This window comes from Trifolium pratense, linkage group LG3 (genome assembly GCF_020283565.1).
Source record: "Trifolium pratense cultivar HEN17-A07 linkage group LG3, ARS_RC_1.1, whole genome shotgun sequence".
Classification (NCBI taxonomy): Eukaryota; Viridiplantae; Streptophyta; class Magnoliopsida; order Fabales; family Fabaceae; genus Trifolium; species Trifolium pratense.
In genome coordinates, this window is record NC_060061.1 from 17,422,522 (window position 1) to 17,540,076 (window position 117,555).

The window sequence follows — 117,555 nt, forward strand, 5'->3', positions numbered from 1 at the left end:
ATTGTAAAAAAAAAAAAGGATATAAAAGGAATCAGTGTCACACTGAGACCTTCTGTTGATTGATTTGGTCTTAAAACAATAAAACCCTCATTGGAATAAAGTTGCGGTAAAACGTGTTTTGTGGCTACATATAGCAATGTCCAAACATAAAAAAGAAAGTGTTTTTTTTTCTATGATTAGAGCCAATGTGTTCAACTTTTAAGCACCTCATATGACTTCTTTTCCTGCCTTACATACTTCTCGCACACCTTATAAAGACGTTATAAAAATGAGAAATTTTTAAAAATGTCATCTGCTACTTAAGTAGCAGACATTATAAAGGTAGAGTATTTTTGGGGTATCTGCTACTAAGTAGCGGACGATGAATATTTTGATAAATTCGTAGGGTGCGTGAGAAAATGAATAAGATGCGAAAAGAAATTTTTCCTCAATGTGCTAAGTGTTGCACTTTGGACTGTGTGGTCCCTTTCTTTCCTTCCACCGTTTTACAACATTTTGAGTTTTATAATTTTTGGTTTAAATTGGATTCACCACTCACTTTCACTTTCTTGTTCTTCTTTGTAGCTTAGGATTCGGGAATTGATTATTAACTATCAACTTCAATGTGGGAGTAAAATATGTCTGACTTATGTAACAAAAAAAAAATGTCGGACTTGTTGAAAAGCCAAGGTATTAGTAGAAAAAAGGGTGTCATCTATACCTATCAATTCTCAACCCCCTACCCTTGATGCCATTAATAACTATCCGAGTTCAATTCCTGGGTGGAACAATTTCTTGGTCTTGCTTTACTTATCTCGCGGCCGAACTCTGGACTATTAGGACCCCTTTCTCCTAGGAACCAGAGAGTTATAAACAAAAAAAAAACTTTCCCTAACATTAAAAAAATATCAATACTATTTAATTTTGGTTTGGTTTAAATATGATTTTAGATTTTTTAAAGAAATCAAATAATGGTTTTAGTCTCTATAATTTTATTTTATTTTTTATAATTTTTAATGTTTAATTCTCACAAATACATCACTTTTTACTTTTGATCTTTGTTGTGTTTGTTTTAATCCTTACAAAATTTGTTCTTTTCAAAATTGTTTCCTCTTGAATGTAGAATATTTAATTTTAATATCAACATATTTTGCATGGAGCACGTCTTAAATAAATACCAAAAACAAAATGTGGTATATTTTTAAGGATTAACTAAAAAAATAAAAAAATACTTGGTATATTTTTTTAGGTGAATTAAGAGCGTAGTAAGTATTAAAAAGAGACTTAGATATTTCGGCACCGTTTGGTAAGCTCAATAAGTTAGTTTATAGTTTATTGGACTAGCTTTTCAGCTATAAGCTATCACCCATCAGCTATCAGCTATAAAGTAATTTTTCAGCTATAAGCTAACTTTTCAGCTATCAACTATAACTTATAGTTTATTTTTACCAAACAGAGTCTTCGTCTAAGTTGATATTCATAATAAACTCCCATTCTACGTCCTCCACTCAATATATATAAAATATATATATATATATATATATATATATATATATATATATATATATATATATATATATATATATATATATATATATATAGGGGCTGCTAATTTACACCCAGTTGGGTCTAAATTAGCAAGGTGCACCTTTTGAGTTGGACAAAAATACCCTTTCTTTTTTAAAAAAAAAAAAAAAAAACATATTGGCGCTGATCCAGTGTCGCGCGCCTACCGCAGGACCACCGTTACAGACCGTTGATTTCCATCAGACGGCCAAGAGATGATCTCATCATGGCTGTCGGATCAATCAGACAGCCCAGATCATCCATCTCCATGATAAGCCAGCGCGTGCACTACACTAGATCTGCGCCTGGAGAGAGAAAATTTCATTTTAAAAAAGCAGGACACGTGTCAACTGCTGGGTGGTTGGCGTGTTTTTTTTTTTCATTTAATACTTTAAACTCAATTATTTCGTTGTAAATTAATTTTTTATTTTTTTATTTTTATACCAAAATTCATAATTTTTTTTTGTCTACAAATAGAGACTTGGTTCGTTTGATTTGGACACAAAAAAAAAACTCAATTTTTCACTACCTTTAATTATCTTTATATAATACTGTGAAACCATTTAGCTGGTAGAATGATTTCACAGTATAACTCTCTGAAACCATTTTACTGGTAGAATGGTTTCAGTGAGTAATTTCTTAATTGTTTGCTTCTGAAACCATTCTGAAACCATTTAGCTGGTACAATGGTTTCAGAGCGTTGTACTTTGAAACCATTTCACTGATAGAATGGTTTCAGGGGAGTTGATTTTTAATTGTTTGCTTCTGAAACCATTTTACTGCTAGAATGGTTTCACAGTATAACTCTCTGAAACCATTCTTCCAGCTAAATGGTTTCAGAAGCAAACAATAGTTTTTAATTACCGTTTTATCTCATTTAATTAACGAAAAATAGTTTCAGGTCTCAAAAAATTTCATAAAATATACCAAAAGTTCCAGAATATTATCTAATATTTTATTAGAAACAAATAAAAAAACAATTGGTTTCAGAGTACAAATCTATGAAATTATTATTATTATTTGTTAAATGGTTTTAAATAATCAGCGGAATTTGTGAAAATAATTTCATGACTTGAACTAGGGAGAGTGAGGTACACAAGAGGGTTCTAAATAATTCATAGTACTTTACATAAAATTTTGGAAATTTTTTATGGAATTATAATATTTTTAATTACCTTTTTACTCATTTAATTAACTAAAAATAGTTTCGGGTCTCCAAAAATTTCATACAATATACCAAAATTTCCAGAATATTATCTACTATTTTATTATGAAAAAATAAAAAAAAAATAGAGCCTCCCTGAGGCCGCACGCGCCCCCACGCGCCGCCGGTGAGAGTGGGCGTGGGCGACGCGCACTGTTCATCGTCCCTCCCACCCGTTTTATGCAGAAACGGGTCGTGCGACCCGGTTTTTGACCCGGTTCGATCTCCCTCAATACTCAACGAAACTCGACGTTCCTTATATGGATTTTGATCGTTTTTCAATTTTACAAAGGTTTCCGGTATTAGTTTTTGAAATCGGCGTTCGATTCGCACGTAAAATGAGGTCGAAATTTGGAAGAAATTTAAAAAATGTAATAGTTGTTCTATTGTTTCAAAAAAAAAAAAAAAGGTATTTTTATGATGCAAATTACATATATGCCCCAGTTGCTCTATTGTTTCAAAAAAAAAAAAAATGGGTATTTTTGTCCAACTCAAAATGTGCACCTTGCTAACTTAGACCTAACTAGGGTCTAAGTTAGAAAACCCATATGGGGTTTTCTAACTTAGACCCTAGTTAGGTCTAAGTTAGCAAGGTGCACCTTTTGAGTTGGACAAAAATACCCTTTTTTTTTTTTTTGAAACAATAGAGCAACTGGGGCATGTATGTAATTTGCATCATCAGAACGCGCGCCCCCATGACTTCTCGCGCCTCCCATGCAACAACAACAACCATAACATTTTTTAAATTTCTTCCAAATTTCGACCTCATTTTACGTGCGAATCGAACGCCGATTTCAAAAAATAATACCGGAAACCTTTGTAAAATTGAAAAACGATCAAAATCCATATAAGGAACGTCGAGTTTCGTTGAGTATTGAGGGAGATCGAACCGGGTCAAAATACCGGGTCGCACGACCCGTTTCTGCATAAAACGGGTGGGAGGGACGATGAACAGTGCGCGTCGCCCACGCCCACTCTCACCGGAGGCGCGTGGGGGCGCCTGCGGCCTCAGGGAGGCTCTATTTTTTTTTATTTTTTCATAATAAAATAGTAGATAATATTCTGGAAATTTTGGTATATTGTATAAAATTTTTGGAGATCCGAAACTATTTTTAGTTAATTAAATGAGTAAAAAGGTAATTAAAAATATTATAATTCCATAAAAAATTTCCAAAATTTTATGTAAAGTACTATGAATTATTTAGAACCCTCTTGTGTACCTCACTCTCCCTAGTTCAAGTCATGAAATTATTTTCACAAATTCCGTTGATTATTTAAAACCATTTAACAAATAATAATAATAATTTCATAGATTTGTACTCTGAAACCAATTGTTTTTTTATTTGTTTCTAATAAAATATTAGATAATATTCTGGAACTTTTGGTATATTTTATGAAATTTTTTGAGACATGAAACTATTTTTCGTTAATTAAATGAGATAAAACGGTAATTAAAAACTATTGTTTGCTTCTGAAACCATTTAGCTGGAAGAATGGTTTCAGAGAGTTATACTGTGAAACCATTCTAGCAGTAAAATGGTTTCAGAAGCAAACAATTAAATATCAACTCCCCTGAAACCATTCTATCAGTGAAATGGTTTCAAAGTACAACGCTCTGAAACCATTGTACCAGCTAAATGGTTTCAGAATGGTTTCAGAAGCAAACAATTAAGAAATTACTCACTGAAATCATTCTACCAGTAAAATGGTTTCAGAGAGTTATACTGTGAAACCATTCTACCAGCTAAATGGTTTCACAGTATTATATAAAGATAATTAAAGGTAGTGAAAAATTGAGTTTTTTTTTTTGTGTCCAAATCAAACGAACCAAGTCTCTATTTGTAGACAAAAAAAAATTATGAATTTTGGTATAAAAATAAAAAAATAAAAAATTAATTTACAACGAAATAATTGAGTTTAAAGTATTAAATGAAAAAAAAAACACGCCAACCACCCAGCAGTTGACACGTGTCCTGCTTTTTTAAAATGAAAATTTCTCTCTCCAGGCGCAGATCTAGTGTGGTGCACGTGCTGGCTTATCATGGAGATGGATGATCTGGACTGTCTGATTGATCCGACAGCCATGATGAGATCATCTCTTGGCCGTCTGATGGAAATCAACGGTCTGTAACGGTGGTCCTGCGGTAGGCGCGCGACACTGGATCAGCGCCAATATGTTTTTTTTTTTTTTTTTTTTTAAAAAAGAAAGGGTATTTTTGTCCAACTCAAAAGGTGCACCTTGCTAATTTAGACCCAACTGGGTCTAAATTAGCAGCCCCCTATATATATATATATGTATAAGAGAGATATGCCTTTAATATGTAGAAATTATTTATGAGAAATTGCCTGAAATTTGATCTATATGCAACTACCAAGAAAAGTATTTTGTTTCGGTTCAACTTGTAATTTTATATAAAAATACCGGACAATATATACTTGTAAACCTATTTAAACCTGTAATTTTTATGGGTTAAAATTATATTTAAACTTATAATTTTTTTTTGACACAATATTTAAACTTATAATTTTCATCAATATTATAATCTTTTATTTTATAAAATTATAAAATAAATATTATAAAGTTAATATGTATAGTGTGATAAGTAATACGGAGTATTTGGTCCAATAAATATTATAATGTTTTTGCTGGTCAACTAGAACCAAAGAATAAAATTAGACAGAGGCCATTCTCTACATTGACTTTGACACCCTAACTAAAATCTTGAACATATATATTTTTAATGGAATTTGACCCTTATGAATTTACTCAAGGCAAGAAATAGTCAATTGTTTCATTAAATAAATAAAATAAAAAAGTGGAATGAATAACTCAATTGATTTGAGATAAATGTTAAAATGTAAAAAGATCTGATTTCAAGTTTCTCCGGAGAATAATATTACACATTAATAACTAGTTTATTGATTTTATCAGTTTAAAAAAAATGGATCACTAATTAATTTTATTAAAAGGAAAGTATTAATTAATAATATACTTGTAGTTGTATTTCTAGGATAGTGAATGCTACTACTAGGATTGATATATGGACGTATAAAAACAAATTCAGAACTCCTCCTCTGTAAGACCTTAACATAGAAGGATCAATCAATTCATTTGTCTAATATGTTCTTTATGAATCTTAATTTAGGAAAGTTTTAAATTTATATCCCGATTCACAACTTTTTTTCTTCTTGATTATCAAAAAAAAAAAAAAACTTTTTTCTTCTCTACCAAAAAAAACGAAATATATAGTTTTGTTTACAAACTTTAGCAACTAGATTATGCTCTAGATATCATATGAGAAGGTGGGGACATTAAATTAAATAAACTTCAACCGATGTACCAAATAAATTTATACATGGCAGGACAGTGTAAGAGTGGGACATATATTATGAGTATTGAAGAATTTGAATTGCATGCACTCGCATAAATTTAACGGTTCGATTATGATTTAATGTTTCAATTGGATTGTCTGATCTTAGTTTAACGGTAAGATCTGTTCCGATTGCAATTCAAATTAGAGTATTGTTGAATACTACTTTTTGTCGGCCAATGCTAGGGTGGGAGACCATGATAGGTCTCTCACCGGTGCACCGTATGACATGTGGTTAGGATTGAATGTGTACATGATATTATGGTGTACTGTCAGTATTATATTATTTATATTTTTTTGAAATTTTTTTTCAATTTTTCCGGAAAAATGTTTTCTAACTTTTTTCGGGCACAAAATTTTTCGATTTTTTCTTTTGGAAAAAATTTCCCGATTTTTGGGGGAAAAAGTTTCGATTTCACATAAAAGCAATTCCAGAGTTTTTCTGGGAAAAAAATTTTCCGTTCTTTTTTCGGAAAAAAAATGTTTTTGCTTATTTTTTTTTTTATGGAAAAAGTTCAGATTTTTTCCGGAAAAAAGTTTCCGATTTTTTGGGGAAAATAGTTTCGAAATGTTCACCTAAAAATTATTGTCGATACAAAAAAAGTAAAAAAATAGAAAATATTTGAAACTTTTTTTCCCGAATAAAATATTGGAACTTTTTCAGAAAAAAAATCGAAAACTTTATTTTCGGAAAATATCCGAAACTTTTTTCCCGAAAAAAGAACGGAAACTTTTTTGTTCAGCAAAGACTCCGAAATTTTTTTTTTTCTAAAATCGAAACTTTTTTCCTCAAAAATCTGGAACTTTTTTTCCAAAAAAAAAATCAAAAATTTTTTTCAAAAAAAAAAATTGAAAACTTGTTTTTTTCAAAAAAATTTAATAAATAATATAATACTGACAGTACACCATAATATCATGTACACATTCAATCATGACCACATATCATATGGTGCACCGGTGAGAGACCTGTCATGGTCTCCCACCCTAGAATTGGCCCTTTTTGTCGGGGTAAACGTGGAAACATAATGGTTGATTTAACAAATGATATTTTTATTATTATATTATAAATATGAATTTTCTATCATCGTTTATTAAGGATTAATCCTCGAAAAATCTATGAGACACACAACGTAGGTTCCTCTTTTCTAACCTAAATTTTTTCCATAGTGTTTGAAATTTGAATCACTAACCAGGGACGGATCCAGAAACTTATGTAACGAGGGGCTGCAAATTAAAATAATAAATAAATTATTTATTTTTTGGTCAAATAGTTTAGTGATTAGATTCATACACCTTAAGTGCTTAAGTAAGAATGAAAAAGTGGAGAACCTAAAATTTAAATCCCGATCCCTGCATAAGTTAATGCCTACAGCTACCAATTGAGTTGTATTAACACGACAATAAATAAATATATAATAGTTAAATATATTCAATAAAAAATAATTAAATACAATATTACATTGTTTATCTTAATAGTAAACGTCTAACTTCATCTCATAAAATTCATCTTAAATTTGGACTTTAGCAAACTAGTATAATAACTATATATATATATATATATATATTCAAAATATTAATTAAATCTGGTAGTCCTTTGAAAGTGATGGTGGCTATTAGGCCTTTACTAATCCAACAATATATGAATATGATAAGTTCATAACTATACTAATTTATCAATATATTAATATATTAATATACTAATCCTTTGAACTAATATTTTATTAATTTTTTTTCTTCTAGTCAAATAATATCTACTATCTAGTTGCCAAAATTTTAATGAATAAGTGAAAATTACAAACACAAACCTCTACTTAATACTTATGCATATGATAATGTTGTTACCAACTAAATTGTCCTATGAAATTTATGAAATTTCTTTATTGGTATTTAATAATTCGATTTTCATTTGACATAGGAAAGAATAGGATGCAGTATAAATCAAATTCAAAATATAATAATACGGTTAGTCAATTTTCCTGAATTGTATAATAATGAGAGTTGTTACTTGTTACCATATTAATTAATGAGAAGTATAAGATGATAAAATAAGAGTCGTCCCAAACAAGGCACAAGGATGAATTTGGCGTAGTCAAGATTGATGATCATGTTTGTTATGGGCACACTCAGTCTGAGAGTCAATGCCAAATATTAAACTCTTTTTTGACACTTTCTGTCCTAACATAAACAACAGCCCCACTTATTCATGTTTATCTAAATTCTTAATATCACCAATCTAACCTTACCATATGGATGGAACTCTTTCAATTCAAACCCACCCTCTTTCTTGGCGCGTGTTTAACTTGATAAGGTTTCTCTTCTTATATTACTACTAGTAGTAGTCTACTACTAATAAAGTTTTCATTTTGCCAATTTTGATATTCAAATGTTAATATATTATTCTAACTTGGTGTAACTAAGAAGATGTTTGACTTGTGTCTCTCCAGGATTTGGGTAGCATGCATGGGGTCTTAGGTTTGATCTCATTAGGTAATTCAATACTAGGATTCACTTTCGCATCAAGCCGAATCACGACTCTGTTACCATTTGTTGGAGAGTCCGAGCAGTGTCAGAGAAATAATTCGTCAATACTCTAGAACTACAAAAGAGGAGACGCCGCATCTCCACCCAAAACATTAAGGCGTTAAGTACTATGTATGATTAATTTGTTGATTGTAGGGATGACAACGGGCGCCCATGGGTGCGGGTTTGACACATACCAAACCCACACCCGAAATCATCACCCAAACCCAAACCCAAAGACTGTTCGGGTGGCAAAACAACACCCACGCCCACACCCATTGGGTTCGGGTTTTTTCCACCCAAACTCAAACCCACAACACATTTAAAAATAATTTGCAAATTTAAGAAATTAAATTCCAACATAGACTTTGAATTAAATTACAACTAAAATTAAGGTCTTCCAAAGAAATTCAAACATAGACTTTCAAGAAATTACAACATATACTTTCAAGAAATTAAATTACAACTAAAATTTAAGGTCTTCCAAGAAAATTGAGGGAGATTATGGGGGTAATTAGGTAATTATAAAATATTTCGGGTGGGTGTATGGGTTTCGGGTGTGAGTTTGACTGATACCAAACCCACACCCATATTATCGGGTGTCACCCGAACCCAAACACAAACCCAGTCAAATCGGGTTTCGCCCGTTGACTTGGGTTTGGGTTCGGGTGGGTCTCTCGGTGATCAGTGCATTTTAATGCACATTCTTCTACTATTGTACTAGTGTATTCCTATGGTTTAATTTACTATTTTCACTATTTTAATGTGTTTTTATGTTTAAGTTTATTTCTAACTTTATTTTATTTTCGCACTTAATTTATGAATAAATAGCACTTTGATACCCTTCCAGTCCGCAGGTCATAACTGGAGTTACAAATATCGGATTGAGGCGCGGGAAGATGCGTTGGAAAGCTGAGATCAAGAGCTACATCTTTCATGTTGAGGCCAAAACCCAGTTCGGAGCGCAAGTGTGTCAAATAATTGCATCTATGTTCCAGACGAATTTAATTTCAGCACAACTTTATGTTTTTCGGCCCAATTGTTTTATGGCCCATTTTGCTTGCTGTATTAAAACGAAAACCTGACCTAGGTCAGAGATGAATCCATCATTCACGAAGTCAGAACCTAAGCCGTCATCTTCCATGGAGAACTAAACTTCTATTGATCCATTGGTGTAAGGAACTTTGTTCTCGAATCTTGAGGTTCGGTTTTAATAGCAAATCGTTATGTTTATGCTTATCATATATCAATTTTCGTGTCTCTCTTTTGTGTATGAGTTGATGCAATTGATGCTTAATTATTTTGTTTCATGTTCATACCATTGAGACTATTCAAATTAATTCACGCTTGTTCAAATTAATCTGAATAGAAAATCGTTATACTATTTTCGCTTGCAAAATAGGGCTGCCGAATTATTGTTATGATTTTAACTGTGTTATTGGTGACGCTTGATCATCGCCATAGTTAATCGAACACGCTGGTGCTTAATCAACGAATTCGTTATAAAACTGATTTTCGCTTGTTAAATTAGTTCTATAATCAGCCGAAGCATAAACTGTATGAATATTCATATAAGAACCTGTGATAGATGATAAACAAAGTTGCCTAAAACCAATGGATTGATTGCTTTTATATTAATTAAATTCGTAATCTCTGTTATTGCTTCCGCAAACAAAAAACCCCAGATTTTATAGCTTTTGAATTGTGTCTAATATTGTTAAACTGATTGTGAGTCTTTGGGAAACGACCAAGGTTAACTACCTTGTACTACTTTTTATTTTAAAATTATTTTGATCACGAAACGACGGTGATCACTCGGGTTTGGGTTTTTTTGCCATCCCTAGTTGATTGGTTGTGTACCAACATAAAGGCACAAGGATTTACACCTACATGTTGCTTCTTACTTGTAGTAATTTTGAGCTCATTCTAACCAAAGCTTTTAATCTGCATTCAGTTATTCAACACAATTGTTATCCTGACTTGAAGGTATATTACCTGGTCTTAATTATAGCATGATTTCACAATTGCTTGCATTTGAAGTTTTTAATGAATTATTAATTGACAGGTTCAGCAATAACTAAGAAGAGGAACTAGTTCATATAGCACCAGAGTTGATGACTCTAACAGAGGATCAGACAAACAAGGGCCTCCAAAACATACTCTTAAGTATCAAAACATTGCGGAAACTGAAGAAAACATACTCTGTTTAAAATTAGATATAAAAGAGTAATGCTAATAAGTGTTTTAAAAACACTTAACAATAACCAAAAACAGAAATTTTTGTGTTGAGAAAAACACACATTTAAGACTTAAACCATGGGTACACAACTCTCAATATTGTTTTTCTTTAAATTCTATATTCGGTCCAAAAATCGACTAATTTAAATGAACCAATGTCACCATCCACTACGGGATCCCATTTTTAAAAGCAACATTTAGGTGTAGGTCCATGTGCCTTTATGTTGGTTCACAACCAATCAACAAATTAATCATATGAAGTACCTAATGCCTTAATATTTTGGATGGAGGTGTGACATCTCTCTTGTAGTCGTAAAGTATTGACCAATTGTTTCTCTTACACTGCTCAGACTTCCCAACAAGTGGTATCAGAGCCATGATTTGACTTGGTGTGCGAGCGGGAATGGATCTTGGTATTGGATTAACTATAAGATGTTGGGTTTCAAGTTTTATTGATCGAAGATGTGACGTTTTCATCTCTTGCAGTCCTGAAGCATTGACTCATTCTTCCTCCGTCGCTGCCCCAAACTCTACAACATGGCGATCGCATAATGTTAGTGCTAATTAGTGTATATGTTGCCCTAGCTAGTTACGATAGAATATAATAGAATAGAATAGATTCAACTCATTCTTGTAGTTAGGCTTAGAAAAACTTAATGGACTAAAATCATGAATATTTTTTTATAAGCAAAGAAATTTTATTAAGAGAGCACTAGAGATACTCAAACCCTTATTAGAGAGAGAGCCCAATATATATCAGAGCGGCAATAACTACCCACCTCCTATGAATGGTTGTAGAAGAACCACAACATAATATACTCGCAAATCAGACATACGAGACGGAAATTAAGGTACAACAATAGACCCACCACAAAGCTAGAGAGACAACAAGAGAGAGAGAATTGAGTAGATGCGAGAGTTTAGTTTGAAGAATGTTATTTTCAAGATGGATGTTGTTATGGACTGGCCTAAAAGCCCAAATACTCAGGAATTGCGAGTAGAAGTTGTCGAGCAAGGCCCAATAAGAGGTTGCTCGCAAGCTGTGTTCGACGAGCCAACTATCAAGATACCAACGCGTATTGTAACGACCGTTCACCGGAATGATGAGCATTAACTGCTCATCATGGCTTTTCTAGCCGTTTTCCGGCAGCCACTTGATGACCATAAATGCCATCAAGGGTCTTGGCCCAGCGTTGGGGGCTATATATACGTAACCTATTGTCATTCACAAGGTACGTATCATTTTAGCACAGAAAACCTTCACTCCACACTTAACTGACTTGAGCATCGGAGTGCCTGCAGGTACACAACCCCCCTCCGCTTCAACAGGGGCTTACACGAGCAAACGCCGGCGCGGTCGTCCTCTTTGATTAGGTAAGATCAGATGTCATGTTGGTGGTGGATGGCTTTAAGCAATCTTAAGGTTTTAAGAGGACATCACCAAATTTGATTCATTGATTGTCTAACGTAAGAGACTCCTTTCAAATCACTAACTTTATGGACCTTTTTCCTTTTGTTGTTCAAAAAAAAAAAAACTTCTTCCTTTTTAATGAGAAAAGCTTTATATAATTAGATAATAAGATGAATAGTTGTAAAGCGTAATAAAAAAGTAGATAAAGAAATAAATCACAATTATTTTCATACTGATTTACAATCCAACCAATTGCTACATTGAGTCCCCTCCCACAAGTTTATGTGAGATTGGATCCTCTCATTCATTATCTTCTTCATCTCTTTCATTCCTCTCTATCTCTCTCTTAATCTCACTCTCTCTCTCATTATTATTTTAAAACTTTTATTGAAGAGATAGATTGAAAAAAGAGAGAGATTGAGAGAAAAGTGAATGAGAAGATCCAAATCCAGTTTATATTGCATTTTGTCACTTAACCTCACCAAGTTGTAATCACTTGAAACACATTTTAGTCTTATCAACTCTGAGACATGAACCATATCCAAGAAATGAGTATTTTCTACTGTCTCTTTAGAAAAATTAGTACTAATGGTTTAATTACAATGTGAGTTTGTGTTTGACATAATCTAGAGTTTTTACGGGATTTTAACTCTTAATTAAAGAGAATTTACATGAAAATCCTATATCAATCCAAGTTATAACTTCATGAAGAGAATTTACATGAAAATCCTACATCCATACGACTTAGGCCCTTCGTGCTCGCTATGAGACTAACCCTCGAGGCAGTATTGAAAAATCTAAGATGTATAGGTATCTAATTCTAATATTTAATTTAATATTGAGTTGAAATGAAACACAAAGTTTCATAAGAATTTTTTGCCATTTATCCTGGTCGGTCGTTCTCTTGCCTGACCGCTAATTAGTACTATATTATTTTTTTCTGCATAGATGACCTTTATATTTAAGATGGAACTTTTTTTTCAAAGAAAATGAGAGAAATGACTTTTTTTTTTATTTTTTTTTATTTTATAGAATAACAAATGACTTTGATAATAAGAAATTGTGTTCAATGTTCATTGTATTCAAAGTTGATTAATTCCTTATATTTTGAATGTTATATTCTTTAAAACATTTTATTAAATATTTAAAGGGAAGGTCAAGTGTTGAATATTATTATTTTAAATTAGTAATCGTATGAATATGGGCAGATATTATATTCTGTCAACATTTTACACATGATAAAGATACATTATATGCATATTGCCAGCTTTCATTCATATTTACTCTACATACATAAATTAGCCATTCACCAATAATATTTTCATTTTAACAACTATAAATCCAAGTCCAACAATAATTTTTAAATAAATATATACAACTGTAAAATAATAAAAATATAAATTAAATATAGAAGAATATTTTTTTATAGAATAAAATATTCTAAAATTTTCATGTATTTAATTGGAATGAAACAAATAGGACTAAATTTATTAAAACAAAAATAAAAAATTACATTTAGTCATCAGAAAAATGTATTTTTATAAGAAAATCATTCAATACTATAAGAAATTTGAAATTATGTTATTTTAAATTTAAAAATAGACCGAATAAGTATATTAAAATATAGTATGTTTTAAAAAGAATATAATTCTTTCTAGATGTTCTTAATTTATCAACAAAAAAATATAATCTTTTTAAAAAGTAAATAAAAGTTTATGTCAAAAAAAAAAGTAAAAACAAATGTTTGACCCAAGTGAAAAAGAGATTTAAATTTTTAAGTAAGCGGTAAAAGTTTAATTTTAAGTTTTTACGTATAAAAAAAAATTTGTTTGAAATAATAAAACTCATTTGTATACTGGAGATTAATTATCGCTAAACAACAGTAAAAAGTCATATCTAAAATATGATTAAAAAAAATTATATTAACCATCTTGTGATACTTTTTGGTTGAAATCTACCATGTAATGTTGTATATGGGACTAAAATATAATATTACAAATACGTTAATTGTTAAATGAATCCAAAAAATAAATATTTATTTATATAAAAAATTGGAAATAATATTTTTCACTTTGACCATTAATTTAAAATTGAATAGTTTAAATTAAAATTTGTGCCTTTTTAATTAAAGAATCTCAATTACTCCCTTTATTTGTAACTATAAACAAAATGTTACTTTTCAAATTCATGGAATAAATCGATATATCTAAAACACATCAAATATTCAATAAATTTAAAAAATTAATTTTTACTTATAATTAAAAATAAAACGGATATTAATTTAAAATCCGACAACTAAAACTATTACAGCGTCATGCTATAACACAGACCAGAAAATCAATTTCCCAAATGTGGTTCCTTCCTTCCCCTGGCCTTAAAAACAGAGTACTCTGTCTCTCTTGTCTGCATAATAAACTCACTGCTATGATAAAGCGCGTAGATAGAGATTAGAGAGAGTACACTATGACTATGTTTCATGACTGAGAAAATAGGGCCCTACAAATACATTTCTTACCAAACCAAAACAAAACTTACAAAGGGTACCCTTTTATTCTAGTTCTACTACTACCCTCTCTCTCTCTCTCTCTCATGGATTCCAGCAGTAGCAGTAGCAACAGTAACAACAATGGAACAACAACAACAGCAACAACACTTCTCAACCCACCTTCACCATATCCACCAAAACCCATAACCAGATCCGAACCCGGTAACCCATACCCAACAACATTTGTTCAAGCTGATCCATCTTCATTCAAACAAGTTGTTCAATTGTTAACTGGATCCACTGAAACAACATCATCATCAAAACATGTTTCCTCAAATTCCAATTCCAACAACAATCTAAGAAACCATATTCCACCGATCAAAACCATACCCAAAAAACAACAACAATCTGGTTTCAAACTCTACGAACGAAGAAACTCTCTTAAGAATCTTCATCTAAACCCTCTCCTCCCAATTTTCTCCTCAAATTCAACAAACCCTTCTGGGTTTTCACCAAGAAACACTGAAATTTTGTCACCAAGCATCCTTGATTTTCCAGCACTTGCTCTTAGTCCTGTTACTCCTCTTATACCCGACCCGTTTAACAGAACCACCACCATCTCCGGTACTGGAAGCAATCATCGATGTGGGAATGAGAGTCCTAAACCAGTTTTGAACACTGAAGCTGAAGAAAAAGCTATAAGAGAAAAAGGGTTTTTCTTGCATCCTTCACCTTCAACTACTCCAAGAGAAACTGAACCACCTCGTTTGCTTCCTCTGTTTCCAACTACTTCACCAAAAGCTTCTTCTTCTTCGAGCACTTAATTTTTTAATTGAGTTGAAATTTTCCTTTTTTTTTTACTATCTTCTTGGTCTTTTAGATTTTGTTTTAGATTTTTATTTATATTATTAATGGCATTGATGAGTTTTAGAGAGATGATAAATCTGTAATGGGTTATGCACAGAATCAAAGAATCTTGCTTCAATTGTATGTAGAATTATGCATTTGTTTTTCTTCTTCATCTTTCCCCTTTTAATTTTTAATTTTTGTTTTCTATTCAACTCTGGTTTTTTTTTCTCTGTTAGTTCACTCTGAAATGTTAATTAAGAGAGATAAAAAGAGAAAATTTTACTCTTTTTTTTTTTTTTTTTTTTGTTTTTGACTAAAAAATTTGACTCTTTAACCTTTCTCTTAATAGCCTAGTATTAATTATTTAATAATTTGACACTTTTTAATCTCAAAAAAATAAAATAACTGCCCGTTAATTAAATTAAATTCATCAATTATTAGGAGCTTACTGTAGTTGATTGAGGTAATTGGAGCTATGAGAATTTTGAAGAAAATGTTTATAGCCAAATTAATCATAAACTTTTCGGTTACCACTCAACTATTTACTGTATTTTTTAATAAAAGCAAGCTAATTTATTTATTTTACTGCAATAATGAGTAAATATGGAGGTTATATTGCGCCATTATATGTTGAATGTGACCATTTTTTCTTAACTTGGTTTTTAGAAGAATGAGTTCCTGTAATTCAGTTCAGCCACGAGATAAATAAAATTTAACAAAAAATTATTTTCATAAAAAAATAAATTTGAATTTTTTTGAATGATTCATCTATACTCTATGGACAAGTCATTAAAAATGTGCCCACCTTTGTTAGACCATGAAGAACTACTACATTAATAAAGCCAAATATGTTTGAATTTTGTGATTGAATTCAATTGAGTTGTTTGAACTAGAAAGCATAAATAATGTTTTCTCTATTGTAACCAAAAAAAAAAGAAAGCATAAATAATGTGAGAGAGAAAGAAAAAAGTGGATTAGTTGAGTAAACTTGAGAATGGCAAAAGAAAATGAACATTGGATTAGCTAGCTGTCAAAGAGTAGAAGAATGGGCAAGGAATCTTGACTCTTTTTGTTGTCTTTCCAGATGAGGGGGAAGGTGCCAACATGAGTTGCAGTGAATACAGGCATTCTATGTCATGATTGATTGCGTACAAAACATCCACTACTTCATGCCTCTCTTCCCAAAGCACATCAACATAACATGAGATAGATATGCAGTTAGTACAGGCATTGGATTTGGAATATGGGAAGTTGACTGCATGCAGTTAGTAGATTTGGACTGTCTGATCAAGATCAGATGGTTCGAATTTTAAGGTCAGATTTTAATCATTAAATCTGATTTTAAAATCTGAACCGTCCGATCTTAATCAGACGATTTAGATGTGATCGACTATACTGCGGTCAGTATATTTGTGAATTCACTCAACCCTATCCACCCCATTGTTTAATGGTACTAGTATTACTAACAAAATGTGTGAAACATTTGACAAATGTGAGCAATATGATTTTAGGTTTGGTCTCTTATCGATGCGAAGAAAATAATCTCGTCTATAGATTTAGATCGGATGGTCTATAACTATAACTTGTAACACAATTAAAGCGGAAAATCCATTTCCTCGAAGGATTAGTAGCTTCTAGTTAGGAAGGAATACATTAGGTGACCAAAAATTATAGGAGAAGAAGTATTAATTAAGATTGCCTCTTAATTACGAGTTGTGTTGTTTGAATAATAAAATACAAACACTCCATGTGATATCTTCATTTCTCTTATGTTTTATCTTCTACAACTTGCGCGTATTTAAAAAATACCCTGAAAAATTACTAGTAAATTAAACAACGTTTTTTATATCAAAATATTGTTGTTTTTTTTTGGATTAAGTAGTATAATGGCTAAAAATTTCAACTTAAAATGAATAAATGAAGTGTTCGGAGTTCGAACTCCGACTCTTACACGTATAGTGTGATGTTTCTAAACTTAGTTAGCTCACGGGGACAAATATTGTTTTTTCTTAATTAGCTAGTATACTGTTATTTTTCCTTTGAATTCCAAAAAAAAATAATAATGTTATTTTATTTGAAATTATAGCATTATGAGGCATAATAGTGACTAGTAGACATCAGAGAATAAGACTAATCCTATTTTATTTGGAATTACATTATCATTTCCCTTGAAGGATTAGTAGCTTCTGGTTAGGAAGGAATTCATAATTCATTAATTTTCAATAAACCTTAAAATTGTTATACTGGAATGAGTCAAAGTGCTACTCTCTCTAGCTTGTTAATGTGTTAGGTTAGAGCAATAAATTCCATTCCATTCGTTCTTGGAGGGAACTAATAACAGAAAATAAGTACGATATGTGTGTGTGAGCCGTTGTAGTTTTCTTTTCTCGTTTATTTTGTGTAGGGACCTCAATTTTAATTTTATTTTTATTTTGAAAGGAAAAAAAACACAATGATGCAAAGATAGTTCATCTTTCTCCGATTCAATATTTTAGTTATCCTTTTTGACTAGAAGGAGACCACAACTGTCGTGAAAGGGAAGTGGGACTTGTGATGATGAAAGGAAAGAAAAGTATGGGGAGGTCTAGTGATCAAAATGGAGATATAGCCCGAAAATATAGTCTTGTGTTTTTTTTTATCAGATAGTTTAGTAGCTAAAAATCGCATCCTTAAAATTATAAGTGGGATGTTTGGATCGAACCCTAACTTTTGCATATAAAATGTGACGTCAGAGTGGTTTAATATCATCTTTGAAGAATATTTTTGATATAGTACTCCCTCCGTCCCAAAAAGAATGACCCAGTTGACCGAAACACGCATGCCAATGCATAACTTTGGCGACTAATATCTTTAATTGTATAATAGTAAAAATTATAAAAAATTGATATTTTGAAAATACTCATCGAGACGAATCTAACAACATCTTATATGTTAATATTTATTTTTATTTATTAGTAGAAAAATATGGTCAAAACAATATATATGAATAGTGCATATATTCAAAATGGGTCATTCTTTTTGGGACGGAGGGAGTATCATCTTTAAGGACTTTGTAACGTTTGGTTGGTGGTGCATTTATTGAGAATTTGAATTTAACACCTATGTGGTCTTTTATATGGTTCTATTTTGTTTTTTTATAGTCTATGTGACTCTTTTAAACTTAAGATAAATATAATAAGTGAGATTAGAAGAGATTTCAATAACATTTTAAAAAATGATTAAGATAGAATATAGTCTTTGTCATAGAATTTGCCTCTTTTGTTTTCTAAATGTCTTCCTCTCTTAATTTAATGGTCTTTCTTTGTCGGATGTTCAGACTCAATAAAATAGATTTATGAAGATCCACGTACAGCTTATTCTCGTACAAGACACATAAAGTCGAAGCACACACAACTCGTAAGTATAGGTGACCATGCCACCATCGCCCACTGTTGTTACCACCACCGTCATCGCCCCTTTTACTACCATCACATCCATTGAATCTATATGAATTATTAATAAATATCATTTAAATAAATTTTGTTTTTAAAATAATAAACAAAAGTGCTTTTTAAGATAGTAACAATATTTTTAATATGATTTTATAGATTTGATTGATGTTCATCAATTGAATAATGGATAAATTGACCATGTATTTTTTTTATCGATCTATTAGAACCTAATTTGACTCTCCATCAAATTTGTTCATCCAACTACTATTAGTAAGGTGAAAGAATGCACCAAATGACAAGGCCATTGTAGAAAATTGTTGTGGAAATTGAATGATATATGCATCCTAATTGATTGTTTACCGAATGAACAAATGGATAAGAACAAATTGTGTCATACAAGGATAGGACAACCGGCTTCTCCCATGCTACAATTGTACTATCCTTGTACTAAATTAAATTAATAGGATGAACACACACTTCTTACTTAAGACTTAAACATAAGCATTAAAATCATAGTGATATACAAAACAAAGTTTTAACTTAAGTGAAAAACAAATTAAACTAACTCATATATGAACATAACATATCCACCATTTCATATTCTTACATGTTGACAAACACCCGATATTTAGTTTTGCTCACAAATGAAATAATACCACACAATGTAAGATTTTAGTTGAATGAATCATTATTAATATTCTAACACCATTTCCAACTCTCATTAAAAACCATTTTCACTTATTTTATTTTAACTTTTGAAATCGTAAATATTGTGTTATTATCTTTTTTCTCATGGATTAAAAGTTATTTTGTGTGTTTAATGAAAAAGTTCCCTTAAACAATCTTTATAGATAAGATATATTTTTTTACCGATTGCTATAAGTTTAGACTGTGCATCCTTATGCATTGTTTTGTTAGATGATAATGAGAGGTGAGTCGGGGGATCATTCACATTGGGTTTAAAAACAACTCTACATGTGAGTTGAAACCTTAAGGCGTTAGGTTTATGGGTCCTCTCATTTATAAAGTGTTCAACCTTCACTTTTCTAAACAATGTGGGACTTAACTCACACTTGCCACAACACTTTTTAGGTAACTCCTACCCATCAATGTGGAGTTTATTTTGAATAAGTTAAGTTCAAAAGTTGTGCTTTCCATTGGAGAAGATAATGTGGATGTTCAAAAGTTGTGCTTTGTATCGGAGAAGATAATGTCCATATTAAGAACATCCACATTATCTTCTTAAACTTAATATTATACATATGAAATATATTAAAAAATTTACAAGAGTCAGACTTATTTTAAAAAAGTAAAGGGTAAAACTCATTTTTTTTTAAAAAAAACTCACAGTAAACAGTCAAATATATATAAACTGTTGTTTTGTAATTGTTCAAACCTAGTTTAGAAGTTAGTTTCATTTCAAGTTAGTTGGTTGTAACTAACTTGTTAGTTAGTAGTTGGTTAGTTGGTTACTTGTCTATCAAGTTAACCACCTATCTTTGTTTTCTATAAGTAGGAGTTAGAATAAAGTGTAGAATCACTTCTTGTAAACAATTCCACAATATTCACTAATCAATAAGAATCTCTTTTCTTTCTCCTAAATCTCCTTCCTCTTCTTCAATAACACAAAGTGTGTGCTTGTTCTCCAACAAATTGGTATCTAGAGCCTTTTGGTTCATTGTGTAGCATCACAAGATTTAGGTTCTTGGGTAAGATTGTCAACATTCAGAGGCAATGACAAGTGGCAATGGTGGTTTACCCAATAATCTTCCAATTCTTGATGGAAAGAATTGGGAACGATGGAACAAGCAAATGAAATCTTTGTTTGGATTTCAAGATACACTAGATGTGGTGATTAATGGTGTTGCAGCATTACCTGCAAATGCAAATGCAGAGGCAAGAAACAATCACAAAGATTTGAAGAAGAAAGATTGCAAGGCAATGTATGCAATTCAGGCTGCACTGAATTCAACAAATTTTGATAAGATCTCTCATGCTGAAACATCCAAAGAAGCATGGGATATCTTGGTGAAGTATTATGATGGTGGAGAAAAGGTGAAAGCTGTGAAACTACAATCACTAAGGAGGCAGTATGAATTACTGCAAATGGACAACAATGAATCGATTGGATCTTATGCATCAAAGGTTCAAGCACTGATTCACACCATGAAGAGTTGTGGTGAAGAAATCTCTGAGAAGATGATTGTTGAAAAGGTACACTACTAGAAAAAGTTTAAATACCGACGGAATTTAGAGACAGAATTTGTTTCTTCTCTATTAGAGACGAAATTAGAGACAGAAAAAAATAATCAGAGACGAAAATTAAAATATGTGTATTAGTGACGGATGTTAGAGACCGAATATCCCGTCTCTAAATCACTCTGTCTCTAAATCTGTCTCTAGTTGATTATTTTTATAATTATAAATAGAAAATAATAGTTTGAGACAGATTTTAGAGACGGACTTTAACCGTGTCTAATTTTTTTTTCTCTATATCCGTCTCTAACAAGTCAAATTGTTATTAAAATAGTCAAACTTTTATTAGAGACGAAAAATATCTGTCTCTGAGTATTTCCGTCTCTATTGTTTGTCTCTAAATTTGAGGGCCTCAATATTTGTTTTCAAGCCCAACATACAAAGCATTGCTCATGTATTATTGCGGAGATATAGTTATAAAAGAAGTCAAATGGCGTAGTGGTTTGTGTTAAGTTCCTACTGTCTTGGGTGCGATAGTTCTACTCTCACCTATGGTTGTTTTTTTTTATCTTATATTCTTTCTATATATATATATATATATTATTTTTATATATATTTTCAATATTTTTTATGTGAAATTATAATAAAAGATTCTTGAAATTAATAATATAATTTAGGTTGGTTAGTTGCTTTTTTGGTAATATAGAAGTTAGTCTTTAGTTGTCGTTCTTGTTATAATTCATTTAATTGGTATGATGTATGTATTATTAATAGGTGCATTGTACAATTGATTCTCATCCTTTTCTTGTGAGATTGCAACATTCATAATTCAATTAATTTCATTGTAGTTGTTTTTGATCAAAAAGAGGGTTGATGATGCAGTGCCAATTTCTACTAGTCATGGGTGTGAAGAGATTCAGTGTAGGCATTTCCTTTTTGGTTTTTTATTATTTTTTTATTTTTTAATATTTGATAACTATTTGAGTGGTTTTTTTTTTTTTGAAGGAACTATTTGAGTGGTTTTTTTTTCACCTAACACATTCAATGTATTGATGATGTCTTGGCATGGAATTCTTGTATTTTGGCTTTAGGGTGGAGAGATTCATGGTCATACTCCAGGATTACATTAAGGTTTGAATTGACTTCGTTGGCATGCTTGTTAGCTGCAAGCCTATTAGTGCGAGGTAAAAAGAATTTGAAAAATACACATTGAGGTACTAATAATATTTTTATAAGAGATGATAATTACCAACACCATTCCCGTTGCAGAGAACAACTATTTCCCTCGGGTAACTATTCTTACCGTAATGAATCTGCTGGGCAAAACTATTTGGCGTATTCATGAAGATAGTTTTGTAAGTAGTTTTTTTCAGTGAACAATTTAAATTACCTTTTGTAGTTAATTTCAATGAATAAATGTAGTTTATTATAGGTCTATATCCATTTTTCATATATATCATTTTGGTTTCAATTTAAATGTCATGTAGTAGACCTTTATCTTTATGTACATCATTTTGGGTTATTGAAGTTTGTGTTGATTATTGCAGGAACCAATTGTAAAAGCAATTGAAGAAAATATAATTGGCCGAGCGATGTCACAATTGTTTATTCAATGAGCAGCTTAAGTCATAATTCTACGTTTGCGGCATTTACGGTGTTGTTGCGTTTGTAGAACTTGGCATTTTTGGTATTGTTTTTTACAACCCTCTTTCTGTTTCGTACAACCTTTCATACACGCGTTGAGATACATAAACTGTATTATATTTCATGGATTTTGTACTGTTGTGTCTTTTGAATATGTTAGGAAATATTTAATCAATTCTCTCTTTTCATTGCAGCTTTTTTTGTTTCTTCTAATTTTATACTTTCATATCTTGCCTTGGTTATGTCTAATAGTTATGCGGTGTAAGCTTATATTGAAAATGTTGATACAAGCCAAATTAGGTTACACACTATTCTCTCTCTGACTTTATGATAATTCTTGATATGGATTAATTGGTTTTACTTTTCAGGACAAATCATTTATAAAAATTGAAAAAGGTCAAAAAATATGTGGCTAAAGTGCTTATTAGGGAAAGAAAGAAAAAAAAAACAGGAAATTGGTGATTTAGAGGATGTCTTTGTTGGTGATATAAGACATATTGAAAGTCTTGTTCCTGCAATTCTCACAATTGCAGTACCACTGATGTAACATGGATATGATCTAAACCAAGAAATAATAGCTATGAGGTATGTACTTAATCTATGATCTAAACCAAGGAATGTTATGTGTGATCTATTTTGGTGTTGGCCCCCTCAAATTTTTTGGTTGTGCTGCTGTTGTGATTGGCGTGTGCGTGTTGCCTGAGATCTTTTTTGCCGTTGTTTTAACTTTTAGTTTTGTTGTATTTGGGGCAGTTCTGTTTTCTTTCTCCCTGTTAGTGGTTTATTATTGGGTTTTGGTTTATGTTGTGGTAGTAGTTTCATGTGTTTGGTAAGGTTTGGCTAAGTCCATGTTTGTGTTTAGTTTGCTACTGAAACCTCTGTTATGATGTTTAAACTTAATTAATGGTCTATTCTTTTAAATTTACTTCAGGTTCTATGATGTCAATGCTAGTTGTAAATTTTTTCTTCAAGTTTACTTAAATCAATGGTCTATTCCTTTAAATTTACTTCAGGTTCTTGAAATGGTAGAGCTAAGCATGTGATGTAGCTTGATCCTTGAGGTTTTGTTTCTATTTTATTGTCATGTTAATAGCGGTAGTGGTATACTCTTCTTTTTAGGGTTTCCCTCAATTATTTTGTTTTTCCTTTTCTATTGATTGAGGTCTCACTTTTAATTCTATCAATTGTAACAACACATTCCAATTTCATCACTTGTGATCAGTATTGTACTTGTTTTATTTTGAATTCCCCAATTTAGAATTCGCATTAAGAATGTTTTTGTGATTTTTGTCCAGGTTTAGGCAGTTGAAATAGGATTAGCTTTTCAAATGGAGGACAATGAACTTGATTTCTCGCCTCTGGTCTGTGTTCATCTTCTAGCTGCTAAGTTTGCGTTCATCTTCCTCCATGTTGGGTTTGCGTTCATAGCTGTCCTCGATGGGTGTATCTCCTTGTCGAGATGGATACTAAGGAAAATGATGTGATGAAGTTTAACTTTAGTTACTTTTTGTTATATATTTTTGTTAAATTAATCATATGTATTTTTGTGTTTGACAACTTTAAGTTTGATATTATTATATAGTGTCGTAGTGGCATACTTGATACTTTGTAAGAATGACATACATTTTTATGTTAATGTTTCAAATTTGGTGTCAATCGAAATTTAATTTTCTTACATTCTAGAATTATATGAATTACATAAAAATTAATATTTGAAAAATTGTATAAGCATTTAATTGCTAAAATTAACTTATTAGAGACGGAAAATGTGTTGTCTCTATTGAGACGGAATTCTATGCTTAGAGACAGAATTTTGGAGACCGAATTATTTAAATTTAGAGACGGATGATTTTGTCTCCAATAGAGACGGATTTATTATGTTATGAATTCAATGTTTAGAGACAGATTTTTATTTGTTAGTGACGGATAAATTCTGTCTCCAATCAGAGACGGAATGTAAAATCCGTCTCTGGTAGTTTAGAGACGAGGAAATTAACGACAGAATCAAATCTGTCTCTAATTCTGTCTCTAACATGCTTAGTGACAGAATATTTGCATTTTAGAGACAGATTTTGCCCGTCGGTATTTGAGATTTTTCTAGTAGTGGTAATGAGAACCTTAACCTCTAATTTTGATCATGTTATTGTTGCTATCCAAGAAGCTGGTAAAGTAGCAGACATGAAATTGGAAGATTTGGTTGGTTCTTTAGAAGCATATGAATTGATGATTAATGAGAGAAAGGGTGTACAAGAATCTGTGGAAGCGTTGAAAGCTCAAACATTCAAGGAGAATGATGGCTACAAAGGAAAGAATAAGTCCAAGAATGCTTCACAAAACCAGCAGAAGTTTGATGAAAAATCTGAATCCTTTAAGAAAGGAGGAGGAACATCAAATTCAAATCCAAAGAAAAAGGATAAAAGTCACATTCAATGTTACAATTGCCAGAAGTGGGGTCATTATGCATCTGAATGTAGATCAAAAAAGGCAAAAGACAGTGATGATGAAGGAAACTTGGTGGAAGAAAACTCAGTTGAAGGTAAAGGTGCTGTAACCTTCATGGCTGCTATGTCTGAAGATAAAATTGCTAGTGGAGCATGGTACTTGGACACAGGGTGTTCCAATCATATGACTGGTCATAAAAACTGGCTGATCAAATTTGATGACACAAAGAAAAGCAAAGTGAAACTAGCAGATGGTAGGTCCATACAAGCAGAAGGCACTGGGAACATGGTAATCAAAAGAAAGAATGGTAGTTCTGCCATAGTTGAAAATATCTTGTTTGTACCAGGTATGGATTGTAACTTGCTTAGTGTTGGTCAATTAATAGAGAAAGGCTTCTCAGTTAGTATAAAGAATGAATACTTTGAACTCTATGATCCTGCAAACATGTTAGTATTGAGGTCACCTTTGGCTAAGAATAGAACTTTCAAAACTGTGATCAACAATGCTACAGTAGAATGCATGAAAGCTGTGTTAGAAGATAAACAAAATTGGCTGTGGCACTTGAGATTTGGCCATTTGAATTTTAAATATCTGAACCAGTTAGCAAGCAAGGAAATGGTAGCAGGACTACCCAAAATTCAAATGCAAGATAAGATATGTGAGGGTTGCTTAGCAGGCAAGCAAACCAGGAACATTTTCAAAAAATCTTTACCATTAAGATCTGCAAATGTTTTGGAAGTTGTACACTCAGATGTGTGTGGACCATTTGATGTGAAATCACTTGGTGGAAACAGGTACTTCATAACATTTGTGGATGAATTTAGCAGAAAATTGTGGGTTTACTTGATACAGTCAAAAGATGAAGCATTTGATGTGTTCAAAAGATTCAAGACGTTGACAGAGAATCAATGCAGCAAGAGAATTAAAATTCTCAGAACTGATGGAGGAGGTGAGTATACTTCAAGGAGGTTTGAGTCATTTTGTGAAGAAAATGGCATTGAACATGAAGTCACAGCTCCATACACACCTCAACACAATGGTTTGGCTGAGAGAAGGAACAAAACAATACTTGACATGGCTAGATGCATGGTGAAGCATAGAAATCTGCCTAAGTCATTCTGGGGTGAAGCTGTAAGTACTGCAGTGTATGTGTTAAACAGATGCCCTACAAAGAAACTCAAAGACAAAGTACCAGAAGAAGTATGGAGTGGCAAGAAGCCAAGTGTAAGTCACTTTAGATTTTTTGGTGCATTGTGCTACAAGCATGTACCAGAAGCCAAGAGAAAGAAGCTGGATGATAGAAGTTGTAATTCCTGGCACACAGTGGACAGGTGTTACTCAAGGTGTAGCAACACTTGTCTGTTGTAGACAGATGTTGTTACTGGTGCGCCAACACTTGTCTATAAACAGAGTAAATAACATAAAACAATACAAACAGTATAGTAAATAACACACGAGAGTTGTTAACCCAGTTCAGCCTAAAGCCTACTCTGGGGGATACCAATCCAGGAATGAAGTCCACTATCAGCAGTATTACTTCGAAGCTAAACTCACCCGTTTACAACTTCTCACTTAATCACTACCCAATGACCCTTCTACCTAGGAACTCCTAGATATGAGACCCCGTCCCAATTCCCACCTTAGCAACACAGACAGCGCTGCTATTCAATTCCACGATCACAACAGGTGGAGACACACTCCTAAGAAACTAGGATTCACTCTTGCTTAAAAGCTTGCGAGTAAACCACACAACACAATAGAACAATCTCCGTACTTCAAAGCTTAGGAGAAGTTCACACTTACAACTCAATAACACTCAGGTCCTAAGCTTGCATCAATGAGACACAAGATAGGCTCACAATTAACACTCTAAAATCCCTAAAACACACACTTTGTAAGAACACGATTTTAGATGCTTGAAACCATATGCTTGCCTTCGTATTTATAGTAGTAGAATGACTTGGGCTTCAAGACAAAATTAGGACTTCTAGAATTGCGGCAGCTGTGATATATTTTTGAAAACAATAGTTATATTTTTGAACCGCAAAAATATATTTTCCAAAAATATAATTCCTTTGGAAAATAAAGCTAGGGTTTGGCTGCCTCATGAAACACATTAAACACGTGCGCCTTCCTCTGTAAGAAACCTTGAAACAATTCTTCAAACAGATCTTCAAAAGATTGAGTAGAAAATAATAACATCTAGCTGGCGCGCGCAGAACAGAGTCAGGTGTTGTTCCAAAGTGTCCCAACATTTGTCACAACACTTGGGGTCAGCACATTTGTCTCAACACTTGGCTAAAATATGTTTTTGCAAAAATGTAGCCAATATACAAAAACCCAACAGAAGTGAATCAATGATTCTAGTAGGCTATCATGTAACTGGAGCTTATAAACTGTACAATCCAACAACAAAGAAAATGATATACAGTAGAGATGTCATTGTTGATGAAGCAAAGAGTTGGGATTGGATATCTAGCAGCAGCACAAGCAAGCCATTGATGAGTTTAACTGAAGACAGTGATAGTGATCAGAATGCTGAGACAGATGCTGAAGCATCAGAAGCAGCAGATGCTGAAGCATCAGAAGCAGCAGATGCTGAAGCTTCAGAAGCAGCAGATGCTGAAGCATCAGAAGTTGGAACCAGAGCTAGATCATCAAGGGCAAGAAAAACTCCAGCCAGATTACAAGATTGTGATGTAGTAAATGATAATGAGGTAAATGAAGATGGTGATCTAGTACACTTTGCACTGCTAGCAGGAGCAGAACCTGTCAATCATATTGAAGCTCTGAATAACATGAAATGGAAGCAAGCTATGGAGGAAGAACTGTGTGCCATTGAGAAGAACCATACATGGGAGATAGTCAAGTTACCATCAGACAAGAAAGCAATAGCAGTAAAATGGGTGTTCAAATTGAAGCTCAACCCAGATGGTTCCATAGCAAAGCACAAAGCAAGATTGGTTGCAAGAGGTTTTCTGCAAAGAGAAGGGCTGGATTACTCAGAGGTTTACTCACCTGTTGCTAGAATTGAGACTGTAAGGCTGGTAGTAGCTATAGCAAATGCAAGAGATTGGCCTATGTACCATCTAGATGCCAAATCTGCTTTTCTAAATGGACCATTAGAAGAAGTAGTTTTTGTAACTCAACCTCCTGGTTTTGTGATAAAAGGTAAAGAAAACATGGTATATAGGTTGAAGAAAGCCCTATATGGTTTGAAGCAAGCTCCAAGAGCCTGGAACAAAAGAATTGATGGATTCCTTGTGAAACAAGGTTTCAGCAAATGCAAGTCAGAATATGGAGTTTATGTACAAAAGTCAACTTCAAGCATCATTCTTATATGTTTGTATGTTGATGATCTATTGGTAACTGGGAGTGACTGATCACGGTCGTTTCGTGGTCAAAATAATTTTTAAAATAAGTAGTACAAGGCAGTAACCTTGGTCGTTTCACAAGGACTCACGATCGGTTTAACAATATTAGAATAAATTTTAAAGGTTGCAAATTGGGGGTGTTTGATTTTGATAGCAGTAACAACAATAACAAGGATTTATGTTTCGGTTTCGAAATTTAAAATTGAAATAAGTGATTAATTAAGCTAAAACGACTAATCTACTGTTTCGGTTCCAAACTTATCATCGATTCATACAATTTCCAATTCCTAAGCGGATTCTAATCCCTCTTCGAAAATAGTACCAATTAAACAAGCGAAATCGATACTAAAAGATATATGTTCCTGATTTCCGAATTAAGCAAACGGATTAAAACTATCATGAATTAAGCAAACATGATCAAACATACGCGAATTAAGCAAACGCGATCAAGGTACAAGAACATATAATCGAAATTAATAAACACCTATTCTATAGAACTTGAATTAAGCAGACAAGATATATATCATAGATATTGAAAGGGAAAAGCAATTTGATTAAAAATTATAGAACCTCAAAGTCTCGGCGGAAACCGATTACAGCAGATTAATCTTTGGTGATTAGTTCTCCATGAAGATGTGACGGCTAGGGTTTTCTGATTTTCGTGAACAGTGAATGAATCCTAGCTGCCTATTTTTTTCGGTTTAAATAATACATGGAACGGGCCTTAAAACAATTGGGCCGAAAAATATAAAGTTGTGCTGAATTAAATTCGTCTGGAACATAAACGCAATTATTTGACACATTTGCACTCCGAACTGGGTTTTGGTCTCAACATGAAGGTCGTAGCTCTTGATCTCAGCTTTCCAACGCATCTTCCCGCGCCTCAATCCGATATTTGTAACTCCAGTTATGACCTGCGGACCGGAAGGGTGTCAAAGTGCTATTTATTCATAAATTAAGTGCGAAAATAAAATAGAGTTAGAAATAAACTTAAATATAAAAACACCTTAAAATAGTGAAAATAGTAAATTAAACCATAGGAATACACTAGTACAATAGTAGAAGAATGTGCATTAAAATGCACTGATCAAATTCCCCCACACTTGAACTTTTGCACTCCGAGCAAAACTCAAATGAAAAATTTAAAAACAAATCACAAGCAGTCAACATATTCCAGGTTTCAAGCTTCAAACCTTGGGTCAAAATTCAAAAATTGGCACAATTCTTATCTATCAACTTTCAATAATAATCTTGCGTGTGTGTGTGTACTGTCTCCCACTGTCAACCAAAGTAATGTCAAGATCCCTCTCTGAAACTACCATTCTAGATGCTAAGCTGTCATTTTTTCCCTATAATTTTGGATTTAACCAGAATTTCAGACTAGGGGGGGCTATTTCTTTTCAAGAGATCCAAAGCTTTTCAACAACAACTCAAGGGGAACTACCTTCAAGCATTATTATAGTTTATTATTATTTATTGTTTTTAAGCTTTAGGTACTACTCCACCTTTTCACCTGACGGGATCTTACTTGTAATAAGTCCAACCTGTTACTCAGAGTAGAGCATCCTACACAGCACTTGTTCCTCCAGTTTCGGGCACAGGAACTTGTTCCTCCAGTTTCGGGCACAGGAACTTATTATATTATATTCATTATTTTTAGCTCTTAAGCAGTTTCCCTTTTTCTCAATTAATAGCAATGATCGGTCTATCTGTTACTCTAGCCTTTCCCCCACACTTAGTTCTAGTCATGCCCTCCATTATATTCAAATTAGAGAACTTAGTCTAAAGAATAAATATTTCAGAGATTTATCTAGACATTACTAAGTTTGACAGTGTTCAAGCAGTTGTGCATTAAGTTGCAAGGACTATCATGTCAAGTATCAAAACAAAAAAACTCCAAAAATTTCACTGACCCTATAGCTATCTGCCCTAGCCTTAGAACATGTGACTACTCATGACAATTTATTTTATTTAAAAAAAAAAAAAAAAAAAAATGTAAATGTAAAATGTCCCTCCCCCACACTTAAAACAGACAGTGTCCGCAATGTAATAATAAACACAAAGTGAGAGTAAAGGAAGGAACACACCCGAGGGACTAAGGTGTAGCGGCTGGGGTGTAGGACGGCTCGTCCAAGGAGAGCTCTTCAACAGGTGCTATATTAGGCATCGAACTGTCATGGAACAGCTTTAGCCGCTGTCCATTTACTTTGAAGACTTTGCCGGTACCTGTACTTTTTATTTCTATAGCACCAGAAGGAAAAACATTAGTAACAACAAAGGGGCCAATCCATTTGGATCGAAGTTTCCCAGCCATAAGCTTAAGGCGGGAGTTAAACAATAAAACCTGTTGGCCCACAGAAAATTCCTTCCTAGAAATCATTTTATCATGGAAGTGCTTAGTTTTCTCTTTATAAATCCTAGAGCTTTCATAAGCCTCTAATCTAAGCTCTTCCAGCTGTTGTAATTGGAGTTTTCTTTCAATACCTGCTTGTTGCAACTCAAAATTACAACTTTTCACCGCCCAATAAGCACGGTGTTCTACCTCAACAGGAAGATGGCATGCCTTACCAAAAACAAGTCGATAAGGAGACATCCCAATGGGTGTCTTGAAAGCTGTTCTTTGAGCCCAAAGTGCGTCTTCTAGACGACGACTCCAGTCCTTCCTGTTTGGCTGCACCATTTTCTCTAAAACCTGTTTGATCTCCCTGTTTGAGATCTCAGCTTGCCCATTCGTCTGTGGGTGATATGCAGTAGAGACTCTGTGCACAACTCCATACTTTCGGAGCAAAGCTTCCATGGTGCGGTTGCAGAAATGAGTGCCTTGGTCACTGATGATAGCTCGCGGTATTCCAAACCTACAAAAGATATTAGACCTGACAAAATCTGCAACAACTCTAGAATCATTAGTCCTAGTGGGGATAGCTTCCACCCACTTTGAAACATAATCAACAGCAAGCAAAATATAAAGAAAACCAAATGATACGGGAAAGGGACCCATGAAGTCAATTCCCCATACATCAAAAACCTCACAGAAAAGCATAGGCTGCTGAGGCATTTCACTCTTGCGAGTGATGTTTGTACCTGCTATTTGGCACTCTTTACAAGTGCGGTAAGTCTCATAAGCATCCTTAAAAATAGTTGGCCAATAGAAACCTGAATCGAGTACTTTTCTCGCAGTTCTTTGCGGACCAAAGTGTCCACCGACTTGAGATGCATGAGAAAATTTCAAAATAGATTCAATCTCATTGTCGGGGACACATCTTCTGATTACCTGATCACTACCAAACTTCCATAGATATGGATCATCCCAAACATAATATTTGGCATCACTCTTGAGTTTAAGAACCTGTGATCTCGATGCACCTGTAGGAAAAACACCAGCAACAAGAAAATTAACAATGTCAGCAAACCAAGGTGTAATACCATGTAAAAGAAACAACTGCTCATCAGGAAAGTCATCCTGAACAGGAAAAGGATCTTCATCTCTCTCTATCCTGCTCAAGTGGTCAGCCACTAAGTTCTCAGCTCCACTTTTGTCTTTAATCTCTACATTAAACTCTTGGAGCAACAACATCCATCGGATCAATCTCGGTTTTGCATCCGGCTTCTTCAGCAAGTACTTCAAAGCTGCATGGTCAGTAAAAACAACAACCTTGGAACCTAGCAAATAAGATCTGAATTTATCAAGAGCAAAAACAATAGCTAGCAGTTCTTTTTCAGTGGTAGTGTAATTTGACTGTGCAGAATCTAAAGTCCTAGAAGCATAGTAAATAACATGGGAAGCCTTGTCAATTCTTTGTGCAAGAACAGCTCCAACAGCATAATTAGAAGCATCACACATAAGCTCAAAAGGGAGGGTCCAGTCAGGGGGCTGGATTATGGGAGCGGAGGTCAATGCTTTCTTCAAGAAGTCAAACGCTTGTTTGCACTTGTCATCGAAGCTGAAAGTAACGTCATTCTTCAACAAGTTTGACAGCGGAAGAGCTATCTTGCTGAAATCCTTGATGAAACGCCTGTAAAAACCTGCATGACCAAGAAAAGAACGAATCTCGCGAACGCAAGAAGGGTAAGGCAGTGTAGAAATCACATCAATCTTAGCAGGGTCAACAGAAATTCCTTTTTCAGAAATAATGTGACCAAGAACAATTCCCTGCCCAACCATAAAATGACATTTTTCATAATTTAAAACAAGGTTAGTCTCGATGCATCTTTCTAATATCAAGTTTAAACTGTTCAAGCATGCATCAAAAGAAGAACCATAGACAGTGAAATCGTCCATAAAGACTTCCATGCAGTTTTCAATAAAATCAGAAAAAATGCTAATCATGCATCGCTGGAAAGTGCCAGGAGCATTGCAAAGACCAAAGGGCATCCTCCTGTAAGCAAAAGTACCGAAGGGACAAGTAAAAGTGGTCTTCTCTTGATCTTCCGGTGCAATATGAATCTGAAAATAACCTGAAAAACCATCAAGAAAACAATAATGTGATTTACCAGCTAGCCGTTCAAGCATTTGGTCAATGAACGGTAAAGGGAAGTGATCCTTTCTCGTAGCCTGGTTCAATCTCCTGTAATCAATACAAACCCGCCAGCTGTTCTGAACTCTAGTGGGAACAAGTTCATTTTTTTCATTTTTCACCACTGTAAGTCCAGATTTCTTAGGTACAACCTGCACTGGGCTTACCCACTTACTGTCAGAAATAGGATAAATTATACCTGCTTGCAAGAGTTTGGTTACCTCCTTCTTCACAACATCAAGAATCAAAGGATTAAGCCTCCTTTGGGGCTGCCTTACTGTTTTGGATCCATCCTCAAGTAGAATCCTGTGCATGCACATCGATGGACTAATACCTGGAAGGTCGGCTAATGTCCACCCGATTGCTTTCTTGTGCTTCTTCAGAACCTGCAAAAGTTTGTGTTCTTGATCGAAATCAAGGTTAGAAGAGATAATAACAGGTAGTTTTTCATTACTCTCCAAGTAAGCATATTTCAGGTTCTCGGGGAGCACTTTTAGCTCTAAGGACGGGGGCTGCTCGATGGATGGAATGCTTGGGGCAGCCGGGATATCAAGAGCATCAACTGCAAAAACAGCTTCATCGGTAACAATTTCACTTGTAGGAAATGTATCAGCCTGCAGGGCAACATCAATCTCAGCACATACAACACAAAGGTTAGTGTCAGTACAATCAGAACATAAATAAATATCATCAAAACCAGCGAGAGAAGGAAAATCAATGGAAAATAATTCAGAACAAGTGTCATCAACTAATCCAGAGATTAACTCAATGTGAAAAACGGAATGCTCCTCCAAGGGATGTTTCATGGCATCAAAAATGTTGAATTTTGCGACAATGTCACCAAATTCCATGGACATGGTTCCATCGTCAACATCAATTTTCGTTTTCGCCGTTTTCATGAACGGTCTGCCTAAAATAATGGGAGCTCTGCTTGTCCTGGTTTCTCCTTCCATGTCTAAAATATAAAAATCTGCAGGAAAGATCAAATCGTTAACTTGAACAAGAACATCTTCGACAACCCCGGCGGGTCGAGCGTTGCTCCTGTTCGCCAATTGAATGATTAAACCTGTATGCTGCAAAGGGCCAAGACAAAGGTTATTATAAACAGAAGTAGGCATAACATTAATGCCCGCTCCCAAATCAAGCATGCAGTTCTCAAATTTACTATCCCCGATGGTACAAGGAATAGCAAATGTTCCCGGATCCTTCTGCTTTTGTGGCAGAACCTGAGTAGTGAGGGCTGAAACATTTTGCTCGCCTACAACCCCTTCAGATGATTGTTTGGGCTGTTTGGGCTGAATAAAGGAAGAAATATTTCGTCCTAGGTTCACTCTTTCACTTCCCTTAATCCTCCTCTTGTTGGTGCACAAATCCTTCAGAAACTTAGCATACTTGGGAACCTGCTTTATAACATCAAGTAGCGGAATGTTTACCGCAACTTTTCGGAAAACATCCAATATCTCTCTTTCTTTATCTTCCTCCTCAATTCTTTTGTTTTTCAGAACTCTATGTGGGAAGGGGACTGGTGGCACATACTCTTTTTCTTTATTTTTTTCAGTTTCGGCCACAGCAGGAGAAAGTTCAGAAGGAGAAGGTTCAGAAGTTACCTCAATGATTTTTTTACCTTTTTCAGGGGCAGGTTCTATAATCTTTCCGGACCTCAAAGAAATAGTGCTCACATTGGCATTTGGAACATTCGGATTGACGACTGTCTGGGCTGGAAGTTGATTTGAACCTTGAGCTTGCATGTTATTTAATTGAGTAGCAAGCTGTCCCATCTGTGTGTTCAAGGTCTGAATGCTAGCATCGGTCCTTTGTTGGAACTGGAGGTTGTTCACGGACATTTGTTTAACAAGATCCTCCAAGGATGGTCCGGAAGGTGCAGAGGCAATAGCTTGAGGTGGATTCTGTTGTTGGCTTGTTTGTGGGTTTCCATATCGAAGGTTGGGATGGTTCCTCCAACTGGGGTGATATTTGTTGGTGGACAGGTCAGGAGTGTTGTTGTATCTGTTTTGGTTGTACAGGTTGGCTGCATAAGCTTGTGGCAGATCAGTAATGGACTCGTCTTTCAGAATGGGACAGGTGTCGGTTGGGTGCTCAGGAGAGGTACAAATACCGCACAAAGTTGTTGTTTGAGGTTTCACTAATGCCAACTGTTTGACTAAGGTGGTGAGGTCGTCAAGCCTAGTCTCTAGAGCTTTGTTGGAAGAAACCTGAATTTGATTCACGCTTTTAACAGAATTGTCTCTAGTGGTAAACTGTTGAGAATTAAGAGACATGTTTTCAATGAGGGCTTTGGCAGCGGCTGGAGTTTTATCGACTAGTGCTCCACCACTAGCCGCATCAAGAATGTTCCTGTCCATCGGTAACAACCCCTCATAAAAGTATTGGATGAGGAGTTGCTCGGTAATCTGGTGTTGAGGGCAGCTAGATACCAAGTGTTTGAACCTCTCCCAATACTCGGTCAGCGACTCATTACCTTGTCTAACGCCACAAATCTCCTTTCTTATTGAGGCAGCTCTGGAAGCAGGAAAATATCTTTCTAAGAACACTTTTTTCAGGGCAGTCCAGCTTGCAATTGAGTTTGGCTCGAGATAATATATCCAATCCTTCGCTGCACCCTGCAATGAAAAAGGAAAAGCTCGAAGTTTGATGTGATCTTCAGTGATCCCTTCAGGCTTAAGTGGTGTAGAACACACTACTTGGAATTCTTTCAGATGTTTGTGCGGATCCTCACCTGCAAGACCACTAAACTTGGGCAACAAGTGTATTAAACCTGATTTTAATTCAAAAGGAACAGCAGCAGCATCATATTCAATACACAAGCCATTATAATTCACATCAGGAGCAGCTAATTGCCTTAATGTTCTATTATCAGCCATTTCAAAATCAAGTTCAGAATCCGAAGCAAACAAGTTATGCAAGTAGTCAGGCTCAGAATCAGATATAGGGTTAGAATCAATGTTACCGGAATGCACGCTGTTAGCTCGGTTGAGCCTTTTGCGTGCGTGGAGTGTTCTTTCTATCTCAGGGTCAGGAAGCACTAATTGGAACTGTCCAGCAGACCTGGTCATGCAAGAAGTGATAAACAACAATTACGGTAATTCCAACTATGTCCCTACAACGAAAATAGGTGAGTAAAATAGAAAACAGGTCAAACTGAATGAGAAAAAATCTAAAAATACCACGAAAATTCTAATTAACTAAAATAAAGATGACACAAATTTTTTTGGAATTTTTTGAAAATACAAAATCAGTAAAAAATTAAAATAAAATAGAAAAACAAGGAATTTGGGGCTGAGAGGGTGGTGTCCCATATTTTGTCCCAAAATATGGGATTTTGAACCCTGATTTTTTCTGAGGGAATGGGATGGTCGAAAAGCAGAACAGACGCAAAATCAGCCCTAATTCGTCTCTTAATTTTTCGTACGGCAAACACGCAATAGCAAAAGAAACAAGCAATTCTAATACTGATTAACACAATTATGAGTCCCCGGCAGCGGCGCCAATTTGATCACGGTCGTTTCGTGGTCAAAATAATTTTTAAAATAAGTAGTACAAGGCAGTAACCTTGGTCGTTTCACAAGGACTCACGATCGGTTTAACAATATTAGAATAAATTTTAAAGGTTGCAAATTGGGGGTGTTTGATTTTGATAGCAGTAACAACAATAACAAGGATTTATGTTTCGGTTTCGAAATTTAAAATTGAAATAAGTGATTAATTAAGCTAAAACGACTAATCTACTGTTTCGGTTCCAAACTTATCATCGATTCATACAATTTCCAATTCCTAAGCGGATTCTAATCCTTCTTCGAAAATAGTACCAATTAAACAAGCGAAATCGATACTAAAAGATATATGTTCCTGATTTCCGAATTAAGCAAACGGATTAAAACTATCATGAATTAAGCAAACATGATCAAACATACGCGAATTAAGCAAACGCGATCAAGGTACAAGAACATATAATCGAAATTAATAAACACCTATTCTATAGAACTTGAATTAAGCAGACAAGATATATATCATAGATATTGAAAGGGAAAAGCAATTTGATTAAAAATTATAGAACCTCAAAGTCTCGGCGGAAACCGATTACAGCAGATTAATCTTTGGTGATTAGTTCTCCATGAAGATGTGACGGCTAGGGTTTTCTGATTTTCGTGAACAGTGAATGAATCCTAGCTGCCTATTTTTTTCGGTTTAAATAATACATGGAACGGGCCTTAAAACAATTGGGCCGAAAAATATAAAGTTGTGCTGAATTAAATTCGTCTGGAACATAAACGCAATTATTTGACACACTTGCACTCCGAACTGGGTTTTGGTCTCAACATGAAGGTCGTAGCTCTTGATCTCAGCTTTCCAACGCATCTTCCCGCGCCTCAATCCGATATTTGTAACTCCAGTTATGACCTGCGGACCGGAAGGGTGTCAAAGTGCTATTTATTCATAAATTAAGTGCGAAAATAAAATAGAGTTAGAAATAAACTTAAATATAAAAACACCTTAAAATAGTGAAAATAGTAAATTAAACCATAGGAATACACTAGTACAATAGTAGAAGAATGTGCATTAAAATGCACTGATCAGTGACATAGCTAAGATTGAGAAGTTCAAAACTGTCATGATGACTGAATTTGAAATGACAGATTTGGGAGAAATTTCTTACTTCTTAGGTATTGAATTTTTGAAAACTTCAAAAGGATTAATGCTACATCAAAGAAAGTATGTTGGTGAGATTTTGAAGAGATTCAATATGTCTGATTGTACCTATGCTATAACTCCAATGGAGACAAATCTTAAACTGGAAAAGAATGAAAGTGAAGATGCAGTGGATCCTACAATGTTCAAACAGATTGTTGGTTCATTGAGATATCTGTGCAATAGCAGGCCAGACATATGCTTTGCAGTTGGTTTGATTAGCAGATTTATGGAGGATCCTAGACAATCTCATATGAAAGCTACTATGAGAATATTGAGGTACATAGCTGGCACACTAGATTTTGGAATTCTCTTTCCAAAGTCAGCAGTGAACGCAAAATCAGAAATAATTTGCTATTCAGATGCTGATTGGTGTGGTGATAAAGTGGATAGAAGGAGTACCACTGGCTACTTCTTCAAGTATTTGAATGCTTCAGTTGCTTGGTGTTCAAGGAAGCAACCAGTAGTTGCACTTTCCTCGTGTGAAGCAGAATATATTGCTGGTTCTTATGCAGCATGTCAAGCACTATGGATTAACTCAGTGCTTAAGGAATTGAAGATCGATGTGAAGAAGCCAATTACACTGCAAATTGACAATCAATCTGCAATAAACTTAGCTAAAAATCCAGTGCTGCATGGAAGAAGCAAACATATAGAAGCCAGATTTCATTTCTTGAGGGAGCAGGTGAATCAAGGTAGCTTAGAAGTAATTCATTGTGCTACTTGTTCACATGTTGCAGACATTATGACTAAGAGTTTGAAGGTTGACAGATTTTTGAACTTAAGGAATTCACTTGGTGTGTTCCAACTTAGATCATGAGGTTGAACTTGTTGTATAGGTTTGAAAATTAAGGGAGCATGTTGTTTTGTAATTGTTCAAACCTAGTTTAGAAGTTAGTTTCATTTCAAGTTAGTTGGTTGTAACTAACTTGTTAGTTAGTAGTTGGTTAGTTGGTTACTTGTCTATCAAGTTAACCACCTATCTTTGTTTTCTATAAGTAGGAGTTAGAATAAAGTGTAGAATCACTTCTTGTAAACCATTTCACAATATTCACTAATCAATAAGAATCTCTTTTCTTTCTCCTAAATCTCCTTCCTCTTCTTCAATAACACAAAGTGTGTGCTTGTTCTCCGACATAAACAACATCTGAATTTCATTAAAAAAATTCAATGGCATAGAATTTTAATGAAAGAAAAAGGAATATTGAACCTTACTGAAAAAAAAAGATTTGAACCATTAAAATACTATTCCACTAAATAAAACTGTTACTCCAAAGATCAACCAGAAGAATGTTATCATTTATTTAAATGACAATTTTTTTTTGTCACTTCTACCAACTCATGCTTAATGGTCAAATATATATTATTTAAAGGTATATAAGTATATTATCCTTGTTGACCAAAATATAATTAATAATAGTAGGAGTACTTTGAAACCGCATGAGGACAAGAACATATGGATTCAAGTTGCCATTGCCACCATAGTTTGGAAGGTACCACCCATCCCAAATGTAATTTTTAGATTGGATAATTTATGCTGCTGAATGCTGATGATGACTATCACTTTGAAAATTAAACTAGCTAGTAGCCCACTTGGGTTAGTCTTTATCTGCCGCCAAACCAGAAATTTTTCCACTTTTCAGATTCACATGGCATAGACCAACAATAAGGAAAGGGACAAAACAAATTAATCTTAGGAAAATGTCATGTAAATACATTTATTTGACAAAAATACAATAAATATATATTTTTTATTTTTTTAATATTTTTGTATATCTCGTTTTACGTATTTGTAAGTGGAAAAAGAGTTGTGTTAATTTTGTGTCTCAAAATTTGTGTTTGAATAACACACCTCTTAAACTTATGTGCGATTCATAAATGAAAAGACTTAACTCATCTGACGTGGATGAATGTTGACTACCTTACCCCTTCTTGCATATTTTATGTTAGAATTTCATTTCTCATGTTAAATCAATTTAAACAGCTAAATTTTTATTAATAACACAATTGAGTAAGACGAGTGCGTAAAACAAATATATTACGATCACATCGCAAGGCAGAAAATAAATTAAAACAACACCTAAATCCACCAACACCCGTAACGGGCGTTATACCAAAAACCATCAACCACACTCATCCAACTCAAGTTCCATCACCACAATAAGAGTCAATCTTGCTCCGATACTAAACCACGTCGCATCAGCCATCTACAACCAAAACGGCATCCCTTAAGCCAAACAAAAATCACTGCACCACAATCAAATTTGGCATTTTGGGCGATAGAAGATGGCTTTTCATCCCTCGAGCTCGAGTTGTTGCAACTTGGGTTACCAAAGAACAATGAGTAGTACGTGTGTTTTAAGCAAGTAGAGTTACTAGAGTACATGATGGAATCTTGAAACTTGCAACTGATATGATGCTAGTATAATAATATGTTCCCCACTTTCAAACACAAATTTACTAGTATATACTGTAGTACTTAATTTAAGTTGGACAAACAGCAAGAATAAAAGGATTTTTTTTAATAATTTGAAAAGCGAAAAGTAAAAGATGAAAATGAATAAAAATTTCTTGTTGGGTGAATATAAAGTAAAAACCAAGAGCCATGAACTAATCTCTTGAGATACTAGGATTTATTTAAATTAGATTAGAATATTGACTACTAAAAAAATCATCATATGAGATTCATTACCAAATGCCAATTTTTTTTAATAATTACATGAACGAAACATTATGATGTATAATATATGTGAGTCACAAGTGACTGTTCACATATGCATTGACTTGATTAAAATTAACATTTTGCATATTGAGCTAGAGTTAAAAGTTTAAAGTGTTATTATAAAAATTAGAGAGTCAAAATTGCATGTTTGTGAAAGTTATGAGACAAAAAGTATAATTTAACTTTTAAATTTCTATTAAATTTCAAATTTTCGGTTTTACTCTTCATTTTACACCAATTAAAAAAATAGTTATTATTCGTTTAATGTTCTAAAAAATAAAAATATAATTGCATTTTTTAAAATTGTCTTTCAGAGAAACTTGTTACTTAAAAATAAGAGTTTGTTAAAAAAAATGTCACATTAATTTAAGGTTTTTTCTTGGCAAGTAATGATATTTATTAGAACGATTACAAGGGCTATTCGATCCCAAGTACAACAACGATTACAATCTTGGAAAACAAGCGTGCGGACAATTTAATTATCAATCATTAGTAAGAATACATATGAGCCAACCCTCCAAAATTATATATCCACACCTAAGTAATGCGTTTGATGTTGTCTATTATTTCGGAGGGATTAACTATCTTCTCATTGAAAATAATATTGTTCCTTTCCGACCATAAGCTCTAGCACGTGGCCAGCCATATTATATTTTTTTTCTCTTATTAGTTCGAGGATTTTGTTTGGTAGGTGGTTGCATCGCTAGTGTGGTTTTCTTCCGGTTATTCTTCGATTCCTTGTTTTTTTTTTTCTTTCCTTTTATGTGTTGTATTGTGTGTGAATTTTTGTATATATAACATAATTTGCTATTAAACAATTTGGAGAGCGTACAACTACAACATGGAACAAATAAACAGAAAAAGAATAGAGGAATCGAAAAATAAAATTTGGTATATTTTCTATCCTTCTTCTTCAATGTATATATAACAAAAAGAAATGAAATAATTATATACCGAGAATTACATTGCATCACATAAACAAGAGCAAACCCATTTTGTTCTCTCAATACATTAAAATCTCACATTAGCACAAGTTATTATGCAACACCTCAGCAAATAGTGAATAAAAGAAAATTACAATGAAAATGAAAATTGTAAGTTGTTCAACGTATACCTAAGAAAGTGTGGCAAAAAATATGTCATTCTTCAAGAATCAACTCATCCTTGAAGGACAAAAAAGTATCCACAATATTATTATATACTTTATTATTATATTATAATAAATATGTTCCTCAAGATTACTTCTGTTTGGAAGAAATCAATGAAAAACAAAAACAAAACAGAAAAAGAAAAAGTTTCTTAAATTGTTTATGTCATTTAACTAGTATCTCTAGCACAATGTGTGACTTTAGTGCAACCACGACGATAAGGATTTGCCTGACTTCTTTTCTGACAATCATAGTAAGATTGTCCACGACGACCACAAGGGGCTTGATCAGCTTTAAGAGCACCATAGCTAATGTATCTTTGTCGCCCGGCTAAAGTTCGACGACTAATGTCAGAATCCATCAACATCTCATTGTCATCTCCGATTAAATCACCCACGGTAGTTGGAATGGTATTAATGTCTTGAATTTTAGAAGATTGGGCAGCCACCATGGCGATGGCGATGGTAACTAAGAAGAAAATAAGCCATGACTTGAAGTTTATCATTTTAGATGTAACTTTTTTTTTTTGTTTGTTTGAGAGAAGGGGAAAAGAAAAATTCTTTTTATGTTAATTGTCTTTGTCCCAACCCTTTTTGATAGAGGTAGGAAATAGGAAGATAAAATAGTATAGAAGTAAGAAATTGAGTTTTTTTTGTTGTTGTGTTATATGTGATTTAACGTGATTTTGGGCATTTCCCCATTTAATGCTCCTAAGTTTTCTCTTCTAGTTTGGTGAATGTTGTTAATCCATTGTTGTTGCTAAATAGAGATAGGTTACGGTTCTTTTCTATGTAAAGGTCATGAAGTCAAAATTTATCTATAAATTGAAATCCATTTGTTTCTCTAACCGATGGTAATGGTAATGCCAGTAATACATAACTAAATTTGCAATGTATATACATATATACAATGTATAACTAAATTTGCTCTTGGAATCCTAAAGTCTCATGCTCCTCCAATAATCAATGTAGTCTCAAAAAAGACCTTCAAATCCGTACATATACAATTCAATCAAAGGAAGTTTATTCGATTTAGTAAACTGAAATTTCAAATGGATAATTAACTAATTTTCCATATCATATATCATTAAATAAAACGTAGTGAGGTGATATGACGAAATATACGGTTGTTATTAAATGATAATGTAAAATTGTTTTTTTTTCCTTGTAAATTTAAGTGAGATTAAAAATTTCAAAGCAAAATCATTGGTGATTACATCGTCAATCATCACTTGCTTATTTATTCTTTTGACGGTCAAAATTAACTCAATTCAATATAAGATTGGTATTTGGTAATACATGGTGGTAGAATAAAAAACATAGGGACTAGCATAAAATTGTGACACCCTTGCATTGCAAGGTTATGACTGACATAGTTAACTTGCCTTTGAATAAAATTTACACCAAAGTTTGGATATTAACTGAGAAAGGCTCAACATCAAGGGAGTGGATTGTCTCTCGTGAGTGTCTCTCCAGTAAGATCCTGACCCTTCAATAAAATAATTAAAAAATATAAAAAGAAGAGAGAGGAAAATTGAATGGCCTTAATTGAAACTGGAGAAAATCCAGTAAATAATACACTGGAGACAATCCACTCCCCAACATCAACAATGATTTAAAATAAGATCAAATTCAATTTGGTAATTTTTCTCTCAACTAAGGTTATGCGTGACCTAGTTAATTTTTGACCAGTTTTTATTTGTCTCTCAACTAAACTTTGAATTATAAAAAATCCAACACTATCTCCCTATGTGAACTAACTAAGACCAAAATTAAGATATCTATATTCCTTATATATGGAACCTCTTGTCCTTTGATTCAAGTCTCCCAAAGTCTAGTCCAATTTGTGCAATAGTAGTATGGTGATTGATCTTCTCTCCCTGCAATGCAATCTGCATTGTTTACGCGTGAAAAATATTTCACCGGAAGATATACTCTGGTAAAATTTTACACTACTATAGAAGATATATTGTTCGGTAGAAATTACACTACTAAATGATATATTTTGGTGAGAATGGAGGTATTTAGAGCAATACAGGGGAGAAAAAGGAGCAATTATCCAATACTTGTTATAATTTTAGACAAACAAATATGGCATGGAAAAGAGGGGTGCTAAAACTAGTAGACCGTGATGGGCGTTTTCTCTTCTTAGACCATGTAAATTTGATATGTAAATGGGAATTTCCTTGAAGAATGTATTATAATAGAGAGTTGAGTTTAACCAAACCTTACAAAACAGTCTTGTAAAGTGAGAATTGCATCTTATGTATAAACTCATATTCATGCTAACTTACATCTAATGTGAGATTTCTTAGCATACCCCCTCATGTCCAATACTATTAGGCTTGATGCGTTGATATAAATGGCGGGTGACACAATAGCGGATGACCTAACGGATCTTGGAGAGACTTTGATACTATATTAGAATTGAGAGTTGGGTCTAACTCAACCTTACAAAATCGGCTTGTAAAGTAAGGATTACCCTGACTATAAACACATTCGAGCCATCTCGCAACTAATGTGAGACTTCTTAACGCACACCCTCGCACTCAACATTGTTGGGCTTGTTACACAAATATAAATGGTGGATGACCCGTTCAGAAACCTAATAGCAGAATGCCTAAAGGATCGTGAATGAGGCTTTGATACTATCTTAAAATTGAGAGTTAGACCTAACTTAACCCTACAAAATCGGCTTGTAAACCAACTTGTAAGGTGGAGATTGCCTCTTACTTATAAACTCATGTTCAGGTCAACTCACATATGATGAGAAACTTCTTAACATATTGTCTTGTTGGGGACTCGAAGACGAAATTTTTTTTTCAGCGGGGATGAGGATGGAGGAAAAAGTCCTCCCAAAGGAGGTTTGTGGACGATGATGAGATTTTGTCCCCGTCCCGTGGAGACTACTTCCCCAAATAGTTTACCAAAATAACTTTTGTATGCGTATAACTAAGTACTTTTTATGTTATATTTATTTATATTTTCTCAGTGTCTATCTTAATTTTTTATTTGTTTTATGATTAAACTTTTATTTATGACTAGTTTGATTGAAAATAATATAAATTTGATACTTGTTTTTAAATGTTGATGGATTCCCGTGGGAACAACAAAGATCCGCAAGGATTGAGATGAAAGAAGAATACCCTCCAAAGTGGGGAATGAGTACGGTGGTGGAGATCATTTTAAATGATGAAAAATTGTATGGTAAAATAGGCTCCGCTCAATTTTTGTCTCGTTGACATCCCTACACGATGTAGATGGTTGGTCTTCACTCTCTTAAATTGATCAGAATCCTTCCTATATCTCCTATCCATCGGAAGATATCTTTCGATTTAATTTTTACTAAGAAAGGTATTCTAATAGTGTAAATTTTACATGAAGATCTTTGTAATTTTTTTTCTCTATTATGAGCAAATGGACCAAGAGCAATCATCCATGATGTAATAATAATGTCAAATTGAATTTTATTATTTTTTTTAAAGTAGTTTAGTGGTTAAATTTTACTTTTTTAAAAGTAAATAAATGAAATATTGGGATTTTTTTTGAAGGATAAATATCGGGGTTTGAATCATATAAAATGTTGGCATAAAATGTTATTTTAAATATGGGTCTTGTTAACATGTGCCCTAAGGGCACATGTTAAGATATACCAAAATAGAAATTCAACATTTAATGATACAAGAAATTTAATGCTTCAAAAGTTAAAATGCACAAATTAGCATTTAATAATTTCTATTTTTGCTTCCTTAACATGTGCCTTAAGGGCACAAGTTAACATTCTCCTTTAAATATTAGTGTTGTCAAAAAAAATATTAGTTTTGACTAAAAATTAGATTTTAAATATGGGTCTTGTTAACATGTGTATATAGGGCACATGATAACATATCTTAATATAGAAATTTAACATTTAATGATACAAGACATTTAATGCTTGAAAAGTTAAAATGCACAAATTCTAAGGCATAATTTCTATTTTTACTACCTTAACATGTGCCATATATGCACATGTTAACATTCTCCTTTAAATATTAAATTCAAATATTTGTTTATTACTCTATGAGCTTCATGATCCACTGATCCAGATGTTTATGCGCTTAATCACTTCCATCCCAATCTCTCTGCTTTTGAAGTCCAAAATAAAACCCTAACTAACTGCAATTTGCACGATGAACAATGATCACCATTCAGAATCATCAAAATCAAGTACTGGTGATGTATCTTCAGCAACAGCAGTTCTCCTAGGAGCTCTAGCTCCCGGTGTTAATGTCTCTATTCTCACTTACCCTTTTCTCAATTTCACTTTTTTTGTTCCCAATTTCATAAAATTTCATTTTTTTACTTTTCTTGTTTCAGGGAGCTACATGGAATACATTAAAGTCTGCGTTTTTAATGTTGGGTCTATGTCTTGCTGTTATGTTGGGTTTAGCATTTTCTTCTAGTGATTCATGGTTGGTGTTTCACGTTGTGTTCCTTGTTCTAATTTGTGTTACCCTCTTCTTGCTTCTCAGCTGGTAATTTCATTCTTACCCTTTCACAAATTTATCCCTCCTGTAATTGTAATTGCTTTGATTATCATTCATGTTTCGTATGCAATGTGTGTTCCTGTGAAGTCTAAATTGAACATGTACCAATTAGTCACTTTTGTTTTTATTTGGTTAAATTGCATGTTTGGTCCCTTACGTTTATTTTAGGTTTCAATTTGGTCTTCAAGCTTAAAAAGTTTCAGTTGATCCCTTATGTTATAAGGTTACAATAAGTTAGTCGTTTTAGTAAAAATTCCGTTTAAATTGTCCATGTGGCTAACAGAATCACATTCGTGGATAACTTAGGGGTCCTTGTGAAGACTAAATTGATCATGTACCAATTAGTCACTTTTGTTTTTATTTTTGTATGCTACTTTTTTTTTTCTTTCTTTTTCTTCTGGATATGCTGCTGATTAATTGATGATCAGCTCTCTCTTTAAATAGCCAAAATGTAAGGAATTCGATTGGATTATATGTTGTCACTCACTTGCGAATCTCGGTCGTTGGATGAAGATCGAATAGATGACCTGTATGATCTCTATCCAATGGCCGAGATCTTTTCTCTTGACTGCGTGACTGCATGCTTTTCTTGACTGACATTTGGAAATCCGGGTCCAAAGGAAACTAGTCTAAAGTAGGTTTTTATAACATATAAGTGTTTATGTATAAACTGTTTATAAGCTATCTTGGGGAGTTTATGGAAATAGCTGAAAACAATTTAAGGACATATTGTAAGTTGTTTCCATAAGTTATCCTAGTTAGTCTTATAAGTGCTTATGTCCGTAGATGGACTCAAGTAAGTGACTCCAAACATACCCTTATTAGATTGGTATAGAGCTGGATGTGAGTTCTATTATATATTTGCAGTGTTTTGAAAATTGAACAAAACTAAACAGAACAACAACAAACAATCAGCGAAGTAATTTTCCCATTATGTAGGTGGGCAACCTATATTTAACTAACATGAATCGTCTTAAATGACAAATCTTTTAACTTTAAATCCATCCTTTCAAATGGTTTAACTTTTCCTAGGTCCCCTATATTTAACTAATATTCCGTTCACCACTTGGTCTCACTATAAATAGCACATTCTAAGAACATGAAGTTAAAAAGGTAATACATCTCGGTTTCACTAAAAGAGCTAGAACAAACGAAAGCAACATATAGAGCCTCTCTGTTCCATTCTCTCTGCAATCCAAATGCTGTTTTTTTCCTTACATTTTGTTGGCATTAAGTATGTGATGTATCATTTATTTTCATTTTGTGCAAACATTTTGCTCGTATAAGTTCCTAAATATTCTAGCTTGGAAGTAATGTCATTGTAATGGGTGAGTTTTATGCTTGAACCCTGAAGCATTAGTGAAGTTGTAAGTGTCTGCATGTGTTTGTTACCGTCTGCAATGATATGTCAAATGCTTTGTGATGGATTGATAATATCGTTATTCACGGGGAAGTGATTTGTCCCCCCAGTGCGTTAGAATAGGAAGGAAACAAGCGTGCACATACAATTAGTTGGTATATTACTATTGGATATGCTTTTTGTTATTTGATGAAATGATTCATAGACCTTTTGGGTTTCCTTCGGGTGGAAAATTGCAGAGAGCAAACCAAAAGAAAAATGGAAATGCTTGTTTTTGTGTAAATTGTGGTGTAGTGCAGAAACAATTTTTAATAACTTTTGAATATAATAATGACTCAAAATACAACATTCTATTGTTGCATCATATTCATATGTCAAAGTAAACTCATGAAATACAATTGGGTTTCTTGTAACCTCTAATTATGAATAATTTGTTGGTTAGAATGTGTTCTGGTGATCTTCCTATGCAGTATTCAATAATTTTATTTTTCTACAGGTTTCTTGCAGAAACTGGTCTAGTCTCTATCGAACATCAAATGCGAGAAATGGGCTTGGAAGTTAAGGATCCTCTAGAGGCAAACAAAAAGAGCGAATAACTATTATCTTGTTTTTTCATGTTCTGCTGATATATGACCAAATTAGAAGAGTACATGGTCAACATAGAACACTAGGCTTAATTTGTTCCATTTCAATTTTTGTACATATTTTACTCTCCTCTATTTGACATTGCTTCTAAATGCCTTGTGCTGTTGCAAGTGGAATATATATATTCTGTTTTCATATTTTATAATGATGACTGTGTTATTTCATTTGATTTAAAACCCTTATATGTTAATAAGTATAGCCATCACATAATCTATCTTATTGCTTACGGTAAGTTTTATGGTGACTCATGTTCAAAGCCTACAAGCTATTGTGGGATGTGATGAGAAATGTTATTGTGGGATTTCAAGCTTCAGGAAATCCATATCAGTTTTTTTTTTTTTTGGTACAATCCATATCAGTTTTATTATGTGGCAGCATGATATAAAAAAATAAGTTAAACTTAAATCCATATAAAACAATAAAAGAAGAAATTACATTAATTTCATCAAAGGGCTAAGCCAGAATTTTTTTTTGATATTTTTCCTACCCGGGTCAGTAAATCCATAGGTCTCTTAAACAACATTTTCTTCTCACTATTAAATAAAAGCAAACTAAAATAAAGAAAAACCAAGAACCATTAAATAACAAACATATTAAGGGAGTTATACTTTTGCATGACACTAATACGCTCACTATTATTTCAAGCTTAGTTCACTCTTCACTTCACTGTCATTTTCTTCTCTACCTTCATCTTCCATTAATCTTGTTCATCTAAGTTCAGTTTCCATTATCATGGACCCCAGTGAAAATCTGTGAGTACAATGGGCTGCTTGTTCTTTCATGTTTCTTGCAATGCATTCTTTTATTTTGTTTCTTATAATGCTTGTAGTTTTCGAAACTTGCTGTATGATTACCTCAAGAAGAGTGGATTGGCAAACACTGCTGAGAGTTTGCAAAATGAAGCTCAAATTACTGGACAAACTCCTCCCGGTATGTCTGCATTTGCGCCTTTTGATCTTTCTTTGTTGATACCCCTTGCATTATATACTTACACTGTGGTTCTAAATTGTGTTTTCGGTTTTGGTTCCACTTTGAATCTTGATATTCTGATAAATCTGGAGAAATGCAACTGATGTTGCTGCAATTGCAGTAGTGATGAATAATTAAGCTTGTGTGATTGATTATACTGTGAAGGGGGTGATGGTGATAACTAATGATACATACTAGTATTTGGTTCTTCTACATATTCTCTTTTCGTTTCCGTGTTTTCAGAATTCAATCAATATACGGATGGATTCTTGTACGACTTATGGATGTCATTCTATAACATGTACTATAAGTATATCTCTATGCAAGAGATAACAAGATGCTCCAAACAAAATCAGGTTATATATGATGGTTAAATGTTCAATGTTAGTTAATGGTTCTTGGTTTCATAGTGCAACCCAGTCATACGTTACTCAATTGTCAGGCCCGAGACATTGGTGCTATAATGGACACTGCCCCTCAAATAATTCGCGAAGGGTATTATCTTCGACACCTCGCAGGTAAATTTCTATTCTCTACATCTTGGCTTCATAGTGCCTATACTACATATATTTGTTCGTATCTAGTGAATTCTTGTGAATTACATATTACGCCAGGTAACTTCGGTTATGTTTAAATTGATACGACAACTTAGGAAATTAATTGATTTAATGTTTGTTTTAATTTCTATCCCTAGGTTTTCCAAGCCAGGAGAAAGATACACTTTTGTCCTGCGATTTTTCGTCAGATGGTAAAAATGTAGCAAGTGGCGGGTTTGGGAAAAAGGTGAATAATCAATGCAATAAATTTTCCAATTCGATTTGTTTACTGTCACTTTGTCTACGTGACTGCGCAATATATTTATCCTTATATTGTGGTTTATACAGCCTTTCATTTGCTATCCAGAGGCTCGTAATTCTGTTTATTCATCAGACTCACATTTATCTGCCATCTTAGAAGTTAGATTTCAACCAGGATCAACTATATTTGCAACATCTTCTACGGATAAAACAGTAAAATTATGGAATGCTACAACTGTGAGTCTCTTTTTCTTCATATCCCCTTCTACTCACTCTTCGGCATTAGTCCTTCCTTTGCAACTTGAGGATAAATTCATTATGTCTTGCTGTTTCATGATATAGCCTGCAAAACCGGTGTACGAATTTAGTCATAAAGGGATAGTAAGATCATTGGACTTCCACCCAACACAAAGAATTCTTTGCTCGTCCGGTACTGATGTAGTTGAAGTGTGGAATCTTGTTCAGCGTGTTAGGACGGACCACATTATGGTGAGTCTTACACTCATCTTTTATTATTCAAAACTGAATAACTTTTCACAGGTGACATGAATACAAATTACAATGACTTATATAAAAATGAATTTCAGGCAGGTGTCAGCATAGTGAGATTTCAGCCTGGATCGGGGATGCTTTTGGCAGTTGCCAATCAAAATGTTATCAACATACTTGATTTTCAGACATTTACTATTCAGAATTGTCTCCGGGTGAGCTTCAAATTTCATATATAAATAAATGTAAGTTGCTGTGTATCATGATATAGTATTACTACAATATGAGTCTGAATCTCATTCCCTGTTAGGGGCACGTCAAATATATTTGTTCCTTGTGTTGGGATGTCACTGGGCAAACAATCGCCTCTGTCAGTGAAGATGGTTTGCGTGTCTGGTCACTTTCTATGGGCGGACAGTGCTTATATCACTATCCATCAGAAGGGAAGATATTTCAGTCCGTTATATTTCATCCTCGATACCGTAACGTCTTAGTTGTTGGTGGTTTTCAGGTACGCTCTTCCCTCTGCTTCCATTATGATCGTAGTGTCTATTTTATATCTCCTGTTATGTAACTGTTACAGAGGTTATATTTAGCCTCAATCATAGTTGAACCATTTAGTTGAACTTCTATGTTTATGTATTTTTTCCATTCATTCATGTGTAAACTATCTTGAATACATATCTTTAGTTAAACTTCTATGTTTATTGCAGTGCATGGAATTGTTGATTCTTGAGTGCAATGGGCAAATTCACTGTATTCATTCCTCTAGTATATCAATTACTGGACTAGCAGCTTGTACACAAAATGAAATATTTGCATCAACTAGCAATGATTTTCTCCCTGTGGTGAACATATGGAAATGAAGTTCAAGTTGATGTCTCTGTTATTTGGTATACATACAACTTGTCTTGCCGAAACTAGGTTAGTTTCTATATGTACAACTATCGAATGCAAGAGACGGGCTTGTAACGTGAGGATCTTGTTGAGACAAACAGAAAGAGGGAATGACTCATGTGAACTTGTTTTTTCATGATATTCTGACATATGACCAAATTAGAGTATATGATCTACATAGAAAACTATCATTAATTTGTTCTTTTTTCAATTTTTGTAGATATTTTGCTCTCCTCTCTTTGAGGTAGCTTCTGGATGCCTTGTTTAAATTGTGCTGCTGCAAGTGGCAGCTTGTTATGATTTTACTCTCAATTTTGCTCTCCTTAAATGATTTTACTCTCAATATGCCTGTATAATCTGGGATTGCCGATTTATATCGAAGCAATGTGTGCCATCAATATAATCAATGTAATAAAAACAGATAAAGGTTTGACTAGCTTGGATTGGAGTCTTGAATGGTTTAAGATAATATATAAAAGGGAAAATTGCATGCACAAAAATATCTTTCGAGCAATGTTTCAAATGAACACAATCAACATAATGAGTAATTCCATATATAGTGCTAGGTATGATGAATGGAAACCTGAATGTGTTTGTCTTTTGTTGTGAAACAAAAATTGTGATTCCCACAATCAGAAAATATACTATAAAAGACAACAAAAGCATAATTTAAAAGGCTAAATGCATGCTTGGTTTAATGGTGGAAAAAAAATGCTTTTGAATGAATTGGTTTTATAAAATTGATTTTAGTTAGAGTTAAATATGTTTTTGATCCCCCTATTTTGAAAATCATGAACTTTTGATCCCCTATTTTAAAAGCCAGCTTTTTGATCCCCCTATTTTAGTTTTTTATGAGTTTTAGTCCCCCAACTCATTTTGATCAATTTTTGATGATGTGTCAAGCTAATTAATGACATGGCAGTGTCCATGTTGGACAAACATATTCCACGTCATTATTTTTTAAAATTTAAATCAAATATTATATTTTAAAAATATTAAAACAATAAAATAATTAACAATAATTAGAAAATCAGTTTAATTCCAATAAAAATCATGAACCCTAAGCACCCAAATATGAAAAACGCAGCAACGCATAAAGTTTCTCTTCCTCTCAATCGTGTCCTTCATATTGCTCTTCCTCTCTCTCGGTCTCCATCTTCTTCGATGAAGTTGTCATGGTTTTTGAGAATTTTCTTGTTGGTGGCAACAATCAAGTTGAAATAGGCGGTTTAATTAAGTTCTAAGATATCTTGTAATGGATTAAGTTAGGTGGTAACAAATTATTCAAACTCTTGCTTTAGGGTTGGTTCCATGATTTGGGAATAAGTTTCTGATTTTTTTTTACTTCTACGTTTTTCTTTTTCGTTATCTTCATTTTACTAATTTCTAATTATTGTTAATTATTTATTTAATTATTTTATTGTTTTAATATTTGATTAAAGAAAAAAATAATGACATGGAATATGTTTGTTCAACATGGGCACTGCCACGTCACTAATTAGCTTGACACGTCATCAAAAAATTGACCAAAATGAGTTTGGGGACTAAAACTCATAAAAAAACTAAAATATGGGGATAAAAAAATGGCTTTTAAAATAGGGGGATCAAAAGTTCAAGATTTTCAAAATAGGGGGACCAAAACTACATTAAAGCCTTTTAGTTAAAAGTGAGTTGAATGTAAAGTGGTTTATGTTTAGAACAATAAATTTTAGTGTAAAAAAATCATATTTAGACCTAAAAGCTACAAATCCTAATTCAAGTTAAATCAATTCTGAAGGCAAAATTAATTATACTTGAGAGTAACCAAACATATACCTCTAGAATCAATTATGCATGTTACAAACATGGAACCAAATATAGGCTAAATTGAAAAGACTCTCTTACAAAAATTGGTAGACAAGACTAATGTTACAATAAAAGGTCTAAGCAGTAAGCACAACAAAAATGATCAAGAAAATGAATCTGAATCTCAATGTATGCTAGTTGTTGAAATATAGGAACTTAATCTAAGGGACCTATTTGATTTAGTGTGATAGTTGATAACAAAAGCAAAGTTATTGTTAGAAATTACGGGATCGAAGAGATGAAGATCGTATTCATAAGAGAAGTAAGCTTGAGAGCTTGATATGAAGGAAAACTTCATAGTATTCATATTGAATTATTGAAAAAAGATAGATGAAAAGTGTACAAAGTAATCCTATTTTTAGGGTCTAATTGCTCCAAATAATGAATAACCAACTATAACTACTTTCTAACTAATTAACTAACATCAACCAACTAACTAACTATCATTATTCTTAACAGTTATATGCAAGAGTTATATATTCTTTTGCATGACAGCATAACCAACTTAGTTCACTCACTGTTATATATATCTTTCTTTTCTTCTGATTCAATATTCTCTTCATTTCACCGAGGAACTGATCCAATTTCTTGAGTCTTCTTGACCTCTCATTCCTTACACCATCAATCAATCTTCATCTGTACGCAGTTTCCTTCTTCATACATCATGAACCTAATACATTCACCTGAAGAACTGTGAGTACAATGCTTGCTATTCTTTCTTTTATTTTGTTTGTTAAACTCTCTCTTATCCATATTTATTTTCTGTTCTTTGTAGTTTTGAAAATTTACTGTATGATTTTCTGAACAAGAAAGGATTGCCAAGAACTGCTGAGGCATTCCTAAATGAAACTCAACTTGCTGGACAAATTCCCGATGGTATGTATATATAAAAGCAGCTGATATTGCTGCAATCACATTCGTGCCTTATAATATGGATAATTAAGCTTTGAATGGGATCATACATATTCTTTTCTTTATCTTTTTATTATATTTTGTTTCTTTCTTTCTTCTTTCCTTTTCTTTTAATTAATTTCTGTGACTGGTTATCTTTCGTTTTTATGTAACCGTGTTTTCAGAGTTTAATCAACATGAACATCCACATGGATTCTTGTACGGCATTTGGACTACGTTCTGTTACAAGTATAACTCTAGGCAATACATACCAGGAACCTTGATCAGTGAGAGTCAGGTTATACAATATGATGGCTAAAATAACTGTTCAATGGTAATTAATGATTCTTGGTTTCATACTGTAACTCAATCATACATTTACTCAATTTTCAGGCCCCAGATATTGGTGCTATAATGGACTCTACCCCTCAAATACTCCAAGAAGGATATACTATTCAACTTCTTTCAAGTAAATTTCTATTCTCTACATCCTGGCTTCATGTAGTGTATCTTTACCATAAAAATCCTTGTTAGTATCTTGAGAATTACGTATTAGGACTGGTAACTTCAATTATGTAATTGAGATGACAAAGTAGGCAATTTAATTGATTAAATGTTAATTTTTAATTTCTAACACAAGGTTTTCCAAGAGATGGTCCATGGAACACTCTTCATTCCTGCGATTTTTCATCAGATGGAAAGATTGTAGCAAGTGGTGGGCTTGGTGGGGGGAAGGTGAATAATCGCGATAAATTTTTCCAATTCAATTTGCTTACGGCCACTTCCTCTACATGTCTGCGCATTGTATTTATGCTTATATGTTTTCTTTATACAGCCTTTCCTTTGCTACTTGGATTCCAAAGATTCTGTAACTACATCCGAATCACATTCATCTTCCATCTCCGAAGTTAGATTTCAACCAGGGTCAACTATATTTGCAACATCTTCTCGTCATACAGTAAGATTATGGGATGCAGAAAGAGAAAGAGTGAGTCTCTTTCTTTTCAACTCCATCTTTGGCATTAGTCCTTCATTTGTAACTTGAGGATTAAGTCATAATGTTTTGATGTTTCATAATGCATTTGTATAGCTTGGGAGATCAGTGTTAGATTTTGTTGAACATAAAGGGACAGTAAGATCATTGGACTTCCACCCATCAAAAGGAATTCTTTGCTCGTCTGATAGCCACGATGAAATTAAAGTATGGGATCTCATTGAAAGTATCATGGTTAAAGAGTTTAAGGTGAGTCTTACAGTACTCATCTTTTAGTATTCACACAGGTCACAAAATGAATACAATGACTTATATAAAAATGAATTTCAGGAAAACGGAAGCATAGTGAGATTTCAGCCTGGATCTGGGACACTTTTGGCAGTTGCTAATAAAAATGTTCTCAACATACTTGATTTCGAGAATTCTACTGTTGTGAAACGTTTTCAGGTTAGCTTCACATATGATATATAAATTGATAAAAATGTCAGTTGTGTATCATCATGATATAGTATTAATATTATTACTATAACTTTCTTTATTAGGGACATGTCGAAAATATCTGTTCCATATGTTGGGATGTCACTGGAAATTGGATTGCCTCTGCCAGTGAAGATGAAGTACGCGTCTGGTCGCTTGTGATGGACGAACCATATGTGTGGTTATCAGATGGGAAGAAGTTGAAGTCCATCATATTCCATCCTCGATACCATAACGTCTTAGTTATTGGTAGTTCAAAGGTAAATTATTCCCTTTACTTCCATTTTTATAGTGGCGTTGTTGTCTTTTCTCTATATCTCATTCATATTTTATTGCAGGGCATGGACTTGTTACTGTTAGATATTGATGTGGGATTACGTATGAAACAAGTCTATAATTTACCAACTATCGGACTAGCAGCTTGTGCGCAAAATGAATACATTGCATCAACTACAAGCACAACTAGCAATGATTCTGTGGTCAACATATGGAAATGAAGTTGTAGTTAATGTCTCTTTTCTTTGGTAAAATTCCTACCTTGCTTCAGTTTTAGGATTTGTTAGATGATCTTGCTGAAATCAGTTTAGTCTATCGAACATCAAATGCGAGAGATGGGCTTGGATCCTACGGAAAGAGCGAATAGCTTTTACCTTATCTCTTTTTTTCACGACCTGCTGATATACAGACAAATTAGAGGTCATGGTGAACATAGAACACTATGCTTAATTTGTTTTTTCAATTTCTGTACCTATTTGGATGCAAGTAGTATAGATTTTCTTTTTCTCTCTTTTACAATGATTTTACTTTGTTGGGAATTATAAGACTCATTGATTTTACTTTGTCGCCTCTTCGATGTTTTTTCTCACGCATAGATTTTTTTTCACACGCAAACATATGACCGTGTCAAAACAAAATTAGGTAAGATTTTGAAGTATAGTCATCATGGGGCGAGAGAAAGCCTACCTTATTGATTACAGTATATTTCTTTGGTGACATGAAGTGATGATTTATGTGAATCCAATGTCCAAAATATGTATTTGCTAGGCATGTTATTGTAGAACCAAGCACTTACCACTGCACCAAAAACAATTGTTGTTAGTGAAGACGCAACTTAATATACTTATAGTATAGAGTTCTTTAAGGGGCTGCGTCTAAGCACCATAGGTTGGGATGTTAAGTCCATCGAATCCTAAGGGTGATGCTGGATTAATTCCAACAGTTATACTATGCATGCAAGGGGTGGGAGAAAGCCTACCTTGTTGCTTACAATAAATGTCCAAAATATGGATTTGTCATATGAATTACTCCCACCATCTCAAAATAGATGACCTAAATGGAATGAAAATTTGTCACAAAATACTTGATCTACTCAACTTTCATTCTTTCAATACAATAGTAACATCAATTTAGTAAAAATCACACTCTCTCTCTTTAATTATTACACTTTTTTAAACTGTGTGAAATGACCAAACATGTCATCTAACATGAGACGAAGTCAGTATATTCCAGCAAAACGTGCTATCAACATAAATTATTCTCAATTCATCCATTTAGTCCTTAAACTTTCACCCTCTCTCTGGTTTTGAAAGTTGTTGGGGGACTAATTTGATTGATTTTTAGTAGTTCATGAACTATGAACTATTTATGATGAAGGTTTATTCTCACTGTAATGAAGATCAGCGCGTTGAATCTGAGACATCGGTTTAAAACTCAAAAAGTTGACTGAGGCCTAAGCATTGCTCTCACTATTATTGGTTTCAACTTAGTTCACTCACTGTCATTTTTGCTTCTTCTGATTAAATATTCTCTTAATTACAAGAATATATATATATAACCAATTTCTTGATCTCTCAACCTTTTCATCATCACTCAATCTTTATACACCATGAACCCGATACCTCCCAGTGAAGATCTTTGAGTGCAATGATTATTGTTCTTTCATCATCACTCAACCTTTCTTTCATTCTGTTTCTCTTATCTGTATTTATCATATCTTCTGTGTAGTTTTCGATTCTTTCTGTATGATTGCCTCAAGAAGACTGGATTTTCAAACACTGCTGAGTGTTTCCGAAATGAAGCTCAAATTACCGGAAAATATGAATATCCCCCTGATATATATATATACTGCTGCGAATCTTGATATTGTGACAATGCAGACACAGTCTTATATTGATATTGTGACAATGCAGACACAGTCTAAGGGTTCACATGAATACAATGACTTATATAAAAATGAATTTCATGCAGGTGGAAGCCAAGTGAGATTTCAGCCTGGACATGGGAAGCTTTTGGCAGTTGCTAATAAAAATGTTATCAACATAATTAGTGTTAAGACTTTTAATCTTCTGAAAATTCTTCAGGTGAGCTTCACATATCATATATAAATTCTTCATGATATAGTATTACTAGTTACTACAACATAAGTCTGAAATCTCTTTTATTATTAGGGACATGTCAATGATATTTGTTCCATATGTTGGGATAGCCGTGGACAATGGATTGCCTCTGCCAGCGAAGATGAAGTATGTATTTGGTCGCTTATGATGGACGGAGAATGCTTATATCAGTATTCAGCAACAGGGAAGAAGTTTAAGTGCATCATATTCCATCCTCGATACCGTAACGTCTTAGTTATTGGTAGTTTACAGGTAAATTATTCTCTATATCTCCTTGTAAGTAAGTTATTTATTGCACAAATAGTAAGTAAATAATCTGTGTGCAATTTATTGCAGTGCATGGAATTGTTGATTTTTGAAGTTGGGCAAGTACTTAATAAACGTATCTCTGATTTACCAACTACTGGACTAGCAGATTGTATGCAAAATGGATTAATTGCATCAACTACAACTAGCAATGATTCTGTGGTCAACATATGGAAATGAAGCTCTAGTTAAATATCCTATTGAGACAAAACAGAAAGTGTGAATGGCTTTTATCTTGTTTTTCATGATCTGTTGATATAATTAGAGTAAATGGTCAGCTACTAGACTTCATTAGGTTTTTTCTTTCTTTCAATTCTTGGACATATTTTAGTCTCCTCTATTTGATGTGGCTTATGGATGCCTTAACATTTTTAGATCGATCCGTTATACTATTTTTTTCTTTTTAAATTGGTCATTTATTATATACATTTTGTTTGCACTCTTAGCCTTAAAGTCACAATATGAAAAATTACTCACATAGACTGTTAATCAACAAAGCTTTTCGAGTCAAGCACAAAGTCCACTCGTTCTAGTTGTAACTCTTGAACCCAATTGAGAGCATGGTAAAGTCCCAACGTTTCTCCTAAATCTACACCGCACATAGGTGAACTCCTCATTTTTTGGCAAGCACGAAACAACCTTCATTGTCACGGATACACATACCAAAACCAACACGGTTCTGGTGAGCCGAAAATGAAGCATCAATGTTACATTAGTACTTACCCGTTTCAGGTTTCTGCCAACGCATATCGGCCTGCGCCTGTCTATGCGGCTGCACTTGCGATTCTGTCATGACAGCAGCAGTTTCGACCTCTTCTGCATTGCGTATTCTTTGCAGCGTGCCAGTCCTCGAGAAGGTGATCAGCTCTGTTCAATAACTGCTCCTTTGTTTAAGTTACTTTGTTCCATAATTTCATGTTAAGATGTTTCCAATTCCAAATGCTCCACATAATAACAGACAACCGAGCAGAATTTTGTTCCTCTAAATTCTGCAGTAACATGAAGATTGTTTCTGCTACAGTGTTGCTGCTGTTTACAGCAGTCTCTACATGATTCCAAAGACCACTATCACGCCATATACTCACAGCAAAGGGACAAAGGAGAAATACATGAGTAATATCTTCGAAATTATCATTACACTCAACACAATTAAGCGGACAATTAATCCCTTTATCACCAAGCCGTGCCCGTGTCGGAAAGCAACCCCGACAACTTCGCCAAATAAGATTTTTAACCTTTGGGGGGACTTTTAAACGCCACATACCAGCCCAAAAACCTAAAAATCTAAGATGATTTTAGTATCAATTAATTCATCTACACATAACTGGTAAGCACTCTTGCCCGAATATTGACCATTTTTCTCCCCTTTCCAAATCAATCTATCTTCGATAACTTGATCAAACAGAGGTGTTTTATTTATTGCTTCAGCTGTAATGTGATCAAATAAATTATTGATTAAACCATGGTTCCAACTCATAGTGTTTTGATCAATAAGTGCAGCAACATTAGTAATGTGAGGCTGAATTACACTTGTATCAGGGACCGAAATATTCATGCCATCGGATAGCACCTGAACCAATGCACCACCTACTAATTATATGATAGTAGCGTTTCTGCATATTTACACTTATAGCTTGACCCGAAGATGTTCTTCATGACATGCGCCTTGTTTTCTGTTGCCCTGAAAAAGAGGAAACAATCATTTGCAAACTATAAATGAGATATGATAGCTTTACCAGTTTCTGCATATTTTGGTTCCATGGATGTCTCCGCCTGCTTCTTCCTGTTGGATCAGCACTGAAAGGCCTTCTGCACAAATAATGGACAGATACGGTGACAGCGGATCTCCTTGTCTCAAGCCTCTCCCCAGAATGATTGGACCTACCGTCTCATCATTAACTATATAACTACTGAGTAGTCCACACCACAGTGTCCACAAACATCATAATCCACTTCACCCATTGTGATAAGAACCCCATCTTATTCATTACCTCTCTGAGATAGTCCCAGTCAATCCGATCGAAAGCCTAATATCCAACTTGAGAGCTACGTCACCCATTTTTCCTCGAGTTTTGGATTTCATGAAATGCACAATCTCAATAGCAATCATAGAATGGATTGACCTGGCACAAAGCAGAAGGATTATGTGATATATTTATGCAAAAACAAGTTGAACAATAAACTTCAGTGTAAAAATTACATTTAGACCTAAAAGCAACAAATCCTAATTCAAGTTAGAATCAATTCTGGAGGCAAAATTAATTATACTTAGCCTAAATTGATAAAAACTCTTGAAATAATTGGTACACAAGACTAATGTTAGAATAAAAGGGCTAAGCAGTGAGCACAACAAAATTAATGATCAAGAAAAGGAATCTGAACCTAATGTTTTTTTCACTCTGTCACTATATGTCCTTCTCAATATATACTAACGACTAAATTGATATTAAGTTGTTAAATTATAGGAACTTAATTGATACTAAGTGGTTAAATATATCAACAAATTGACAGTATAATAGAGTGAATGAGAGAACTTTTTGAAATAATCATAATCTAAGGGACCTATTTGGTTTAGTGTGATAGTTGATAACATAACCAACTTATATATTCTTTTGCATAATCTTTGTGGCATGTAGTGTATCTTGAGAATTACATATTAGGACTGGTAACTTCAATTATGTAATTGAGATGACAAGGTTTTAATTTCTGCGATATTAATTTATAACACAAGGTTTTCCAAGAAGATGTCTATGGAGGACTCTTTCTTCCTGCGATTTTTCATCAGATGGAAAGATTGTAGCAAGTGGTGGGCTTGGTGGGGGGCAGGTGAATAATCGCGATAAATTTTCCAATTCAATTTGCTTACGGCCACTTCCTTTACATGTCTGCGCATTGTATTTATCTTTATATGTTTGTTTATATAGCTTTTCATTTGCAATGTGGAAACAAATCGTTCTTTAACTACATCCGAATCACATTCATTGTCCATCTTCGAAGTTAGATTTCAACCAGGGTCAACTATATTTGCAACATCTTCTTATGCTAACACAGTAAAATTATGGAATGCAGAAAGAGTGAGTCTTTCATTTCATATCCCCTTGTACTCCCTCTTTGGAATTAGTCCTTCCTTGGTAACTTGAGGATTAATTCATTATGTTTTGATGTTTCATAATGCATTTGTATAGCATGAGAGATCAGTGTTCGAATTTGTTGGACATAATGAGAGAGTAAGATCATTGGACTTCCACCCATCAAAAGGAATTCTTGTTGGCGCAGCAGAAGATACACACACACACTAGAACTGCAAGATTGCACACACACACACACACACCAGCTGCTATGGCTCAGGGCTTGCCTATGAGCACAGTTGCAGAATTGCTTAGCTTGCAGGCTTGATCAATTGAATGAAAAGAATGAAGAAAGAATAATAGTGTGTTGAAGAAGATGATGAAGTATAGAGAAAAAAAAAGTTTTTATTCTTCCACATAGGGGCACAAAGAATGGTTACAATCACTAATAATGCACACATTGCATTTATACTAGTTACCACACACTTTGGTAACTCACTTAGGTCCTAACTAACTTGTAACCGATCCTAACAAACTCAAAACTAACTCTAAGAACACTTCTAACTAACTACTAAGTTTGTTAGCTCAACTAACTAACAAACTAACTAATTGCTTGCCACCTAAGCAAGTAGTTACAACAAACTTTGGTTACTTACACAACAAGTAACAATTTGGAAATATGAATTACACAATGAATTCTATGAATTTCAACAATTCTTTGCTCGTCCGATAAGGATGATGTAATTAAAGTATGGGATCTCAATCGACGTATCATGATTAAAGAGTTTAAGGTGAGTCTTACAGTACTCATCTTTTAGTATTCACAGCCTAAGGGGTCACATGAATACAATGACTTATATAAAAATAAATTTCAGGAAGGCGGAAGCAAAGTGAGATATCAGCCTGGATCCGGGTCGATTTTGGCAGTTGCTAATAAAAATGTTCTCAACATATCATATATAAAATGTGAGTTGTGTATCATCATGATATAGTAAGTTTTACTATAACTATAACATGAGTCTGTCTGAATCACTTTCTTTATTAGGGACACGTCAAAGATATTTGTTCGATATGTTGGGATGTAAGTACGCGTCTGGTCGCTTATGATGTACGGACAATGCGTATATCACTATCCAACAAATTATTCATTAAAAGGGAAGAAGTTTAAGTCCATCATATTCCATCTGAAATGATACTAAAATTGAATAGAAAATAAAGTTAAGATAGGAATCATTCTTAGTGAACTTAGATCAAATAGTTGCAATACAAAAGGAATTTGAGATGTGAAAAGAGAGTTTGGGAGAGAAGAATAACAACTTCACCAATCACATAAAAAATAAGAAATAACTCTTAGTTCACTATATATACTACCCATGTGTGATAAAATCCCTTAGTGTGATATTGACTTTGTAATTCCTACTACTCTCGCGCCTTCCCTGATAATTCGCATCAAGCTTAACAAAATGACCTTCCTTTGCCTCTTGTGGGACCCTCCACTCCTCATTTGCTGACTCGGCAGTTTCTAGACCCTTCCCTTTATTTTGTCTCATTACACCATCCTCGATACCATAATGTCTTAGTTATTGGTAGTTCACAAGTAAATTATTCCCTTTACTTCCCTTTTTATTGTGGTGCTGTTGTCTTTTCTCTATATCTCATTTATATTTGATTGTCATGTAACTGTGTGCAATTTTATTGCAGGGCATGGAATTGTTAGTTATTGATGTTGGAGGATTACTTATAAAACATGTCCCTGGTTTACCAACTACTGGACTAGCAGCTTGTATGCAAAATGAATTCATTGCATCAACTACATCTGGCATTGATTCTATGGTGAACATATGGAAATGAAGTTGTAGTTAATGTCTCTTTTCTTTGGTGTAGATTTTCTTTTTCCCTCTTTAACAATGATTTTACTTTGTTGGGAATTATAAGACTCGTTGATAATACTTACTTGTCGCCTCTTCGATGTTTTTTCTCACGCCTAGATATTTTTTTCACACGCAAACATATGACATAAAGTATAGTCATCACAGAATCTAGATTAGTTATGCATGTAAGGGGCGATAGAAAGCCTACCTTATCACTTACAGTATATTTATTTGGTGACATGAAGTGATGATTTGTGTGAATCCAATGTCCAAAATATGTATTTGCTAGGCATGTTATTGTAGAACCAAACACTTACCACCGCACCAAAAACAATCGTTGTTAGTGAAGACGCAACTTAATATACTTATAGTATAGAGTTTTTTAAGGGGTTGCGTCTAAGCACCATAGGTTGGGATGTTAAGTCCATCGAATCCTAAGGGTGATGCTGGGTTAATTCCAACAGTTATACTTATTGATTACCTTATTGCTTACAATGAATGTCCAAAATATGAATTACTCCCATCATCTCAAAATAGATGACCTAAATGGTATAAAAATTTGTCAAAAAATACTTGATCTACTCAACTTTCATTCTTTCAATTCAATAGTACTTTTTAAGATCAATTAAGCAAAAATCACATTCTCTCTTTTTAATTATTACACTTTTTTAAACCGTGTGAAATGACCAAACATGTCATTTAATATGAGCACGTGCTATCAATTGTGTAACTGCGGGACTTCACAGTAGGAAAGTCACGTCAACATCAACACTGTGTTACGTTTGAAGAGTGGACCTGTTTGGTGCGCAGGATAGGATAGTGACAGGATAGGATATACAACAGGATAGTAATAGGATATAATATCAGCAGGATAACAGTTATCCTCGGTTATGCTATCATGTGTTTGGTGCACATAGGAAAACAAACATGATAACTATTATATCATATTTTTAATACATACTTGTTCATACCAATATGATAAGATACATAACATATTTAAATGATAAAATTACCCTTGTAAAACAATTGTTATTTTTAAAAAATTATATTGTAATACTTTGAATTTTATAAATAAAAATATAAATAAGTAATCAAATAACTTTAAATTTTAAATACAAATCATGAGAAAATAAACAAATTAAGTTTTTTATATGAATCATGATCAAATAAATAACTCAATTATACATGTTAGATAAGCTAAATAAATATATGATATATCTCATATGTAAATAATAAAACTACCATTGCAAAAGAATTATATTTAAGTTGTTATTAAATTTAAATTAATATTCCTATTTTGCAATTTTTTAATAATTATTTTACTTTAAAATATTATAATTTTAGGAGAATTTTGATTTTTTAGATTATATAAATTACAAAATTACCCTTACACACACACACACACATATATATATATATATATATATATATATATATATATATATATATATATATATATATATATATATATATATATATATATATATATATAAATTAATTATTTTATTATTAATTTACTATCAAATTATTTTATTATTTGTATTTTATTAATTTTCAGTTTTTTATTTTAAAATATATTTTATAGAATAAATCAACAATTTTTTTCTTATCCTATCCTGCTGGATAAGGATTAACTTATCATATCCTGTCATGTCACCAAACACTGGATTAAGACATGATATGATACAGTTATCCTATCATGTCTCTTATCCTGTGCACCAAACGTACCATAATCTATATATATAATTCCTAGATAGTTCTCCTACTACTCTTCTAAACCCTAATCCACTCAAACCAAGGAAATCACTCTACAATATATGTAATTCCTAGATAGTTCTCCTACTACTCTTCTAAACCATAATCCACTCAAACCAATGAAATCACTCTACAATGCCACGTCAACCAACCACTTACGTCCAATTAAATCACTTTACAATACCACATATTACTTACATAATTATCAATAAAAATTATCATCCCTATATACTTTTCATATGCCTGCATTTATATATTTTTATAACATTTATATTCCAATGTTTTTCAATATAACCCACTCAAGCCTTGGCCATTCTCTTTTTCATATACCACTGATACGTTATCTTTTTCATATGCACATTGGACATGGATGTTTCACACTATAAATATCTGAAGAGCAATTTTGTTGTTCTTTGTGTGTTTACAATCTCTTATTGATTCTTAAATTAGATTTGTAGGTAAATTTTAATATGACCACTTCATCAAGTGGTCCATGGTGGACCAGTCATGAATAACATTATAACGAATACGAATTTTACAAAATAATTAATTCGGTAGATCACTTGTCCACGGTGGACCACTTGTGAAGGTGCTCCACCGTAGCATTAGCCTAGATTTGTATGTTGTTTAAATTGCTCTTACAAAGCAAATGTTGAAAATTTGGTTGGTATCTAAACTAATTCAGATAAAAGGATATATCTCAACGTAATGAACTTAAGTTTACGATATTATATTCGATATAAATTATGTAAATTTTTATTTTGTTATTATTTTGTGCATAACTTTTTGTCTGATCTTTATATACTCCATGCTAATAACCTTTTGTTTGATCTTTGTTTGTATAGGGTACGGTGTTGGTCGATTGACGGACTATTTGTTGATGATTTTAGTATGCAAATTCATTGTGATGCTTTTTTGGTTGACTTTAAGCGATATTAGTCTGACTATTTGGTAAATATAAAACTAATTTCATTTTTTAATTTATTTTATATTTTATTTCTTTTTTATTGTACTTAAGTCCATTTGTTTGGGTTAACATTAGTATGTTTTTACACGTTTTCTAGCAATGGGTTTGGCGATTTTGCATTGTCGAAAACTCTGTCAAAAGTTAATTTGGTTGAAGACTCTGAAGATTGTACCAGAGTGTCTTCTTAAATTTAATTTAGATTATAATTTTCACTTCAAAGATTCATTGTGGGGACTCTAATACAATTGGTGTACATGCTCATGTTTTATTTATTGCACAAAACCAGACTTTTAGCGTGGTACTACTATGCGAATTAGATCTCATTAATACTTCGTGATAAAATGCATAGAATATTACAATTTATTAGCAAAAATGCATTTGAATAAAAAAAATTTAAGGATATGCAAACGGTGCTTCGGATCAAGAAATAAAAACAAAGTTTTGAGTAAAATATTCTTTTTAAAATATTAAATGCATTTTAAGTTTATATTACAATTTTTTTTTCTTAACTTAGTATATAAAATTTCATTTTTAAAAAATGTCTTCTACTTTAAGAGTAATTTCCTATTATTTAATTTATTTATGTTCTTTATATTTAAAAACTATTAAGCATCCAATTAAACCGCACACTTTCTTATATTATGTCATTGTCATCTCTATGTACTATTCTTATAGTTGGTAACGATTATTACACATCTTTTATATTTGTCTTATATTTACACGAGTTTATTATTATTATAATTTTTATAATACTTATTGCTTTAATTTATACGAATAATTTTTTAACATTATAATATAAAATAGCGTATAACACCCGTGCATCGCACAGGTGTGGGTCTAGTAGTCCATAAATTATTCTCAATTCATCCATTTAGTCCTTAAACTTTCACCCCCTCTCTTGTTCATGAACTATTTATTATGTTGGTTATTTAGAACAAATAGAAGAAAAGGATAGTTTAGGATCAAATTGAAGGTTTATTCTCAATGTAATTGACTGAGGCCTAAGGTTAGTTACATTGGATAAAACAAAACAAAAAAGAAGCCTAAGCATTGCTCTCACTATTATAAAGTTTCAGCTTAGTTCACTCTCACTGTCATTTGCTTCTTCTGATTGAATATTCTCTTAATTGCAAGAATATATATAACCAATTTCTTGATCTCTCAACCTTTCATCATCACTCAATCTTTATACACCATGATTATGAACCCGATACCTCCCAGTGAAGATCTGTGAGTGCATTGATTATTGTTCTTTCATCATCACTCAACCTTTCTTTCATTCTGTTTCTCTTATCTGTATTTATCATGTCTTCTGCGTAGTTTTCGATACTTTTTGTATGATTGCCTCGAGAAGACTGGATTTTCAAACACTGCTGAGTGTTTCCGAAATGAAGCTCAAATAACTAGACAATATGAGTATCCCCCTGGTATGTACATAGAATATATATACTGCTGCGAATCTTGATATTGTGACAAAACGCAGATGCAATCGCGGTTTCAGTGTAATTGGAAAGAAAGACCTCTAAAACTCTTATATTGCAATCGTAGATTGCGGTTTAGAACTAGTTATTCCATATTTTGTTTACTGTGTAAGTTAATTCATGGTTCTTGGTTATTTTTCTGGGACTGATTTTGATGTAACTGTGTGTTTGCAGAATTTGATGAACATCTACATCCACAAGGTTTGTTGTACAGGTTATGGAGTTTATTCTATGACAAGTATAAGTCTAGGAAACAGACGCCGGGATCCTCCAGTCAGAGTCAGGTTATAATGGCTAAAATTAATGTATACTGTGTTAATTCATGGTTCTTGGTTTCAAAGTGCAACTCAGTCATACATCACTCGTTTTTCAGGCCGCAACCGTTGTTCCTGTGATGGACCTTAGCCTTCAAATGATTCAGGATAGATATTCTATTCAACGCCACTCAAGTAAATTTATATTCTCTACATCTTGGCTTCAATATTCATACACTCCATATCTTTTTTAGGTCAAAATATGCTTCAAATTATTACTCATTTTTATTGCATGTAGTGTATCTTGTGAATTATATATTACGACTGGTAATGAAATTTAATTTCTAATACAAGGTTTTCCAAGCCGCCATCCATGTCAGCCGCTTTATTCCTGCGATTTTTCATCAGATGGACTGATTGTAGCATGTGGTGGGCTTGGCGGGAAGGTGAATAATCAATGCGATAATTTTTTCAACTAATTCAATTTCCTCGATATGTCTGCTGCACATATATAGTATTTATCCTTATATGTTTGTTTATATAGCCTTTCATTTGCAATGTGGAAACAAAAGATTCTGTAACGACATCAGAGTCGCATTCATTTACCATCTTCGAAGTTAGATTTCAACCAGGATCAACTATATTTGCAACATCTTCTGATAATAAAACAGTAAAATTATGGGATGCAAAAACAGTGAGCCTCTTTCTTTTCGTATCCCCTTGAACTCCCTATTCGGCATTAGTCCTTCCTTAATTTGTAACTCGAGGATTAATTCATTATGTTTCATGATACATTTGTGTAGCTTGAGAGATCGGTGTTCGATTTTGTTGGACATAATGGGACAGTAAGCTCATTGGACTTCCACCCATTAGGAGGAATTCTTTGCTCGTCCGATACGGATGATGTAATTAAAGTATGGGATCTCAATCGACGTATCATGATTGATGAGTTTAAGGTGAGTCTTACAGTACTCATCTTTTAGTATTCACAGCCTAAGGGTTCACATGAATACAATGACTTATATAAAAATGAATTTCAGGCAGGTGGAAGCCAAGTGAGATTTCAGCCTGGACATGGGAAGCTTTTGGCAGTTGCTAATAAAAATGTTATCAACATAATTAGTTTTCCGACTTTTAATCTTCTGAAAATTCTTCAGGTGAGCTTCACATATCATATATAAATTCTTCATGATATAGTATTACTAGTTACTGCAACAGGAGTCTGTCTGAATCACTTTCTTTATTAGGGACACGTCAAAGATATTTGTTCGATATGTTGGGATGTAAGTGGATATTGGATTGCCTCTGCCAGTGAAGATGAAGTACGCGTCTGGTCGCTTATGATGGACGGAGAATGCTTATATCACTATCCATCAAATGGGAAGAAGTTGAAGTCCATCATATTCCATCCTCGATACCATAACGTCTTAGTTATTGGTAGTTTACAGGTAAATTATTCTCTATATCTCCTTGTAAGTAACTGTTATTGCAAAAATAGTAAGTAAATAATCTGTGTGAAATTTATTGCAGTGCATGGAATTGTTGATTTTTGAAGTTGGGCAAGTTATTAGTAAACGTATCACTGATTTACCAACTACCGGACTAGCAGCTTGTATGCAAAATGGATTAATTGCATCAACTACAACTAGCAATGATTCTGTGGTCAACATATGGAAATGAAGCTCTATTGAGACAAAACAGAAAGAGTGAATGGCTTTTATCTTGTTTTTCATAATCTGTTGATATAATTAGAGTAAATGGTCAACATAGAGCACTACTAGACATAATTTGGTTTTTTATTTCTTTCAATTCTTGGACATATTTTTAGTCTCCTCTATTTGATGTGCCTAATGGTTATGGATGCCTTGTGCTGCTGCAAGTGGTGTAGATTTTTTTTCTTCTCTTTTTATGTGTCAACATAATGTCATATGATGTTTGAAGAGTGTAATGATCAATGAATAAACCACTTAATTTCATCCTTAAACTTTTATTCTCTCATTAATTTGGCTCCTAAACTATAAAATAAAAATGTAATAGAAAAATTTAGGTCCTCTCTCTTATTTTGAAAGTGGTTAATGGACTAATTCGATTGAATTTTAATAGATCATGAACTATTTATCATATTTTGATTGTTCGAAATCAAAATATTTATTACGCGTGACATTTAAATATTGTGATAACTCACATAGAGATATTAAGATTCCTCCATTTTAAAATTTGAGTCCTTCTCAATGTATGTTAGCAACTAAATTAATACGAACTCGAAGTCTCTTCAAACTCCCTTATTGCTTGGCTATCGAAGTGGACTTGTATATTAATAGCCTTTTGTGTGCGTCAACATGACATGCTTACCTTTCATTCTTTTACCCTTCTCCTTTCATCCGGAGCAGTCGTAACTTGGGCTCATCATGCTATACTCACGGGGAAGGAAAAACAAGCAGTTTACGCTCACCATACATACCTTTCAACTATAGAACCTATAGGCAGCAAAGAGTCATACCAGAGAGCCCGAGACGCGTTCGTTGACAAAACCGCCTTAGGAATGGAGACCTTTCAATAGAGCGGGGCGACCTGATCAATGAGAAAGAGGCCCTACTCACTACAACGTCTTAATTGTTATTGGTATAAATTATCAGTGCCAGTTCATTCTGTGGTGCATAATTTGTTTTTCGTTCTTTCAATTGTACATATTTTCTTTCAATAAATGCCTTGTGCTGCTTCATGTGGTATAGATTTTCTTTTCTCTTTTACATTTTAAGACTGATTTATAAGACTTGTGGTCTCTTTTTCACACACAAACATATATGACTGACCGTGTCAAAACAAAATCTAGATTCCTAGGTATGTTATGCATGTAAAGGGTGGCGAGAGAAAGCCTACCTTATTGCTTACAGTAAATTTCTGTGCTGACATGAAGTGATGATTTCTGTCCTAAACTATAATTTTTTTTTACTAACCTAAACTATAAAATTAATAAATGCTAGCTCCCGTGATATTAATTAAGGAATTAAATAAGTAAATATCGTAAAAGAATTTTGAAACTCGTGCATTTTAGTTTTTAACATATACTGTACAAAAATATCGGCTTCGGTCAATTACAGATTCAACCAATGATTTGGGCTTCAACGCTGCAGATCCGGATGCATGGATACTTTGGTAACTTTAACTTTGTCATATTATTTGTTGTAGGCATTTTGTCATTGTATGCTATTAACTCAGATGCTATGAGTTTTGTTCACATATTCATCCTTTATGTTTTTAGCGATGTTGATTATGTGGTTGTATTTGATGTAATCTATCAATTTGAATGAATGAATATCATTTTGTTATTAGGGATGGCAAAAAAACTCAAATCCGAGAGACTCACCCGAACCCAAACCCAAGTCAACGGACGAAATCCGATTTGACTGAGTTTGGGTTCGGGTGACACCCGATAATATGGGTGTGGGTTTGGTATCAGTCAAACTCACACCCGAAACCCATACACACACCCGAAATATTTTATAATTACCTAATTACCCCCCATAGTCTCCCTCAATTTCCTTGGAAGACCTTAATTTTAGTTGTAATTTAATTTCTTGAAAGTCTATGTTGTAATTTCTTGAAAGTCTATGTTTGAATTTTTTTGGAAGACCTTAATTTTAATTGTAATTTAATTCAAAGTCTATGTTGGAATTTAATTTCTTAAATTTGTAAATTATTTTCAAATGTGATGCGGGTTTGGGTTTGGGTGGAAAAAACTTGAACTCAATGGGTGTGGGCGTGGGTGTTGTTTTGCCACCCGAACAACCTTTGGGTTTGGGTGATGATTTCGGGTGTGAGTTTGGTAAGTGTCAAACCCGCACCCATGGGCGCCCGTTGCCATTTCTATTTGTTATTGTCAAAAAAAGTTAAATGATCTGAGACTCTGTTTGGGAAGACACATAAGCTAACTTACAGTTTACGGTTTATAAGTTCATTTGACTAAATAAGACCTATTTGGTAACAATTTTTCAAAAAGAACTTATAGTTTATTTTTCAAACATCATTTCAAGTAGGTATAGATTATCATTTTTCTTCCAACTTTACCCCTGCCATCTTACTTAAAAAAAACATTAAATATTAATTAAACACATTTTTTTATGTCATTTCATACATAGTTCAACCGTCAATTTTATCAAACACTACAAATTTAATCAGCTACCTTATTCAGGGTCTGTTTGGTTCAACATAGGGGGAGGGGAGGGGAGGTATTTTAATGAAGGGGAAGGGAGGTGAGGGGAGGGGAGGTGAAATTTGTACTTACACATATGTTTGGTTCAAAAGAAGGAAGGGGAGGGGAGGTGAGGGATTTTAATTAGATATGTGTTTGGTTCAAGAGGGGGAGGGGAGAGATTTTAAAACTAATTTACTTTTTTATCCTTATAATTTTCATGTAGTCTGACAATTTTATAGCTACTTGGTGCGAATTAACCTATATATCCACAATATTTTCTCAATTTTTATGATTCATCTAACCCAAAAATAATATTTATAAGTTTAAATTACCTATAAATATATTTAAAAGAATTTTTTGATAATTATTAACAAAAAAAACCTTGTACTGATACTAATATTGTACAAAAAAAAATAATATTTATTTATAAGTATAAAGATCTTGTATTAATACTAATATTGTAAAAAAAAAAAAAAACTCTTGTATATTATAAGTTATAACGTAACAAACTTAATGATATTTTTAAAAATATAATAGTGCATATAAATACTAACTAATATGATGCAGGTAAAAAGTAAGTAACAGCGTTGATTTTCTATAAAAAAAAAATAACAACGTTGATTCAAAAAATTATATGAACTTTACAAGATAACAGTGTAATACAAAAAAAATTAGCACAACAGTTTATGAATATAAAAAGACATGCGTAACAATAAAAAAAAGTTTGAAAAAAAAAATTAGAACTAAAAAATGGATAATTTTGGCATTTTAAAATAATTATGAGGACAATTATGTCAAAATAATTAAAATGGTAATGATATCTTTCTCCTTCCCTCCCCTCCCCTCCAAATCCCCCCAATTTGGGGGGAAGCAAAAATTGGGATTTTGAGGTATTTTGCTCACCTCCTCTCACCTCCCCTCCCCTCCTAAAAATTGAACCAAACACAATTAATTTAAAATATCCCCTCACCTCCCCTCCCCTCCCCTCCAAAACCCCCGAACCAAACATTAAAAACTAGTTAATTAATATTTAATGTTTTTTTTAAGTAAGATGGCAGGGGTAAAGTTGGAAGAAAAATGATAATCTATACCTACTTGAAATGATGTTTGAAAAATAAACTAGTTTTTAACTTATAAGGGGAGGGGAGGTGAGGGGATATAAGTTAAAAACTAGTTATAAGTTATTCGCTATAAGTTTATGTGCTCTAAACTAGATTATCAATTATTTTTTACCGGAAAAAAAAAGTTAAATGACAAAATATCTAATTTAGCCATATTTTGATTTTGTGGTTTAAATTCGAGCAGAATTGAAGAAATAATCTTATCTACCACGCGAATGTCACAAAAAGGGGAAAAAGCGGTTACCCGCCATCTGCTTAATGTAGGAAAATGATGGGCCGTGAGAGAGTGTCACCGGACGGCGGTAAGCCGCCATCCACGGCTGAGTCGTGCTTCTGTTCGCAGTGGATGCTACCGGACGGCGGTAAGCCGTGGAAGCTGCATGCTGACGGCGAGAGGACCTAGTCGATCGATTGAGTCTTTTCAGAGCCGTGACAAGTTTTTAGCCGGTTCATGATTGGACCGGAAAGAGTTCCGGTTCATGGTTGGTTCAACCGTTTTCACACTGCATGCTAAGTTAGTTAGTTAGTTAGTTAGTTGCTTCCTATTAATAATTCTTCTCTAGTTTATTACTTCACTATCTTTCATTCATTCATTCTCTTTCAAAAACCAATTCCATTAATCTTTCTTCATCTAACTGCAACTTCCTTTCCCATGGACCCCAAAAAACCTAATAGACAACTGTTAGTATTGTACAATGCAATGCTTTCTTTTATTTTTCTTTCTTATTATGCTTATTTATTCTCTGTTCTGTGTAGTTTTGATAACTTCATATCTGATTACCTCAACAAGTCTGGATTCTTAAACACTGCTGAGTGTTTCCAAAATGAAGCTCGAATTATGAGAGTAATTCCCCCTGGTATGTATGATATTGCAACATAATGAGGACAAATAATGTATCTGAAAACCTTTACATTGCATTCCATAATTTTGAATTAGAGCTACTAGTATGGATAATTAAGCTTCTGTGATTGATGATTATGCAGTAATGCTGATAACAACAGATACATATTCGGAATCCGATATTCTACATATTCTTTTCTTTCTTCTTTGATTCATTTCTGTGATTTTTCTTTTTATTTAATTGTGTTTGCAGAATTTGATCATTACCCACGTGGAATCTTGTACGATGTTTGGAGCCATAGAGGATCCTCCAGTCAGAATCAGGTTATGAAATGTTTCATGTTAATGAATGGTTATTGGTTTCATACTATAACTCAGTCATACATTTACTCAATTTTCAGGCCCCAAATGTTGCTGCTATAATTGACACTACCCCTCAAATAATTCGGGAAGGGTATTCTATCCAACACCTTTCACGTAAATTTCTATTCTTTACATCTTGGCTTCACAATTCTGTTAATTCATATATTCCATATGCTTGTAAATTTCTATTGTCTACATCTTGGCTTCACAATTCTGTTAATTCATATACTTAATATACTTGTTTCGGTCAAATATACTTCAATGCCCATTCGTCTCGGTTGGTTTGAAAAGGGCTCAATTGCATGTAGAGTGTATCTTTTAGAAACATAAATAGATAATAGACTTTGTTCCGGTCTTCCAGATACCCGTCATATGTGTCAGCATTCCTAGATTTGCAGTACATTCCCACAGGCATTAAGTGTGATAGTTCGTGAATTAGATATTGTGACTGTTAAATTCAGTTATAAAATTGAGATGACAATTAAGGAAAATTAATTGATTAAGTGTTTCTTTTAATTTCCATCACAAGGTTTTGAAAGCAATCAGAGGCTTTTTTTGTCTTGCGATTTTTCATCAGATGGAAAGATTGTAGCAAGTGGCGGGCCTGGGATGAAGGTGAACAATCAATGCGATAAATTTTCCAATTCCATCTGTTTACTTTCACCTCCTCTACATGACTGCGTAATGTATTTATCCTCATATATTGGTTTATATAGCCTTTCATTTGCTACATCGAAACTCGTCAGTCTGTTACTACGTCAGAGGCACATTCACTTTCCATCTTAGATGTTAGATTTAAACCAGGATCAAATATGTTCGCAACATCTTCTGCTGATAAAACAGTAAAAGTTTGGGATGCAAATAGAGTGAGTCTCTTTATATTCTTATCCCCTTCTACTCACTCTTCTGCATTAGTCCTTCCTTTGTAACTTGTGGATTGATTCGTTGTGATTTTTATTTTTATTTTTTATGTTTACTGATACTTATAGACTGCAAGATTGTTGTTCAGTTTTGTTGGACATAATGCGTCAGTAAGATCACTGGACTTCAACCCATTCAAAGAAACTCTCTGCTCTTCCGATAACTATGATGAAATTAAAGTATGGGATCTCAATCGTAAGTGCAAGATTGCCAGCTATATGGTGAGTCTTACACTCATCTTTTAGTATTCAAAACTGAAAAACTACTCACCAGGTCACATGAATACAATGACTTATATAAAAATTAATTTCAGGAAGGTGGAAGCATAGTGAGATTTCAGCCTGGATCTGGGACACTTTTGGCAGTTGCTAAACGAAATGTTATCACCATACTTGATTCTAAGTCTATGGGTGTTAAGTACCGTCTTCAGGTGAGGTTCACACATGACATATAAGTATTACTATTTACTACAAGTCTACAACATGAGTCTGAATCTCATTCTCTATTAGGGACACACCAAAAATATTTGTTCCTTATGTTGGAGTGCCGGTGGGAAAACGATCGCCTCCGTCAGTGATGATGATGTACGTGTCTGGTCACTTTCTTTGGACGGACAATGCACATATGAGTATCCATCAAAAGGGAATATGTTTGCGTCCGTTGTATTCCATCCTCGACACCGTAACGTCTTAGTTGTTGGTGGTTTTCAGGTAAACTCTTACCTCTGCTTGCATTATGATCGTGGTGTCTCTTCTATATCTCCTTTTAAGTAACTTATAGAGGTTACACGTAGACTCAATCATATTTGAAATAATAAAAATAATATGGAAAGGTTTGATTACATCTTTAGTATGAGTAATGAAGTATAGTTTCCTTCTTCTGTTCATAGTATGGTTCAAGAAAGAAAACCAAACATAATTAAACCGAAACCAAAAACAGTTTGCTTGAACCGAACAGAACTTCTTGTGTTGCACCCCAAACCGAACTGTTTTAATTACACAGTTTGGTTAACAAACTGTTTTTAAAACCAACAGTCTGGTTTCTCTTTCGAGTTCGGAAGTTTAGTACACAGATTGGTGTAACCCTATTAATGCAGCTATGCTGATTTGTGGATTGAAGTCTTGTTTTCTTATACGGCCTCTGTTAGAATAGATTTTTTTTTATCTTTATTTGTTATGCAAAAGCCTAGGAATTTATACAAAGATTCATACAATCTATAACAATAGAATCTACACTAGTATTATGTGCAAGATAATTGAGGATAGGGGTAATACACAGATCCGTAGCTATTGATTACTTATCTGGCGCGGAAAATGTTACGACTACCAGTAGAATGTGCTCTTATGATTCTTCCAACTGTTAGTCTGAAAATATAAAAACTTTGATGTTTATGTATTTGAACTTTAAGTTATTATCTTTGATTGTTATGTAACAAATACAAAGTTATTGCATAAGTGGCAAGTAAATAATCTGTATACAATTTATTGCAGTGGATGGAATTGTTGATTCTTGAGAATGGGCAAATACGTTGTATTAGTGCCTTTAGCTCAAGAAGTGGTAAATCAGTCCCTGGACTTGCAGCTTGTACAGAAAATGAATCCATTGCAACTACTCATAAATCTGTTGTGAACATATGGAAATGAAATTCTAGTAAATATCAGTTGTAAATCCTCCCTTGCTTCAGATTTGAGGATTTGTTAGATAATCTTTGTGTATACATATGTGTCTTTCAAAACTTGTTTAGTCTGTACTCTGTATCTAACATCAAATGCCGGAGATGGGCTTGGAATTGGAACTTAAGGATTCTGTAGAGACAAACAGAAAGAGCGAATAGCTCTTCTTTTCTTTTCTTTCAATCGTACATATTGTTCTCTTCTCTATTTGATGTGGCTTCTGAGTGCATTGTGCTGCTGTAAGCGGTATATATATATTTTTTATAATGATTTTATTTTTTTGTTATAAGACTTGTGGTGTCTTATCCTTGCTTTTTCACACGCGCGCGCTTTTTTCACACGCTGAGATGATCGTGTGTGCATGTGTAAAAACAAAATTAGGCAAGATTTTTAAGTATAATTATGCATGTAAGGGGGCGAGAGAAAGTTATCCTATTGCTTACAATAATTTTTTTGTTTTTTTGACTCGTGGAGTAACCTACATGTATAATCTGTACTTGCCAGATAGATTAAACTGTAGCAATATGTGCTATCAATATAGATCATAATGCAGATTATAATTGTGGAACTCCTGTATGTCAGAAAGTTGGATTAGACATATGTTGAAACGTGAGGGACCAAATTAAAACCTAAAATAAACGTAAGGGATGAAATGTGTAGTTAAACTTTTTTTTTTTTTTAATTTATAGAAAACTTGACTAAACTTGACAATTCTCAGGCTAAGATACAAACCTCACATTTGAAGTACACCAATGATGATCTTAAAATGATTTAGGAAACACATGTTTCAAGTAGGTAAGCGAAAGATGGTCTATACTACAATGCCAAAGCAATATTTGTTCCACTTTGATGTTTTGCGCGTGGTGCATGTGGTGTTAACTATATTGAAAATGTCGCACCCGATGATCTCCTAGGTGAGAATATCCCCGAAGAAAAGAGAAAGATAAATAAATCAACACAATTGCAGTCTTTTGTAACTCAACTCACATATAGCAACTTATGAGAAAAAGATGGAACATAATAAAAGAGATGGTGATACCATCATAGCTCCATCCTCTGTTTCCAACAATAACCATTAGTGTTAACAAAAATAAAATAGGTTCTGCAACTTTGGCACAACTTTGATTTGATAGACTCGAGAGCAATATTTCCATGGTACACCTCAACCATCAAGTTATAACATAAACACAATTTTTTTATGGTGAATGCTCTGGTATCTTAGTTTAGTTGGACTCTGATTCTTATATGTAAAATTCAATGTATGTCATATTTTATATTAATTTATGCCACAACTGACCCCCGAACCAGATTAGGCGGTCCAGTGGACCGGATATTTGGCGGTGAAAATCGAAAAAAAAAATGTAAGAATTATGATACAAAGAACTAAATGAGCATAGTGCATACTCAAACTGAAATAGGAACTCGTAAGAATTAAAATGGTCTGCACATATACCCGGTTCATGGGTCAACAGTTTGATTTATCAGTCCGGTCCATATAAACCCATAACATAACATAACACACAACTAGTCCATCAAAAGATTTTCTAATCTGCATGCTCACTATAAATTCTACATTAATTAGTTCACACTTCACACTTTCATCATCATCATCATCCATTAATCTTGTTCATCTAAGTTCAATTTCAATTATCTGTGAGTACAATGCTGCTTCTTCTTTCATGTTTCTTTTATTTTCTTTCTTAAACTCATGCTTCTTCTTATTCATGTTTATTGTGTGTAGTTTTCGAATCTTTCTTTATAATTACCTCAAGAAGAGAGGATTTTCAGACACTGCTGAAATTTTCAGAAATCAAGCTCAAATTCCTGGACAAATTCCTGGTATGTATGCATGCTTTTGAGAAATGAATCGTTTCTTGAAACTCAAGAAACGTCGTTGCAGAGACCGCTAAAATCTTTATATTTAGAACTAGCACTACTATTCGTGTGTCTTTCTTTCAGGGTTTTCAGGTTGATGCCCCTTGTATTATAATATGGATAATTAAGCTTGTGTGTGATTGTGAAGGGTTCATATGCTTCTGCATATTCTTTTCATTATCTTATTATTATATTTTCTTTCTTTATTCATTTCTGTGACTGATTGTTTTTCACATTTTATTTAACTGTGATATCAGAGTTCGATTATGCACCGGATGAAATCTTGCACGACTTCTGGATTTTAGTGCAACCAAGTCCTACATCAGTCATCCTTTTCGATACCTTCCAAGGAAATTTCTATTCTCTACATCAGACCCAATTGTTGGTGCTGTAATGGAAAACATCCCTCAAATAATTCAGGATGGATATTCTTTGCGACACCTTTGGAGTAAATTTCTATTCTCTACATCTTTGGCATCACAATTCTTCTGTCATTTCATATAATGTACATATTTGTTAGGATCTCGTGAATTACATATTGCAGCTGGTGACTTAGTTGATTTGATAATTAAGGAAACTTCGTTGATTCAATGTTTGTTTTAATATGTAACACAAGGTTTTCGAAGCGGTCAGACACTTTCGTCCTGCGATTTTTCATCAAGTGGAAACTTTGTAGCAAGCGGAGGACTTGGGAATAAGGTGAATAATCAATGCGATAAATTTTCCAATTTGAATAACGTGTGTGCGCATTGTACTTATTTTTATATTATGGTTTATATAGCCTTTCATTTGCAACATGAAAACTGGTAATGCTGCTACTACATTAGAGTCACATCTATTTGCCATCTTAGAAGTTAGATTTCAACCAGGATCAACTATATTTGCAACATCTTCTACTGATAAAACAGTAAAATTATGGGATGCAAACACTGTGAGTCTCTTTCTCTTCACATCCCTCTTCTGCATTAGTCATTCCTTTGTAACTTGAGGATTAATTCATTAAGTTTTGATGAATTATGTATAGCCCGAGAAAGCGTTGTTCAGTTTTGTTGGAGATAATAAGGTAACAACAATGGACTTCAGCCCATCAGGAGAAATTATTTGCTTTTTGACCCGTGGTGAACTTATAGCATGGGATCTCAATCGGCAAGTCTTGATGAACAGCATAAAGGTGAGTCTTACACTCGTCTTTTAGTAATCAAAATTGAATAACTGCTCACATTTCACATGAGTAAAATGACTTGTATACAAATGAATTTTAGGCTGGTGGAAGCCTAGTGAGATTTCAGCCAGGATCCGGGAAGTTTTTGGCAGTTGTTAAGAAAAATGTTATCACCATAATCGATTGGCGGGCATCACGTGTTTTTAGCAATCTTCAGGTGAGCTTTACATATCATATATAAGTTGTGTATCGTATCATGACATTAGTATTACTGCACCATGAGTCTGAATCTCATTCTCTATTAGGGACACGTCAAAAACATTAAATCGATATGTTGGGATATCACTGGAGAAATGATTGCCTCTACAAGCGAAGATGATGTACGTGTCTGGTCGGTTTTTTATGGTGGACAATGCATACATGAGTATCCGTCAGATGGGAGGAGGTTTCGGTCTGTCATATTCCATCCTCGATACCATAGCGTCTTAGTTATTGGTGGTTATCAGGTAACTCTTCCCTCCGCTTCCATTATGATCGGTGTGTCCCTTCTATATCTCCATTTAAGTAACTGTTAAGAGAGGTTAAACTTAGACTCGGTCATTTATTGCAGAGTTGTTGCATAAATAGAAAGTAAATAATCTGTGTACATTTATTGCAGTGCTTGGAATTGCGGATTCTTGAGAACGGGGGGCAAAGATATAGTTTGCATGCCTCTGAGCTATCAATTACTGGACTAGCAGCTACTACGACGCAAAGTGAATTCATTGCATCATGTAGCAATGATTCTGTGGTGAAGATATGGAAATGAAGTTATAGCTCTAGTTAATGTTCTGTTAAGGGCTTCTCATTGTGCTTTTCTATATTATAGGAGAATTTCAGTATTTTGATGAAGTAATGTTATGTTTGATCATACTTTCAGTGAACTTTTAGTAGGTTAAGATCCTTCTAAAAAAGGAAACAAAGTTTTATAAGATTGGTCCAAGTTGAACAACTTTTTGAAGAAATTGATATAATTTTAGACAACTTTCAATGAAACTGAATTGCTTTTTTCACTTTCTGTAGTTTTACCTATAAGAATGAACAATTTTACATAACCTCAGCTTGCACAATCAACTGAGCCACATCCATTAGATTTTTTTGCTTATTCATAATCACTTCTAAGAGAAAAAACTAAAGTAAAAATTATAAAGACAAAAACACATTAATAAAATGTTACAATTATTAAATGATAATAATTAGTTTACATTTAAATTTACCAATATAGGTCAGCCGAAGTCGACTCATATCCAACAAGAACGTCGGTTCAACTTACACAACCAATGTCAAGACCTCGAGGCTTGCCAACCTGGTCCGCTATCGGAGTCCAACCCACCTAAACTTTTTTATTACAAAAAAAAAAAAAGTTTAAATTTGATATATTAAATATATTAAATTATACTGGTAATAATTAATTTGGATTAAAAATTTTGAAAAAGAGAAAATTGAGACACGTTGAGAAAATTAGTTGCTTGGTACATGTATGTGGCAGGATGATATGAAATGAGACTTGAAGAGTGTAGTCAGTTAGTCAATAATCACAACAAACACACCATAAACTTCGTCCATCAAAAACAATAAATAACAACCAAAAAACACATTTTCTTCTTCTTTTGCATGAAACTGCATGCATTCTCTTAATTGCAAGAATTCACATATAACCAATTTCTTTCTTTCTTTCTTTTTCTGATTCATTCTCTTAATTGCAACCAATTTCTTGATACCATGAACCCTTCCAATGAAGAAATGTGAGTACAATGCTAGATACATGATGATATTCTTTCATTTGATCATTTCTCTTTGATTTTGTTTATTGAACTGTGTTTTAATTTCGGTATAGTTTTCAAATGTATCTGTATGATTACCTAAAGAAACGAGGATTGTTCAACGCGGCTGAAACGTTCAGAAGAGAAGCACAAGTTACTACAAAACCTCCCATTGGTATATTTCTTTATTCATTGTTATAATCTTGTTTTGTTTCAATTCTGTGGTTGATTATTATAACTGTGTTTTCAGAATTTTATGAATATCCACATGGATTCTTGCATGAATTTTGGCTTTTACTTCATGATGACATGTATAATCCTATGCTACAGAAAAAGCCACCACCCTCTAATCAGGTGATTATGCCTAAACAAAATGGTTACTGATATTCATTAATGGTTCTTGATTTTGATTCATCGTAGTGTCGTTTATGATTTATTTATTTATATAATCAAAATTCAGGCCCTAAATGTTGGTACTAGTAGGGACACTACCCATCAAATATATCAAGAAAGATATTCTATTAAGTTCCTTGCAAGTAAAATTCTATTCTCTACCTATTGTATTTGAGAGGACATTACTTAATGTTAAAAATCATGTTGATGGAACTAATTATGTTTATTTTAATTTCTAATACAAGATTTTCCAAGTGTCGACTTGCTTTCGTCCTGCGATTTTTCGTCAGATGGAAAGGTTTTGGCAAGTGGTGGATTTGGGAGGAAGGTGAAGTTTCAAATTCTATTACTTGTGGTTTTTTGCAAGATATCTGTATTAATGCTTATTATGGTTTATAATTAATCACATGCAGGCTTTAATTTGCTACCTGGATGCCCTTGATTATGTTAATACAACACAGTCACATTTAGCTCCCATATCAGAAGTTAGATTTCAACCAGATACAAATATATTTGCAACTTGTTCATCTGATAAAATAGTAAAATTATGGGATTCAAACATAGTGAGCATCTTTCTTTTCATTCCATATATACACTGTCAGTGTAAAACAGTTTTACACAGACATCCAATGAAAATCTATCAATTTGCCACATCACCACACTCTTGTATGGTTATTTTGAAACTACTTATATGACATGGAAGAATGGCAGTTTCTTATTGGATGTCGGTGTAAAACTATTTTACACTGATGACGATGTATATCCATTAAACTCATATTTTACCTTCTTATTGTAACATGAGCATTCATTATATTCATGATGATATAGCCTGGAACAGTGTTGTTTGATCTCGCTGGACATAATGGTGTGGTTAAGTCATTGGATTTTCATCCAATTGAAACACTTCTTTGCTCATCTGATAGCTTTGATGTTATTGAAGTATGGGATCTCATTAACTGTGTTAGGATGAAAAACTTTATGGTGAGTAATTATCATTCATATGGAGATTGATTGATTAATTAGCTTATTCTAAACTGCTTCATGAATAAGTTCACTAATAATGACTTAATAATGAATGAGTTTCAGGCAGGTGGACAGCAAATAAGATTTCAGCCTGTTTATGGGAAGTTTTTAGCAGTTGCTAATAGAAATGTTATCACCATACTTGATATTCAGACTTGGAAAGTTCAAAACCGTTTTCAAGTGAGGTTCACACATAAATTGATTGAAATGTGAGTTTGTGTATCATAGCATGCATCACTGACTGAATATTAATCTCTATAAGGGACACAACAAAGAAATATGTTCCATATGTTGGGACGCAAAGGGGCAAACGATTGCTTCTGTTACTGAAGATTGTGCACGTGTATGGTCGATTGCGTCGGCCGGACAATACCTATACGAGTATCAATCAAATGGGAAGAGGTTTCGATCCATCATATTCCATCCTAGATACCCTAATGTACTACTTATTGGTGGATATCAGGTAATTACACTGTACTGCTATGCTGATTTATGGATTGAAAATCTCCTGCTTTGATATCTGTTCCTTTGATTTCAGCTTGCATTTGTTGTCTTTGATTGTTATATGTAACAACTAACAAATAATGAAATTATTGCATAAATTGCAGAACATGGAATTGTGGATTCCTGAGACAGGGCAAGTATATCTTATTCCTGCACATACTAATGGAACAATTACTGGACTAGCAGCTTGTACACAAAATGAATTCATTGCATCATGTAGCAGTGACTGTACTGTGAAAATATGGAAATGAAGTTCCAGTTAATGTCTGTTTCTTTGTGTAAATTTTCTTCCCTGCTTTAGTTTTTAGGATTTGTTACAAAATCATTATGTAAATGCAATTTTTTTCTTGTAGCTACTCATATAGTGAATTTTTTTTTTTTCTGTAGACTGATACCACCATATACAGTAGACATGTAATCAAAAGAAATATTTGAATTTGTACTCATGTTTGTTAAGGGCACATAAAGCTTTTTCATATTTTTTACATATGATTTGTTTAGAAGGCACAAAGGCTATAAAAGCAGATCAAACATGTCCATGTATCATTATTCATTTTGAGAATTTAAAAGTACAAAAACAGGGAACATGTTCTAAGTTTTGTCAAAGCAAAATCATAAACTGGAGAATCATAAATACAGATGAAACAAGCAAATGAAGAATATAGAATTTTGAAGTGTTTACTTCCAGGAAACATTCAACAAAAGTTGGAACAATGTCTGAGGTACTAACACCAGTTCTACATCACAATGATTTGAAAATTACATTGGCTTCACAAATTTCATTTACTTCCATAACTCTTCCATAGGCAACCCACGCTCTTCGGCGACCTCACTGAACTGCTTCATTTTCAGCACTGCAACAACAGTTGCTCTGGCATTGTTGAGTGCATTGTCACTTCCTATTTGTTTCCCCAAAGCATTTTCAACACCTGCCAATTCAAGAACAATTCTCACAGCCCCACCTGCAATAACTCCGGTACCGGGAGAAGCAGGTCTAAGCATCACCTTTGCTGCTCCAAAATCTCCGTCAGCTCTGGAAAAACATTATACACACATAAAACAAGTAGCCGCCATCTAACATAAGCGCAATTGATAATTTTGCAACTCAAAATTCATATCTAACCAACATACTAGCATCTTAGAACAAGACGGATTCAATCAAAGTAATTGATATGCTTCTCCTCTGAAATAAGACTTCCATCTCTCACCGGGAATAAAATCGGCTGTTCAATTCCTATGAGTTAACGAAATCTAACAGGCTACAGCTTAATATAGTTTACATAGGTGATCATAGTATTAAGTTACTTAGAAAATCAACAGTAAGAGCTCTTTCGGATATGATGAACTTTCACGAATGGGCACCAAACTCGCATGCTCCAGTGACAACCTCAAACAGATGCTTAATATTCTGTTCCAGTTTCCCTGGGGGAGAGATGGGCCTTCATTCCACCAAGTGCTCAAGTGAAGGCCAGTAAAATCTTACGATGCTAGTAGCAATTACATATCCAGAGTTCAACCTATTTCATATTCATTTTGCATTTTTTAGAATGAAGTTGACAGCCAGTGACATGTCAAACATATAATTTCAGCATAGTGATTCAAATTCAACCATACAGCAGTTTCTGCAATATAGGCCACAACACCTATTTATATGTAGCCATCCAAAAATCCACCATATAAATAACGTGCTGTGGCCTATAGCGGAGACATGGCTGATATAATAGGTGATGCTGCATATGGTACCTAGCACAGAATCACCATGCCATAACAGCATGCTGGCAATTTGACAACACAATGAGACACATAACCTAATCATACAGGTTTGGCTTCCATCATGTTCAAGAAAAATTAGCTGAGTTTGGGGTACCACAATGTTGAAGTACACAAAGCAATCATGATAATTTAGAATCAAGCCTCAAGAATGAATCATATTGTGAAAAAAATTCCTAAATTTGAAACGAGGCACCCAATAATTCCTAAAAAATGAAGCACCAATACAAGGTGAATTATGTACAACTACAATTCAAGAGGTCACACACCAAGCGTCAGGGAACAATGTCAAGAACCCAAAAAAGGAAAATGAAAACTTGATATAAACAAAAACAAGCAAATGTAAGGCTCAAGCAAGTATCATGCCATTTGTACAAAGTACTCACCGACTTTACTGATGACTAATCTCTACAAAAGAATCAAACCAACCACCCATTTTGTTCATCAATAAGGTTAAAATTCAAAACATTATTACATCTAAGCCCAATTCTAATCAGATCAACCTAATGTTGGTCAATAAGTTTCCTATCTAAATGATAATTTCTTTTTTTTGTCAAGGTGGCTAGAATTTCACCCTTTTAAGGTGAATAAGTGAGTAATCCCGAATTCGAACTCAGAACCCTCTACATACTAGTACAATGTCCCTACCAGCTGAGTTATTATCACTCACGGCACGGGGATCAAATGACATTATAATTCTATAAAGTAAAGTGAGATTGAAAACATATAAAAGAAAAAGTGAGATTAATGTAGCAAAGTTATAGTACCTATGAGGAAAAGTCAAGTACTTAGTCATAGGAACAGTAACAATATTCCTTCTAGCATCAATAGCAGATTTCTGAACAGCAGAAATAACTTCCTTAGATTTACCAACACCAACACCAACTTGACCATTCTTATCACCAATAACAACAACAGCTCTAAACCTCATTTGTTTCCCACCTTTAACAACCTTAGTAACCCTTCTAACTTGAATAACTCTTTCTTCAAACCCATCTTTTATCTTACCTCTCTGTTTCTTCTTCGTACCCCCAATTCCCGTATCCTTACCCACCTTTGACTGCATCACGTTTACGTCATTTCCCAATACACTAACTCCACTGTAGGCTGGGCCGTAAAGTTCTTCGTAAGCGGCGGTGATTTTGTCTTCGTCTTCTTCTGGTTCGTCGAAGATGGAAGGTGGTTCGACGAAGTCTTCAGGGATTTCGGGTGGGTCGAATGGAAGGTCTTCTTCTTGTTGTTGTTGTTCTTCGAAGAAGGTGGATTTGGCGGTGAAGGAATGGGAGAGTGGGGTTGTTTTAGTGAGGAGTGGGAAAGTGAGTTTGTTGGTAGTGGGGAGAAGAGAGAAACAAGAAGAGGAAGATGAAGAACGGAAAGAGAGAGAAGAGAGGGAATTGAGAGCTGAAGAAGGTGAAGCAGCCATTGATGATGGGTGAGTCAGCGTGGATGTTGAGCGGTTGTTGATGACATGAAATGAATAGATAACTGAATGCAGAAAGAGATGCAAAAACTAGCAGAGATAAGGTTTTTTCCGTTTTAGATAGGCTGTTATCATTTTATTTATTTTAATTATGATAAAAAATTATTTATATTTTTTGACGGATAAAAAATTATTTATATTAAAAATTGAATTCGGATTTTTTAAGCAATTCGTTTAAAAAGGAAACCCTTTTTTTTACTAAAAGAGGAACTTATTAATCATTTCTTGGTTATACTAGGTTGCTCTGTACGGGTACGTTATCGATACCCTTTTCAAGTATCGATATTTAGTAAAGAAAATCTTGTCTGGATGTAAAAAAAATTTTGTGTCCATAAATCTACGTTGTCTAGGTAAGGATAACGTGCGGGTACGTCTGTATAATATATATATTTTTAATATTATTATGTAAATAAAATTATATTGTTAAAATAAATAATTAAAATAAAAAAATCATACTTAAAATAATCCAAATTGTTCAAATGACAACAAAACATCAAAATGAAAAAATAATTTGTTCAAAAAGAGGGGTATTTAGTTAAGTTTATTAAGAGAAAAACTAACAACTTCAAGAATATTAGCTTCATTTAATATTTCTTTTTCTTTACAAATCTTTACGGGATCGATACTTTTTATTACCACAATAGAACCGTGCACTTGCGAGAATATCAATTACACAAAATGTTTCCTTGGGAAATAATGAGCAATTAATGCTTACCTCATTTCAGGAAATATAAGTGCATGACTAGGGGGACATGTGTCAATAAAGAAAACTGAAATGTCACGTCGAATCAAAGAAACATTACAAATTTGACAAGTTGTGAGAGTGCCCCTCGTGACAAATCTTGACAAATTCGAAACTCAAGCTCTCAAAATTATCAAGGTGTGTCACATTTGTAGAGTGTCCCTGCCAACACACTATCGGACTTTCTCCCTTCGACCCTTCTCATTATGCCACCAGACTCAAAGAAGAACAAATGAGGTCTCACTAGGATGGGTCACCGAAACATAATGATTACACAAACTAACAAAGATGGGGCCACCTAATCCAAACAACACGTGAAATCACCTATGCGAGACTACAAAAAGGATTATATCAAGCCTTTAGCTAGAAAAGATGGGGCAGCCTAATCTAAACAACACGTGAAATCACCTATGCGAGACTACAAAAGGATTGTATCAAGCCATTATTTGGCTTTGGCAGCTAAAGGCTTGGGTGGCAATTATTCTGGACTAGACCAAAGTCTAATATCGCTCTAGATTGGGTCCCCAAAGTCAATAGTTTCCCAACTGACCATCTCATGGACATGCCATAGAGACACACATGAACAAGTTCACGAGACCGCTCTAATGAATTTAGGGTTTCACATAATCTAACAACACTTGTCTAAAGGGACATTTGTTGCACAAAAGATTCTAGTCACTTGAAAGTTGAAACCCTCGTCCAATTCATATAAAGCCTTACTCAATACTTGTCATTCACAATGCTTAGTTAGTTGATTGTGTAGAAAATTTTCATCTACAAAATATCATCTAAGTGTAAGAGCTTAATTTTATAACCTAGACAATGTTGAAATATGACATGTGGTAGTTATAAAATTTTAATTTATCTATACTTGAAGTATACACTAAAATAGATTATAAGGGTGCGTTTGATTTGCCAAAAAACAGGGGACTGGACAGGACAACTTTTGTTGTACTTTGTTTGATTTGAAATTGGTTATGGGACTGGACAAATTAGGTAGCAAGAGACAGGACAAAAACAAGATTTTTTGTCCCTCACTAAACCACGGGACAACTTTTTGTCCACAGTACAACTATAAAAAATACGAAAATACTCATTTTATTTTCGAATATAAAAATATTGTCATCCTATATCTTTTCGGTACATGTTTGTCCTGTCCTGTATTATCTTGTTCTGTCATGTACTGTTCTGTCCAGTCCTTATTGTTTTACGAATCAAACGTACTATAAGAATACTGAACATTTTACATAAATGATAATATTTTAAAACCATTAAACATTTAAGTTTTAAATATTGATTTTTTTTATTAACTAAAATAACACTAATGACGATTTACAACAGTTTCTAAAGAAATTTCAATTATATACCTTCTTCAAGTTACAAAATAAAACTATTAGTGTTACCACTATTTTATTTTATTTTTACAAAATGTATTCCCGTTACATTAATCACCTCAAATATAAACTTTTTACAATGTAACATAATGTAATTTATTTGATATGTTATAAAGACCCATCAATTTTTTTTTCTTTTCAAAATTACATATAAAAAAAGGTGGCGTCTAAGGTGATGACTCTATCAAGTCTCTTACCGGTGTATCACTCAAATCCACCGTTAGATTTAAAAAGTATATATGATCTAATAATTCGTTACCACACCGGATTCAATTTCTTTTTCTCTCCCTCGACAGTTCTCACTTTCTCTCTCAATCCCCTGCCATTTTTTCTTCAAATTTGAATCCTCCAAACACAATAGAGGTTACAACTACATGGATTATTCATTTCTAAGCCCAACCAACACAAACTGTCTCTTTGGATGATTTTTGTCATGATATTTGTGTCAGTAGATATTTATCAGATTTGAGTAACAATAACATAAACAAAAACTATTCAGTATATATTTAGTTTAAGAAAAACATCAAAATTGGCTAGATCGTAAAATTTAAACCTTTAATCTGAATATTTTATGTCCTTCAAGGAATTAAGCTTTGAAAATAGAATTGCAATTATGTGTAGCCGTGGAGAGAGAAAGTGTGAACTGCGGAGGGAGAGAGAAAGAAATTGAATCCGGTGTGGTGCAAATTATTAGATTATATAGACTTTTCAAATCTAACGGTGGATTTGAGTGGTACACCGGTGAGGGACTTGATAGAGCCCTCACCTTAGACGCCACCTTTTTTTATATGTAATTTAAAAAAAAATAAAAAAATTGATGGGTCTCTATAACATATCAAATGATTTTCAATTTTTTTTAAATTTTTTTTATAGATGATCTATACGATATAAACTTTCAATTAAACGGTTAATTTTATGAAATTCGTATTCTTTATAATGTTATCATTCACTTGTGCACAGTAAAAGACTTTCTCCACTTGTGTTGTGCATGTTAGACTTGCCCGTATTTCATAGATTATTTTTTTTGTTTTGAGTAAATTTTTATTTTTATGGAAACAATTCGGATCTTTACTACCCTCACACTCGTAATTTTGAAAAAGCCCACAGGTTTCGGGTCGGGTTTGTCCAGCCCAACAATGAAACAAAAATGAAGAAGGAGTGTATAAAAGCTCAGAGTGTGTAAAACCCTACCTCTTCTTTTGTTTCCGAAGCCGCACACGAAGAACAAGGTTAAGCCGCGGCTGAATCAGACCAAGATTGCAACATGAAGGTTTTGTTTCCAAACATCACAGTTACTTCAATTCTTCAATTTCCATTTTGTTTTTCAGATTGAATCATTTTCTTCTTCGTTTTGTTTTATTCAGTTTAACGTTGCGAATCCAACCACTGGATGCCAGAAGAAGCTTGAAATCGATGATGACACCAAGCTGTAATAATCTATTTACTTTCTTTTGATTTTTTCATTTTAATTATATTTGTTTAGGAGAATAAATTGTTACTATTAAGTTACCTTGTTAGTTTAATTATTATGTTTGTTCTGTATTTCTTTTAAATTTTGTATGCAATTGTTTCTTATAATATTAGTTTGTTGTAAATTGAATTGTTAACTCACTGTGATTGTAGTGTGAATCTGGCTGGTATTTGTTCCCATGTGTTTATGTTTATTGATTGATATTGATAAGCATGGTGAAATGAAAATGTTGACATCATTGTAGTGCTATTGATAGTTTCATTCGAGTCCGAGCTTGCTCCGACACAGAGATTAGTGAGACCTATTAGTGGAGTCTACCTATTAAAATGAGTCCCACTAAGAGAATGCCCATGTCTATTCCGCTCGTATATATGGACAGTAAATAGAGAAACCCGAACTTGTTTCTTTTGTATCTTAGGTTTTGGCGGAGTTATCCATGTCACTTGTTTCTCATTGATGATTGTGTTATTTATTATTTGTTTGTATTTATTGTAGTCGTGCTTTTTGGGACAAGAGGATCTCACAGGAAGTCCTTGGTGATGCTTTGGGCGAGGTATGACATTTAGCATAAAATCTGCAGTGTCCGCTTCCATATTTTGAGGGGCATTATAAGTGATCTATGTTTTTGCTACCTACAGGAATTTAAGGGCTATGTTTTCAAAATCACTGGTGGATGTGACAAGCAAGGTTTCCCAATGAAGCAGGGAGTGTTGACACCTGGTCGTGTTCGCCTCTTGCTCCATAGAGGTAGCATTTCTTCCAGAGCTTCAATCTATTTATTATTTACATTCTGGCATATAATTGGTGTTGTCTTTGCATAGGCAAGGGTACAACTGCCATTTGTTGCCTTGAAATTTTTGCCTACGGAGTATTAATATGTTTTTGTAGCCACCTGTAATTTTGTGCAATGACTTTTTGATCCCATTGAAGTTCATTTGCTCCTGGATTTAGGGTTAATAGGAAAGCTTGTTTTCCACTTGGTTAATTCTTAATGCATTATGCACTTGTGCAGGAACTCCTTGTTTCCGTGGACACGGAAGGCGTAACGGAGAGCGTAGAAGGAAGTCTGTTCGTGGATGCATTGTCAGCCCCGACCTCTCTGTTTTGAACTTGGTAATTGTGAAGAAAGGTGACAATGATTTGCCAGGACTTACTGATGTTGAGAAGCCAAGGATGAGAGGTCCAAAGAGAGCATCCAAAATCCGAAAGCTCTTCAACTTGTCAAAGGAGGATGATGTGCGAAAATATGTTAACACCTACCGTCGCACCTTTACCACCAAGGCTGGTGAGTTACATTTCCAATACATTTTATCAATTTCTTTATTAATCCCGACATTAAGAGGAGTATGAAAAACGGAAAAAAACATGTTTATTATTTGTCCAAAATATCCTTTGCTTCAAAGCCAACTGTCACATTGTTCAATCTTGTTCTAGTGGACACTTGTTGTAGTTTTCTTTAATTGGAAGTAAAGAAAACTAGAGGAGCATAACTTTGACTAGTGGTAGTGATGCTTTAAATTTATTCGTCAGAGATATTTTTCTGTCATTAGACAATACAATCTCATCCAAACCCATTCGAATATAAGTGTTGTTCTGCTCATAACTTGTGATGTCCCCTTCAGCAACATCCAGTTAAATTGGACCAATATAGACATTTGTTATGAATTGTAGACTTAGTGGTGAATGTTTAATTGCAGGGAAAAAGGTTAGCAAAGCTCCAAAGATTCAACGTCTGGTCACTCCTTTGACACTCCAAAGGAAGCGTGCAAGAATTGCAGACAAGAAGAAGAGAATTGCTAAGGCAAAATCTGAGGCAGCAGAATATCAGAAACTCCTTGCATCCAGATTGAAGGAGCAGAGGGAACGCCGAAGTGAGAGCTTGGCAAAGAAGAGGTCTAGACTATCCACTGCTACAAAGCCAGTCACAGCTTAGGCAGCTTACAACTAGAGATATGGTTAAATTTGAACTTTACCAGTTTTCAGTAGTCTTTTTTCCATGAGGGTGGTAATGATGAATATTTATGATTTTCCTATTTAAATACATTTATGAGTTTATTGCCTTATTTTTAAATGTTGTGTTTCAAATTTCTATTGAATTCAAGGATTTTTGCCTATGAAATTTTATCTATTTGATCTGTTTTCAACTTCAAAGCTGCACATTACATTTCTATTTTACGTAGTTATTAACTTAAACAAGTCTTTTATGTGCTTGTACGGAGAAAAGTACCTTGTAGGCCAATGCAGAATGGGTGTAGATTGAACCCTCTATATTTAACACTCACCTTGTAGTACGTTGTATCCTTAACACTCACCTTAATTTCCCCTCTATATAGATGCAAAAGCCAATTCTGTAACACAGAAGTTAAAGTTTTGGTTCCTCTAATCAATCTTTTAATGAAATAGAATAAGAGAAATGCCCACCTCATCCCCCTTGAAAGCTGCAAATCTCTAGATACTATATTTGTTCGAACAATGCACATACAGAAAGCAAGCAATCAGCCTGTAGATGAGAATATGGAATGGTAATGCTTATTTTGATGCTTACCTTGTTAAGGCGGAAAATTGAACCCTGAATGATTACTGAAATTTCTATATCATTAAAATATTTTCTCATTAATAGATCTTCTTTAATAATGTGCTTGACAATTTTGTTATATCTACTACTACTACTACTACTACTACTACTACTAGAGTTTCATAGAAGAATGATTGTCTATTTTTTCAACGTATTGGTGACTATTGAAGTATATCTTTAAGATACAACTTTTGAATAAAAGTGATTTCATGCAAATAAGCAAAAATATAAGTGTGTTGTTTAATAGTTGTATGATTTTTTTCATTATTGTAGTAAAATGTGTACAACTTTCATAAATATGACGTCATATGGGAATTACTTAACATGGTAATACTAGTAGGGCTAGTGCTACGGTGGACCACCTTCAGAAGTGGTTCACCGTGGACAAGTGATCTACCGAATATGAATTTTATAAAATTCACTGTTGGATTGAAAGTTTATATCGTATAGATTATTCATAAATTTTTTAAAATTTTTTGAAAATCATTTGATATGTTATTGAGACTCATCAAGATTTATGTTATTTAATAAAACGTTAATCTTGACGTGTCTCAATAACATATCAAATGATTTTCAATTTTTCTAAATTTTTCTATGGATGATCTATATGATCTAAACTTTCAATCCAACTGTGGATTTTGTAAAATTCGTATTCGTTATAATATTATTCGTGGCCGGTCCATCATGGACCACTTGATGAAGTGGTCCATATTAGCTACTAGTAGTGTATGAAACTCAATGAATTTTTTTCAAAAAATGACCATGGTGAGGTGATGCTTTAAGTGTGATAGAGTTGAATATCTTATTGATCATGCATGAAAATAATGTTTTTCCTTGATTATATTGGCTTATGGCATAACACTTATCCTGAAAGGAATGAAAGAACTCTGTCTCTGAATTATAAATTAGAGGTGCTAGGTTGAAAAAATTGATGTAACAAATACATGCGGATCCATTTAAACACAAAATTTGGAGCTTTATTGTGGATTCTCGTACAACACTACTAAAATTTGGAGCTTTATTGTGGATTCTCGTACAACACTAAGACACTACTATATATTGGTAAAAATACTTGTATCTATGGCATACATGAACATATCTATGATTCAGCCGGTTCAGTAAATGATAAAAACTTGTGATCCGATATTTCCAAATTCCAATCGAATTAGTTTCATTTTGTAATTATCAACAAGCCAAACGTTGCTCATGTTTAATCCAAACAGGACTTATTTTTAATTGTGTTTTCCAAGTCAAAAACAAGTTGATCACTTAACCAATGTATATATCTTCTTAGCCAACAAACATAAAGATGTCCTCCACCAGAATACGATATTAAAAATTAACATTTCCTCCATAGCAGTGCCACTACCTCCATCACAGACAGATTCAGCATGCATAGTCAACATTAATATCAGCAAAATAGGTAGGGTATACTCTACCAGCTGCAACTTGGTGAAATTGGTTTAGAATCGTTCCCTGGAGTATCCCACATTAGTTGTTGGCTGAACTGCAAACTTGAACTCTATTTCAAAGATATGCAATAAAGGAAGGTGGTGGGAAATAGGAACAAACATGCTCATTGCGACCTATTTGTCTCCACCAGATGCTGGATGAAGCATAGACAACAAAGCACAAAGGTTAAGAGGTGGTTTGGTGACCTTAAACATATTGTAAGCTTCTTTGCAGCTTTTACTAGTCATTTGAATCCCGAAACAATGATGGGTTAAAAATGAAGATTGAGTTAGTTTAAAACCCTTAAAAAGATTGCTAGATATGCAAACTACATCTTTGGTGGATGAAACTACCATATTAGTATATCATAAATAGAATAATAAGCAGGAAGCAATCAAATTTTCACTTTCAGAGAATGATAGTACAATGAGTAAGACCACCCTTGCCCAACCTGAGTATAATGATATTAAGATGCAGGAGTAATTTGAAGTTAAAGCTTTTTTTTTGAAGAAACTAAAATGAGATATATTAACAAACAGCCTGCTCAGCACAAGTTGTGCCAAAGTAGACAAAAAGTTTACAACATGTCATAGAAAGAAAAGCCAACCAACAACACAACAGATCATACAAGGCCCAGACATAATAAAGGACTAGACCCCCATCTATGGTAATTTGAGACTAAAGTAAAACTCGTCGTCTTCAACCACCGATAAGAAAAAAGCTTGATCTTGTCCAACATCTGATGCAAAGTACTAGATGAGCCGCTAAACACTCTATGGTTTCTCTCTGTCCACACTACCCAAACACTAGCCAACCAAATAAGCTGCAAAAAAGACCTTCGCGCTCTAGATCCACCAGCTGAAGAAGTAAACTGAACAAAGTGATCCCGAATAGACGTAGAAACTATCGGAGAGATGTCAATCCAAGTGCAAACAAGAGTCCAAAGGGAGCCAAATATGCTACATGAGATGAATAAGTGATGTGTCGATTCGGCCTCCCCACATCCAGATACACAAAAGTGAGCTGCAGGAGATAAGATGCCTATGTTTTGGAATCTTTTAATGTTGTTTGACTCACCAAAGCAATTCTCGGGCAAGGGTGATCTTATCCGTCCTATCCAGACTGACTAATGCTGATATTCCCTCGACAATCTCTGAGATAACAATTTGATTTTTCCTCTTTATCACCCTCTCTACCTAATATATCTAGATTCATCCACCAATGATGCAGTTTGCTGTCTTTTTTAGGATTTCAAACTGGCTCCACTTTCCTCACTGCCTTCTTTCAACCCCAACACATCCTTTGGCATTGCAAGAAATTCTAGCTTCTCTAGTAATTCTAAAATCATAGATTCAAACGGACTAGTAAAATCTGAAAGGAAAAAAAAAAAAAACCACCACCACATTTAAGAATGCCAAGCAACCTCTTCACACTGGCTTTGGTATTGCTTTGTCTTTGCTTCAACCAACACCAAGTTCATTTCTTGTCTCTGCAATCTACATTAAAGATTTTATTTTACAGATAACATCATAATGTGGCAAAAGGCTTGATTTACAAGAATTCTAAAGTTGGCGCACCCAGATGAGGTGAAAATGGCCTTTCCTCTGAATTGATAAAATCAAATCACTCATGGGTAGTTCCTTCCAATAAAGCTAATCAAAGTACATAATATAATTCATTGACATTAAATGTTTCTTCTAACACAAACATTAAAATTAAATATCAAGGTTTCAAAGGATAAAAGATATTCATGATGAAACAAATCATTATCATTATGTATATTAAGATAATAAAAAAAGGGAGAATAACTTCTACATACTTGGTTCGATTGAACATGATAAAATGAAATAGAAGAAACACAAACTATAACATGATTCAAACACCTCAAAACATTTCCTTCATTCTCTAATAAATCACTCAAACCTTCTGGCAGATACACCATATACGAATAATTCCGTTTCAAGGAGATGAAACCTAGAAGGGCGGAAGCGAAATTGTTACAAAATTGAAAGTACTCAAATCATATCTAGATCTAAAGAATTCAAGGTCAGTACAGGACAACTCAAGCTATAATTGACCAAACTATAAATGTAACAAAGCATGTAATACAATCACAACAATTTTGTTCATTGGAACAAGGAAATGAGTGCACAAATCATTATCCAGCTTCCATCAAAAGCAACAAGAGCAATCAAATGGACAGAGTGGGGTATTTCCAGCATCCCCTTTACTAATACCTAACTCCTCTTCGGTATAGATGGCAAGCCCATCATCTGTTTTCCTTTTCGGTCGAGAAGACCGTTCTACATACTCACTCTCATCTAGCCTTCTGGGTTTTTTCTTGTCATTCTTCTTCTTAGTTTTATCCGTACTTTTAGTTGCTTCATTGCTTTTCCCATTCTTTTTCACATCAGGCTTCTTTCTCTTTTTTGTAGCGAAAATTTCGTCAATTTCATTAACTGCTTTTTTTGGTGCAGAAGAAGGCTTTTGCTCTTCTACAACAGTTTTCTCTTGCAACTTATTTGGAGTTTTCGTAGATTTCTTGTTCGTCATTGGTGTGAAAAAAAAGCTGCATTTCATGTTACATAATTTTGAGAACTATGAACTAATAATAATCAAACATAGAAAATCCAAGTATTATACTTACGCTTATTTAGCCACATTTTGCATCTAATCTAAAAACTAAACATTAATTGCATCAGAATTTGATTAAAAAAACTGATGGATTTGATTACTAAACCCTAAAACCCTAAAAACAAAAACTAATGCTTATTACGTGACACTAAATAACTATTTGTCAATTGCACCGCTTTAGCTCGCGGAATAGCGGTGTGGAGTAGAGCTCTGCAGTCTCTTCTGCGACGCTATTATCTTTTCAGGTGTGGCTATCGCCGCCGCAAATCGGGTAAAATTGCATCTCGCTATATGAGAACGGAAAGGAAAATTGAAATTAAAAGGAGAAAAAATGGGAAACCTGGAGGAATCTTCCGCTGTTTCTGGCGGACGATGACAAATTCCGGCGGCGTTTTCCGGCGGCCGGTTGAGTTGAATGAAGTTGTTTCTGATAGAGTCCAAAGGAAAAGCAACACTGCTCTGTTTTTGTCTTTTTTTTTTTTTTTTTTTTAATGGAGCTGCTGCTGAATTTTGTTATCTTGTTGATGATATGGGCCTCTTCGAAGGAAGTTGATTTGGGCTTGAAATTAGAATCTCATCTATTTGTTTTCTATCCCAAAATAGTATAATTTGGTTGTAATTGTTTCTTTTTAAACCAAAGATATCCTCTGCGCACAATTACAGAGACTAATCCTCTTGTTCGTTTCCCAACAAATGTTTTTTCATACGCACCGGCCGGGAATCGAACTCAAGACCAAATAGTTAAGGGACTCAAGTATATACCACTTGTACCACACTATATATTATCAATAATAGGATGAAAATAAATATAATTTTTTTATCAAATTAAATATCACATTATTTTTTTGGCTTAAATGCACTTTTGATCCCCCTATTTTCAAAAAAATGAAGTTTTGGTCCCCCTATTTTAAAAACCAACTTTTTAGTCCCCCAATTTTAATTTTTTTTGAGTTTTGATCCCCCATTCCATTTTAAGGCTAATTTTGTTGATGTGGCATTGTCACTAATGCATATCAGCGTCCACGTGGACAAATTTAATATCCATGTCATTATTTGTTTTTAATTCAATAAAATTTATTTTATAAAATAATTTAATTAAACCTAAGAAAGTTCATTAAAATAAAAGATCCAAAAATTCACAACCTCTAATTTATTAAACCTAAGAAAAAACAAACAATCACAACATGGACATGATCCTCTTTGATTCATATCAAACAATTGCATATTGAAAGCAAGTTTTGTGTTTCAAGAACCTTCAACTTTCATCATCATCCAACTTTATATAAAACCAATCTAGAATTAAACTTCAAACTTAAAACAATTTTTGGGTTTTCATTCAAACTCATCCAAAGTCATAGATAGTTTAAAGAGTATGAGTAATTTTTATTGAAACACAAAATCATCTCTAATTTCTTTTCGTTTTTAAAAATCTAAAAATTGTTGAGTTTGAACGGAAACCATAGGATTAGTGAAATCCATAAGGAAGGATTCTCTCCGACGGTGAATAAAATTCTAGTAGTTGAAAGTTTGATAATTAGGGTTTCAAATTTCATATTTTATAAGATTTAACAATTATTATTTCAGTTGAATATATAATTCTAACAATTAAAATATTTTATAAATAAAGTTTTATTGAATTTAAAAATATATAATAATGACATGGATATTAAATTTGTCCACATGAATGTTGTCACGTCATTAGTTACAAGGCCACATCAACAAAATTAACCCCAAAATAGGATGGGGGATCAAAACAAAAAAAAATGAAAATAGGGGGACTAAAAAGTTGGTTTTTCAAATAGGGGTACCAAAACTTCATTTTTTTAAAAATAGGGGGAACAAAAATGCATTTAAGCCTATTTTTTTTAACAGCAAATATATTATTATTAATACATCTTTGCTATTTGTTACCATGGCTGTATTACTGTATATAAGAAAGGCAAAGGCAAGAATTGCACTTAAAAAGAAAAAGACAAAAGAACAACCACATCAATTTGGTATGTGGCAGAAAACACGAGAAGGTTGGAATTCATATAGTGGTCGTGATGTATTTCTTGCATTTCGTTAGATTGTAATTCGTACTAACAAGTCTTTCTGTTATTAATAATCTGTCTCTGTATAAAATAGATAGAGGTCGGGAAATATATCTTGGTTGATGGATAATGTGAAATATTTAAATCTCTCACAATTTTTTTTTAAGAAATAATCATGTGAGCTAGCTACCTGATCATAACAACAATATTTAATTTGTTCAATTACGGTTGCTAATTAAACAAGAGTATGGTAACTCACCCTCCCACCCCCTCATCTTATTGTTGGGTCTTGAGGGGGTCCGAGGATCATCACATCGGGCCTTGGACAACTTCACAAGTTTGTTGGATACCACACTTTAATCCAAAACCTTAAGGTGTTAGGTTTATGAGTCCTCTCACTTATAAGCCATTCAACATTTGTTTTATCCGATGTGGGACTCAACTCACACTTGAAATACCAACATCTCCCCCTCAAGTGTGAGTACATCCATTACTTTATTGGTATGCTCCCCCTCGAACGAAAGCTTTTTTCATCCACTTGTATCGCTGTTGTGCGCGCGCCATAAACGGGACACGCCGCCTGAACACCCTGTCAGGAAGACTTTCGACACAAGGAGCCGGATCAACAACAATCGGCTCTGATACCACTGATACCACTGTTGGGTCTTGAGGGGATCCGAGGGATCATCACATCGGGCCTTGAACAACTTCACAAGTGAGTTGAACACCACACTTTATCCAAAACCTTAAGGTGTTAGGTTTATGGGTCCTCTAACTTATAAATCATTCAACATTCACTATTTTATCCGATGTGAGACTCAACTCACACTTGAAATACCAACACTTATTCGTTATGTGTGTTGTAATAAAGGGAATTTGGATGTCATTATCCTCAATGTGCAATTATTAGAGAATTCATGTAAAAATCATAGACTATATCTCTCTATCATTAGTAAAGGAAATGTATGTGGCGAATATTTTAGTAAAGATGAGAGTTAATAAATTCGATAATTTATTGTGTTCTATGAGTCTCTTCCTAACTTTAACTTTGTTGGATGTTTACTCACTCCTTGATATCTAGATGTTCTTAACTTATAAATTTTTAAAAATAAAATAAATAGCCTCTTCCTAACTTATCTTTGACTTTGTTAAAGTTGATGCTCTTGATCTTGATGTGTCATTCCTAAATAATCTTTTTTTTAATCTCATGCAAATGAAAAAGAGTTGAAAGTTGGGTGGTCGTATTTGAAGAAAGGCAAACATTCAAGATAAATTAGCCATGTCATTGTTCCAGGGACGGATATGGAGGGGCAGGCAGGAGTCAGGCCCTCCTCCCCTTTGTTTATATAAGATAAAGAAAAAAAACTCATTTTTTTTACCCACATATTTTTTGGAGGCGATTACTCAGTCACTGTTAAACGAATGAAGATGAGAACTTCGTAGATATAAGATAATAACATAAAAAAAAAAAGTTACATGAATAGTATACCAAAAATAATCTCTATAAATAAATAAATTTATTTTTATTATTTTACCCCGGTGTGATAAGGTTTCACAATTCGTCCTCGATTGGTGCATTAAAAAGAAGAATGCTTGGAGCACTTTAGCATTAAAAAGAAGAATGTGAGGAGACATGAACTATAAACAGTAGTAATTCTTAGATGAAATGTGTATAACATGTCAATTATTTTTTCTTTTGAATACGAGGAAATTGATAGTTAATCTAATTTCTTGTGTGAAATGCATGCATGTAGTGCCTAGTTTAAAGCTTCAAAAGGATAAACTCCACACCTCATGGAAGTGGAGAGAAAAAAGATGAAAGAAGAGAAATTAAATCATAGATGAAGTGGAGAGAAAAATAAATAGTAAATACACAATGCAGGACCATATAACTTAGTTCATTACATTATTAATATTCTAAAATGATCAATAAATTTGCAAAAAATTAATAAGCTTGCTCTCTGTCCAGATCTATTATCAATTAAATTTAATTTTAGTATATAATGAGGGTAGTTGCCCTATGTTGACATGATACCGATCAAATTCATCCACATGTATCTAAGTCAAATATAAGTAATTTTTTACCACAAAGTAATTTTGATTACTTTTATTTTCATTTAATTATATATTAGGTTACTAATTTTCATTAATTATATTTTAGGTTCCTAATCTATTTTTGTAGCCGCTTCACTTTACGATCAAATTTCATTTTACGCTTCAGCCACCAAATTTTACGAGTATGCTTCAGCCACCAAATTTTGACTACTTCTTTCTCCATTCTTACGAGTACAATCATCAGCTAGCAAATTGTTTGTCGCCGTCGCCGCTTCACTTGTGATCATTCCTTCAACAAGATCGTTGTTTCTCTTAAATACGCTAAAAAACATTAGGAAAAAATACACTAAAAAACATAACATCTAAGAAATTGAAAATCACTAGATTTAGAATCTTGAAGAAATCTGGTAGATCTGTGACAGAGGCTGTGGTAAAGATTGACATCAGATAACACAAAAGTGGAGGAGCCGGAGAATCCTACCATGACGGTTGTGGAGGCTGCGACGGAGATTGAAAGCTTTAAGAAGAAGAAAGTTGTTTGAGACGAAACTCATAAATAATTTGAAGAAGAAGCAAACAAAACTTACAAGCAATTAAGACCTAAATGTAAATTCATAGAATATAATACCTAAAATATAATTAATTTAAAAATTAAAGTAGTCAAAATTATTTTGTGGTTAAGAAATAACTACATGTTTGACCAAAAAATTGACTACAATTGGCTGAATTTAATTGGTGTCATGTCAGCATAAGACAACTAGGCAACTATGCTCAATTTATGTGAGGGTTAATTAAAAAAAAAAACATATAATTTTCATAAGCATCAAGAGAGAGACAAAGAAAGAAGCAAGCATGATTAATATTTTGCAATTTCATAAATCATTTTGAAATTAATTTGGAGAAAAATAATTAGATTAATCCAATCCCACAAATTTCAATGACAAAGTTGGATATTTAAGAGAGTGAAACAATAGATATAAGAGGAATAATGGGAAAAAAAACATATGTGTTGATGAAATCATGAAACTTCTTCTCACCTAGCTCTATGATTCTAGGCACCTGAAAATTGAATACAAATGAAATGTTCCCTGCCACTAAAAGACAACACACAAGTTTGAGTGTTGCAGCTTAAATTCCTATTGTGTGTAACAGTTTTGAGCCAGACTACCATAGCCCACATACAGTTTCTCACCATTTTTAGGACCTATTTGCTTGGAAGTACTATTCTTTAACATGACTTTGTCTAAAGTAGATAACAATAGCAGTAAAATTTGCATGAACTAAAAATTTCTTAATAGATGAAAATACCACACACCAAAGTACAATGAATCACCCAAATCAAAATAAATAATATTAATTAATCACCCCCCTCTTCTATACCATAACCATGATTATACCCTCAATAATCCACATAACCTAACCCTTTCCAAATGTTAAGAAAGTTAACAACATTAGTTCCTTCATGAAATGAAAAGGAACTAATTAATGACAATACATTAGAAAATTAAGGAAAAATAAAGGATATGTCATTGCATATACACATTACAAAATTAATGAAAATTAAGACCAACTTACTCAATCAATCAACTATGGAAGTACTAGCACCAAATGAAGGACCTCCATCTCTTGATCTCTACATCTGCAGTATTGCTGATGCGGTAGTCTTCGCAACCAGAGAGTTACACACCTGATGAGAGAAGAGGATCCGAGGTTCATCTCAGCCCAAATTTTTTCAACCTTGAAATATAAAACTAACAAGGTTGATGATGAGTAATATATTTGTAGCTGACATGATCTCTCCGATCCTAAACTCTCTCATCTTTAACTATCTTCTTTCTTCAATGTAAGTAAACCAAACCCAATTGACCCCAAATGAAAAAAACAAAGAAAAAAGCAGCATTTTTCAGCAATAAACAGAAGCCTAATATAGAACTAAAGAAAAAACCCTTAAAGAGATAGATAGTTTTGAAAATGATGCTTCATTTTTCTAGATCAGAGAAGTAACTGAATTAGAACCAATATTATTAGGTTGATCAGTACTCCAAACACTACCCAAACCTGTTGTGGCTATGTTGTTGTTGTTGTTGTTACTATTATTCCAATAACCTGAATCAGATAAACCCATATTCTCCATCTGGTTTTGAAAAGCAACACCATTAGTACCATTCATGTTATTGCTGTTCCACTGATCCAACCTAGTCAGTCCTTCTTTTGAAGCCATCAACTCAACCTCATCACTTCTACTATTTCCTTCCATTTTCATATCATGATGATGAAAAAGATCACCTTTCATGCTGCCGTCGTTGCCGCCACCGCCAACAGTACTCATGAATTTCTGTTGCAGTAGTGTAGAGCTAAGTAGAGAACTCATAACTGGAGTAGTAGAACCCATAGAAGAACCAAAGATGGAACTGTAATTGTTATTATTTGAAGTAGTACTAAACCCATTTCTATAATCATCATGGTGATTAAGATTAGCTAAACCAGATGAAAAGCCTAATCCAAGACCATTTTGTTGAAGATGATCATAACCAGAACCAGAACTTGAAACTCGTGTCGAATTAAACCTTGTTGCAAAAGGAAAATTCATAACATCATGACAAGAGTTGTTACCATAAAGCAGAGTATTAATATGGTTTGAAGTAGAATTAGCAACATCAAAACTATGATGTTGTTGTTGAGAAGAAGGGTTTGAAGAATTAGCAGTAACACTAGTAGGATTTGAAGAAGAAGGAGAATCAATGTTATTGTTTGAAGAAGAATGATTTGGTCTCTTAACACGTTTGTTTTTTCTGCAACCACCACCAACAGGAACATTTCTAAGAGTTCCACCTCTTGTCCAATATCTTTTACAAGCTTTGCAAAAGTGTCTTGGTTGTGATAAACTATAGTTATTGTAGTAACAGAATTTTGTATTTGATGAATCACAACGTGGACACCTTAAAGCTTGTTGTTGTTGTTGAACAAGTTCTTGTCCTGGTTTTTCCATAACCCTATTACCACCACCACTTGAAGAAGCCATTGAAATTGAAACCTTATTATTATGATGATCATCTATCTCAATACTCTACAATGAAAAAGATAAGAGAAAAAAAAAATAAAGTTTAGATATTTTTAATGAGAAAAAAAGAAGAAGAAAGAGAAAGTGTTTTTAAGGTGGTGCATGTTTTAGTCAGTGGTTATATTCTGTTCCAAGAGGAAAACAACAAAATTTGGGTGGTCATGTATTTTTGTCTAATAATTGAGAAAGAGAAAGAAAGAGATAGAGAGAGATGAAAGAAACCTGTGTCAATTTGTTGGAAGTGATTACCGTTTTCTCATGAACACAGTTACCAAACATTTTGGTTTGTATGAGTTTGTTGAAATGAGGAGTAATCAGACAAATTGAGCAGTTGGTGCCTTGAGTTTCGCTTGATGGGTTTTAGAATTGAAGAGAGTGAAGGGACTAGCTAGCTAGATAGCATGATAATAAGGTGAAAAAAATGACATATCCTCTGCGCGCAACTGTAGAGACTAATCTTTCGAGTCTAGTGGAATACAAATGGGTGACAAACTCTTCCTAAAGAGTTTTAGCACTGCTGCATATTCAAGTCAGAGATCAAACTAACCTTAGTTAAGTTGGAAAAGACCTGCGTCATCTCGTCTAAGTGATATATGTACATTACTTAAATGACCTAGGACTAAGAATAATATAATATGGTATATGTCAAATTAATAAACATTAGGTTCACGTGATGGGTTTGGACTAAGATGGAATTTAGGTGATTAGTATAATGGAATTGGAATTGGGGAGTGGAATATTTTAAAAAGAACATTCGAAATCCAAGAAAGGGACATAGAGGTAAAGCGGGATTAGGATGTGTTGAGTATGGTTCATATATGCATCAGGAAGAGGCTGGGGGCGGCCCGGAGCTGAGCTAGCGGGGGTATTTACGACATTCTGCTATTATTATATATACCGCTTGTAACACTGAAACCCTAATTTGATTCTTTCATCTAATAGAAACGAGCTGTAGCGAATTCTGCAGCCGGAGACGTACCTAAGGGGAACTCCGTTATCAAACTTCTTGTGTTCTTATTGTTTGCAATTTCGTTATTATTACCTTCTGTTACTATTTGTGCACAACAATTGGTATCAGAGATGACGCTTAATCCTGCGAAATTCGAAGTGGCAAGGTTCGACGGGACGGGCAATTTCGGATTATGGCAGAGAAGGGTTAAGGATCTGTTGGCGCAACAGAGTCTACAGAAGGCGTTGCGCGAGACGAAGCCGGCAGACATGGACGACACCGACTGGACAGAGATGAAGGAGAAGGCTGCGGGTTTGATACGCTTGTGCGTTTCAGACGAGGTCATGCATCATATCCTTGATCTAACAACTCCGAAGGAAGTTTGGGATAAATTGGAGAGTCAGTACATGGAGAAATCGCTTATGAACAAGTTGTACGCGAAAAAACGGTTGTACAGTCTCAAGATGGAGGAAGGATCAAATTTGCAACAACACGTCAACGTCTTCCAAAACATTCTCACCGATCTGACGAGGCTTGGGGTTCAGATGGACGATGAAGACAAGGCAATCATATTGTTGTGCTCGTTACCAGAGTCATACGACCACTTGGTGACTACCCTTACTTACGGTAAAGAGTCTATTACTCTCGCTTCGATTAGTTCTGCACTGTTGTCTCATAATCAAAGGAGGCATAACACAGAGGGCGGTAGTCATGGCGACGGTTTGTATGTAAAGGGCGGTTCAGATCGTGGACGGAACAAGGGTAACACAGGTCCTGCAAAGAAGAGGAATAAATCTAAGAACAGGAAAACAGCAGAGTGCTACGGTTGCAAACAGATTGGCCATTGGAAGAGGGATTGTCCAAACAGAAAGCAAGGGGCATCAACTTCAGCCAATATAGTTCAAACTGATGACTCTGGCAGTGAGGGAGACTTACTTTGTGTTTCATCTAGCAAGTGCACAGATGCGTGGATTCTTGATTCTGGTTGCTCCTATCATATGACGCCGAATCGGGAGTGGTTCACTACATTCAGGTCAGGCAGTTTTGGTTTTGTTTATTTGGGTGATGATAAAGCTTGTGCTATCACTGGAATAGGGCAGATTAAAATTGCTATGGATGATGGTGGTGTGCGGACACTAAATGATGTTCGATATATTCCAGAATTGAGAAAGAACTTGATCTCCTTAGGTACTCTACAGGCACACGGTTACTCATACAGGTCTGATGGAGATAGGGATATCTTGAAGGTTAGCAAGGGTGCATTGACAGTGATGAGAGCAAAGAGGACTGCAGGTAACATCTACAAGCTGTTGGGGCATACTGTTGTAGGTGATGTTGCGTCGGTTGAGTCTGATAATGATGCAACAAAACTCTGGCATCTGCGTTTGGGCCATCTCAGTGAACGTGGGATGATAGAACTTCATAAGAGGAGTCTGTTGAAGGGTGTTCGTAGCTGCAAAATGGATTTATGCAAATATTGTGTTCTTGGGAAACAGTGTCGTGTTCGGTTCAAACCTGGGAAACACAAAACAGAAGGTATTCTTGATTATGTACATTCTGACGTGTGGGGACCAACTAGAGAAGCATCCATGGGAGGGTCAAGGTACTTTGTCACTTTTACCGATGATTTTTCTCGCAAGCTTTGGGTTTATTTCATGAAGCACAAATCTGAAGTCTTTTCAAAGTTCAAATTGTGGAAGGCTGAGGTAGAGAATCAGACAGGCAGAAAAATCAAGTATCTACGGTCAGATAATGGGACAGAGTACACCGATTCACAGTTTCAGAAATTTTGTGAGCAACATGGTATTCAGAGGCATTTTTCAGTTCGCAAGACACCGCAGCAGAATGGTGTTGCAGAAAGGATGAACAGGTCTTTAACTGAAAGGGCAAGATGTCTACGGTTGAATGCAGGACTCTCAAAAGGTTTCTGGGCAGAGGCAATTAACATGGCGTGCTATCTTATTAACAGGTCACCACGGGCTTCTTTGGAGGGGAAAGTCGCAGAGGAGGTATGGACAGGTAAACCCATTGATCTTAACAATTTAAGGATTTTTGGGTGTCCAGCTTTTGTGCATATATCCAGTGAAGATCGATCCAAACTTGATCCAAAGTCGAAGAAATGTGTCTTCGTCGGTTACTCTAAAGGGGTGAAGGGGTTTAAGTTATGGGATCCGGTTTCAAAGAAGATGGTTCTGAGTCGAGATGTTGTTTTTGATGAGCAATTTATGTTGAAACAACCAGAAGTGACAGAATCAGCAGGAGGAAATCCTAACAAAGAAGCCATTCAGGTAGAAATTGAGCCGACACCAACCAATACCATATCACAGGTACATCAACAACCACCTGAAACTACAACAACTAATAATGACACTGAAGTTTTAGGTGGAGCAACTGAAGATTTAGCTGGAGAAAATGATTATCAGCTTGTCCGTGATAGAGAACGACGCTCCGTTAAGCCACCAGAAAGATATGGGTACGAAGACTTGGCAGCATATGCACTTCTTACTAGTTCTGGAGATCCTTCCACATTTCGAGAGGCTATGGCCAGTCAGGAGAAAGAAAGGTGGATGGGTGCTATGATGGAAGAAATGGAGTCGTTACAGAAAAATCAGACATGGGAGCTTGTTCAGCTTCCTAAGGGCAAGAGGGCTATCGGTTGCAAGTGGGTGTACAAGAGAAAACCAGCAGTAACAGAAAAAGAAGGGGAAAAGTTCAAGGCTCGTCTTGTAGCAAAGGGGTACTCACAGCAGAAAGGGATTGATTATGATGAGATTTTCTCTCCGGTCGTTAGACATACTTCTATCAGGGCAGTGTTAGCCTTGGTAGCCAGCCGAGACATGCATTTAGAACAGATGGATGTGAAGACAGCATTCCTTCATGGTAATCTAGATGAGCAAATTTACATGGAGCAGCCAGAGGGTTTCAGTGACACTGGAAAAGGCCGACTAGTTTGTAAATTGAAGAGGTCTCTATATGGTCTAAAGCAATCTCCCAGGCAGTGGTACAAGCGGTTTGATTCCTACATGCTTCAGATTGGCTACAAGCGGTGTGAGTATGACTGTTGTGTCTATGTCAGGAGCCTTGATGATGGCTCTTTTATTTTTCTGTTACTTTATGTTGATGATATGTTAATTGCTGCTAACCATTTACATGATGTAAATGAACTGAAAATTTTGTTGGGTAAAGAATTTGACATGAAAGACTTAGGTGCTGCTAAGAGGATTCTTGGGATGGAAATTCACAGGGACAAGGGAGCTAGAAAATTGTGGCTCTCTCAGAAAAGCTATGTTGAAAAGGTACTAAACAGGTTTGACATGAGTAATTCGAAAGCTGTGAGCACTCCATTGGCGAATCACTTTAAACTTACATTGGATCAGTGTCCGAAGTCAGATTCAGAAATTGAGTATATGTCAAAGGTTCCTTATGCCAGTGCTGTTGGTTGTTTAATGTATGCTATGGTCTGTACAAGGCCAGATTTGGCACAAGCTGTAAGTCAAGTTTGCAAGTTTATGTCTAAGCCAGGAAAGCATCATTGGGAAGCAGTCAAATGGATTTTCAGGTACTTGAAAGGTACAACAGGTCATGGTATCATGTTTAGCAGTGAAAAGGGTAATCCTTCAGTTGTAGGATATGTTGATTCAGACTACGCCGGTGATATGGATGACAGGAGGTCTACTACAGGTTATGTGTTTACTCTTGCAGGAGGACCTATTTGTTGGAAATCGTCAGTTCAATCTATAGTGGCTATGTCAACAACTGAAGCAGAGTACATGGCAGTAGCTGAAGCTGCCAAAGAGGCCTTATGGCTTACAGGATTAGTGAAGGAATTGGGTGTTGAGCAAGGTGGAGTTCAACTGCATTGTGATAGTCAGAGTGCCATTTACTTGGCCAAGAATCAAGTGTATCATGCCAGAACTAAGCATATTGATGTGAGGTTTCACAAGATCAGAGAGCTACTTACAACTGGACAGATATTACTTGAGAAGGTTCATACTTCAGAGAATGCAGCTGACATGTTGACCAAGCCAGTCACCAGTGACAAGTTCAAGCATTGCTTGGACTTGTTACATGTTTCTCAGTGTTAAGAAGGAAACGACCCCCCCTAGCGCTAAGGATGCGGATGTCATACAGAGGTTCTTCATATGGGTTTGATATTCACCAAGGTGGAGATTGTTGAGTATGGTTCATATATGCATCAGGAAGAGGCTGGGGGCGGCCCGGAGCTGAGCTAGCGGAGCGAAGCGAAGCTCCGGCCGCCCCCTGCCCATATGGGCTTTGACCAGATGTTTTGGGGGGCGCTAGGGGGGTGCGGGGGGCGATAGCCCCCCGCGGTATGGTGCAGGGGTATTTACGACATTCTGCTATTATTATATATACCGCTTGTAACACTGAAACCCTAATTTGATTCTTTCATCTAATAGAAACGAGCTGTAGCGAATTCTGCAGCCGGAGACGTACCTAAGGGGAACTCCGTTATCAAACTTCTTGTGTTCTTATTGTTTGCAATTTCGTTATTATTACCTTCTGTTACTATTTGTGCACAACAGGATGAATCTTGAATGGTTCAAGAAAGAAAATAAAGAACACACATTCACATAATATACTCCAACGTAACATTCTTTTGTGCAGAGAGATAGGATACATAGAGGGAATCCCTAAGACATATTCTCAAAGCCCAATGCATGTTGTAATAAGGCAAATCCCACTTCAAATTGTTCTACTAATTATTCAATTAGTTAGTAGTATATAGAATAGTCATTAAAAATTAATGTAATTATTAACAAGCATCACATGAGATTTGTACGATAGCTTGAATATGAGTGATAAGTAGAGATAATCTTCGCCTTATAAGTCAAATGTAAGATAACATGAGAGCTTTCTCAACGATCTATTGAGTCTTACATCATCAGGTTTCTAATCAGATTATCCCCTATTTATATCTTCACATCATGTTATCTGCACACCATTATTTTTCTTGCTGTTGGTCAAGAAATTTAACATCAAAATCTTAAGATGAACAAAATTATAACAGAATTACATGGACTACATATAAACCTAAATATATAGGCAAGTAAATTTCTACACATTTAGACTCGTAGGATCACGATCTATGTTCCAGATTTCAAACGTCGTTATTTCATAGTTAAAAAAAAAAATCTAATTGCTTTATGCACCGTTCAATTTCAATTTAAGAGACATTAATATGCTGAATACGTGAATGTGTGGAAAGATAGTTTTTTTTTTTAAGAATTAAGATGGTATATTTGTAAAGGGAGAGACAAATTAACATATATAAAGGGAAAAAATAAGAACAAAATATTTGTATTATGGACTAAAAGTTCCAAATGAAAGGGACAAAAAACAACCATGTGGCTGTTTACATCTCAAACACAAGGAGACCACACTTTGCATAATTTGTAGTAATTAAAAGCATCTTGCTCTCTATCTCTCTCTGCTCCTTAATTTTCTTCTCTCATCCATGTTGACCAAAGATATCACTTTTGTTCTTGTTTTTATTTTAATCTAAAGACAATAAACCGTTAATGGAGTGTGAGTGTGTCAGAGAGTGATCAGGAAGAGGAGATCAGTCAGCCATGAGATGGAACCTTGATGTACATAACATAACCATGTGGTAAGCAGCTAAGCTTTAAAGCAAAAAAAGTAATAATAATTAAAGAAAGATATAAAGCAAAAACACATAAGAAGATATGGGTGAATAAACAGATTTTGTAGTCCTCCAAGGGATTTTCTTCTCCTCCTCCCTACTTCCCATCATTATTCTTCATCAGATTGATTAATTCTCTGTCATATATAAATCTTGGTATTTGCTAACTAAAATATTACATCTACTATACTTTTCATTTCATGGTGTAAGGTTGTACTTGGGCATTCTTATAAGCATGAATCTTAAAATACTACAAATATATAGGATTATACAACAAGATAAAATACAACAAGTCCATAAATTGTTAACTTCATATACTTTTATAAAAGTTATAACTAACATTAGTTTGTTTGTTTTTTCTCTTGTATCATTTTGATGTACTCTTTGTTTGTAAATTATCTGATTTTAATAAATTCTTTTGCTGTTAAAAAAAACAAAAACACATTCTGTTACTAAAAATATACTTAATTGAGCTTAATTTTCTGTAACATGGTAGTGGCTTTATGATGATCAGAGATGACATTTGTCCGGTGATGCTCCTCTTCTATTCCGATGAATGAGAGGGAGTTTTATATCTGCAGGCGCTCTGACGCTCAAGTCAGTAAGTGGTGGAGGAGGTTTTAAGAATATAATAGAATGTACCTGACTCATATGCATGAGAGGAGTATATATATAGCCCCCGATACTGGGGCAAGACCATTGACAGGCATATCAACGTCATCGATGGATGTCGAAAAACGGCTGAATAGCCTTAATAGGCAGTAAATGTTCATCATTCCGATGTCGGACGTTATGTTACGCTAGGTACGCTGTCCGTTGACTTGGACAGTGTGATCTCAGGCTGCTCCACAATTGAGTCGTGCTCGACAATTAAAGAGGAAGATTTTCTCAGCTATTGAGTCTTAGGCCAAGTCCAGAACACTTTATAATATAAGAGATGTTATTTTGACACAAAAATTTGATACTATATCTCAAAGTAGTTTTTTTTTTTTTTTTTTCTGTCTAAAAAATATTTTTGTTGTAATATTGGCTGCTACTATATATCTTCACCAATTGAGATTGATGAGTCACCATTGGTCATGATTTTAGCTGTCCTACTTTCATGTGAGTGAAAATTAATTTAACTCATCCAATCAATGGTTACCATAACAATAACAAATGAGAGACAAGTCAATGTCATTGCAAGACTTTTAACTAATGTATTGCTTAAATTTAGGTTTACAAGATGTCTTTTAGAATTACAACCAGAAGAATTAGCTAGCTAGAACAACAATTCTGATTTAAAATAACACCGATACAAAAAATGCAAATAAAGAATATACAAAATTTGATCACAAATTTTAGCACATTTCACCTACTTTTCAACCATAGAAATGGTTACGGTATAACTACATGTAATTTAAGCATTACGATTCAGTTTACAAAATTACCTTTAAACTTTATGCTGAGTTAACTATGAGTCGTGTCACAATGTGGAAAGTGAGTGTGAATTTTAATAGAAAATTGAAGTAAGAACAAACATGCATGCGAAACTAATAGAGGTAATTGAAGTGAAAAGGAGGGATTTGGAATTCCCGTTGTGTTATGCTGTAACAGATCGAACCGTCGGATCAATAGTCAATAGTTATATTCTTCATACCGGAGTACTTAGTTTTATTATTATATCTAATTTAAATCGTTTGAACTATCATCAACGGCTGAGATCAACAAACTGTGTGTTCCTGCTACTACATGCGATCCAAGTCCGAAGAGGAGAGCTAGAAAGTGGAGGTGAGAGTGGGTCCTAGGTACCACAGTGAGTGATTGAAGACCCCATGACCACCGGACAAGAGATTCCAATTTAGCAAGCATGAAAGAAACCCAACGCGCACGTTAAAGGTAACTCTGTAAAGTTTCAAAAAAACACTAAACAAAACATATTGCTATTAAGCTATATAGATATAGATTAGAGAGAGAGAGAGACTACGTTGGGGGACCAAAGCATCAAATCCAAGCCAACTGTACCCATCAAAAACTGCCCACAATGCACCCTAAACAATGTGCAGACGACATAGATCTCACTCTCTATTTGATATCCATTTTATTTCATTATTGGCCACGTATATATTATAATAAGGACACCCCCACTTTGTTAAAAGACTTTTCTACCCTCATTTTTGTTATCTTTGCCTTTCAAGGCCCACATACAATATTGACTATTCTCCTGTGATGTTATAGGTGCCCAAATCACTCTTTGTTTTCTCAAGCATTGATAGATCATAGATTGCAAATATTTTTCACCAAATTTTATGTATATTTAAAATCAGAATACTATTTATTAACAAATTAAAAGAATATTATATATATTGTTCTGAGCTGAGTTTAAAGCTGGCTTAATCTGCTAGGACATGAGGACGATCCAAAAGGAACATCCTCATCCACTCAGCAAAGGCTCACATGCGGTCCACGCGCTTCTCAATCCGAGGACACATCATCATCAAAGCCTCGTCCCTTATCTTGGATAAGCGGAGCAGCTTTGACACAGGGTGATAAGCATGAACTGCTTATCCCTCCATCTAAGGAAAAACCCTGACAGTCATCCATTATGGGTGGATAAACCCGGCCCATAATGAAACTTTTGGCCCAACGTTGAACCTAACGCTTAAACTTGTACCTTCTCTTAAGCATCAGAGCGTCTGCAGGTACAAACCCATCCGTGGATTGCTCAATTATGAATGATTGCTAGTCATCTACCTTCTTTGATCATCGGGTAAGATCATATATATATATAGACACACACATTTTGGACGTCCAATACATGAAGAACGAGTGGTTATTAATAAATGTCGCATGATGTCATGACAATTTTGCATTTTTTGTTGAATTTCTTGTAAGAATGTACATTTTACTTTTTAATGTATGTTTTTTTCTTTCGAAAAGAAAATTTAAGTGAGTTAGATATCGTAATTCATCAAGAGTCAAAATAGACTTTCATGCTTTTACAAAATATGAATTAACTTTTTATCGGTTATTTTATATGCTATTGATTATACTCTAAGGAAGAATATGAGTGGAATTTAGCGGTACATCATATTCCTTCCTTATGGTGGACTTGTATATCATGTTGTGTACCTCATGTACTTATTACTCTTCCACAGCGGTGATGTATATGCCTTATAAAATTCCAAACAAAATATTAGACCACACGAGACTGAAACACATGCCATCATGCTTCATTCCATGGTATGTTATAATCATCACTTCACGGGCAAATTTGAAGGTAAAAAAACAGAAGAATCATAAATTCAACTCAATAATTTGAATATATCGGAATTTAAACTTAAATACATACATATTACATACAATGTTTCTACCAACTGAACTACATTTTTCTATTAACAAGAATTGACAACAATTAGACACAAAGTATCGAAAATTGATGTTTTGTCTTTCTACGGTCACATAATTAGTACATTAATAATTATCAGATCAAAGATCATATGGTCTAAAATTTCAATACGGATCTAACTATCACCGTTGTACTAATTGTGTGAATGCACGTACCATATCCCAAAATTGCTTTTTGAATTATTATAAAAATTGAATTATGTTTTTAGATTTTTTTTTTATATTTATGCAACTGATCTAGGTGGAAATATAATAATTGATTACTTGATCATATATAGTGAAAAGTAATTAAGCAAGTATGAATAATTTAGTAAAGTGTTACACCTTGGAAGTAGACCATAAGAAGTAAGCATAGAAAATTCCAGTAAAGAAACTGGTCATACACGGTCTTTTAACAACAGAATAATCAACCACTTAAATCAAACTCTTATGCCTTGGACTCTAGTTTATGGAAGTTTCAGTTATATTCAATCCTGTGGGGTCTTTCAGAATGTTATGGAGGGACTTTTCCACTGTATTATATATTGTTATATCTCCCTACTTAGATGAGATGCTCCAAAATTATTATTTTACTGTTTTCTTCTTTCCCTTGGAATGGGTGTGGGAGAGCTTAAAATGGTAGTCTCAAAACTGAGCAATATAAATCAATTTGGTTTGGTCCCTTATTATAGTTTCAGTTGGTAGGAACATTGCATGTAAGATACATAAATTAGAGTTTCTAATCTGGTACACTCACTTATTCGTCTTCAAAGGCTAAATTCTAACTATTAAACTAAAAAAAATCAATTTGGTTTGGGATTCTTTCTCTTAAATTGAGACTATATATCAATAAATAATTGTATTATGAAAATGAAAGATTGAGAAAAACAATTAGAAAAGACCAATGGTTTATGGTTGCAAATTTGCAATGTGGCAAGAGATGTTACTTGCTCCCAACCTGTCCACAGATCATATATGAAAATATGAAGTTTCTATGAATATTAATAACTATGATTTTTAATGATGATGTGATGACTTATAAATTAATTATGTGCTTACATAAACATTCCCTTTATTAATAAACTATAGTATTCTTAGTGTCCATTATATTTAATTTGTATTGCTAAGCATATGACATGTATGGCCAGATAGCATTTCTTAGAGAGCATAATAAATTATATACCATAGCATGCTATGGGCCCTGATTAGGATTTTTTTTAAAGAAAGTGAATCAAATTAGGTCCACAAGCTAGCCTTAAGCAACAAGGTTCCATTGAAAATACACCACTCATGATGATAGGGATTAATCTTATCAAAATCATATGTTAATTGCCCTTAATATCAGGATTTGTGAATAGATTAATTTTCCATTTGTAACAGGCGAATGAATATCTAGCTAAAATTTATGTGAAGGTTAATTAGAGAAAACCAACTAAAAATATTAGTCATATCATATGTGATAGACTAACCAAATTATTTACCTAAATTGTAGAAAACTAATTAAATGTTTGACTAAGGTGAAAATAAATCCGATCGACCGAAAGATACAAGTCATATGTTTAGCCTATGTTATAATGTTAGGCTATGGTCAAGTCATATTTTTTACTAAATATATACTAGGTTTAGATTTTTGTAGAAGTTTATTTAGCTACAGATTTCAACCTCTTAGGCCTACCACGTTTAAATTTTTATAGAAGTTTATTTTTGCATGAGTCTATTACATTTTAACAAGTCAAAATTAAACCTTGATTTTTTTACTCCCTTCAACTTTAAACTTTTCAAATTAATTGAATAACTAATATATCTGATACATCAGTTATTTAATGAATCTAAAAAGTGAATATTTATTTATAATTAAGGTCGAATGTGGTATTCGATCAGACTCGCTTTGTAGGACAAAAAAATACCGTATACTTCCTTAATAAGTTGGAAGAGATTGCCCGCAATAGAATATTGGATATTTCCTTGCTTAATCAGTTGTGATAAAGGTTGCAGCACTACAAAATAAAAATTCGCCAGCAATCAAGTTGTTAGAAATAATATAAAACCATTGATGTGGTCTTATCCTAATAGCTTAAGCTTTTGGGATAATCGGTTACTTGACATGGTATCAGAGCCTCTATGACTAAGTGGTCTAGAGTTCGATCCCCTCACTTTCTAATTAAAAAAGTGAAATTTAAGCATATGGTAGGTGGGCCTATACATTATCCACGCTTCAAGCCCAAGTGGGCTCTTGCGTGAGGGGACGTGTTAGAAATAATATAAAACCATTGATGTGGTCTTATCCTAATAGCTTAAACTTTTGGGATAATCGGTTACTTGACACAAATTACGGTATAGTGTGAGCTAATGTAATTGGATATTTTATGACTAACAACATTAAGTCATGAATTTAGACTTGATCCTCTATTCAAACCATCTTTACAACTGCAGAACCATACTATAGTTGTAGAGAGTTATGAAGCACAAAATAGACACGGACATTAATTGAACATGACAGAATACTAGTACGTTGGCACCCATAAAATTTAAGAAATAACATGATTCAAATGTTAACCAATGAAAATACGAGTAATTCTGAGCTCCTAGCAATCATTGAAATAAAAAAGTAGCATATAAAATAGTACAAAATGAAGGACATATCATATCATATCATATACTTCAATAATTCAAAATCGTAAATTACCAAATTTATAAGCCAACCTACACTAGCATGTCCTGGATTCTTTTGTGTAAAAAAACACATAATTCTAGTGGTTTTTTATTTTTATTTTTGAAGAATGTACTAATTTCTATGCTCAAGTCATGAGTCATGAGGTGTGAGAGCTCTGAAATGTCATGTACGGATACAAGACTTGGTTTTCATAAAATAGAAGCTGCATGCTTGCAACATGGATATGCATCATTCTCAATCTCATTACAAACAATTCTGTTCATCAATTGGTCCCACCACAAAAAATTATTCTCAAGAATATACTATTTGTCTAACTCATGGTTTAAGTTTTTTTAAATCTTCAAAACAATCCTATCAATTGTTTATGAACACTCTGTTTTATATTTCATTCAATATTGGTATGGAAGATGTTCTTACGTAGAACTTTATGATGAATATACTTAGTCCGAAGATGTTCTGAGTCTAAGTCTTAAAGTTTAGTGATATAGTAAAAATGTGATGATCATTTTTTAGGTTAACCTTTTCTCAACCGATTAGGCGAGAAAGGCTCCCTTAGTGGAACGGTTATTCCCA

General features: G+C 33.9%; 15 protein-coding genes and 1 long non-coding RNA gene across 19 annotated transcripts; 11 read left to right on the forward strand and 5 right to left on the reverse strand.

Moving 5' to 3' along the window:
• Window positions 1-14,645: 14,645 nt before the first annotated feature.
• LOC123915853 (VQ motif-containing protein 4-like) lies at window positions 14,646-15,793 on the forward strand. The gene has a single exon (XM_045967116.1). The coding sequence runs from the start codon at window positions 14,879-14,881 to the stop codon at window positions 15,596-15,598; it is 720 nt and encodes a 239-aa protein (XP_045823072.1). The 5' UTR covers window positions 14,646-14,878; the 3' UTR covers window positions 15,599-15,793.
• Window positions 15,794-22,096: 6,303 nt separating this feature from the next.
• LOC123916280 lies at window positions 22,097-24,550 on the forward strand. Its single transcript, XR_006812098.1, has 5 exons — window positions 22,097-22,171; window positions 22,342-22,434; window positions 22,520-22,605; window positions 22,798-23,479; window positions 24,190-24,550. It is a non-coding gene; the product is annotated as an uncharacterized LOC123916280 (long non-coding RNA).
• A 6,255-nt stretch (window positions 24,551-30,805) lies between these two features.
• On the reverse strand, window positions 30,806-36,298 carry LOC123914681. Its single transcript, XM_045965868.1, has one exon. The coding sequence runs from the start codon at window positions 36,296-36,298 to the stop codon at window positions 30,806-30,808; it is 5,493 nt and encodes a 1,830-aa protein (XP_045821824.1).
• A 5,672-nt stretch (window positions 36,299-41,970) lies between these two features.
• On the reverse strand, window positions 41,971-42,380 carry LOC123918070 (protein RALF-like 19). The gene has a single exon (XM_045970010.1). It carries the CDS (start codon window positions 42,304-42,306, stop codon window positions 41,971-41,973), a length of 336 nt encoding a protein of 111 aa, XP_045825966.1. The 5' UTR covers window positions 42,307-42,380.
• Window positions 42,381-45,848: 3,468 nt separating this feature from the next.
• Window positions 45,849-48,500, forward strand: LOC123919069. Its single transcript, XM_045971291.1, has 3 exons — window positions 45,849-46,068; window positions 46,157-46,314; window positions 48,183-48,500. Exons 1-3 carry the CDS (start codon window positions 45,970-45,972, stop codon window positions 48,280-48,282), a joined length of 357 nt encoding a protein of 118 aa, XP_045827247.1. The 5' UTR covers window positions 45,849-45,969; the 3' UTR covers window positions 48,283-48,500.
• A 1,046-nt stretch (window positions 48,501-49,546) lies between these two features.
• LOC123919071 (transcriptional corepressor LEUNIG-like) lies at window positions 49,547-51,746 on the forward strand. The gene is made up of 8 exons (XM_045971292.1): window positions 49,547-49,656; window positions 49,743-49,818; window positions 49,995-50,083; window positions 50,185-50,334; window positions 50,440-50,586; window positions 50,685-50,801; window positions 50,897-51,097; window positions 51,300-51,746. Exons 1-8 carry the CDS (start codon window positions 49,585-49,587, stop codon window positions 51,450-51,452), a joined length of 1,005 nt encoding a protein of 334 aa, XP_045827248.1. The 5' UTR covers window positions 49,547-49,584; the 3' UTR covers window positions 51,453-51,746.
• Window positions 51,747-53,992: 2,246 nt separating this feature from the next.
• LOC123914684 (transcriptional corepressor LEUNIG-like) lies at window positions 53,993-56,497 on the forward strand. Its single transcript, XM_045965869.1, has 10 exons — window positions 53,993-54,021; window positions 54,104-54,204; window positions 54,405-54,517; window positions 54,613-54,688; window positions 54,860-54,954; window positions 55,055-55,207; window positions 55,310-55,462; window positions 55,544-55,660; window positions 55,756-55,950; window positions 56,029-56,497. The coding sequence occupies exons 1-10, from the start codon at window positions 53,993-53,995 to the stop codon at window positions 56,185-56,187; spliced, it is 1,191 nt and encodes a 396-aa protein (XP_045821825.1). The 3' UTR covers window positions 56,188-56,497.
• A 1,343-nt stretch (window positions 56,498-57,840) lies between these two features.
• LOC123914685 (transcriptional corepressor LEUNIG-like) lies at window positions 57,841-63,311 on the forward strand. The gene is made up of 6 exons (XM_045965870.1): window positions 57,841-58,050; window positions 58,138-58,338; window positions 58,423-58,554; window positions 61,317-61,466; window positions 61,578-61,619; window positions 63,162-63,311. Exons 1-6 carry the CDS (start codon window positions 57,841-57,843, stop codon window positions 63,309-63,311), a joined length of 885 nt encoding a protein of 294 aa, XP_045821826.1.
• A 4,345-nt stretch (window positions 63,312-67,656) lies between these two features.
• On the forward strand, window positions 67,657-69,772 carry LOC123917895 (transcriptional corepressor LEUNIG-like). The gene is made up of 8 exons (XM_045969806.1): window positions 67,657-67,818; window positions 67,908-67,983; window positions 68,143-68,234; window positions 68,333-68,482; window positions 68,592-68,744; window positions 68,829-68,945; window positions 69,036-69,236; window positions 69,319-69,772. The coding sequence occupies exons 2-8, from the start codon at window positions 67,929-67,931 to the stop codon at window positions 69,466-69,468; spliced, it is 918 nt and encodes a 305-aa protein (XP_045825762.1). The 5' UTR covers window positions 67,657-67,818; window positions 67,908-67,928; the 3' UTR covers window positions 69,469-69,772.
• Window positions 69,773-73,291: 3,519 nt separating this feature from the next.
• On the forward strand, window positions 73,292-77,154 carry LOC123918039 (transcriptional corepressor LEUNIG-like). 4 transcript variants are annotated; one of them, XM_045969974.1, is made up of 10 exons: window positions 73,292-73,618; window positions 73,861-73,961; window positions 74,199-74,269; window positions 74,347-74,422; window positions 74,838-74,923; window positions 75,025-75,174; window positions 75,298-75,450; window positions 75,543-75,659; window positions 75,739-75,939; window positions 76,720-77,154. In XM_045969974.1, exons 1-10 carry the CDS (start codon window positions 73,584-73,586, stop codon window positions 76,870-76,872), a joined length of 1,143 nt encoding a protein of 380 aa, XP_045825930.1. In that variant the 5' UTR covers window positions 73,292-73,583; the 3' UTR covers window positions 76,873-77,154. The 4 variants fall into 4 exon arrangements, with proteins under 4 accessions (XP_045825930.1, XP_045825931.1, XP_045825929.1 ...); XM_045969975.1 differs by having other exon boundaries at window positions 73,292-73,540; window positions 74,886-74,923; window positions 76,720-77,127; XM_045969973.1 differs by having other exon boundaries at window positions 73,292-73,540; window positions 76,720-77,126.
• Window positions 77,155-79,153: 1,999 nt separating this feature from the next.
• Window positions 79,154-79,765, forward strand: LOC123914686 (transcriptional corepressor LEUNIG_HOMOLOG-like). Its single transcript, XM_045965871.1, has 3 exons — window positions 79,154-79,225; window positions 79,394-79,476; window positions 79,559-79,765. The coding sequence occupies exons 1-3, from the start codon at window positions 79,171-79,173 to the stop codon at window positions 79,763-79,765; spliced, it is 345 nt and encodes a 114-aa protein (XP_045821827.1). The 5' UTR covers window positions 79,154-79,170.
• A 1,935-nt stretch (window positions 79,766-81,700) lies between these two features.
• On the forward strand, window positions 81,701-83,912 carry LOC123914687 (transcriptional corepressor LEUNIG-like). Its single transcript, XM_045965872.1, has 10 exons — window positions 81,701-81,723; window positions 81,816-81,916; window positions 81,992-82,095; window positions 82,202-82,277; window positions 82,380-82,462; window positions 82,548-82,697; window positions 82,963-83,115; window positions 83,221-83,337; window positions 83,420-83,620; window positions 83,766-83,912. The coding sequence occupies exons 1-10, from the start codon at window positions 81,701-81,703 to the stop codon at window positions 83,910-83,912; spliced, it is 1,155 nt and encodes a 384-aa protein (XP_045821828.1).
• Window positions 83,913-84,177: 265 nt separating this feature from the next.
• Window positions 84,178-86,988, reverse strand: LOC123915788 (30S ribosomal protein S5, chloroplastic). Its single transcript, XM_045967028.1, has 2 exons — window positions 86,199-86,988; window positions 84,178-84,694 (listed from the first exon to the last, which is right to left on the reverse strand). Exons 1-2 carry the CDS (start codon window positions 86,852-86,854, stop codon window positions 84,445-84,447), a joined length of 906 nt encoding a protein of 301 aa, XP_045822984.1. The 5' UTR covers window positions 86,855-86,988; the 3' UTR covers window positions 84,178-84,444.
• A 3,158-nt stretch (window positions 86,989-90,146) lies between these two features.
• LOC123916661 (40S ribosomal protein S6-like) lies at window positions 90,147-92,669 on the forward strand. Its single transcript, XM_045968182.1, has 6 exons — window positions 90,147-90,317; window positions 90,412-90,476; window positions 91,014-91,071; window positions 91,157-91,265; window positions 91,531-91,803; window positions 92,216-92,669. Exons 1-6 carry the CDS (start codon window positions 90,312-90,314, stop codon window positions 92,449-92,451), a joined length of 747 nt encoding a protein of 248 aa, XP_045824138.1. The 5' UTR covers window positions 90,147-90,311; the 3' UTR covers window positions 92,452-92,669.
• Window positions 92,670-96,717: 4,048 nt separating this feature from the next.
• LOC123914688 (uncharacterized protein C6G9.01c) lies at window positions 96,718-97,098 on the reverse strand. Its single transcript, XM_045965873.1, has one exon. The coding sequence runs from the start codon at window positions 97,096-97,098 to the stop codon at window positions 96,718-96,720; it is 381 nt and encodes a 126-aa protein (XP_045821829.1).
• Window positions 97,099-102,543: 5,445 nt separating this feature from the next.
• Window positions 102,544-104,731, reverse strand: LOC123916783 (dof zinc finger protein DOF1.4-like). Its single transcript, XM_045968315.1, has 2 exons — window positions 104,551-104,731; window positions 102,544-104,334 (listed from the first exon to the last, which is right to left on the reverse strand). Exons 1-2 carry the CDS (start codon window positions 104,605-104,607, stop codon window positions 103,255-103,257), a joined length of 1,137 nt encoding a protein of 378 aa, XP_045824271.1. The 5' UTR covers window positions 104,608-104,731; the 3' UTR covers window positions 102,544-103,254.
• Between the last annotated feature and the right edge of the window lie 12,824 nt (window positions 104,732-117,555).

What these genes read in the sequence shown, in the direction of transcription:
- LOC123914687 (XM_045965872.1), top strand. Translation starts at nt 81,701, where the DNA reads ATGAACCCTTCCAATGAAGAAAT. An exon ending in TTCTATTAAGTTCCTTGCAA is followed by an intron (nt 82,278 to 82,379) that starts GTAAAATTCTAT and finishes TTCTAATACAAG; the next exon opens with ATTTTCCAAGTGTCGACTTG. An exon ending in TACTTATTGGTGGATATCAG is followed by an intron (nt 83,621 to 83,765) that starts GTAATTACACTG and finishes CATAAATTGCAG; the next exon opens with AACATGGAATTGTGGATTCC.
- LOC123918039 (XM_045969973.1), top strand. Translation starts at nt 73,485, where the DNA reads ATGCTGACGGCGAGAGGACCTAGTCGATCGATTGAGTCTTTTCAGAGC. An exon ending in GATCCTCCAGTCAGAATCAG is followed by an intron (nt 74,270 to 74,346) that starts GTTATGAAATGT and finishes CTCAATTTTCAG; the next exon opens with GCCCCAAATGTTGCTGCTAT. An exon ending in AAGTTTGGGATGCAAATAGA is followed by an intron (nt 75,175 to 75,297) that starts GTGAGTCTCTTT and finishes TGATACTTATAG; the next exon opens with ACTGCAAGATTGTTGTTCAG.
- LOC123916661 (XM_045968182.1), top strand. An exon ending in TTGGTGATGCTTTGGGCGAG is followed by an intron (nt 91,072 to 91,156) that starts GTATGACATTTA and finishes TGCTACCTACAG; the next exon opens with GAATTTAAGGGCTATGTTTT. An exon ending in CACCTTTACCACCAAGGCTG is followed by an intron (nt 91,804 to 92,215) that starts GTGAGTTACATT and finishes GTTTAATTGCAG; the next exon opens with GGAAAAAGGTTAGCAAAGCT.
- LOC123914688 (XM_045965873.1), bottom strand. Translation starts at nt 97,098, where the DNA reads ATGACGAACAAGAAATCTACGAAAACTCCAAATAAGTTGCAAGAGAAA.
- LOC123918070 (XM_045970010.1), bottom strand. Translation starts at nt 42,306, where the DNA reads ATGATAAACTTCAAGTCATGGCTTATTTTCTTCTTAGTTACCATCGCC.
- LOC123914686 (XM_045965871.1), top strand. Translation starts at nt 79,171, where the DNA reads ATGGAAAACATCCCTCAAATAATTCAGGATGGATATTCTTTGCGACAC. An exon ending in TTCTTTGCGACACCTTTGGA is followed by an intron (nt 79,226 to 79,393) that starts GTAAATTTCTAT and finishes ATGTAACACAAG; the next exon opens with GTTTTCGAAGCGGTCAGACA. An exon ending in GCGGAGGACTTGGGAATAAG is followed by an intron (nt 79,477 to 79,558) that starts GTGAATAATCAA and finishes TGGTTTATATAG; the next exon opens with CCTTTCATTTGCAACATGAA.
- LOC123917895 (XM_045969806.1), top strand. Translation starts at nt 67,929, where the DNA reads ATGGACCTTAGCCTTCAAATGATTCAGGATAGATATTCTATTCAACGC. An exon ending in AATTATGGGATGCAAAAACA is followed by an intron (nt 68,483 to 68,591) that starts GTGAGCCTCTTT and finishes ACATTTGTGTAG; the next exon opens with CTTGAGAGATCGGTGTTCGA. An exon ending in TCATGATTGATGAGTTTAAG is followed by an intron (nt 68,745 to 68,828) that starts GTGAGTCTTACA and finishes AATGAATTTCAG; the next exon opens with GCAGGTGGAAGCCAAGTGAG.
- LOC123916783 (XM_045968315.1), bottom strand. Translation starts at nt 104,607, where the DNA reads ATGTTTGGTAACTGTGTTCATGAGAAAACGGTAATCACTTCCAACAAA. An exon ending in CTTCCAACAAATTGACACAG is followed by an intron (nt 104,335 to 104,550) that starts GTTTCTTTCATC and finishes TTTTCATTGTAG; the next exon opens with AGTATTGAGATAGATGATCA.
- LOC123919071 (XM_045971292.1), top strand. Translation starts at nt 49,585, where the DNA reads ATGTCATTCTATAACATGTACTATAAGTATATCTCTATGCAAGAGATA. An exon ending in TTATCTTCGACACCTCGCAG is followed by an intron (nt 49,819 to 49,994) that starts GTAAATTTCTAT and finishes TTCTATCCCTAG; the next exon opens with GTTTTCCAAGCCAGGAGAAA. An exon ending in TAGTTGTTGGTGGTTTTCAG is followed by an intron (nt 51,098 to 51,299) that starts GTACGCTCTTCC and finishes TGTTTATTGCAG; the next exon opens with TGCATGGAATTGTTGATTCT.
- LOC123915788 (XM_045967028.1), bottom strand. Translation starts at nt 86,854, where the DNA reads ATGGCTGCTTCACCTTCTTCAGCTCTCAATTCCCTCTCTTCTCTCTCT. An exon ending in TACTTGACTTTTCCTCATAG is followed by an intron (nt 84,695 to 86,198) that starts GTACTATAACTT and finishes ATGTTTTTCCAG; the next exon opens with AGCTGACGGAGATTTTGGAG.
- LOC123914685 (XM_045965870.1), top strand. Translation starts at nt 57,841, where the DNA reads ATGCAGACACAGTCTTATATTGATATTGTGACAATGCAGACACAGTCT. An exon ending in CAACTAGCAATGATTCTGTG is followed by an intron (nt 58,555 to 61,316) that starts GTCAACATATGG and finishes TTGTTTATATAG; the next exon opens with CTTTTCATTTGCAATGTGGA. An exon ending in TTGTTGGACATAATGAGAGA is followed by an intron (nt 61,620 to 63,161) that starts GTAAGATCATTG and finishes ATTTTATTGCAG; the next exon opens with GGCATGGAATTGTTAGTTAT.
- LOC123919069 (XM_045971291.1), top strand. Translation starts at nt 45,970, where the DNA reads ATGAACAATGATCACCATTCAGAATCATCAAAATCAAGTACTGGTGAT. An exon ending in CTCTAGCTCCCGGTGTTAAT is followed by an intron (nt 46,069 to 46,156) that starts GTCTCTATTCTC and finishes TTCTTGTTTCAG; the next exon opens with GGAGCTACATGGAATACATT. An exon ending in CTCTTCTTGCTTCTCAGCTG is followed by an intron (nt 46,315 to 48,182) that starts GTAATTTCATTC and finishes ATTTTTCTACAG; the next exon opens with GTTTCTTGCAGAAACTGGTC.
- LOC123915853 (XM_045967116.1), top strand. Translation starts at nt 14,879, where the DNA reads ATGGATTCCAGCAGTAGCAGTAGCAACAGTAACAACAATGGAACAACA.
- LOC123914684 (XM_045965869.1), top strand. Translation starts at nt 53,993, where the DNA reads ATGAACCTAATACATTCACCTGAAGAACT. An exon ending in ATACATTCACCTGAAGAACT is followed by an intron (nt 54,022 to 54,103) that starts GTGAGTACAATG and finishes TGTTCTTTGTAG; the next exon opens with TTTTGAAAATTTACTGTATG. An exon ending in TAGTTATTGGTAGTTCAAAG is followed by an intron (nt 55,951 to 56,028) that starts GTAAATTATTCC and finishes ATTTTATTGCAG; the next exon opens with GGCATGGACTTGTTACTGTT.
- LOC123914681 (XM_045965868.1), bottom strand. Translation starts at nt 36,298, where the DNA reads ATGACCAGGTCTGCTGGACAGTTCCAATTAGTGCTTCCTGACCCTGAG.